Genomic DNA, 127,902 nt, shown 5'->3' on the forward strand with positions numbered 1-127,902 from the left:
CCACCATTACTCACCCATAGGCCTACGGTAGACACGTTCAAATAATGTTCCCCCCAAATCTTACTCTGGGCTCAGTTAGGGGTTGGGCTCATGAAGCCTGGCTCCTCCCTCACTTGGGGGTGAGTCCTCCTTATCCCGACAGACTTACACAGATAGACTTCTGTCTGGCCGGCTGAACCCGAGCTACCAACACAGCGGATGCTCACGTGGCTTGTCCGGTCCCCAGGATTTACCATTAGCTACTTCAAGTTGTTTTCTGGTGGGAGGGGAGCATAAATACTCACCTTCTAATCAGAGAAGAGTCTAATTCAGCCCACTTTGTAGATGCAATTTTAAAAAGACTGAACAATTCCTAGTTCCTTTGAGATCGAAAGAATCGTCTTAGCAAAATTGACCCCCGGGAGGATGAATTCAGCACATTTACTGCCTGCTATGTATAGTTTCCAGCTGTCCATACATTGGCTCAGGTGCCCAGGGCAAGTACTTCAGGCATGCCTACCTTCTCCTTGAGCACCAACCTGGCCTTAGTTGTGTCTGCTTCCTGCTCTCACCTGGGTCCGAGCAGCAGCGGAGGAGGATTCATCTCCAGCTGCAGGACGACTCTGCCTCGTGCACAAAGCCAGTGTAAGTGCCACACGGAGATAGGAGCAAAATAAACCGGGCGGTGTGGGTTTGTGTGTACAGGACGGCTTACACTTTCGGCGGGTCCCACTGTCGGCCACACTTTGATGCTGTGCTGACAGCTGGCCCCGGTGTCTCCTCCCAAGTGGAGTGAGCAGGCCCTGGTTCTCAGCCTAGGAAAGCAGACAGCACTTAGAGGGAAGAATAAACCACATCCCAGAGGAATCCCAGAAAGAAACTTTTTAGTTCCGAAGAAATCCTAGATCAACCGTTTTTTTAACGTAGGTCAGATTTTAATCCTAAGGAATTTATCGAATGGATACTTTACACTTTAAATCTGTGTAGCAGCTAGAAAATGGTTTGCATAACTACAGCACACATCAATAAAAGGATGATTTTAGTTCAGGAGGAAAAAAATGATTGCACAACGGAGCAGAGAAAGAACCACCAAGTGTTATTTCATCGTAGCAAATGGATGAAATGGCTCTCTAATTATTAATAATGATAATATGCACAGCTATTTACTGGGTACCAACCATGTACCAGGAATTATGTTCAACTGCTTACATTAGCTCATTTAACCCTCCTGACCAAACTCCAGTGAAGAAATTGTGTCCCTGTTCACAGATAAGAAAATGGAATTCTGGGGCACCTGGGTGGCACAGCGGTTAAGCGTCTGCCTTGGGCTCGGGGCGTGATCCCGGCGTTCTGGGATTGAGCCCCACGTCAGGCTCCTCTGCTATGAGCCTGCTTCTTCCTCTCCCACTCCCCCTGCTTGTGTTCCCTCTCTCGCTGGCTGTCTCTATCTCTGTCAAATAAATAAATAAAATCTTTAAAAAAAAGAAGAAGAAAATGGAATTCTGCAGGGATTACGTGGATGGCCCTAGGTTACACAGCTAGAAAGCAGTGGAAAAGGGATTCCAATAAAGGACCGTCTGACTCTGCCCTTAACTTCTAATCATTGGTCATTGGCACTTTTTACACTTTGATGAAAACCAAGATAAACATCCTGCACTCAGCCTACTTTCTTCTTCTTCTAAGAGTGGCTATGATCTATGCCAGGGCCTGCCCATCCTGAGATCCCCTCAGAGCACCGTATGCTTCATTCCTGATGCCTCCATCTGCAGACCCTCCTCCAGCCAGCCTGGCTTCTCTGCAGCAGGATGCCTCTCCTGCCCAGCTCACGGTTTCCTTCCCTCACACCTAAGGCCACTTCAACTGGACGCACCTCTCAGAGATTCCAGGCATGTTTTCTCAGTCGGCTACTCACTTTTAATATTGGAGACAAATACATAAGAGATTCCAACTTATTTCCATCTTTGAAATTTTCAATAAAGCCCAAATCTCATTTTGAATCAAGGACCAACTCTTTCTGACTGAAAGGCTTACTTGCATCTTCTTCTCTTCTTAGATACTCCATAAGCACTGCGTTATTTGCATGGCATGTCACAACGACAGGTATTTTATGTTTCACTGGAAGAAGAATGTCTGAGTGCAGATCATCTCCACCCTGAAAGGACCATCCCATCCTTGTACTCCCCTGGCCTGTGTATGTGTTCCTTCAGCACTTGGCTTAGGCTGCCTTGCCTGCAGCTATCTGGAGACTACTATTCTGGGTCAAAGTTCATTGAAAGCAGGAGACTTGTTTTGCTAATCTTCTGTCCTTGGAGGCTCTTTACAGAGGAAGTGCTCAGAAAAAAAAAAAAAAAAAAGTTGAGTTGATTTTTGTATTTCTGTCATACAGAAACGAAGTTCAGAGAAAACCAGTCCTCTAGGGATGCCTGGGTAGATCAGTCAGTTGAGCGGCTGCCTTCGGCTCAGGTCATGATCCCAGGGTCCTGGGATTGAGCCCCAGGTCGGGCTCCTTGCTCAGGAGGGACCCTGCTTCTCCCTCTGCCTACTGCTGCTCCCCCTGCTTGTGCACCCGTGCTCGCTCGCTCTCTCTTTCTGACAAATAAATAAATAAATCTCAAAAAAAAAAAAAAAAAAAAAGAGAAAAGAAAAGAAAAAGAAAACTTGTCCTCTAGAGTGACCAGCTCATCCTGGTTTACCAGACACTCTCCAGGGTCTGGCACTGCAAGTCGCGTGTCCTGGGAAGCCCTGGATGGCTGGTCACCTGTCGCCATCTCTGGCATGTGTGCATCTACTTCAAGGGTTCCCCACCAGTCTCAGGGAGTACTCCAAGGAAAAGCCAAAATCATCACACACACACCTTGGAACTTTTCCAAAACACATGAAATAGAATCTAACATAGGTGTAAAGACATAATGAGCTACAAGATAAACTTAAAAAGGAAAGAGGATTTTAGCCCTAAAGATATTTCTTTTCTATTTCTTTTAAAGAACTTCATAATTACATCCTAACTACTGAAGATACAACCTGAAGGGTAAAATGACGGCAGGAAGAAGCCAGACCCTCAGTGTGCACTCTCATCTCTTAGAACACCAGTGTGGTGTGAACGAAACTGCACCTGTGTCATTTTAGCAGCATACTGTGCACATGTTTAAAAAAAATCAATTTTTCTTAAGAGCCAAAGGGTTAAGGAGAGGTCGCAGGCACAATTGGAGAGCCTAAAAGCCAGATATTATTTTTGAGAGACTATAATAGCCTGGTGATCAGTTCAAGAAAATCACAGTCATTCAAGATGATGTCTTACATGTACTGGCTTCTCTGTAAAATGAATTTACCTTTTCATTATTATTTACTGAGTGAGCCAGGATTTCATTTGTATGGATTTTATCCAGCAACTAGGGGGAAAAAAAAACACAGAAAATCTAATAAAAAGATGAAGCTTCTGTACAACATTTTGAGTCTGTATCCTGTCTTTTGAGGTCACATTTCTGTCTTTTTTATGATGTTCATTTTTAGAAAATGAAAAAAAATGTATACATATGGACATATGCATTGTATGTATTCCAATTGTCAGTAAATTCAACCTGACAAGTATGGAGGCAGACTTATCAGGAATGACAGCAACAAAATAGTGGTAAAAGTAAAATCACAACCTCACAAACAGGTTGGTCTCATTGGTCTATCATTTGAGTAATAACGTAGCATCTTGTCTGCCCAGGACAGGCACTTCAATGTCTACTATTTCTGGATGGGTGGTGGGGATAGAATACAGTTAGATTTGGCCTGTGGTACCATTCCCTGTGCAGAGGGTTGAACCCCTGAAAACATGTTCATTAGCAAGTCTCCTGCTCTCGAAAGGGGCCTTCACTAAACCCCCAACCTTTCCATTTCTCATCATCCACAGGGTGGTAGAAATCTTCAGAGTTGAACATCTTGTTTATGATACCCTTATATCGTGCTGCCATCCAGGTCAGAGTTCACTAAAAAGCCTTTTAAAATTAAAATCTCTTGGGAAATTATTTTCCAACCTGTGTACCCCCAAGGGGCCATAGAGTCACTGCAAAGGAATCATGACTGTATTTTGGATTTTCCTAATCAATAAGATACTAAAACAATATCGCCACTGGAAGCAACCCAAGGGTCCATCAACAAATGAATGGATAAGCAGAATGTGGTATATACACACAATGGAATACTATTAAGTCTTTAAAAAAAGGAAATTCTGACACATGCTACATCATACATGAACCTTGAAGACAGTATGTTAAATGAGATAAACAAGTCACAAAAAGACACGCACTGTATGATTTCACTCTAGTCAGATTCATAGAGACAAGAAGTAGAGTGGTGATTGTGTTTTATACCACTGAACCGTACACGTAAAAATGGCTAAGATGGCAAATCTTATGCAATGTGTATTTTACTACAAATAAAATATTGAAGAAAAATACATGTAGCTACCACCATATAAGGGTTTTAAACTTTTTAACACAGAAACAGTGTCCTCATACTCAAAAAGGGTTGGGAGCTTCCAATCTAGTGGGAAAAGTATGAGTAGAAAACAGAAGTTATATTTTTATCCTATCTCAGACACTAACTAGCTTTTGGAGCCTAAGCAAGTTATCTGTCTTCTCTCCACCTTCGTCTCTTTGGAAAAATGAGGATGGTGAAAGGAAGTTCATGGAAAGTATAAAAATACCTTTCAAAGGAAACAGTTATGACTTATCCAGCTTCCAGCCCATTGCTAAAAACCATTACCCCAGATGTTGAATTAGCCATATTTGTTTCTCAAATAAGTACCTTATCCCCTGGAACCATAATTATGAGCCCTAATTTCACTGATCAGGGTTATTCATTCCAAGTCTATCCCTAATTGTCAATACTTGACCGTACTGTGGTTCTCAACTCTTCAGCTGCTTGTGAGCACTAGAAAGCTTACCTGTCAGACAACACTGTGTACAGCATCGAAACCCATGAGGTGATATTCCCTTTTAATCAGTGAGCCGTTTAGGGGTCTGTACGGCCCAGATCCATGGAGGCAGCCCTGAACTTTATAGGCCCATCAGGAAAGAGCAACAGTCATTCAGGACTCTCAGCCTGCCAGAGGAAAGGAAAGCTGGGCCACGTGTCACCAAGGTGGGAAGGTGGGACAGGTGTTGGCTTGTTTTCTCAACTAGCTATTACAAAATCTCCAGGCTCTTATACCTATTGTTGATTTCCCCTAATTTGAGAACTCAAGCTGAATCCTGAATCTTAGCTCCAGCTGAAAATCAAAATTAAGCTAAAATCAACACTAAAATCTGCAGTAATTCTAAACAATGGTGGTCTTTGAAGCAGCATAGCTGTCCACTTTAATTTAAAGATGAGCTTCAGAAATTCAATACTAAAAACCTATCTGAAACCACAGCTCTGTGGCCCATCTTGATATATATAAAATAACATTACTGCTTGTATGAAATAACATTAAGGAGGAAAAATGGAATATAAAATGGTATTTTTAAGACAAAGTAATAGGTTGATTGATTATAACTATGCAGAATGCTTATATGGACATTAGTAAAGATAGATTATTTTGAATAATAAAAATGGTTTAATATTTATTATTTTGGGTAAAAATTTTTTATGTTTAGAAGGAAATTAGAATGGAAAAAGAGATACGCAGAAAGATTCACTACAACTTCAGTGGTGAACCTGTGATGCTAGCCCATCAAAAGCTCCCTCAGAAACCTGTGACATCTTCAGGGTCAAATGTCCATAACTCAGTGGCCATTTCATTACCTAAATCCAGCGGGTGCCATCCTAGTCCTACGCTCCCCCATCCCGTTTATTTTTGTCACTCTTTGCTCTGCCCATGTCAGGAGCTGCAAGTTGTTAGAGAACCAAAAGTACTGCTCCGTCGGAATGGGTGAAATCCCCCACGTGTTTGGTCAGATGGTATTATCTATCAGAGCTGCAGAGACACAAAGCCAATCGTGAGAGAAGAGTCTCTGCTGTATGTTAATGCTGACCTTCTCTGGAGCAACGTGCTCTCTTTAGCTTCCACACATGTCTAATCACTAGGGAGTTGTCTAGCTACACGAATTTTTCACATTTGTCAGCTAAATCAGTGCTCCAAATGCACAATGCAGCACTTAGAAACATTATGTGAATTTATTAAATTCTCTGGAGGACTTTGGGTCCATAAAGCAGTAAATTGATTACAGGGAACTGAGGCCGTAATATTTTCATCAGCAACAAAAGCAGCCGTGCTCCCATATTGTCCATGGCATGGCAAGAGGAACTATTCCTCACTTCACTCAAGCCAGCGGGCTGAGAATCACACAGCAAATGAGGAGAAAGCCCTGGGATGCGCCGACATAATCTGTCATTTAATGGGTTTCTTTCAGAATGCCAGCTTTCTGGTACACCAGTTATAAGAAAACATGTGAGAAATATAAATGGCCTCTTTCTACTCTGGATTTGCCTATGAATGCTTTCAGAATTAGCTCCTGAGATGATGTGCTCATTGACTTTACCATGAAACGGCCTATTGATTTTGCTATCAAAATAAGGAGCATTAGTAGCAAGCCAAGAGGAGATGATGGGTCGAGCTTGATGACATAATTTTGATACTAAACATCCTTATATGTGGTTTGGTGGCCATGCGACTGACTACCAGTATCCCCTCCAAAGAAGGAAGGGACAATCCTAACATTTTCTAGGATGCCTAATATGCCAGGGAGTACTATAGGAGCTTTTCCCAGAATGTTTTCCTATTTCAAACATTACAAAACTTTATGAGTTAGGAATTATAATTCCTGTTTTTAAGTGAGGAAACCAAGACTTAGAGAGTAGTTAAATAAACTGCCCCAAATCACAGAGCTGATACATGGTTAGGCTGGGATCTGAACCACGACTGTGTGTTTCCAAAAACGTCCTTTTTCTATGACCCTGCTTCAAAATATTTGCTACTCATTTCTTCTAAAACTTTGACTCTTGCAGAAGGTAACTGCAGCTCAGCACCTTGTCAAGTTATACATGCCAGAGTATTAAGAATTATTTTGTGAGTTGTTTTTAAATATAGTAATTTCTGCCACTGCATGGGGCAACTTTCACCACCTTGAATCTTTCTGGATGATGAGAAGGTAGATCTGGGGGCAATCTGGTTAATGTCTTGGCACAAGAAGTGTCATTGTAGAGCCTTCTTCTAGAAGATGACATTGATCATTTTACTCTGTCTTTGAACTTTCTGCAAGCATTCTGGAAAAGAGTATGATTATAAAATTCAGGTGTGACAAGTGATTTTTTTTTAACCTATCACTAGATTTTAAGAAATATCTAAAATGACAATAGTGCTTCCCTCTGTTGAAGGGTGTTAGTACAAGAAGCAGAATCAGAGGGGAAGCAATTCTTACTCCTCTGTAGCCTCCAGAATAGTAGATAAGGTCTCTGTACAAGGGAAGCAGGGACCTTGGATTTAGAGAATCTTAAAGGGAAGAAAGGACCATCCATTTAGGGAGTATTGACTTCCTTCCCTGCACCACAGCCCTTGGATCAAGACGTTGAGCTATGACGGAGAAAAAGCAGGGTCTCCATAAGGCCTGAAAACAGCTGGGCTAAAGGCTAACATAGAAGGACGGGTTCTGTTTTATTAATTTGTGGATTCCCAGTGCTTGGCAGACTGCCTGGTACATAGTAGACCCCCAATAAGTGTTTATTAAATTCAATTGAAATATTAAGACGGCTCAGCAGTTTGTCAAGTTATACGTATCAAAGTATTAAGAATTACTTTGTGAGTTGTTTTTAAATGTAGTAATTTGCAAGCACAAATGTATTTCATACGTGGTTATTCACTAAGCCAAGTTCAGCTCTTCCCAGTTCATCTTAAAACCATATATTCAAGCAACCCTTGACCCTGGAACAAGAACCAGCCACTATACTCGAATTTTTCCTAGCATATATCCCCATCCAGAACAGTCTTTTCAAAACTGGAATTATCCTGTCCATTCCAGGGCATATCATCAATTTGCAATTAGCCATGGTTTTTGTGTATTTTTGTGTATTCTGCCCCATACAATTGGCTGCAGTTGTATGAATTGCAAAGATCGTATCTCCCTCTGATTTTTTTGCTTATGAAAGGGGGTGGCTGGCTTTTTTTCTCCTTATTGCTTGTCTGTTGCTAAAAATCCTATCAATCGTTCAGAAACTAATCTAATTCATTTTGAAATTAATGTTGTGAACTCGATCACAGTCCAAATCCAAACAGCCTCAATTGCTACGTGAAACAGCATCACCTACTGGCAAAATTGTTGCATTACATCCTTTTTTTTTTTTTTTTTTTTTTTTTTCTGGTTCTGAAATCTTACCTAAATGCTGTATTTTCTTCCTTTGGGAAACTTTGACAAGTAACTTCACAAACAGAACCAATTAGAAAGACTTCAAATATAATGAATTTCTGACTCTATCTCATCTTCATGAAAACTACTCCTTAATCACAATATTTGTTTTTTAAAAAGGAAAATATCTCATCTCTACCTTTTTGGGGGGGACCAGAAAGTTGTAGAAGACCAAAAAGTTTCCTTCAGGTCTGACACCAGTATCAGATGGAGTCAAGCCAAGAATTTCATGGCTTTGTGTTAAATTAGTTCAGCAGTACTATTCTATGTGTAATACATTTATTTCTTACAAAACACCAAAACTAGCTTTAATAATCATCAGAACTGGTCTTTTCACTGTGAACACTTATTTTTTCCTAAACAAAACATTCATCCGACAAGTATTTACCGATCACTCAAGCTTGAGAATACCACCGTGAACAACACAGATCTCGACCCTGCCCACATAGCCTAGAAGGGAAAAAAACCTATACAATGTCAGAAGTTTTATAATGGAGGAAATAGGAAGCTGTGGGACCACAGAGCAAGGGTATCTAACATAGTCAAGGGGGATTAAGGACAACTTTATAGCTGGTGCTGCTGGTACCCCACCAAAAACCCCTCAACACACACTGAAAGTCATTGGTAACTTCAGTAGATAGTTGTAGTCACACCGATGGTTTCCTCCATCAAGCACTTCCTTGCCCCTCAGTAGCTAATCCTGAAATGTATTCCAGTCAGGCGCCTACGAAGTCCCTAGCAGAACACACACAATTAGTATGTCGACAGGACTGTTAGGATTTCAATAAACTCAATAAATAGCATCCATCTTCCCCACAAATGCAAGGCAATTAAAAAATAAGACCAAAGAGAATGGCAGATGAGAACTGGATATCACATTGCTAATATCGGAGAATGTGGAGCATACCTTTAGGCAAGTGAGTTCCACTATATTCAACCTGAAAATCACACTCATCTTCTGAGTCCCAAGCACCACTGGAACTGAGCGAGCCCCTGGTCTATTTACAGCAAAGAGGGTCAGAGCAGAACGCAAGCTTCCTGCAGGCAGTCTCACTCCCAAGAGAAAAAGAGGAGAGTCTGGGCCCCACAGCCGTTTACTCCTTCCACATTCACCAGATAAGTGACTCCCCTCCAGAAAGAAACAAAGAGGGGGGCAAAAAGAAAAAAAAAAAAGCCAAAAGTACTGCACCGGCAGGGCTTCTTCCACATAGAATAAAACATCAGCGATGGAAGGAAGTGTCCCCAACACCGCCACCAACACTCCATCCTCTCAGCAACACCTTAACGTAACTGTACTAGTCCAGTGATCCCCCCCACAACACACTCAATAAATTTTTTAAAAATCTTTTAATTTCCATACTCTCAATACTCTTTCCAAGTGATATTGGCCCTAATTAAGACCACAGTAATCAATTACATGCAGAGACAATCATTAAATCAATGGTCTTTATGACATTAACAAATGAATTTTAGCCATGTAGTGCCTGCCTGTATAAGGCATTTAAGAAAAGCTTTGCTTTTTTTTTTTCTTTTAACATTTTTGTACCCTTAAGGTGCTAACACCATTAGATATTTATTTAATCCTCGCAATAACCTTATGAGGTTAGTCCTGGTATTATTCCCACTATAGCAGCCATCCCCTTAACTATAGAGAATACAATCCAAGACCCCCAAGGGATGCCTAAAACCACAGAGAGTACTGAACCTTAAATACGTTTTTTTCTGGGTATACATACCTACGATGAATTTAATGTATAAATTAGGCAGAGTAAGAGATTAACAAGAACTAATAATAAAATAGAAAAATTGTAACAATATACTAAAATAAAAGTTATGTGAATGTGTTCTCTCTCTCTCTCAAAATTCCTTCCCGTACTCACCCTTCTCCGGCTGACGTGCCACGATAAACCGCCTACGTGATGAAACGAAGTGCGGGGAATGACGTGGCATCCTGACGCAAAGTTAGGCTACTATTGGCCTTCTGACGATTCGTCAAAATCATCTGCTCCTCCCGTTGATGGTGGGTAACGAAACTGCAGGAAGCAAAACTGCAGATGGGGCGGGGGGCAGGTAGGTGGGGCACTGTACCCCATCAGGAAACTGAGATGCTAGAAAATTTGCCGAAGGTCACACAACTAATGGAAGTAGAGCCAGGATTCAAACCTTGGTCAATCTTACGCCAAAACCCATACTCTTAAGCACTAGCCAATCGTTCCCCTGTAATCATTAAGCGAAATGTATGTCTTAAAATAAGTCAATTTGCTTTAAATTGGAAATGCCAACAGGACAATGAGCTCTGAAACTAATGAATAATATAAATTGATTTCAATATCATTTCATGATTAATTATCCCTCAAGTGCATAAACCAAACTCTGCTCAGAACAAAAGACTAAGAAAACTAGAAAGAGGAAGAAAATGCATCCATCATTTGAGATAAACCATTGCCAAGTGTTTTCCAATCTGAAATAATCTTAGTAATATCTCTAACTCTTTGAGGTTCTATTTATCCCTATCCTCTATGTCAAGGAGATTCTTTTATTTCGGTGGTTTCGATTTACCACAAGCACCACTTGTAAAATAGATACAATTATGGAAAACGCTGCAAATAGAACATACATACACAATGCATACTGCAATTGCAGCCCCTCGTTACTTAGTATTATAATTATGGTTCACGCCCTTAAATTCAGAGAAGTCAGGGACATATTCCAAGCACCCAAAATTATACCTAACAAATAATAGGAATCAAATCAGCATTTATTTGAATGAATAAATAAATGGATGTCTCTGAAGTGTTTGACTTACAAAAATAAGTTTCTCACAGGATTTTTCTCCTTTGGAAATTTTTTAAGGTATGTTAAATGGACCCAAAGTAGATCAGTTCAAGTGAACTGACTTTGTGGTCAAGGTTTTGGGGTTTTTTTGTTTGTTTGGTTGGTTGGTTGGTTTTGTTTTGGTTTTGGTTTTGGTTTTTTTCCTCAATGGAAATAGATACTTGGACCAAGAGAAACCACATATCTGGACTTAAGAGGAATACACGTTTCTAGAAATCCTAAACTTGGCGTTGAATTCATCAATTCAATCTATCTTTGAGTTGTCTCCTCCTGAGGAGGGGGTGAGTTTGTGCTGCTGTATTGTTCTCAGGAAACAAAGTATCTTGGTACTTTCAAAATTGCGGGCATGGGGGAAGGGTACGGATATGCGCTGGTGTCCAAATAGTGGAATGTAGTAGTGGGTTATGTTATTCCTTCAGTTTGCTCAATTTCCCAGGAAGCATTCCCACATAATCTGTCACTAAGGTAACATGCTCATGTCACTAAAGTCCCATCTTTGCCCCCTTCCCCCACAGATGATCACCAGACTCAAGCTCGGTGTTCATGGTGTCTCATTCCCCTTATCACATGATTGGTGCAAGGCATGGCATGTGACCCAAATCAGGCCAAAGTCCTTCCTTGAGGTCCTTCTATTTGTTCCTGAGTCACAAGGCAGAAAATATTTGAAATCTGGACAACTGGCAACAATCTTCTTTGAAGCAAGGGAACTAAAATGAAACAGAAATAAGAATCAGAGGGGGCAGGTGCTGGTGACACTGGGTCCTGGATCTAGCCTCCACCACCTTGGCTCCTACAGCAACTCCTTCAGTTCTGTGAGATAACCCCTTTTCTTTCCTAAGCTAGTTTGAAATAAATTTCTATCCCCTGAGGCTGAAAGAGATCTGATTAATATACCAAGACTTTGGGGCGCCTGGGTGGCACAGCGGTTAAGCATCTGCCTTCGGCTCAGGGCGTGATCCCAGCTATGTGGGATCAAGCCCCGCATCAGGCTCCTCTGCTATGAGCCTGCTTCTTCCTCTCCCACTCCCCCTGCTTGTGTTCCCTCTCTCGCTGGCTGTCTCTATCTCTGTCAAATAAATAAATAAAATCTTAAAAAAAAAAAAATACCAAGACTTTGCCATAGCCAGGTAATGTAAACTGCCTTTATGACATGGTTCCATAGGGAGGTATTTCTAAGTCCAAAGTGCCCAAAGCCCTCACAAACTTTTTTTTTCTATTTTGGGAGGCTTTTTAATGTTTTATTTATTTATCTTTTCTTTCCTCATAAACTTTTCAACACAATCTTTCTGGCAAGTTGAGGAGTTGAATTCAATACATTCATAATGCTGACCACAAGATGGCACCTAAAGCATTCTTTCAAAAGCTTAACCAGCTATACTAGGGATGATTGCCAAATTCTAATGTTTTATTGATGCCCCACATAGATCCTATTAGGTTGCAATATTGTTCCATTCTAGAGGAGTCCATATGCATTCTGGTAGTTAAGTGTTAAGACCATCTTGCACTTAATGGTCTCCAGCAGATGGTCAAATCACCAAAATGGTGAACAAATGTAAAAAGGTGAGTTTTGGTCATTTCTTTCATGATAACAGATCTACCTGTGATGTGTTCAGAAAATTTAGTCATATGACCATGCTCTATGACAGCTGAAATAACCAGCCCTTATTATACAACCATGATATTAGCCTGATTATCTGTCCCTTTTTATGGCCAAACACAGCTCTGTATTATTTTTAAACTGTTTTCCCTGCTGAAAACTCAGTCACCAGCTTATGTCCCTGTGTATAAACCAGATTTAGTGTATACCAACTGGCCCAAAAAGTCTTCTTGAAACTTGCCTTCAGTTTTCAGTCACAACCTACTACACAGAAGGTCAACACAAAAATATACTACATCTTACAGATTTTATCTTTGGATCATGTTCTAATGTGAGTTTATTAAAATAGAAGGACAAAGCCTCTTGGATAAAATACAAGGAACCCACTACCAGAATAAGTGTTTGCAAACCCTCTTTATGGGGAAAAGTCCTTCTCTGTTGCCCCTCCCTTGAGAGTAAAACACCATCACATGTTATATCCTGATCACAGCCTATGTTTGTTTGTTTTTTTAGCATTTGGCACAATTGGTAATTAAACACTTCTATCGAATTGTTTGCTTAGTATTTTTCTCCCTTTCTCTACAGTTACTATCTCCATGAGGGAGGAACTGTTTTGTACCACTATGTACTTAGCACCTATAACAATGACTGGTACTCAATAAATATTTATTGAATGAATAAACAAATGAGAGCATCACGATTGTAAGCCAATTTCCTGAATACAGAGAGTTACTATAAAACAGGTGCAATTATTTGTCAGGATTCGATCTGCCTTTTGCCCCCCACCCCAATACATACATACACACACACACACACACACACACAGACCCATCTCTAGGCACTACCTTTTCCAGCTTGAAATGGTAGTGGAAAGAGCTTCTAGAAATCTGACTCTCTTCTTTTTCATCTATAACAGCCTAACTCAATCCTTATGTGTAAAAGTACATAGTAAGTTGCTACATACATAGAAAGATAAGTAGGTTTCTTGTTAATAAAGTGTTACTTCTGGACTGTGCCCCTGCCCCTTACAGGGCTTTTCTCCCCTCTTTCCACTCCTGCTCCCTCAAATCCAGCAGCCTGATGACTAACAGGTTGGGGCAGGGGGGTGATGATGCAACAGAGAACCTGATGACCCAAATCCCAAGAGGAAGTTACAGCCTGAAAAGAGTTTAATATGATGAACTTTGTTCAGGTGTTGGGAGACTGGCCTCTCAATGAGTCTCCTTGCCATTCTTGAACCTTTAAGGAGGTCCAATAAACAGCACCCTTCTCCTCTGCCTGACTCCTGAACAACGCCAGAAGTGAGATAAATAGGTCAGCATGCAGAGAAGCCAATTACCAACTTTATTCATAAAGGCCGGGTTGGAGAACAATGCCTATCCTGAGAGTCCAGACAGGCTTTCTCAGCCTAGCCTTGATCTCAGAAGCTCAGCTGAGGGCAGGTGGGCAGACTCACGCATGTTGGTCACTGCCTGGCCAGGGAAGGGCAAAATGACCAAGCCTTGTTTTCAGAACTTTTCACGGGCTACCTCCCCCCAGTCCAGAAGCATGTCTGTCACACACTTGGCATCTTTATTTTCTAAACTCTAACTAGATTTAGTATTTCCTTCAGTTAGAGTTATAAACAACAAACCCTGTAGTATTAGCAGTATCTGTGACTTAACCAATCAATACCACAAATATTTGCACAACACTATACAGTGGTTGCAGATAATTGTGAAATGTTACATAAATTCATCACTACTTTCAAATTATAGTAATTAGACCTAATTACAGACCTACTGAAGATGTACATATATTATGAAGTTTAAGCCATTTTAAGAATTATATTTCAATATAATTGGTTTCCTTTGTGATCCTACTTATTTTATTTTATGCATTGAAAAGTATTTTTCTGAGCTTTACTAGACTGATTACATGGCAAATAAAAGTTAATCATCCCTGTTCTAAGGGAAGACAATTTAAGACTTTCAGCCAAATGACACGATCGTATTTGTCTTTCATAAAGAAAACTCCAGGGGCGCCTGGGTGACTCAGTGGGTTAAGCATCTGCCTTCTGCTCAGTTCATGATCCCAGGCTCCTGGGATCAAGTTCCGCATCAGGCTCCCTGCTCAGTGGGGAGTCTGCTTCTCCCTCTACTTGCAGCTCCCCTTGCTTGTGCTTTCTCTCTGTCAAATAAACAAGTAAAATCTTTTTTAAAAAATAAAAATAAAGAAAACTCTGGGAACCTATACAGAGTGATCTAGGGTTAGGGGAAATTAACTTGTAATACAAAGGCCTTTGCAATGCGGCATTCAATGCCCCTGCCCTGCCTACTGTCCTGCCTTTCTCCCACATCTCTGTGACCTTCAGGACACCTCGTCTTCTCACTGACTCCCGTACATTTCAGGCTCGTTACTTCTCTAGAACTCTGCACATGTTGCTCTCTCTCCTCGGAATGTCTGACATCCTCTCTTCCACATCACGAGCACCTATGCATTCTTCACAACCCAGTTCACATCACCCTCTCTTTGGAGCTACCCCGATTCATAGTCCCATAGCCATAGCACCTTGGACATAACACAGCACATAACAGATGGAGTTCTTCGTAACCATGTCTCTCCATCTCCCAGACTAAGCTGAAGCAGCTATTGTGTTAGTATCCACAGGCGTGCAGTCTGCCAGCCCTTTTGATCTGTCTGGCCTCATGCTGCCCTTGTTGCTTACACAACTCGTCCTATCTTTCTGTGGCCTTGGTCCCCACTGCATACAGAAGCGTCTTATGCCTCTCCCCTTCCCTTTGGCCTCTAGGCCCATGCCAGTCATCCTGGGTCCTTCTCCTCTTACCAAGGCCTCTGCAAGTTCCCAGTTGGCTCCCGATCAATCCCATGCGCCTCTGGGTTCCTGGTCTGTGCACCTTCATGTGTGCATGTGGGTGAACGCGGAGGGATTGTGCCCACACCTGCCACACACGCCACTGTCCCTGCTCTTCTTCAGCTGTGCCATGTTAGCAGGAGAGTTGGGACAGAAGGACTTCTTTCCAAGGCCTGCTGCCTCCAGACTTCCCCTGAGAAGTGAGGGGTAGGTGCTCTCTGCCCTAATACACTCCAAACTCACGAAAGTGTCTCCCCTTCTGATCCTACACCTCCAGCACATGGCTCAGTGTAGCAGTGCCCTCTGAGGCAGTCTCCAGCCTCAGAGCCCCAGTCATATTCCCTCTGAATCTTGGCTTCCCACGAGTCACTCAGGCTTTAATGCCTGTTGGATGGGGAACTGCTCCCACAGCATTATGCATCCTTCTCTAGACTACAGTCAGAAAGTAAAGTCAGTGCTTAGAAAGAGAGAGGGGGGAGAAAGAAAAAGAAAAGGAAAGAAAGAAAGAAAAGAAAAGAGAGGAAGGAAGGAAGGAAGGAAGGAAGGAAGGAAGGAAGGAAGGAAAGAAGGAAGGGAAAAACTCAATGCCTAAGGACTCCTTTGCTTTCTCAAAAACCCGACTCTTCCAAAAGAAATCCTGGTTTCCAATATAAAAATGAATGCCACATGGGGCGCCTGGGTGGCTCAGTTGTTGGGAGTCTGCCTTCAGCTCAGGGTGTGATTCCAGGGTTCTGGGATCGAGCCCCACATCAGGCTCCTCTGCTGGGAGCCTGCTTCTCCTCTCCCACTCCCCCTACTTGTGTTCCCTCTCTTGCTGGCTGTCTCTCTCTCTGTCAAATAAATAAATAAAATCTTAAAAAAAAAAAAAATGAATGCCATATGGGCGCCTGGATGGCTCAGTCAGTTAAGTGTCTGCCTTCAGCTCAGGTCATAATCCCAGGGTCCTGGGATGGAGCCCCACATGGGGCTCCCTGCTCAGTGAGGTGTCTGCTTCTCCCTCTGCCTGCCTCTCCCCCTGCTTGTGCTCTCTCTCTCTCTCTTTGACAAATAAATAAATAAAATTTTTTAAAAAAGGAAAAAAGTATTTTAAAAAATGAATGCTGCAGTGTGTTTTTTAATCAATTCAGAAACTCATTTTTTACATTTTCGGGGCCAAAGCAATGAACGTTGCCAATAAGTAGAAGCCTAAAGGGGCAACAGAAAATTTGCAGGAAGAAAAGCATTTGTAATTTTATCTTCCCGTACTAGTCTGTGTGTTATGTGTGGAATTGGAAAGGGACAATAACAGTATTTGGATAGAATTTTCTGAAGTCAAATAATGAGTTAAACTAAGCCAACAGAAGTCTTGAGAAGTAAATCTAACGTCATTGAAAGTCACAGTCAGGAAAACCTGGAGAACTCATTTTTGTCTAACGCCTCTTGCTTCAAACATGAGGCATTGAAGCTTTGGGAATTCCATGACTCACCCAAAGACACTTTCTATTTTTAGCTGCCATCTACTGGGCACCTGCCAGGCACGCTGGCATCGCGATCACTGTGTCATTTACTCCTCCCAGCACCCATGAGCACTGCGGTGATTAGGCTCATTTTACAAAGGAGTAACTGGGGCTTACGGAGGTTAATTTATTCGCCCAATGTCATAATGCTACTAAACGAAGGGCCAGTTTTCAATCCGGGGATGTTCGATGCTGGAGCCCAGGCTCCTCACCTAGACCTACTGTGCATCAGACACGGTGCTGAAGGCTGAGAACACAAGAGAAAACGATATACAGTTGCTGGGTGGCCTGGAGATCCACGCTGCTGTTAGTCTGCGACTGTAGGCTGCAGTCGTACTTCTGTCAGGTTAGAAACAAGGATTTCTCCTCTGAAATCTACTCCGTAGCAGCTACTCACTTACAGGCAATGTTGTTTAGTGCAAAGACCAAGGACTTAGGGTCAGAAGACTCCGGTTCTAATCTCAGCTCTGCTGCCTACTTGTCAAGTATGAGTCCCGCGCCGGCCTCTGTTTTCTATCTGTGCAAGTGTAAAACGCCCATCCTGGCGGGCTCGCAGGACTGTTGTGAATTTCAAACATCACAGACTTGAAAGTGCTCAGCAAAAGGTTAAGAATGATTGCAAATACCCAGCTGCCGTCACATTGCATATTCTCCCACAAAGATTTCCGAAGAGTTTTATACGTGATTAAATCAGTTCATGAAAATTTTAGGAAGTACGGCACAACAGTGGTTCAGAGAGGGAGAGGAAGGATGGGAAAAGAAAGGGACCACTGGTCAATACAATAGCATTAGTCATGTTCTGGCTCTGAAGTTATTAGTGGTTCTATGGGTGTTCTGTTTCTTAGTGTACCTTTTTTTTTTTTAAGATTTTACTTTATTTTTAAGAGAAAGAGAGAGAGCGCATGAGCAGGAAAGAGGCTCAGAGGGAGAAACAGACTCCCCGCTGAGCCGGGATCCCAACGTGGGACTCAATCCCAGGACCCTGGGATCATGACCTGAGCCGAAGGCAGACACTTACCTCACTGAGGCACCCAGGTGCCCCTGTACTTCTTCTTTTTTTTTTTTTTTTTAAGATTTTATTTATTTATTCGACAGAGATAGAGACAGCCAGCGAGAGAGGGAACACAAGCAAGGGGAGTGGGAGAGGAAGAAGCAGGCTCATAGCGGAGGAGCCTGATGTGGGGCTCGATCCCAGAACGCCGGGATCACGCCCTGAGCCGAAGGCAGACGCTTAACCGCTGTGCCACCAGGCGCCCCTCCCCTGTACTTCTTATATACATGTGATACAGACATTCATTTTTATATACTAAATACTGAATAATAAATACTTGAATTTTTAAAAAAAGAAAGTAAGGTGTTATTGGAGAAAGGCTGAAAAGAGATTAGAACTATGTGGACTCTCTTCAGAGGAACTTCTGTGTTTGGTTTCTTTTATGGAGGGAACTTAAGGCCACACAGATTCTCTGGGTGGAGGGGGGTAGAAGCAGCATGTCTGACCTACTGACTTCTTTAAACTCAGATCCCACCACATTTCAGCCTTAGAATAGTTCAGTGTTCACTTTTCCCTTTTGAATGGTAGGAGATCATTTCCTCTTCCAAAAAGGACTCTCATGTAGTCTAGAGAGATAACACATTTGTCATAACTATAAATTTCTTTGGAAGAACAACTGGGCTTTACACAGGCCATCTGGAGAAGACAAATGTTTCATGTAAGCATGTGGGAAATTTCACTGACAACATATGTAGCTAAATGAGCTGTCCTCACCGCTGCCAAGAGGAGAAAATTCCATTACACACAAGGAAGGTATTTCAGCCATCACCTCAAAATAAATACACATCAATATTTTAATGTGACTGAAACATATGTAAGGTGTAGCTATGTTTCTTTTCAAGGTACTGACCACCAAATATGCAGCCTCTGCAGAGGGACGCATTGGGTTCAACCCCACAGGGACAGCCTGGAAAGCACTGCATTCGTTTACTCACATTTAAAGAAACATGTCTTCCTGCAACCCCCCGTGCTTTGCACACCTTCCACTCCTCTGAACACTTGATGTGATGTTACGGAAAAGTAGTAGACAGGAAATCGAAAGTTCTAGTCCTACCCCTCCCCCATCACTAATTCACAGAGTGACCTCAAACAAGTCCTATCACCACTGTTTTCATTTTATCCCCTCTAAAATGAAGAACTAATTCCTTCCCTCTTTATGTCTTAGGGTTCCTGTGAGGATACTATTAACACCTGGTGTTAACATAATATTGTACAATTTAATAAATGTTTCAAATAGATTGTTTCATTCAGTCACAACTGTATCCCCATTTTACAGATAAGAAAATTGAAACTGTATTAGGGGAAGAGTAGTGCTACAATAAATAAATCGGGAAAACTCAGTGGCTTAACACAGTAAGGTTGATTTTGCACTCACGTAACAGCGTGATGTAGGTGTTCCTGGTCACTGAGTAACTTTCTTGCCTGAGGTGGTTGAAGACCCCAGGCTCCTTCTGACTGTGGCTCCACCAGGCCCTAGGGCCTCACAGTCCTCTGCCTCCAGCTGGCAGACTGGCAAAGAAAGAGTGGAGGAAGCACACCCACTTCCTAACAACCTCAGCCTGGCAGTGACCCAATGACTGCCATTAACATTGTATGGGTCAGAACCGGTTATTGGCCAGATGCAAGGGGGCCAGTGACAGTGTGATTCTGTCAAAGAGAAAGTATAACTTCATGGTGAACAGTTCATCATCTCTGCCATGATAGAGTAGTTATGTAATTACGTCAAAGCTGTACAGCTAGTAGATAAGTATCTCTGTCTCCGCATAACACACTACCATAAACTCAGCGGCTTAAAGCAACACACGTTTGTTTTCTCACAGTTACTATGGGTCAGGAGTCTGGACATGGGTCAGCTGGCTTCACAAGCGACTGCAGAGCCTCACGAGGCTGTGCGGTCAAGGTGTCAGCCTGGGCTGAGGTCTCATCTGGAGGCTCAACTAGAGAAAGATCCACTTCCCCACTCACATGGTTGTTGGCAGCATTTGGTCCCTTGCAGCTATCAGATTCATGACAACGTCCTACTTCAAGGTCAGCAATAAAGAGAGAAAGACTCTAGAGTGAGTAAGATAGCAAGACAGAGTGATATATAATGTAATGGGATTGTAGAAGTAACATCTCATCATCTTTGCTATATTTTACTGGTTAGAAGCAAGTCACAGGTCCACATACACTCAAGAGGAGGAAATTACCCAAAAATATGAATACCAGGAGAAGGATTGTGGGTCCACCTTAAAGTCTGTCCATCACAATGAGAAATTCAAACCCAGATTTTCTGATTACAAATCCAATGTTCTTTCCATTGTTTAAATTTTGATTCCATAGTCCCTATCTGTAAAATGGGGATAATATTTGCATATAACTTACCTAGTAGTTATGATAAACAAATGAAATAGTGGCTGTGAATGCATTCTATAAGCTGCAAAGTACAATGTGAATTTAATAAGCATTTATTGCTATTTTATTCCCTTGCTTGTGATGTTTCTTGCCTGCCTAAATCCTATTCTTCCCTCAAGGACCACCTCAATGTAACCTCCTCCATGGAGTATGTGTATTAGTTGGGATTAGGTTCAGTTTCAGGTAATAAGGAAACAAAATGGTGACTCAAATCACATTGAAAGTAGAGCTGATAAGATAGACCTACAAAGTCACTGGGATCCAGACTCCTTCCAGATCTCTGGTCTGCCTTTGCCTGGAATGTGGTCCTTGACCTCAAGGTCCAAAACGGCCGCTGGAGTTTCAACCATCACATCCCAAACCAACCAGCTAGAAAGAAAAAATATTTTTTATAGATAACTCCCAGAAGTACTTGGATTCACGTTCTTCTGACAAGAAACTAGTCCTCTAGTCCTATAGCTTGTACAGGGTTGCAACAGAGCCTGGTGGACACAGTTTTCCACTGGATATATGATATCTTAAATAAAAGTGGGGTTCCATGACTAAGAAGGAGGAAGAGAATGAATTCGGGGACAATAAACAGTCTCTGCCACAGGGAGTTTTGGAAACATCAAGTATGCACACATACCTGGAGGAAAGGGGATAAACAAGTTTCAGCACCTTGAAACCAGATTGAGGAGAGTCTAAAATTCCAGGCTTACTTCTTTGGTATCTAATAAGGAGCTATGGCATGATGATGAAAGGGGGCTGGGGGGTTAGCGGAAGCTCAATGTAAGGACGGTTTCAGACTTACAGAATTTCAGTTCTAAAACTTCTATAATCCAGCGAGAGATTGAAACGGTCTGAATGCTGCTTGAGTGGTGATGACAAAGAGGAATTAAATAAGAGAGATATTTCAAAGGAAGAACCCAATTATGTGTAAAAATCCCCACACTGGGGGATGTGCAGAGAACCAGTCTCCTTCAGCCTTATTTGAAATCAGAATTCTTAAAATACCAACCACCATTTCTGGCCAGCTACTAATCTGCCCACACGGCAGGACAACATGCTGCCAGTCCCCGAGGGGCACAGGTAGCAATCTCAGGAGTCAGCGCTGGGAAGCCTGACTCGCTGTCAGCGCCCCTTCCTCCTCAAGAGGCATCTAGCCCGAGGCCAGAGAGACCTGCAGACAACCTCAGCTTCCGCCCCAGGCCAAAGCAACAGACTCCCTGAGGTGGGCAAGCAGCCGCGTGAAGCACCCAACGCGGAAAAATAACACTTTTTCCCACCCAGTCAGAGGGTTGTCAGGAAAGATGCTACCTCAGTAACCACAGAATGAATGAATGAATGAATGAATGAATGAATGAAAAGAAAGAAAGAAAGAAAGAAAGAAAGAAAGAAAGAAAGAAAGAAAGAAAAGAAAGTCCCTGAAGTTTTTGCTCAGAAAATTGGGCCATAGAAAAGTGATTCATTCTCAAAGTACTTTGAACTGTTGCCAGAAGATCCACTTTCTTAATTTCATCCATAAATATGACATGACAATAGCAGAACAAACTCTCCTGAATTGGAATTTATTAGGAAGGGTAGAGAAAAGGAAGAAATTTAAAACCTATGACCGCGGAGCAATTTCCCATTATTAAAAAAAAAAAAAAAAAAGACTGCTAATATGACATTATTTACTTTCTTAATAGAAGATGAAGTTGAACTTCTGGCCTCAAACTGTGGCTTATGTCTATGATTTTTCTTCTAATGATGTAAGCAATTATTTGATGAGACCACTTTAGAAGGAAATGAGATCAGTCCTAGGACATAAATGCTTCTTTCTCCAAAGCAAATCTCATAAGAATTCACATATCCACTTGGAAATGCTTAAAAAAAAAAACCGAACACATAAAAAAATAAAAACGAAAGCACTCAGATTTGGTCATCACTTCAGTGATTACTACGCCTTTGTTAGCTGAATGAGTTGTGCTGCCAAGATATGTGATTTTGATCCAAACCTACCTCAACAGCATATTAAAAATAACAAACCAAAAATGAACTGAGCATAGGTGACCAAAGCCAGACAAGTGTTAGAGGAGTCACACTACAAATAGAAGAAACGAGAAGATGGAGAGAAAACAAGGTCAAAGCAACAACCAAAATGCTTTTGTTTAATACAGACGAAGAGTCCCAGGTGAGAGAATGGGTGACTTCTTACATTGATTTTTTTTTTTAAATGCTGCCGTGGTTTACACGTTCAGAGATTATGAGAGTTGTTTTTCTGTAAAGCAGCTTTCTCTCCTGCGGTAGGGGTGTGTTTACAGAAGAAACACACAGGCAACCTGCTTTCTCATGCTCCCCCTAAAAGTAGGACTACATTGTAGGACCTCTAATTCCCAGTATTGATAAATCTCTTTGAGAGTGTGTTAAATTATCCCTTTTATGTTCAGCGGTCAGAGTGGTGTGTTATGATGAAATTTACCACTCTACAACTTTTCTTTTTAAGATTTTATTTATTTATTTATTTATTTGACAGAGAGAGAAGGAGAGAGCACAAGCAGAGGTTGCTGCAGAGGGAGAGGGAGAAGCAGGCTCCCCACTGAGCAGGGAGTCTGATGCAGGACTCGATCCCAGGACCCTGGGATCATGACCTGAGCCGGAGGCAGACGCTGAACCAAATGGGCCACCCAGGCACCCCCCCACACAACTTTTACATAAATATGTATTTCCTGTTGAATGTGGGGACTTCTCTCTGACTACAGAGAGTAGAATCCGGTATAGATTAACAATGAGAAATATTCGGAACCTCAAATGCTTTTTTCCCCATCTCACCCCAAAACGGTGGACAGAGACTTCTGGAAAGTATCCCTCTGGTTCCTATGAGTTTGCAACAGCTGGGCCTTGCCTCAGCCTGCCTGGCTATTTGCCCTGGCACTGAGCAGAGATTTTGTGCTCTACAGCTGCTGAAAGAATCCACGCCTCTGCCGGCTCCCTTGGCTGCGGAAACACCCCACACGGGCTTCTCTGCCTCAGACGGGAGTTCTGCACCAGGCAGGAAGCTTCCAGAAACTCCTGGGCATAGTTACCTGGCTCAGTTAGACTCAAGTTTCACTACATGAATATTTGATTTAGCTTAGTTATTGACACTGTCCAGAACACTACTCTGAGGGAGACTCTTAAAGTTTATAAACGTTCAACACGTCTGTTGTACATATTTTGCATTTAAATCATTAAAATTAGGTCCACAATTGAGGGGGGGGAATTCCTTAAAACTGCAAGTTCGTTGCCTTACAGCTGTGTTTTAGTTTTTGTCTGGCAGAGCCCTAGGCTTTCATGGGAAAATATTGATGGAGGCAAACGGAGACCGAGTGAATGAGGCTCTGGCCTTTGGAGACCCATCCCACATTCAATATTATGTTTTATGGACTGTGTTTTAAAGTTCTAAGAATTATTCCTTAGCTAAAAAGAGAAAAGTGCCTGTGTGTGTGTCTGTGTGTGTACGCACGTGTATATATACATATATATTACACGTGTATATTCATAAAAAAATTTGTTTTAGGGCTGTTTCATCCGCAACACGCTGTGGCTATGAACCAAAGTGACTGTAAATGCAAACCCACTCTAGCCTAAATGGGGGGATTTTATCGCCTTTTGTATCTGGAAAGTCAAAGGGTTTTCTTTTTTTTTTTTTAAAGATTTTATTTATTTATTTGACAGAGCTAGAGACAGCCAGCGAGAGAGGGAACACAAGCAGGGGGAGTGGGAGAGGAAGAAGCAGGCTCATAGTGGAGGAGCCTGATGTGGGACTCGATCCCAGAACACTGGGATCACGCCCTGAGCCGAAGGCAGACGCTTAACGACTGTGCCACCCAGGCGCCCCTCAAAGGGTTTTCTGACTTCAGGCATTGCTGAATGAAACGTATGAAACTATATCGTCTGGATGGGTCTCTCTTTTTCTGTCTGCTTTCCTCTCTGTTAACTTCATTCTCGGGAGGTATTTTCTATCTGACAGCAAAGATGACCCCCCAGGATCTTTAGATCTGGGTAGTTCTTTCCATGTGCAATCTCAGAAGAAAAGACTCTATCTCCCTGTCTCTATTGCTCTTTCAGAAAGTCTCTGCTTGACACTCTTAGGTCATACATCCACCCTCGGACCAAGAGAAATCTTCTAACTCGCCAGCCTGGGGGGCGCACACCAGCCTCTACGCCAGGGGAAGTGGCAGAGAAGAATACGGGAAAGAGAGGGATAACATTTATCCACTGTCTCCGAGTAATATCAGACTTCAGTTTGCTTCGTAGTCATGTTAGGAGTCAGTTGGACAGTTAGGTAATCATGGTCAGGGTCCCCAACAAGAAAATATGGCGTCAGCACAGCTAAGATAAAACAGCACTGACATCCTGTTTTGCAGCTTAGACAGAAGCACATTAGCATTCTGCCTTTGCAGCCTTTACAGAAATGACTTCTGCAAAATGTCCCAAAATAAGGCAATTAACCACAAACCATTTGTCATGATCACAGGCAAGGGGCAGTTAAGAAAAAGATGTCAGCACAGAGACATTAACCTAATAGGTAGACAGCTACGTGACCAAAGCCCTGATTGGCACAACTCAGCACATCCTGACTGCATAAGATAGTTCTGCAAACAGGCTCATAAAACCCCCATGTAGAAACTCCAGGGGTAACCCTCTCAGGTCCCCTCCCTGTCCGGGAGCTTTGTACTCTCGCTCAATAAACCTTGCCTTGCTGCCCACCACTCTTCGTGTGGTCCACCTCGTCATTCTTCCAAGCGGCATGACCAAGGCAGAGAAATCCTGGAACAGTAATACCACACCTCAGTTTCCAAAATGAAACTTGAAAGCAGAGGCCTAAAACATTTTCATATTCTTTGTTTATTAAAGCCAAATTAATATCCATCCAGGAAAGGGACCTAGTTATTAGAAGAGTCTCTATCTCAAATATGTCTTAAATACTTGTCTGTGTGTAATTTGAAGAAACATGTAAGGTTGAAAGCAAAGGTTGAAAAAAGATACCCGCTGCAACCATGAATCAAAGCAAATGAGCAAAAACCAGGAGGGGCTCTTCCGCTTCCCCTTTCTCTTCTCTTCCTCCTGAACAATTCAGGCCTCAAGCTACAGGCAGGGCAGAGTCAGGTGGACCTCTCCACAGTAGTGGGAAGGCCCCGGTGGACCAGAGCAGGTGTCAGAGTCCACGCAGGGTGATGCGGGTGGGGTAGGGGGAGCCTGATAGGGTGCCACGGAAAGACTACAGCATGTCATTTCTTGTTATTCCTGCCAAAGATTCATAACATGGATCTGGTCATCAAAAAAATATCATGATGGGGCGCCTGGGTGGCACAGCGTTTAAGCGTCTGCCTTCGGCTCAGGGCGTGATCCCGGTGTTATGGGATCGAGCCCCACATCAGGCTCCTCCGCTATGAGCCTGCTTCTTCCTCTCCCACTCCCCCTGCTTGTGTTCCCTCTCTCGCTGGCTATCTCTGTTAAATAAATAAATAAAATCTTTAAAAAAAAAAATCATGAAAACATCATGAAAAACTCACCCGCATTAGAGGACATACTAAAAATAACTAGCCTGTAATTTTCAAAATTGCCAAGGTCGTGAAAGTCAAAGAGAGATTGAGAAATGATCACAAATTTACCCATTCATTTAGCAAATATTAAGCTTACTGTGTAGTGGAGAATACGTAAAACAAATACCTGATGTTTGGAAATATGTGCTAAAGGAAATTTAAAAAAGAAAAGAAAAGCCGAGTCGGGGGATAGGAAGTGAGAGGGGCTGTTACGTCAGGTAGGACGGCCAGGCAAGGAGGGGATATTTGAGCAGACAAATGAAACTGGAAAGGAGCTTTGCAAACATCTAAGAAAAGAGCATTCTAAGCTTAAGCAGCAAGTGTCAAGACCCTGAGGCATGAATATTCTTGTTGGCTTCAAAAAAAAAAAAAAAGAAGAAGGAGGAGGAGGAGGAGGAGGAGGAGGAGAACAAAAAGGCCAGAGTGTGGGTGTGGGAAGAGGCTGAGCAAAGGAAAGAACGGTAGAAATCCGGCTGAATGGGGTGACCAGTGCCCAGATCGTATGTAGCAGGGCCTTGGAGGTCAGGGTAGGATCTGGGATTTTATTCTCAGAGTGATGGGAAACCACTGGAGAGTTTTGAATGTGGGAGTGACATGATTCAGTTACAGCTTAAAATGCTCACACTAGTGTCTGTTGACCAAATAGACAATTTCTTTTAAAGATTTCACCCATTTATTTGACAACGAGAGAGAGAGAGCGCGAGAGCACAAGCATGGGGAGCTGTAGGCAGAGGGAGAGGGAGAAGCAGGTTCCCTGCTGAGCAGGGAGCCCGATGCGGGGCTCCATCCCAGGACCCTGAGATCATGACCTGAGCTGAAAGCAGACGCTTAAACGACTGAGCCACCCAGGTGCCCCCCAAATAGACAATTTTGGAGCCAAGAGCAGAGGCAGGCAGATCAGTTGCAAGATTCTTACCGTAGCCCGGGTGAGGGATGATGTTGGCTTGGGCTCAGGCACTGAAGGTAGAGAAAGAGTAAATGGCTCCAAAAATGCAGAGCCAAACAGTTCTGTGATTATAAACAACTCTCTCCTATTCAGGTTTTTGTTGTGTTTTGTTTTTGTTCAAGTTTGGGCAGGGGGTGGGGGGTGGTGCAAGTACAGAACAAGGAATCCATTCACCCGAATTTTCCCCAGTTTCACCAAAAAGCACTTATTCATCCTCCACAGCTTGCTCAAACGTCCTCCCGCACCCCGCCATCCCCAGCATTAATCACTGCTCCAGACTCCTACAGCATTTTCCTCCTGGGACAGACAACAAAACAAAGCAAAACAAAGAACCCATAGGCCTTGCCACTTCCTCTTGTGCTCAGTGGTGGCGTCTCCACTTCCGGATTCTAAGCTTGTGTCACGCAGATTCCTGTCTTGGGCAGCGTAGAGCCTGCCATCATCTGCATTTCATCAACGGTGTGTCTAGTATCTAAACAACATCACTATTAGAAGCACTTGCTAAAAGGAGGTATTAAACCAAGGAATTCATTGGGGGTGATGAGGTTGTGGAATACAGGTGAGGTTCAGTGGGGTGGAGTCCGGAGCCGACGACCAAGAAAAATTCTTGAGGCGTCTTTGGTGCAAAATGACGGTTTATGAAAGCATGGGGACAGGACCCGTGGGCAGAAAGACCTGCTGCCCCAGGGTTGTGAGAGGTGGCTGATTATACACTAGGGGGTTGGGGGAAGGTAAGGAAACAGGGAAGTTGAGAAAATACTTTCATATGTTAAAGAAGACTCACAGGGTACCAGAGGCCTTGCAATTGCCAAGTTAAGGTTGTTTACCCGTCTAGTAAGGCATTAACATGAAGATAGTTGGGAACTTCCTGGAGGAACATTACACTCTGCGGGCTTCAAGTATCTGTCGATGGGCTGCAGGTTACAAAGACATTCAATTGTATTTATGTTTCCTTCCGGAAGCTAGGTTATTGATAGAAACACTTTGTTCTTGTAGACTGCTAAGACATTTGTAAACTGAAGGAGACTCAAGTGTTGCAGGGTTGTGGTCTCTATAGGTTTCCTTTAAGGGCAGCCAGGAGTGCCTGAGGAATGTCACCTACATCCCATGGGCGGGGATTGCAGGGTGTCAGCTTCTGCTTTGTCCTCAGCTTGCCTTCTGTTCCCTCATCAGGGGTATCTCATTTGTATCTCATTTTCACTCCATTGGTGAACCCAACTATTGTAGAACCCACTGGATAGAGCAGGGTTTCGAAGCCATTCCCCTGCCTCATCCTGAGCAAAAGTCTGGCTTTTCAGGACAGTTGGAGAAACTGCTTCATACACAAGCAGCCTGAATTTCCTTCCAGTTAGATATTCGGTGCTCTTTCACTTGTGCCTGGCTTAGCAACGACTAGACGTCAGGGCTGCCTGCATCAAAAGACGGTCGCTCTAATAATCAGGCCTGAACCAAGGTCAAATCCTCAGTCGACTCAGGCATAAACCGTCAGGCCTGCATTCCACAGAGCTTAAGTTCACTACCTTTTCCCAATCACGGAGCGCCATTCCACTGACACCATAAAGCTGTATGAGCATACTTTTCTATAAATTCTTTCTAAGGAATGTTTCGGCATTTACTATCCCAGCCTTATCTGGAACAAATTAAAGGCCACTATGAATTCACTGTGATAGTTGTGTCCAAACATGCTTCTTGATTTTTTTTAATTTTCCGTCTGCTTCAGTAGATTCCCAAGAACCCGGCCATTTGTCTTTCTTTAACATTGCTGGGTCCCCAGATCCAGAATGGTGATGGGCACTGCAGGCAGCAAATATATGCGTTTTGCTTTATAAAGCCAGAGAAACAGTCATTTGAAAGCTTTCCCAACTCTAACCTGTGATTCCCAATTGATTTTTTTTTAACTGGCAAGGATGTATCTTAACCAAGTCAAGGATACAATTTTCAAAGCTTTGCCAAAAAAAATTAAATTCACTTATTTTCAAGAGAAATACATATCATATTTCACCTTGAGAGGAGACTGGCTCTTTGGTCCCACTCTTCCAGACTTCTCACTCCCTAATAATAGCATGGGGCTCAAAAGGATCTAAAATATTTTAGTTCACCAAGATAGAATACATGGTCTATTTTCAAAGCTATCCCGGGCATCCTTTACAGACACAGAGCCGAGAGGCCAGGAGGTAGCCAGAATCGCTCTATGCTTCCTACCAGAGCAAGGGGGGGATTTTTGACCCCCCATGAAGTGCCATAAAAGGCCTTGACAAGACCTCAGCCCAGGTGTAATACGGGCATCAGGAGAACTTACCACTTACCACGACACAGAGGATGCCACTGAGCCAGCGGCCGCTTTCATGCTATTAGGTTACCGATTCTCTCCAGACGCTAAAAATCTAACAGCTTTTCCTGTGTCAGTCTGTATCTTCCTGTGTACCCTCATCAGAGTATTTCATTTATAGATGAACAGTTATGATTCGGAAGGAGAGGTTTTGCTCTTTATATTAAAATAATGGCTCAGCAAAGCCCTTTTTTTTTAATTTAGACTTGTTGCTTTCTCCAGTTTTTACATCTACCCACATGTAACCCACCCTCTTTTTGTATGATAAAAGGAAGTTTTTTTTTTTTAAAGATTTTATTTATTTATTTGACAGAGATAGAGACAGCCAGCGAGAGAGGGAACACAAGCAGGGGGAGTGGGAGAGGAAGAAGCAGGCTCACAGCGGAGGAGCCTGACGTGGGGCTCGATCCTGGAACGCCGAGATCACGCCCTGAGCCGAAGGCTTAACCGCTTAACCGCTGTGCCACCCAGGCGCCCCTAAAAGAAAGTTATTTTGAACGCTTTCTTAACCGAGCAAGAAGGTTATGACTACTCAGGCCAAAGACTGAGGGAAGACAGGTTTACCCAGGGACAGCAGCCGAGCAGAGGCCACCTGCTGGCTTTCGCGTTGAGGGCATTGGCTAAACCAAACTGGAGCAGTAGTTTCCAGAGCATCAAGGGCCGAGGGAACAATAGACAAAATTGAACGCCCGCCTAAGGTGAGACCTCTAGTCTCCAACTAGAGACCCTTCCCTTGAAGGTCAGATCTCAAAGGGGTACATCTTTTAAGGAAGAGGAAAGGAGAAATCACCCATCCCGCACTCCCAGGCACCAGCCAGGGAGGCTGTCTTTGTCAGCCCCTAGTGCTTAATGAAAGGGAAAAATAATTTTCCCCCAAGGATTTAAAATGACTTAGCAATTAGAAGCAATGAACTGCTTACAAACACACAATATGGATGAGTCTCGAAACCATGATGCAGAGAATTCAAAACCACAAGATGGCTCTCATTTGGGTTTACAGGCTAAATTCTCACTGTTGACGCGGTTCAATAAACCTCAAGCCAATAATTTAGTTTAAAGTGGTCCCAGATTGCTAATGCCCTAGACCACGGGTAGGCAAACTATTCTGGGTGAAGGCCCAGAGAGCAAATATTTTAAGCTTTGTGGGTCATTCAGTCAACATTGCCACTACTGAACTCTGCTGCTATAATTCGGAAGCAAACACAGGCAATGCATGAACAAATAGGTGTGGCTGACTTACAATAAAGTTTTATTTACAAAAACAGGTGGAGGGCAGGACTTAGCCTCTGGGCTATAGTTGGCTGATCCCTGGTCTAAAGACCTAATGGATGATAAAAATCCACAGAAAATGACAGATCATCATGAAATACCTCTAAACACAAAACAAAATAAAACTCCATTAATGAGAAACAGCTGGGGGGGGGGACAACTCTTACCCTCAAAAGATGTAAGATTTTGGAATTATTGGGAAAAAATATAAAATCAGTAAGCGTAAGCTACCTCAAAACTTATCCAAGACTAAGTACGTTTGAAAAAGAACCTAATATAACTCATAGAAATGAGAAATCTAAAAACTAAAATTAAAAAATCAATGAAAGAATTAGATTAGATAGAACTGAAGAGGGCATTAGTGGAATAGTACAACGGAAGATTGTCCAGAAAATAAGTCTAGAGAGCAAAGAAATGGAAAATATAAAAAAGGGATTAAGAGACACGTAGGACAGAATGAGAAAGTCTAATATTTGTTTAATCAGACTTCTAAAAAAGACAAGAGTGGGAAACTGAGATAAAGACAGTATCTAAAGGGATATCTGAGAACTTTTGAGAACTGATAAAAAATGTCAGTCCACGGATAAGAACCCAATATGTCACAAACAAGATAATTAACAAAAAATCCACACCTAGATACAACAGAGTGAACTGGCAAAATAACAAAAGCTAAGAAATGATTTTAAATACACTAGAAGAAATATTACTTTCAAAACAATCATAATCAGGCTGGTAGCAGACTTCTCAATACCAACTACAGAATGACCTTTAATGTGCTCAGACAAAAGTAACTGTCTGAACATAAACGTCCACATCTAGGAACAATTTTCAAGAGTGAGTATAAAATATACTTTCAGAAAACAAAAACAGGGAGTTAGCCATTATCGAACTGTGATTCCAGATGGTAAAATTAAGAGGTAAGGAGTTACCAAAAAAGTGGTAAAAGTGTGGGTAAACATTGACTGTATAAAGTAATGACCATGCTGCTGCTGGTAACAATGATGATGATTTGTGGGATTATGTAAGTAACTGAAACTCATAACATCATGTAAATTGGTGGAGGGGTGGTAGTGAATGATTGGAATTCCAGTGCTAGGGTCCTTGAATTGTTCAACAGTATAAGGATAGCGATCCATTTTAGACTTTGATAAGTATGCAAGACGAAATTTATAAGGTAACCACAGAACAAACAGAAACAAAACCATTAACCTCCAATTTAAGTAGAGAAAATGGGAAAGGGAAAGTAGTAAGTCCAAAAGAAGGCAAGAAAGGAGAAAAAAATGGAAGAAAAAGAAAGTACAAAATAAAATAATAAAAAATAAATCCAATTATGTTATTAAACTAAATAAAATGTTGCTCCCCTACACTGCTGATAGGTCGTGTAAAATGGTACAACCTTTCGGAAACAGTTCGGAAGTCTCTACACTGAAGGTAAACATTCTGATATCCTACTAGGGAGAAATCCTAATTCCTACTAAACATACCAACTAGAGAAAAACTCTCGTGTGTGTATACCAGGAAACATTTACAACAAAGCTAAAAATAACACTACTGTCCATCAATAGTGAAAGGAATAACAAGTTGTGACTTTCCATGCCTTCTAGGATATATAGGCATTCGTATTCTACTTATTGGCCTGGGTAACATGTATCCACGGTAACACTGGGAAATAAGTTTGCAATTTATCATTGCCCTCAAAGTGTACCTGCACACTTTCATATACATTTGTGTGTGTTCTATAATCTCACAATAAATAAAAAGAAGATAACCGAGAATCAGAGAATTGTCAAAGGCTGCAAAGCCTGAGTGCTAAAGCCACAATTAGAAAAAGGCTTTGTGACTCTCAATCTCAACAACTTAACCATTATTCCAAAATAACATCAGATACTACTAGCATCGATCCACTAGAAACCAGTGTTAAATAAACAAGAGCAAGCCCACAGCTTTTGTCAACATCCTTACCAGGGCCCCGCCCCTAGTTTTCAGTACCAGTATCCCAAATGCCAGCTTTGCCTCGCCTCCCATCGCATCCTCCCCAGGCCTGGCAGAAAGCCGCACCTCAGAGACAAAGACTGAGAGCAACTCTGGCCAAAAGGCAGTCATGACCGCAGAACATTATCTGTAGTCACAAGAAGCAAGAGCCCTTAGGTTATCAACAGAATGCCCAAAGTGCAACGTATGCACGGAAGGGATGATGGCAAACCACCACCATAAAGCTGAATATGCCTTGGAAAGTCTGCTTATCCAGGAAAACTTCCCCCAAGACTGATCTTTGCGCCAGACTAGGATCCGGGGCCATTTCCCATGCTTCGAGTATGTTTACTGGTTCTACCATGGCTGCTCATCCAATCCTAAGAGGTGCCAGGATATTTCAGAAAATCTTGGCATTCCTAGAACCCTGTATCTGTAAATATGACCAGGACAGAGTTGGAATTTAAAAAGGCAACCTGGAGGCTCCATGAATGAATCTATGCAAGGGTTAGATGAAAGGTCTCATCTCATGGATTTTTCTACCGAATTCTGCCTACCCTTGATATCCAGTTATAATTACAGATGACTCAGAAGTTTAGAAGACTAAACTCTGAGCAGAGAATTTCTAAAGTAGGTATAAAACAATATTAGGGAAGGCAAATGCAAAAACAGGAGTTCTAGGGAGCATAAGCTAAATCTGAGCGATTATTGCTTTCTAAAAACATGTTTGCGGCAGCACAGCAATTCCCTAAACAACTTGAAAACTAGTTGTGTAAGTCAAAGACCTACATAAGTTCTTCCTGAGATAATGTTAGATTTCCTAACGACTACGTGAGAGCATTACTGCTCTAACAGTGCTCTTGGAATGATACCTCTTACTGGTATCCAAACAAAACAGCTGTTAGTTGTCTTATCAGCTATTCTGAGAACTGAGCTAATTAATAAAGTGGCTTCATTAACTCAACTTATATTGAATATGGAAAGTAAAAGGGAGGGGCGCCTGGGTGGCTCAGTCTGTTAAGCATCTGCCTTCGGCTCAGGTTGTGATCCCAGAGGCACCCTTCTCCATGGGGACCCTGCTTCTCCCTCTGCCTCTGCCTCTCTCTCTGTCTCTCATGAATAAATAAATAAAATCTTTAAAAAAAAAAGTAAAAGGGAAAATGGAACTCTCTGAGAAAAACAAAACAAAACAAGAGTCACCCCAACATACATATTTGGATTTGCTGATTTTCAGTCAAGATCAAGGGGAAGAATCGGGATGCCGGGCTGCCTCAATCAGTGGGCATGCAACTCTTGACCTCAGGGTGGTGGGTTCGGGCCCCCATTGGGTGCAGAAATTACTTAAAAACAAAATCTTAAAAAAAAAAAAAAATCAAAGTAAAGAATCAAAGTGTAAGAACAGAGGGAAAAAGAATGGGGGGAGAGTAAGAACAGAAGAGTAGCTGACCATTAGGGTAACCTGTTTACAAATCTTCCTTTGGGATCGAACCCATCTAGTTTGATAAGAATATAATTAGGGCTATGCCAGACATACCTAGTTGCCTGAGTTCACCTACAAATTAAGTGAAGTCTAGGACTTGCTCCAGGCAGAGTCCACAGGGTCAAAGTCCAGATAGTTAGGCTAAAAAGAAGAAAAAACAAACCAAAACTAGCTGTTGACAGTCTCATTTCCCAGACGTTCCAGTCCAATAAAATCTAGCTATGTCATTGATATGAAAAACAAACAATGCTTAGAATAAGAAAGAATTTAACTCACCCCGAACCAGAAAAGGGTAGAGGAGAGGGAAAACAATGCAACACGCATTTAGAAATATAGAATTTATTTATATTCACTGTAAGACAGTTTCACATTTTGTGCACGGTTACCAGAAAAGATACAACACTCTCAGAGTTTAACACGGCATTATATCGCTATCAAACATTGCTTATGCTGTGTGAGTTGGGAAATACTTATTTTCCCCTTTAAAAAATTTAAGGCTCAGTTTCCAAAAGGTAAGTTTACCACTTATTTTTCTGTTTAAGAACCTGGGAACATTCTGAACTAAACCTCAGAGGGGCGGAGGGCGAGGGGCAGCGCACACACCGGGCTCATTCATCCTCCCGCTGAAGACAAATGTGATTCATTGCTGTGAAAGGCTCCTCCTGTTTGAAAATACATCGCGGTACAAAATCAGATCAGTAGACGGGAGAGGCACTAGATCTACACCTTAGTGTACAAACAAGGGAAACTGAAAACCTCATCACCAGTTGTCAGCTAAAAACTGTTTATTCAAAATTCGCCTACCTACAAATGCACACACGCTGTAACCCGCTCTCACTTTTCCTTGGTACAGCTTACCAAACAGTAGCGCTCTTCCAACACACTAGTAAAAAAAATATTTCCATTTGCTTTCAACTTTCAGATCAAGTGGCCACAAATTTGTCCTGAAGAACGTCCTCCATTTTTCTTTTCGATCTTGCAGTAGAAGGTAACCATGGAGGGGTAACCTTGAACCGACAAGGAATCCCGCTGTTTAAGTGATTGAAGGGGGAGGTGTGGGGAGAAGGAGTGAGAAAGTTAATCATGAAAAGAGCTTGGGGGATTTTTTTGAGAATTACCATATCAACAAGTTCGAAACACAGTGAGTTCCAAAAATGTTTCAGAAGCTCTTTCTCCTGCACAAGTATTTCATTCACTCAACGATGACATCATCATTTTACAAAAGGCAGAATCTGTTTAAATTCAGTAAACTACCTTACAATTCACGAAGCTAATGCTATTATCAACAAAAGCCGAAAAGAGCCCCCTACGGGTTCTGCCTCTGGCATAAAGAGGTAGAGAAAATCCATCCTGTAGAAAAGATTAACAACAAAAAATCAAAAACAGTAAAACAAAACAATACTTCACTCCGTCGCCAAAAAACCCCCAACGCATTCCATTTCTAGGGGCTGGTTCTGGGAAGCCAAATTTTATCACCAGGGTAGGACTGAGTCTGATTCAAAGAGATCCATTGCCCACAATCATCTTGCTGTAATTCTTCTGCTGCTCTTCCTTGAAGGTGTCCTTCACCTTTGCTCTCTTCAGCCCTCCATCCCTGGGAATAAAAGGCAAATAAATAAAAGATACCCCCAACGATGAGTTAAAAGCATTAGCTAGCTAACACGCAGTTGCACCACAACACTGAGGTGGCTGGCTGGTCCGCAATGGGGCAAAGAACACGGGGTTTGAAAGCAGAAAGACCAAAATTTCAGTCTCTGTTCTACCAGTCACCAGATGAGTTTTACTTTGAGGAAGGAATAGTCTCTGTGATGCTTGATTAAAATTCAGAATAAAAATATCAGGGGCGCCTGGGTGGCTCAGTTGGTTATGCGACCAACTCTTGATTTCGGCTCAGGTCATGAGCTCAGAGTCATGAGATCAAACTCCGCCTCAGGCTCTGCGCTAGGCGTGGAGTCTGCTTGAGATTCTCTCTCTCCTTCTGCCCCTACCGCCCAACCCCCCGGCTCGAGCTCTCTCTCTCCCTCTCAAAAAAAAAAAAAAAAAAAAAAAGGTTAAAGAAATAAATAAATAAAATATAGAATAATATCTCCACTCAATTTCTTTTTAGAAGTTAGTGTTGCTATATTCAGTATTTGGACTTTATATTAAAACTAGGATTGCTGGGGCGCCTGGGTAGCGCAGTCGTTAAAGCGTCTGCCTTCGGATCAGGGCGTGATCCCGGCGTTCCAGGATCGAGCCCCACATCAGGCTCCTCTGCTGGGAGCCTGCTTCTTCCTCTCCCCCTCCCCCTGCTTGTGTTCCCTCTCTCGCTGGCTGTCTCTCTGTCAAATAAATAAAATCTTAAAAAAAAAAAAAAAAACTAGGATTGCTTGACTATCCTTTTCCCCAAGGAAAGCAAAGTATTGTTTTCTTTCATCTAATCAACCTGTGTCTTACTAGAAAACCATCCGGAATATTTAAAATAGACCCACAAGTAATGGTGAGGGTACTGTATATGTATGGTAAAGTACTGAAAGATAAATGGGTCAATCATTATTCAAAACTAATCCTATGTCTACCAAGTTGTATTTTCATTCAAAGCACTATATATTTCAAGTATTTATAATCGTCCATATTCCAAAACAGACTCAGAATAAAAACAAACAACAAAATCACACGCTGCATTCAAGCAGTAGTTAGCGCCTATGTAAGCAGCATTCCTTAATTCAGAGCCCGTGCGTCTTTGAACTCTGTCCAGGGTGGTGAAAACACCGCGCCGCCTGGTTATAAGGACTCTGCATGCCTTTCCTTCTTTGGACAACACAAAGAAACAACAAATTGGAAGCCCTGGGAGGAGACTGGACTATAAGGGGCCACAATTTCTCTCCTAATCTAATGTTTTTGATTTTGAACTCCTAGGAGAGCATGGATGGTGAACTTGCTTACTTCGTACTGTGACTGTTTAATTTTAACCCAGTTAAGCACGAATGTTTACCAAGTGCTCTTTGATGATGATGAATGGATCATAGGTTAGCCCGTGAACTCAATGCCATGAAGACAGAACTTGACCTACAAACAAACGCCTGCCTGAAACCACTGCAACGTTCTGGCCTCGAGAGTCAAATCCAAGACACAGCCCCCCCTCACCCCCCCCGTAAGTCCTCAACTTAAAATAGACTGCGGTCCACATACCTTCCAGGGGCTCAGCTGTAGGAAATTTCCATGAAACAGGGTTATAAAGTGCTGTTAGCTCCCCAGAATTGTCCCCAAAAGCCTCTTTTATCCAAAGGAGCTGCCTCCAACTACTCACCGCATTTATGTGAATTCTGAACAGCAAGGACTAAGCAGCGGAGCAAGAGGCAGAAGAAAGGCCATTCTTTCTTTCCTAAGGTCCAGGCCAAAACTGACAAAGAAGTTAGCAACATCTGCCCCTAAGCATCCTAACATGATTTTGATGCAACTCTCCTAAGCACTCAGAAAACTCACACTGCTCTGAGCACCCCAGCTGTGACTTGCCCCCTCTAGACTTGAAAGTTTTACCCAATTCCCCTTTGCAATGGCAGCAGATCCAAGTTTCTAAGGAGGCCAGCAGCCATATATAAAAGCCTGTTTAAAATGATACAATCGCGTTCCCATTTAATCTCAGAGAAAAACATTCATACCCAGTGTATGAATGTCAGATACACCTGGAAAGGCAGTGAGTCTTTTTTTTTTTTTTAAAGAAGAGGCTAGGTAGTTAAAAGTTATCATTTATGACAAAATTGCCATTTATGGCCCGATAAAAGGGAATTGAAAAATTCTGAGGTCATCTTTTATATATATATATTTTTTAAAGAATTTTATTTATTTATTTGAGAGAGAGAGAGAGAGCACAAGCAGGGGGAGCAGCAGCAGGCAGAGGGAGAAGGAAACTCCCCGCTGAGCAGGGAGCCCGACATGGAGCTCGATCCCAGGACCCTGGACTCATGACCTGAGCTGAAGGCAGATGCTTAACCCACTGAGCCACCCAGGCCCCCCTAAGGATCATTTCTGACAGATTTTGTTTAAGCCAGTCTGATTGGGATCTGTCCTATGGCTGACTGGAGTAGGCTGTTATCTTTCAAGGACTTCTTCCTTTCTTTGGTGTCTGAGGCTACCGATCCAAAGCTCCAAGGATTTCATATGGCTTTGGGGCAGGAACAGGACTGCGAAGTCGGATAGAGAAAGCAGGGTAAAGAAACGAAAACAATGAGCAAGAAAGAGGAAGTCAGATCCAGCGTAAAGTCGGGTCACTAGGGCATTTATGAACTAGGACCTGTGGAAGCGGGTCATTTAGTTTCACATATTCCCACTTAGGTAGTGTGATACGAATGTTAGTTTTAACCTATCTTGACCCGAACCCTGACCTTAGGGCCAGTCAAGTGGCCCTAAATCAAGAACTCATACTGTGGGGACGTCAGCCAGGCACTGAATTAGAAGATCATGCTCCAAAGGTGCCACTCTGAGGCTTCAGCTCTCTTTGTCTTCCATCAACTTCCCAAACTTTGTGAATTCACATAAGGAATTTTAGAAAGGGGTTTTCACTATAGAAATTAGTGGCTTCCTAATTAGCATACTGGATGCCAGAAACAAGTTTCTTGCGTGAAATTGGTTGTACTCAAGATACATGAATGGATAAAATATTCTAGAGACATTCCCCAGCTTGCATAAAGAGTATAAGAATCCAGCTGGCCCTTATTCCAGAGGCTTAATTCCTGAGCAGTCCTGGTCCCTCTGCAGGTTCTGAAGTTCTTGGTCGAACAGGCTTACAGCCTGACTCAGCCAAATCCTGCTCCTAGAACATTACTATAATTGCCTCCAGTGAACTTTTCATGCAAAGTGTTTTCAAAACACCAAAAAAAAAAAAAAAAGATAAACAGAGGGACTTTATTAAACTTACAGGATTTGAAATATGATTACTCCCATTATAATGTAGGAATAGTCTGATACAGACTAAATGTATATGCAGCCTCCCCCAAATTCATATATTAAAGACCTAACCCCCAATATAATGGTATTTGGAGATGGGACCTTTGGGAATTAATTAGGTTCAGATGAGGTCTTAAGAGTGGTCAGTAATCCTCAAGGTGAAAACAGACACCTGTGAGCCTGCTCTCTTCTCTTTCCCTATCTCCCCATATTCACACAAAGGCAAGAAGATGGCCATTTGCCAGCTGAAAGGGAGAGAGGTCCAACCAGAAACCAATCTTGCTGGCACCCTGATCTCAGACCTCCAGCCTTCAGAACTGTGAGAAAAGACATTTCTGTTATTTAAGCCACCCGGTCTATGACAGTTTGCTATGACAGCCAGAACAGACTACACACAACCTTCCTCAACAAGCAAAACGTCAAATCCAAAGTTTCCATAACTAAGATATTTCATTGATTTCCTTTCACGTTTTTAAGTTTTCTTCAATAGAGTGACAGCTAGCATTAAACATGAACAGCCTATCAGGTGCCCCTTGCTCCCAGGGTCCATTCCCCATCCCCAAATCTATTCTCACTTTCTTCTTCAGTAAAAGAACCCCCAGTCTCAGCTAGATATATGGCCTTCCAGAACAAAGACGGCATTCGCCGGTCTTCTTTGCAGCTCTTATCACATCACTTGAGGTCTAGCCAATGGGCAGAGGTGGAAGTGACATGCCCAGCATCCATCCTGTGCTCGCAAAGAGACGGCAGTGTCCCTGTTTTCATTCCTTCCTGCAGGCCATTTTCTGTACTTGGAGCCACGCTGAAGCAGCACCCTGGACCTGTCACGGAAGCACACTGAGGACGGGACAGCACAGAGCGGCCCGTCTCACCAGCCTGCACTGCCCATGCTTAAGCAAGAGGGGTAAACGTCTACCTTCTTTAAGCCATTGTCCTTTTATGAAAACCACTGTCACTTTCAGCCAAACCTCTGGCTAACCACCACAATCACTGACATTATTGGAAGTGATTTTTTAATAAAAAAAAAAAAATGATAGTACTTCTGAGAAATGTCTTACCAGGGAAGCTCAGTCAATCCTCCCTGCACAGCAATGGCAGATTTAACCCTGTTAGCAAACTGGACGGCGTCTTCTCCTTCCTGGGGAAAAGAAAATCACAAGCACATCATGGGAATAGAGTTTTCAAATAATTCTTAAAATATCTCATAGTTATTTAGATTTGTTTTAAAATGTAAGATTCAGGGGTGCCTGAGTGGCTCAGTCAGTTAAGCGTTCAACTCTTGATTTCGGCTCAGGTCATGATCCCAGGGTCGTGAGATCAAGCCGCACACCAGGCTCCGGGCTGGACGTGACGCCTGCTTAAGATTCTCTCTCCCTCTGCCCCTCTCCCCACATGCACATGCCCTCATGTTCTTTCTCTCTGTCTCTTCAAAAAAAAGGGTAAGATTCAAATCTTAGCTCCATTCTATTCTCAGTCATAGCAAATATCATTTGTTCTATCAAGAAAATGAAGTGCTGTATTGTTTAATTTTCTATCATGTCTATATATTTATTATGCTCTTTATTAGTCTTATCCAATATATAACATTCCATAATATCCGTAGGTTCACTAAACCAACAGCAACTATAAAAACTATTATGGAAGAGTCTCTGAATATAAAATAGCCTGATTTGAAGAAACCTAAATACATTTTTTTTTAAATGACCCATTCGCTGAGAAGGCAGAAAAGAAGTCCAGCTCTAGCTAATGTGAGGAAGGGAGGCACCCAGGATTTCAGGTAACAGTTTTCTCGCCTTGATCTGACTGGATAAAGCACCAAAGACCAGTTGTTATCTACGGACAGATACCTCTCTGGTCATGGGGGGCATGTACCACACGTCACAGACGATGGCCCAGCTGGTCATCATTCGAAGCAGGTAGCTCACCATGTTGTATTTACTACTGTTCCAAAACGCATCCCCAAACTGAGGGTTGTACTGAGAAAAAAGAAAAGAAAATACATCCCAGTTATGAACGAAGTGGTGGCCTCGCTTATGCATGTCAGTGTTTCCAAGGTGACAAGCCAACCATCTCTATCAGACCACAAGAGGAAGAGAAGCTGCTTCGCTTGATAGAAATGATCAAAGAAGTAACCGGGCCAGCTGAGTCCTCTGACCCGAGCCCCAGAGTGCTGCAACAAGAGAGTTACCCACTGAGTCTGAAAGATCTGTCTCCCCACTTAACCGAAGGTGGGCGAAAACGGGCACAGTAACTGTTTTGCTTATTACTGTTTAGTCTTCAGGACTTAATACAATGCCCGGCACACAATCCCCTGGTACCTATCTGTACATACATCGGAGAGAGAACGATCAAACAAACAGGGCAAGATGTAAACAGCTGGTGAATCTGAGTAACGAGTACACAAACGCCTTGAGGGAGACTTTATACACAAGAGGTCTTTAGAATACATTGGTTGGCTAAATATCTCTAATATGATGACATCACAATTTTCCCACCAACTATGTGACTGAGGCAAATTACCTAGCATCTCTGAGACTCAGTTTACACACTGACAAAGTTTAACTAACGTTGTGGTTTCTAAACGTTCTGGTTTAGCAGCAAATTATAAATCATTTTCTTCAAACTACATCTAATGCAGAGTCCCAGTATATAAAACAGATTTGAAAAAAGGCAAGACAGATGTAAAGAAAAGGGAACCCTGGTGGGGACGTCAATCAGTACAGACACTACAGAAGACAGTATGGGGGTCCTCAAAACACCAAAAATGGAACCGCCATATGATCCAGCAATCCTGCTTTTGGGTATATATCCAATGGAAATGAAAGCAAGATCTTGAAGAGATATCTTCACCCCCATGTTCATTGCAGCGTATTATTCACAAAAGCCAAGATCTGGAAACAACCTAAATGTCTGTCAACAGATGAACAGGTAAGGAGATGTGGGATATATATGTAGTGGAATATTATTTAGCTGTGACAAAGAAGGAAATCCTGACATTTGTGACAACACTGATGGACCCTGAAAGCATTATGCTAAGTAACGTAAGTGAGAGAGAGAAAGAGAAGTACTCTACGGTATCATCTATATGTGGCCTCTAAAAAAGCTGAACTGACAGAAACAGAGACCAGGATGGTGGTTACCAGGGGCTGAGGAGGAGAGAGGACGACGTGGAGGAATCAGGGAGATGTTGGTCAAAGACTACAAACTTTCCGTTCTAAGATAAATAAGTTCTGGGGACCTAATGCAGAGCATGGTGACTACAGTTAGTACTACTGTATTATATACTTGAAAGTTGCTAAGAGAATAGATCTTAAATGTTCTCACCATAAAAAAGAAATAGTAATTATGTGATTTGATGGAGGTGTTTGCTCAAACTATGGTGGCAATCATTTTGCAATATGTATCAAATCAACATATGGTATACCTTAAATTTGCATGATGTGATATGTCAATTATATTTCAGTAAAGCTGGGGCGGGGGGAAGGGTATACAAATGCTTGTTATTCTTACAGTCTTAAGACTGAAGTTATATCAAAATAAAGTTACCCAAGTCACTGCCCTTCTGGGGGCCAGGGGGGCATCTCTTTTACCTTAATTGCAACTGGGTGTATGGTTCCTCCAATTTCAAAGCTTCCCTTTTTAAACATCATGACTGAAGTGTTGTTGATGCAAGTCCCTGCAAAGGCGTGGAAAGGAGGAGGTGAATATTTGTAAAGGCAGTCTTTTTTTAAACAAATTTTAAAAAAGGAATTATTTTGATATAAAATAATCTAAAATATTTAAATTATAGCAAAGTTATAGTTTATTATCATTTTGTGAAATAGATCAATCCTGCTTAAGTAATTCAACAGCTCTAAGCAAGTTTAATAACAAACTTTTATTTTATTAAATGCCCTAGAGATATGACTTTGGCATAACAGGTGACAATCTCAATACTTTAAAATAAGGATCTTTTTTTTTTTAAAGATTTTATTTATTTATTTGACAGAGATAGAGACAGCCAGCGAGAGAGGGAACACAAGCAGGGAGAGTGGGAGAGGAAGAAGCAGGCTCATAGCAGAGGAGCCCGATGTGGGGCTCGATCCCGTAACGCCGGGATCACGCCCTGAGCCGAAGGCAGATGCTTAACCGCTGTGCCACCCAGGCGCCCCACCGCTGTGCCACCCAGGCGCCCCTAAAATAAGGATCTTTGAGGGGCCCCCGTGAGGCTCAGTCAGTTAAGCATCTGCCTTCGGCTCCGGTCATGATCCCTGGGTGCTGGGATCGAGCCCCACGTCGGGCTCCCTGCTCAACGAGGAGTCTGCGTCTCCCTCTCCCACTCCCCCTGCTTGTGCTCTCTCTCACTATCTCTGTCTCTCTCTCTCAAATAAATAAATAAATAAAATCTTTTAAAGATTAAAAAAAATGAGGAACTTCGAAAAATTATAAACAATACCTGCCCAAGTTCATTACCCAGAAATGACTTTTAAGATCAAAAAGGCACCATGACTTCCAAAAAAAAAAGCACCATGACTTCCATCAAATGTCAAAAGAAAGCAAGGGATTACTGGCTCAGAGAAGAGCAGCCCATTCCTATAGGACAGCAGAGATCTGGACTAAGAATGTAAGAATGCCAATTCTAGAACAATCCAAGTCCTCATACACTTTTCACGCTTGTTGTTACCAGCTAAGGCTTGGTAGGCAGTCGCCCTTTCTTACCTTCAGGAAAGATTAATATGGGTAGCTTTTTCTTATCAGCAATGTGTTCTTTTAGTCTGTGAAGAAAAATAAAGGATCAAAATGCTACCTTTATAAAGGTAGGGGTGGGCGTCCTCTTTGGTCTTCTTTACTCTCTACTAACACAAATACAGTTGTATAGCAAGAAGGAGGGGAAAAATAAGACATAAGTAAAGGAAATCCACTCAAGTTGGCCCCTTTCTAAAAAGCAGAAGGTCATCTGTACTATTTCAATTTCTCTCATCTCACAGTGAGCGACCTTCACTGCCTTCTGCCCACTCTCAAAAAAGAATGTGAGGTAGTCACGTGACATGTGCTCTAGCGCCCCCGCCCCCCCATCAGAAGGTTTGCGCCCTTCTCCATGTACTTATATTTCGTCATCTGAAAAACAGGAATACTGATTGCTGGACCAGTCTGCCTCGTGGACAATAAGTCTAAAGAAACTCCTTAAATGAGGAGGGCTCAGCTTTGCTGTGACACAGACACCATGAAGCTGAGAATGGCGGCTTCCCGGCTTAGGTCCTGCCTTCCCGGCAGCAGCCAGCCCTACGTTTCCAACTGCTCACCAGAAGGTGGCGAGGCTCAGGTAGAGACGTTACAGCTGCCAGGGTCCCAGCGCCAAACAACCTCCAACTGGGGAACAGTTGCACTGACCTTAAACAGATTTCAACAAGTACTTTTCATTCCACTCTTAAAAGCTCAGCTCGCCTTCCTGTTTCTAGAAGCAATAACCACAGGGCCTCCAGGTAAAGGCCTCAGGCAAAAGCTCTTTCCCAGCAAAGGCTTCCTGTAGCTCCTCTCTATCCAGAGCCCTAGAGGTTCCTTCTGTTTCATAAAGAGCATTACCCCTGTGTCTCTAGATGCACTTCAGTGATAACCGTCATCCAGGAAACAATCGGCCATTTCTTTACTCAGCCAACAGTTACCAATTATTTAACCTTCAAGGTGGTCATTTTTAATTCTGAAAACTCAGTGACGGGCCTATACCTACGCCACAGCAATACAAATGTACGGGCCTTCTCATCCCATCATATTTCCCACCATGACTACAGAATTAAAATTTTTAAGAATGTACCGAAGACAGGTTATTCAGCAGAAAAAGCTAACCACAAATAAAACTCCATATATTTTAGGCTTAATCCTTAGTACTGCTCTGCCCTCTTTGGCAGGAAGGCCAAGATGGATCCGATTTTATGCTACCCCCAAGGATACTGAGTAATGTCACTGCTTACCTCTTAGTGACCAAGTGTCGATCCTTCATTTCTGAGCGTTCAAACCAGACATGTGGACAAGCCTTGACCATAGCTCTCTGAATAATTCCCATCAATCCACCATGGACTTGGCCAACCTAAAGTACCATGAGAAAAAAAGAAACATGTAAAGGCACAGTGAGGCAAAGAAAGCTTTTTTTTTTTTTTTAAGTACCAGTAAGTTCCTATTCCCCACCAAGAGAAAAGATTGGATTTCTTCTAATGACTTAAGTTCTTGGTCTAATCAGAGAACACGAAAGGCCAAATGTAAGCAAAAAGAGTTCTTTAGCAGCACCTTTGACTTATAAGCTTAAAATGTTGCTACACTAGTTACACTCTAGCTTTAAAAAGTAGAAGTCTTTCAGCTTAGTCCAGATAAGAGAAACGCAAATTAAAACAACACTGAAATATCATTTCTCGCTCATTTCAGTGAAAAAGACTCAAAAGCTTAACAATGCACTCTAAGCCAAGGCTAAGGAGAAATGGGCACTCGGGGCAGCTGGGTGGCTCTGTTGGTTAAGCTTCTGACTTTTGATTTCGGCTCGGGTCATGATCTCAGGGTCTTGAGATCAAGCTGGGTGTGGAGCCTGCTTAAGATTCTCCCCTTCTTCCTCTACCCAGCCCCACCCCCCTGCTGGCCTCTCTCTTTCTCTCGGAAGGAAGGAAGGAAGGAAGGAAGGAAGGAAGGAAGGAAGAAAGAAAGAGAAAGAAAGAGAAAGAAAGAGAAAGAAAGAGAAAGAAAAAGAAAGAAAGAAAACAGCACTTATACATTGCTTGGGATGGGGGAGATTATAACACCCACAGAAGGAAATTTGGCAATAGCTATCAAAACTACATTTACATTTATCCTCCAACTCAATAACTCTACTTCTGGGATTTACCCTGAAAATAAACCTCCAACAAAATGAAAATACATATACACATGGTTTTAATTGTAACATTATCTGTAACTTCAAGATACTGGAAATGACCTACGTGCCAAACATAAGAAATCAGATGACTAAAAGACGCTACATACACAGAACAGAGCGCCGTGCCGCTGGGAAAGGTGCGAGGTTGATCTCTATGACTGATAAGGAGTGATTTGCCAGAGATGCTGGGTTGGGGTTTTTTTTGGTTGGGGTTTCAATTTTTTTTTTTTTTTTTTGAGTATAGTTGGCACACGATGTTACCCTAGTTTCAGGACATGTACAACACAGCAACCGAACATCTCTATACATCATGCTATGCTCACCGTTCGGGCGATATTGCTAAGTGAAAGAAGCGAATTGCCAAAGAGCAAATATAGTATGCTGCCCTTTGTGCACAATAGAAGGGGAAATATATACATATATTTCTTTCTACAAAGAGAAAAAAAAATCCAAAGCAGCGAAGTTGAAAACTACAAGGGTGGGAGGGAACGGGGCAGAACAGACGTGGGCAGAAGTGACACTGTTATGAGTAGACCTCTATTGTTTAGCTTTGACATTTAGAAGCATTCCAATAATAAATCAACAAGGACGGGACTAGCAAACCGAAAGCAAACTGAAACAAACAAACAAACAAAAAAAACAACTGTATTTCAAATGAATAAAAGAGCAACACGGAAGGAATGGGAAAAAAAAAAATCTAAGAAACGTACAAAGACAGTATTTGACCACACACCCTCTCTCTCTTCAAGGAGAACTGCAAAATACCCTGGATTTTTTTTTTTTTACAACATTTGTTTTTGTAGTAAAACAGGTGAAGCAATTCTGAAACAATTTTAGATGTATCATAGGATTGAGAAAACAGGTAAATATGTTGATATTTCTGGGAGCCAGGGTATTCACTATGAATAAAGGGAGATACAAAAATGGATTAGGAGAAAGCAAGAAAGAACCCAATGAATTGCATGAATTGGTACAGTCCCAAATTTCCAATATTATATGACTATTAGAAATAAATACTAAATATCAATATATTAAACATATACATAATTTATACAATTTTTATGTAGAGAGGCAAAGAGAAAGCCAGCACGTGAGAATGTGGATGATAAAGCAAATAGAGCAAAACGCTACCAACGGTGACTTAGAAAATATTTCTAAATTTTTTTAAAAAGTTGAAGTCTTTGTTTAAGAGGAAAAAAGATTCTGAAAAGCCACTGAGATGAGATATTGAATATTCTTCAGATACATAATTTATGTTTAGCCAAAAGAGGCCATATGTGACCCCTGGAGGTCAGCAATACAGTCTCCTCCCATTTCTGCCCTCTCCTGCCTCGGATTTAAACCTAATTGGTGATGGGTAGTAAGGAGGGCACGTATTGCATGGTGCACTGGGTGTTATACGCAACTAATGAATCATCGAACTTTGCATCAGAAACCGGGGATGTACTGTACGGTGAACATAATGTAATAAAAAAAAATTAAAAAAATAAAAATAAAAAAAAACCTAATTGGCTTTCTTTTTTTTTATTTTTATTTTATTTTTTTTTAAAGATTTTATTTATTTATTCGACAGAGATAGAGACAGCCAGCGAGAGAGGGAACACAAGCAGGGGGAGTGGGAGAGGAAGAAGCAGGCTCACAGCAGAGGAGCCTGATGTGGGGCTCGATCCCATAACGCCAGGATCGCGCCCTGAGCCGAAGGCAGACGCTTAACCGCTGTGCCACCCAGGCGCCCCCTAATTGGCTTTCTGTGTCTATCACTCCACTGACTGGAAAGTTAGCAGGGGCTGCTCTCCTAAGCTGTGGCTAATATTGTAATTGCAGTCACACACAATCAAAAAGCATGGAAAATTCCAACAAAATTCTGAGGACTCAGTCACCAATGAGTTTTAGTCAACTTTTTGTTGACCAGAACATAGAATGAATAAATATGGTCCCAGAAACACAAAATCGTAATTCCACAAGTTGGTTAAAATGTCCAAACCTCTGCTTTCTCATCTGTAACAAAATATCAGCCCAAATCTCACTGGATTATGGGAAGGTCACATATAATGGAGGTGAAAGTGCTTGTCCACATAAATGCAAGGAATTTTACTACATATGGCCAGAACGGTGCTGGGGGCCTACCAAGGACTGTTAACAGGAGGGTCCTTGAGTGGGCTTTTAAAGAAAACCATGCTTGTATCATGCACATTTATGTCAGTTTTTCTTTCTTTTTTTTTTTTTTAAGATTTTATTTATTTATTTGACAGAGATAGAGACAGCCAGCGAGAGAGGGAACACAAGCAGGGGGAGTGGGAGAGGAAGAAGCAGGCTCATAGCGGAGGAGCCCGATGTGGGGCTCGATCCCAGAACACTGGGATCACGCCCTGAGCCGAAGGCAGATGCTTAACCGCTGTGCCACCCAGGCGCCCCTATGTCAGTTTTTCTTAAGAAAGGGTACATAACTATTAACTGATGCTTAACCTAAAAAAGGTTAAGAACTACCAATTCCCATAAGTCTTTTCCTAGAAGTAGTTATAGCTTCCTTGGATTCCGAATGGGCTCCACAACTTAGACAAAATAATGATTAAAATGTTGTTGCCCAAGAGATATATATCTGAACTTCTACTTTAGACAGATTAACTATCTGGCAATAAGTTAGGGGTTTTTACAAAGGTCTTCAAAACCCCCTCAGTGATTGAGAAAGGCAATGTGGGGTGTGTGTGTGTGTGTGTGTGTGTGTGTGTGTGTGTGTGTGTATTTATCTTTCTTGCTTCATCATCATTAAAAAGTCTGATTTTTTTTTAATTGTGTATGACTCCCTCAGGAAGGAAGACACAACTAATTAACTAATTGGCTGGTAAGGGATTTGCACAGCTCTAAGGAGGAAGACTATAGTCTCAAAGTGTTATTTATTAAACATTGCAGGGATTTTAGAAGTAAGATGCAATCAACCTTGCAAAGACCTATCAAGCTCAAATATGTCTACATTCTAGTAAGTCAAAAATTTTACTACCTTTTTTTTTAAAAAAAGATTGATCCATTTATTTATTTTTATTTTTTAAAGATTTTTTTTAAAGTCATCTCTACACCCAACATAGGGTTCAAACTCACAACCCCAAGACCAAGAGTTGCATTCTCCATTGACTGAGCCAGCCAGGCACCCCAGATTTTTTACTACCTTAATGTAATGGCTACTTTCTTTCTTGTTTTTGCACCACGTAGCGCTCATTTAATGTATGACACAACTTATATAGCTGCAGCAGTATGACCTAGTCACTTTCTCATATAAAACTAACTCTCCAGTTTGTGCCAAAATAAATTAAGAGTTTGAACAGTCCACAAAAGATGCAATGACTTGAACTATCACTGAGCTGCTCTTACCATAGCATAGCATCCGTCCGTGGTCAAGATCAAAACATCTATTGGGGAAGTATGGTTGGCAACACAAATGCCTCCCTTCTGGGGTCTGTACTGCCTGCAATTACAAACAATGGTAAATACCAACCCTGGAAAATTGTCATTATTTTGCAGAACAGCATGTATAGATTCGTCCTATTTTGCTTTAAAAAGTAAATTAAAAAATACAGCTTCAACGTATATGGTCCATCTTAAAAAGGTTATCTCTAGGCAGTATGATGGGAATGAGGTGGGAGTATAGGAGAAAGGGCCAATGACGTGCCCTTTATACATATTTACATTGTTTTTTTGGTAATGATTTATTTTCCTTTTATAATGAAAAAGGATAATTTAAAAATATTAGACTGAGTTACAAAGATGCCATAACTTTAATATTGTGATAGGCAAGTTTCATTTATCTTAAGGATTTTCCTATTATTTTAGTCTTCCTAAGCATCACTTTTAGTAATTTCACAGTGACCCACAGAGTAAATTTATCGTAGTTTCCTCCCTCCTATCCCCTTAAAGCAGAGGTTGGCAAACTTTTCCTATTGAGGGCCAGATAATAAGTATTTTAAGTTTGCAAGCCAGCCAATCCCTGTCAAAACTACTGACTCTGCTGTTTAGGCACAAAGGCAGTCACAGACAGTGTATAAATGAATGAGCATGGCTGTGTTCCAATAAAACTTTATTTATAAAAAAACAGATGGCAGGCCCCATTTGGTCGCTAGGCCCATAGTTTAGTTTGCCGACCTCTGTCCTAGAGTTCAACCAGTAGTTGACACTAATGAAGCAAAGTAGTCTTCGTTGGCCCAATACAAAGAAGAAAGAGAACCAAATGCATAACAACTCTAGCATGCTTTCCGTAAAATTAGAAGCAATTCTGTATATGATAAGTTGTGACCTCTGTGATTAAGGCACCTTTTCTGTAGATAGTGTCTCTTCTGATCACAGTTCTACCAAAGCATTTCCTTCCACTCCTCATCCTAAAGCTCAGGGCTCAAAGACAAAATCACGTAATTTTAGAAACTCAAGGGGCCTTTTACGTCGGTACCACATGATAAAGCCAAAGGAGATAATGTCTCCCTTCCACAAATGAGACAGAGAGATCCAGTCAACAAAAATCAGAGGCTTTTCTAGAACTTCTAAAACAATGAAGTTAAACGTAAAAAAATTAAATTGAGTTAATGGAAAAGTAATTCCAAAGCAATCAAAATTATTTCCGTCAGCTAATAACTTCAGTTAGCTACCCCTCTTCTCCTCTACGGTTAGGGGTGAGGGAAGCAAAGTGTGGTGTTCTGTCTTAGGGCTCAGTTACGGAACTTCAGAAGTGGCGGGACTGAGACTAGAAAGCAGGCCTCAAGGGTTAAAGGCCGGTCCTCCTTCCCCTCCCCCCTCCAGGCCTGTCAGCTGCATCACTTTTTACATGGACAGACCCAGTTCACAACCTGACTCTGCCACGAACGAGCTACGTGACCCTAGACAGCCAGTCCCAGAGCTCCCCCCTCTTCACCCGTACAACAGGACAACAGTGCCTCTCCTGGAGGATGACCTAGGAGAAGCACGGGCCCGGCCTGCACACCAGACATGCCCAATTATTAAGTGTCATTACAATATTCCATGGCTCCTTCAGCAAATGGATGGCTTTTTAAAGGTTTATTGTGCAAAACCGCTATGTCTGTGATGCTCTCAGCAGCAGGGATGAACATACGAGAAGTATGCGGATTTCTTTCACCTGCTTCCTCCACCCACGGCTGTCAGTGGCAGGCTGGGTTTGCAGACAAAAAGGCAGAAGCATGAGAGACTATAGACTCTGGGAAACAAACTGAGGGCTTCAGAGGGGAGGGGGGTGGGGGAATGGGATAGACTGGTGATGGGTAGTAAGGAGGGCACGTATTGCATGGTGCACTGGGTGTTATACGCAACTAATGAATCATCGAACTTTGCATCAGAAATGTACTGTATGGTGACTAACATAATATAATAAAAAAACATTAAAAAAAAAAAAAAGGCAGATGGAAGGCCGCACACACTCACTTGTTATGGTAATGAATGGTACCAGAGAGGGCTCGCACACAGATCCGGCAGCAAGTCAGGTGGACCAGTTCGCTCAGCCAGTTTTTGAGGCTGAAAGAAAGAGAAAACAGTTCATGGCGCAGTTGTGGGCACCCGCAGCAAACGATAGAATAAAAGCTTCAATGTGCTCCTTCCCGGCCGCATATTGTGTTTTGAAACACAAGCACGGCTCACTTCTTAAAGTCTCATTGAGGCATTTAGGACAAAACTCCAGGGGAAAATAGCTCCCACCCGACGAGACTATCATGATAAATTCCTGACCACGATAAGCTGAGGCTTCTTTGGTCTCAGCCCAGTGACCCTGGCCAGGTGTAAGACTCTCTTGCTTTCTGTGAGTCCCTCGGTCTGTTTCCTTCCTTTCCTTCATGTCCCCTTTGAAAAACAATTTCTCACAATATATATGGAAGTGTGATGGCAAATCAAATACAGACTATGAATATGAAGTAAGCCAAATTTTAATAAGTGTGTTGAGGCCATAAATTTGACACAATACGTAGGGATCAAATATTCTTGTTTGTGGACACAGCTAAGAAAAGTGACAATCCTATTTATGGCCAAATGGAAGGAAACATCTCACCTGCTGTCTGGCAGCTGCCCAACCAGTGTAGTTCCTATAACCAACAAACTGATCCCAATGAAAGCCAAGGTAACCCTAAAAAAAGAAAAGAAAAGGTAATGCAAAAGTTAATTGCACAGTAAGAGGCAAAGGGAAATAACCTAAAAGTTCACAGATAATGAAACTGTAAAGAAGTTTTAGTCCATCTACAATATGGACTATGGTGCTGCCATTAAAAGAACTGGGTAAATCGCTAGATTCTGACATGGAAGAATGGCCCGTGGTACATTTTGAGAGAAAAAAAAAGCAAAATAAATTTCAAAATAATTATGTAGAGTGGGGTACCATCTTCAAAATAATAGCAAGCATATAACTAGTTCATAGATGCATAGAGAAGGCCTGGAAGGTCATTCACAAAACTATCAAACAATCGATGTAATCACCCAAGGATTAAACAGGCTAGTGAAAAGAATAAATTAAAACCCTTGCCCTTTTGCTTTTCTGAATTATTTTAATGTTTTTAAATATACTCATATTAACTTCATGTGTAATGTAAGAAAAAAGGTTTATGTTGTGTGAAGGACTCATGTCAGGTTGAAAGCAGTTCCCTTATTTTGTCTGGGATGCACTGGTGGGCGTAGTAGGATTGTAAATATCCTCCAAAGGTCTAAAACTGACTTGTTCTGTGTTTTTTAATGATGGGGGTAGATACAATTCAAATTTTTCTCAAAGGAATTTACAATTTAGAGCAAATAGCAAGAAAGGCTCTATCATAATAAGAACACCAAATTATAGCACCATGTGGAAACGCTTTCATGCAAATCTGTTGTCCCTTTGTATGTTCATGGTTGAAACTCAGAAGTTAGTAACAAGATGACTGACAATACCTCTAATCTCCACAGATACTTTCCATTTTTAAAGGTGCTTTTAATATTCATCTAATCACTTCAAAAAGAAAATAGTCATTTTCAGAAATGTAAGTAGAATTACACAAAAAGACAACATTGAGATTTAAAACCTTTCAAAATAAATAGGGGTTCCTTATACACACATTGTTAAGGTGTTAAACCTTGTTAAAGTCTTAAAAAAAAAACCTTGTTATAGTCTTGGCTGAAGACCTTGTGACAGGGCAATTTGAAGGTCAGATTCAGTTTACTTCCGATGCCGTATTTTCATGCTAACCACTGATATACAATAACTAAATCACTGTTGAATCTTACCCACCAATTATGTAAAAGTTTTACAATAACATTTTGCTACCTTGCCCTAATGAGAATCATTTGATGCTACACATCGAATCAGAAGGGGTTACACTGGAACATGTTTAACAACTGGGTTCAAAACTATTGAAAGTTTTTATTTGCTAGATTAATAGGACAAAAACTTCCGGTTTCCGGTTTAAGTGAGCCAAGGTGAGAGCTCTCATAGATGTTTTTCAGCCACAGTCTGTTCTTTTAAGTTTTACTGAGATACAATTTACCTATCATTGAATTTATCCATTTAAAGTAGTCAACGGTTTGGGGCATATTCACAGAGCTGTGCAACCATCAACACAATCAATGTTAGCATGACCTGCTTTTTGAGTGCTCACTCCGCAGCAACTGCTCATCTTCTAAAGCATTTACACAGCAATTCTTTCACACTGGAGACGATGTACTAAGAGTAGGAGTCTCAATTCTATTGCTTTCTTCTTCTTGGGTGCTCACATTACTGGATTATCCTACATCTGTGGTTTCTTTGCAAGAATCTTCTATGTTACTTCTTTAGTTTGCAAGCGTTAGTTTCATCTAAGTAGATAATAGAATCACAACACCATTTGCTGGCACCTACCACTGGTGAAAGCTAACCGACAAATGAGGGCATCTCAAATACTCTGTCTTCCAAAAATCCTCACTCTTCTCTCAGGGGGCCTCGGATACAGTGCCTGACTTGTGGGCCAAGTGCAGATGTAAGAGCTAACCTATATAGTCAACTTTACCAAAGTTGCATTTCTTTTTAAGACTAAAAACAGAATAAACGGGAGCTCTAATTATAAATAGCCTAGAAATGCCTAATAAATAAAAAGCTCAGATATTTCCTTCCTGCATACTGATGGGTAGTCTTGCGCATGCTCAGAGTACATGAACCCCCAGTTGGGGAACACTGGTTTATGGTTCAAGCAAAAGTATATGTGAATCCCTGAATTTCACTTTGTTATCACAGCTGAAATGATTCCCAAAAGACATACCGTGCCCCAACTGGCAAACTGGCAACATGGGGGGAAAAAATAGAAAGAGCTTAGAAATGTGCCTTTGCCTATACTTAAGCAATCTCTTCACTTGTAATAAACCTGAATGAGGCAAGTATAGGCCACCCTAGGGATGGTCAAATGGTTTCAAGTCATGTGCCAACTCAAGGGGACTGATAGCAACTGCCTGGAAAGCTCTATTGAGAGGACGCCAAGGCTATGTCCAGGGAAATTAAGCAAGACCATCAACAGCAATATTGCGACTGGTACATATGCCTACGAGCTGCCGTCACCATGCTGGACACACTGTGGCCACCTGTGCTTCACCCCACTGCCCAGCGTCACCTCTGCTACGCTGAGGTTCCCCACGGTGGCTCCAGTAAAGTGCACTTGAAGGTACCGCCTCATCGGGCGGCACTCAAACTCAGAACCGGGGGGGACGCGGGTGGCGAACTTTTAATAAGAAAAGTGCATCATAATGGAACTAGTGGGACAAGTTCCGTCTTCTAAATGGCTCTCTCTCATGGGGTAACCATTAGCAGTAATTTCTTCTCTCCCGTGCAACTGTGAACTGCTACAGACTAGCAAGGAAAGGCAGTCACCGTTTGGCTGACCCCCTGGTGAATGCAAAACCGTGAAGTCCTCTCTTCTTTTTTCTAACTTCCCTTTTCCATCTATCCTCAAATGATTTATGGCCGAAAGAACAACATGGATCCAGACTGACATATATTCGATTCTGAATACACACCTTCATTTGGGGAAAAGATGTGAAAGGAGAATAGATACTTGGTATGTTCCTGTGGACGTCACATTGGGTGGTGTTTTGCAGGTAGGAAGGGGTGAAGTTAGTGCCATAATACTCTCATGAGACCATGACATACATGATTTAAAAAGAAAGCTGAACCAGTGACACCATCAATTACTGGGCAGGAGACATACCTCAGGGGTAGTAGGACACAGTAGCGTACTATGACGCCCAGCACCCACACCGTGGTGAGCCGCAGACTGATGTACTGGAAATTTATATTGGTCCTTGTGAGGAGATTCCATGATACTAGCTCCTCTGAGGAGAACCTTTGAGTCACTTCATCTTCCACAATGGCTTCCAAGCCCTTCTTGGAGAAATAAAACACGTCAGACAGCTCAAAGTCCCTTCCTCGCAGACCAGAGAGCCCTTTTTCCATGGGTGACTCATCTCTTTGGATAATACCTTAAAAGAAAGCATCAGGACATGAGAAAATGCCATAGGATACAAGAACTGACCAAGGGGGCAACTCTGTGCAGAAGACAGTTCAACACATTTTATGAGTAACGTGAAGCAGATTTCAAAAATAAAAGACAAGTAACTGCAGTGGGAAAAGAGGTGAAATCACTCAGTCTGCATAAAATGGCCTCTACCCAATGACTTTAATTCATTAGAAAGAAATTTGGTCCTCAATCACCCTTTTCTTGTTGCATTTCCTCCCTACACACCATTAGGGAAACAAGTTACAGAACGAACTCTCTGCAAGGACAGATCTAGACTGTGTAAAAATAAAACCTTCTGTTTTCCCCTGATAAAAACCATAAAGCCAAAAGCAAGCAAAATGTCAAAACATATTTACCCAAATGGCAAAAGGCTGATGTCTTTAATATGTAAAATGACTTAATAAGAAAACAATCTCAAGATCATGAACTGAATTCAAAGAAACATTAATAGTTAATAGACCAAGACCGCTTACTAGCAATCAAAGAAATGTGAATTAGACAAAGATGGGACTATTTACATCATCAAATCAGCAATATTTTTGTTTAATGATAAAGTTCAATGACAGACGTATTTTCATACTCAATTTCTGTGAGCATGGAACTAGTAGCAAGTTTGTCAAAATCCCTTTGGCATGAAGAGGCTAAAAATAGGTTTGCTGATGATTCAATAATTCCAATTTTAGGAATCTACCATAAGAAAATAATCAGAAGTGTAGGCAAGAATGTTCACTGTAGCATTTTCCATTATAATCAATCCAGACGCGATACAATACATCTAATAAATACTGTAGTTAATAAATACCTTAATGTTAAGTGAAAAAAAGGCAGGATCTTAAACTACAGTTTAACTTTATGAAATAGATATACATAGGAAAAGTGTCAAGAAGGCCACCTTTGTGGTTATCTCTGGGCAATACGATTAGATTTTCCTCTTTATCTGTTATTGTCTTTCCCATAAAGAAAATAATTCAAAGATTTTTAAAGTAGCATAAATTTTGTAAATTGAAAAAATGATCACTGCCACCCAGTTCTGCCTACTAAATACGAGTCATGGAGGAGAAGATCTTCAGATAAAGAGTAGCTATATACACAATGATGTAACTATTCAATCGTCCCTCTGGGGTGTGTCGCAAAGGAATTTACTTCCTAAATTAGAAAGTCTTTCCTTTTGAAACGGAGATTAAGATATTAAATTCCCTGAAAGAAGATCCCCTCTGATTTTCTCACTTTCCGGTTTACTAGGAAATCAATGAGGAGAGTGGAGAGTGCTATATGACCTGTTCCCTGGAGAACAGTGTACGTGCATCCATAGACGGAGAGCTGATAATACATCGTTTGTTTTGAAGGAATAGCAGCATAATGCACTGGAGTAGAAAGTAAAGAGGAACTGGAGTCCAAAGTCAAGTTCTTTAGGACAACCACCAGCTCTAAGACTATGCGTAATAGATAAGTCACCTAATTTGGTGTCCTCCTTTATAAAATTGGAGGTGGGAAAATTTTTAGTTTCTTTACAGGGCTAAAGTTTCATGATTTTACTTTTGGGTTTTGGGGGTAGTTTTTGTTTGTTTTTGCCACATGCAAATCTAATACCTTACCACCTTAAGAATTAGAGCAATGAAATAAGCTCTTGAACAATTCAATCATCTTTTTTCTGTCTCCAAGTCTAAGTGGTTTAACCTTTCCTCGCCCTCTCTGGAAAGGATTTGCTTCCTATTCGAGGATGAACCAAGACAGTGTCACTACTGAATTACCCTCTTGCTCTGTGGACAGCTGCAATACCTCAGAGCAGGTTACTCAAGCCAAGTACTGGCCAATATTCAGCAGTGCAAGAGTTTCGTTATTTAGCAATATATAGGGTTTTGTGGGTTTTTTTAAGTCTAGAAGGGGAGGGAAAAACAAATTACTCAGCAAATCTCAGAATGAAACACACTGGAGACAGTGGACAGCCCTTCTAAAAATACTTTTTCGGAGGGGTGAGAGATAAGAATGTAAGTTCAAGTTGCCTCATTATTTAACTGAGCCAGGAGAGAAGGGATCTGTAATCAGGGGCCAGCCCCCAGCCCCCACCCACTCGATGTGCAATATTCTCTCTGCCCCCTGACCTACTTAATTCTGCGTAACTCAAATAAAATAGAACTCAATTTTATATTTTTGTTAAGCCTCTTTCAAAGGTATGTGGGTGACTGCAATGGCTCCAATTGACAAAGGATTAATTTCCAGAATATATTAAGATATACACAAAAAAAAAAAGAAAAAGAAAAAAATACATATGGCAAACAATTCAGAAAAAGAGTAAGACTTAATGAGTACACATTTTAAAAGATGTTCGACTCCACTATCAGCAGAGAAATACAAACAAAAACGACAATGAGATACTATTTCATACCCATAAAGACGGATACAAACTTTAAATTGAGTCATTTCAAGAGTTTCCTGGAAAACAATTTGGAACCATCTAGTAAATGTAAAGATATTCATAGCCAGAGACCTAGCAATTCTACTTCCAGGTATACCTCAGGAAAACTTTTGTTCAGTAATTTCAAATATACAGAAAAGTTGCAAAGAGAGTTCACTTTACCCAGCTTCATGAATTGCCAATATTTTGTCACATTTGCTTTATTGTTCTATCCTTAGATGTATAAAATGATACTTTTTTTTCTGAACCACTTGAGAATAAATTGCAGACATCACGCCCTTTGCCCCTAAATATTTCAGCACTGATTTCCTCAAGACATGAGGTTTTATTTAATCACAATGAAATTGTCAAAATCAGGAAAGTGGACGTTACTGCAAAACTAGTATCGAATGTACAGACCATATTCAAATTTTGACAATGGTCCCAATAATATCTAAGGATCATACATTACATTTATATGTCATACATTATATTTATATGTAATCTCTGTAGTCTCCTAATTACATGACAAAGTTCCTCAGCCTTTCTTTGTTTTTTAAGACATTGACTTTTTAAACCAATAATACATTGTGTGTTAATTAACTGAATTTAAATTAAAAAAATAAATAAGGGAAAAAAGACACTGACATTTTTAAAGAGTACAAGCCATTTATTTCATAGACTGTCTCTTAATTTGGATCAGTCTGATGTCCCCTCGTGATTAGATGCGGGTTGTCCACTTTGGGCAGGAGTACTACGTGAACGATGTGTCCTTCTCAGAGCATCATATAGGGACATGTGATCTGTCCCATGATTGATGATGCTTAACTTTGATTGCTTGATTTAAGGTAGTTATTACCAGATTTCTCCACTGTAAAGTTACCGTTTTTCTCTTTTTGATTAGTAAGTGGGGAATTATTATCTGTCAGTGTCTATAAAGGAGAGATACTTTGAAACTATGGAAATATCCTGCTCCTCAAAGTTTCACCCAATGGTATTAGCAGCTTTGCTGATTCTTGCCCGAATACATTGGCACTATGTGTCTTTTTTTTTTTTTAAGATTTTATTTATTCATTTGAGAGAGAGAGAGCAGGAGCAGGGGGGGTAGCCGAGAGAGAGAAAGAAGCAGGCTCCCCACTGAGCAGAGAGCCCAATGCGGGGCTCGCTCCCAGGACCTCAAGATCATGACCTGAGCCGAAGGTAGATGCTTGACCGACTGAGCCACCCAGGCGCCTCATTATGTGTCTCTTAAAATGGTATTTTCTCACTCCTTCCACATTTACTATTTCCATTCCACCTTAAAAAAGAGCTTTTCTGTTATACCCTAGAAATTCGTATAAAATTGTGCAAAATACATATGAGAACATTTTGCCACATTGTCTGCAACAGCAATCTAAAGGTACATTATATTAATGATAGATGGATATACAGCAATATACACCAATATCATTACGTTGTACACTTAAAACTAATACGTGGTAATTATACCTCAATAAAAATAAATAAATAACCAAAGGAAGCTCCTATAAAAAAGAGACGGACAAATACAGTGCATACTACACAAGAGCTAGAAGAAATTAACTGGAACATTCATCAACTTAGTTAATTTGCAAACATCGTCATGAACAAACAACTCAGAATGATATGTGGAAGACGGTATTTTTATAGAGCTTGAATAATGCAAAACAACAAATACTACGTGTTGTTTAAGATACATACATGTATGGGGGGAGTATGAAAATACGCACATAAACAATAAACATGAAAATCAGAGTAGTAGTTTCAGGCGTTGACAGGGTAATGGAATCAGGGAACGATACCAGAAGAATTTGATTGTTTCTATGAAGTTTTATTTATTTATTTATTTATTTATTTATTTATTTATTAAGATTTTATTTATTTATTCGACAGGATAGAGACAGCCAGCAAGAGAGGGAACACAAGCAGGGGGAGTGGGAGAGGAAGAAGCAGGCTCATAGCAGAGGAGCCTGATGTGGGGCTCGATCCCATAACGCCGGGATCACGCCCTGAGCTGAAGGCAGACGCTTAACCGCTGTGCCACCCAGGCGCCCCTGAAGTTTTATTTATTAAACTAAGGAGTGGCTACACATATGCTATAACAATAACAACAAAAAAGTTACATGGAACTGGTTATTGTTCCTAAGATGAAAATCTATATTGTCAGAGACCAGGTACCAGCTTAGAAGCTCTTTCATAAGGCATACAAAATCCGCAAATGGGTATTACTGTAAAATTCAATGTCAAAAGAAGCACTCCTGAATACATATTACTTCCTTCCCTAGTTATACTGACTATTGAGGGTCAGAATTACTGATTCAATTTACCCTACATATACCTTCTGAGAGAAAAACAAATATTTAATCCAGTCAACATATAGGGGACACTCACTATGCATCAGGCATCAAAGTACAGGCTAGAAAGAAAAAGAGGAAATATTGTTCTTTTTTTAAGATTTTATTATTAAAAAGATTTTGTGAGTTATTTGAGAGAGAGCGAGCGAGAGCTGAGTGGGGGGGAGGGCGAAGCAGACTCTCCACTGAGCAGGAAGCCCGATGCAGGGCTCGATCCCAGGACCCTGAGATCATGCCCTGAGCCGAAAGCAGATACTTGGTTGACTGAGTCAACCCAGGTGCCGGTTGTTTTTTTTTAAGATGTTATTTATTTATTTGTCGGAGAGAGAGCACAAGCAGGGGGAGCAGCAGGCAGAGGGAGAAGCAGGCTCCCCACTGAGGAAGGAGACCGATACAGGACTCGATCCCAGGACCCTGGGATCAAGAGACCTGAGCTGGAGGCAGATGCTTAACCAACTGAGCAACCCAGGCGTCCCAGAAATATTTCTTTCGGCACCAAGAACTGTTCATAAGTACACTAAAAGTCTTCAAAATATAGATATAAATACATATCAGATTTAACGGGCACAGACACAATTTTGATATCAGTTTTTATCGTCATTAAGGAAACCTAGTTTTATCACGAACAAATTAGTGCTGATCCTTCAGAGCGATCCTCGTTTCTTACCTTGATAAAACCCTGACTCCAGGAAACATTTCCTTTTGTTTCATAAGTCAGCTTCAAGACTTCAGTAAAGCCATAAACATTTGACCTTTGTCCTTATACGGAATGCTCTGACGAACCCGACAAGGTCCATGCTTGGATGAAAATACAACGAGAAAAACTCTCTCTTTCTAATAGGAGAGATTAATTGCACAAGCTGCCCTGTGCCCTATGTCTTTAGCAAGTCATGGTACATAAATAATACCAGCTATGAAAAGCCTGTTAAAAGAAATAGAGGCTGAAGTTAAAATCATCTCAAATATAATTAACTCGACATTAGCTGAGTGAACTCTTGGAATGACTGCCCAATGATAAATCACAGTAGTTTAGCCATCCTGCAGATGGAAAGCATGCTTTCTAGGTCAGCTGTTGGGGAAAATCAGGGGCCTCTACAGACCAAAAGTGCATACAATAGGCTTTATATAGAGGAGCTGGTCCTTAACCTGCCAGTGGGCTATATTCCAAAAGTCAGAAGCTCGGAGTTCAAAACATACTCTCTCCTGGAAACTTTGATTGAATTAGTCTGTTTCAGCTAGAATCCTATCCAATCATAAGCCCAACTAACACAGAAACATAGGTGATCATATAGTAATAATACATGTAGTAGAAACCCCCTGTAGCTCTGTTTCTACTGGAAATTTTTAAATTAAATCTGGTTTGGAATTAACAAAAATACACTACCTTGTTCTGTAGTGCCTTCGAGGATACATGAGAACTTTCAGGGGTACTGGTAATGTTCTGTTTCTTGATCAAAACGAGAGGTACATGAGTACTCACTTTGGGAAAATCATTCAGTTGTACATTTATAATTTTACGATCTTGCCTGTGTATGTTAAGTTTCAATTTAAAAACTATTTTACTTGTGATGTGCTGTACAATATTCCTATACTTAACGATATTGTACTAAGTACTTAAAAATTTGTTAAAAGGATAAAGCTCATGTTCAGTGTCCTTACCACATGATTAAAAAAAAAAAAAAAAAGAACTGAAGGAGGCAGGATCTGTGAATCCCGTTTCTGTGATTTATCCACTATAGGATTAACTAAATACTTCTTCCATTACATTAAAAAAAAAAGTTCATATCCCCCTAAGCAAGTGGGCAGGGAGGAGTTTACCTGTGGGGGCACCAACCACTGGTAGCGAAGGCTTTTCCTGGTGTGAGGAGCTCCTCTGAGGGGGTCTGGTCCGTGGCAAGAAAGCCCGGCCTACATTCAACCCCAACCATGCCCCGATATCCTTCCTGATCAATGTGATTAAAGAAGAGACCAAGGTAAAGTAGTTGTAAAGATTAACCGCACGTGGCTGGGGGTGGGGCTAGGGGTGGGGTGGGGTGGACCAGGGCTGCTGGCTTTAAAGAACAGAAATATTCACTGTCAGGCTCCAGAGGAACATTCAAGCCACCACTTAGATGGAGGTAAAGACTGAAAGGTTTTTACACTATTCGTACAACCAAGGGCCTGGATAGGTCAGACCAGCAGTCTCTGTCCTTGTTCTTGTCCGTCAATCACCACACAGATGAATACATCCATCAGGGCATCAACTACATAGTCACCTAACTGCACAGCTTTCCAGCCCTCTTTTTGTCCCCTTTTTCACAAAAATTGGGCTGTCATGCTGCAAGGCTAAGCTCTAGATATACCATGTGCAAAAAATTCCCGGGGCCATTAGTCAGGTCATAATTTCTAGCATGCAAATTAGGCAGTTTGACAATGCTTATTTCTCAGTGAATCCTTTGTGTTCCTGATTACCACTGCTCTCCTTCCTAAGTACTTTTTAAAAATCCAGTTTATTGGGGCACCTGCGTGGCGCAGTCCTTAAGCGTCTGCCTTTGGCTCAGGGTGTGATCCCGGAGTCGTGGGATCGAGTCCCCCATCGGGCCCCTTCGCTGGGAGCCTGCTTCTTCCTCTCCCACTCCCCTTGCTTGTGTTCCCTCTCTCGCTGGCTGTCTCTATCTCTGTCAAATGAATAAATAAAATCTTTAAATAAAATAAAATAAAAATCCAGTTTATTGTTATTAACTTAGTTAAGTGTAACAATGTCGTCAGGGTTATGTTTAAAACAAGTCAGTTTTTTGAGATGCATACACGGAGGTACTTGAAGGTAAATGGCATACTATCCAGGATTCGTTTTAAAATGCTTCCATAAAAGGATACACATTAAGGTGAGAATACGGTGTTTCTGATCGCTTATCTGTATTCTCTAATTTTCTACAATGCTCACATACTGCGTCTGTAATGAAAATTTTAATAAAAAAACACTCCACAAAGGAAAGACTGAAAAAAAAAGGATAGATGACGTAAATTCTTGTTGAATTTGGGTGATAGGTATAAAGAGATAAATTGTACTATTATCTTTATTTCTTAAAAATGAATGCTATATTTTTAAAAAATCTATTTCAGAAACTCATTTGAAAAGTCAATTTAGCTGGAAATCAATTTCCTCATCTAAATCAAAAGCATTCATTCATTTAATCAGTCAGTCAGCCACTGCAGAGAGAGAGCCAGGCACTAATTATAAAAGAGAGAAAAAAAGGAGCTGAACTCAACAGCTCTCAGGCACGGCTGCACATCAGAAATATCTTTGGAACCTATAAAAATACAGCTGTCAGGGCCCAGTCCCAGATCCACTGAACTAAAATGTCAACTACATTTTTAAAAATACACATGAATGGATAAAAAAAAAAAAAAACTGTAAGGAAATACATCAAAATATTAGTTCTTAAGCACGGGGTAGTTTCAAGGAGATAAACACAATGCTTTTCCTTATAGTTAAACACATAAGTTCAAAAACACTTCTAACCTAATGACACTCAGAAAAAAATATTAGGTCTTTCCTGCGAAACAAGATTTCATATGGGTGATTTTTAACGTTCTTGTTTATACATCTACAATGTCTCCTTTTTCGATAAAGTGTATGTATTATATTACATCGTGAGAGAAAAGCACTTAAAGTGCTATTTTTTTTTAAAACTGCAATGAGATGCTACTATGTACCCACCCAAATGCCTATCAGTAAAAAGGCCCCAAATGCCAAGTGTTGAAGAGGCTTGGCAGCAGCTGGACAGAACTCGCACACTGCTCTGAGTGTACAACCCATTCTGGAAAACCAGGTAGCAGTTTCTAATACAGTTAAGCACACACTTGCTTACCCTATGGCTTTCAGTTTCCCTAGAGGTATGTCCTCTAGCAAAACAAGCAAATAGGTTCATGACAATGGTCATGGCAGCTCTATTCCCAATGGCTAAAAACTGGAAACAACCCAAATGTCAATCAACATGACAACAAATAAACAAATGGTGTATTTCAATAAAGGAATTCCATAACAATTAAAAAAATTACTGAGTCGTGAAGCATGGAGAAACCTCATAAATATGATACTTTGTGAAAAAATAGGTACAAAAGAGCACATACCGTATTATTCATTTATGTGAATTTCAAAAATAGAAAAGACTAACGGATGACAGAAATCAGAAGAGAGGTTACAGCAAGGTCCGAGGGGTGAGCATCTGGGCAGGGGCTTGAGAGAGCTTTTGGATCTGGGCTGTGTCCTTAGGGGGGCTATAACAGGTTCTTCGACAGGTCTATAAATACCCAAAAATACCTCTAGCTGAACATTCGATATTTGCGCATTTTAATATATGTTAATTGTGCCTCCATTTTTTAAAAATCAGAAAAATGTCATATTTAAGAGTTGCCATAATTTGTAGCTATAATCCCAATTAGAGGTTCTAGGAAATCATACCTTTTTTTCCCGTATTTTTAAATTTCCCATTCTAAACTAGAAGACAACTGACATTTATTGAATGTTTTCTGATGCCAGACCGTGCTAAACCCTTGACACCTATACTTACATAATCCCCAGAATCCTATGAGGTTTCGTCTATTACCCCCATTTTACAGATGAGGAAACTAAGGCTCAGTAGGGTTGAGTAACTTGCCTGGAGCCACAGAGACAATAAGGAAGAGAACCAGGATTTGAAACCAACTCTGTGACTCCAAAACTAATTGCTTCCTCACATCCTAAAGCTTCAAATTCCACATCACTCTGTCCAACACCTGCCCTTTGACAAGCCCCGAATATATAAGACCTTCCCCATCGACTCCACATCAGCTCCAGTTCACCTTGCTAAACAGAAAGCCCCGAGTAACAGTTCTCACTAGTGTCTCTCCTGCATTTGAGGGAAGGAATGGAACTTTGATGTAGGAAAACCTGTATGTGGCCCCCATCTATCATTAATCTGGATATGCACTTGTCACTAACTGACTTACACTTCCTCGTCCTTCCCAGATAATTGTAACCCATGTCACTTTTTTTTTTTTTTAAACTAGGGCAGGAATCTTTGAGAGCCAGGAACACATTTGATTAGGTCTCTGTGCCTTCTCATGATAAGCCCAACAAACACCAGCCCCTGGGCAGCAGCCCACTTGATGCTCCTCCCCCAGTTCTGTAGTCAGCCAGGTCTGAGCTGTCCGAGGAGGCTCTTCTGTCCAACTTAGAACTCTGTGACTTCGGCACACATGTGTCCTGCCAGTATCCTTGCTCTTCAACACCTCCCCGAGGCACAATCAGCTGCCCCCTGTATCTTGCAGGCCAGTCAAGGTTTAGAAAGGATAATCACTTTTGATGTTTTATTTATTTTTTATTTATTTTTATTTTTTAAGATTTTATTTATTTATTTGTTAGAGAGAGAGCAAAGCAGGGGGAGCAGCAGCAGGCAGAGGGAGAAGCAGACTCCCCACTGAGCAGGGAGCCTGATGTGGGACTCGATCCCAGGACCCTGAGCTCATGACCTGAGCTGAAGGCAGACGCTTAATGGACTGAGCCGCCCAGGCGTCCCGACCCTTGATGTTTTAAAGTTGTTGCTGTTAGATATACTCTAAAACCTGCAACCTCCTCATTAACCTGGGCTGTCACCCAGCCAAGGTTTTTAGGAAATAGCTGCTATCTCTTTTGGTCCCGACAGCCTGTTATACCCTCAGCCATGACTCTAGGTTTGAGTTCAAGGTCGCTGAGCCAAAGACAGATTGACCATGAAGCCAATAATGTTCATCTTCGGTCTCTTCACCTGCACGGCTCTTTCCAAGGTCCCACACCACTAGCAGCTGTCTTCTAGTTTAGAATTTTGTATATTCTTTTACCTAAAGAGGCTCTCCAAATTGCATAACTTCAGGCACCCACAAAACTTGCATTTGGCCTCACCTCTGAATCACATTGTCATTTCGTTGCTACAAGCAACAGATCCATGATAAACCATTCACCTTGTAAATTAAATTGATTTAGAAGGAGAAATATTTGGGACTCCTGGGTGGCTCAGTTGGTTAAGCGTCTGCCTTTGGCTCAGATCATGATCTCAGGGTCCCGGGATCCAGCCCCGTGTCGGGTTCTCCGCTCACAGGGAGCCTGCTTCTCCCTCTCCTCCCTGCTTTTGTGCTCTCTGTCTCTCTTAAATAAGTAAATAAACTCTTTTTAAAAAAAATTTTTTTTTAATTAAAAAAAAAAGGAGAAATACTTGAGGTGAGAGAACCAAGTTATTACCAATAAATATTAGAACATTGGGAGTTCACAGACACACATTAACATCTTTCTGCTTATTTACATGTATTATTGATAATATATTATCTATTTGATGATCAAATCACCAATATACTCCTTAGAGGGGTTGCTGTTGGCTAGGTCATCTTTTGGTTGTTGTTTTAAGGTTTGAAGTTTCTTTGATTTTGAAAGTGGAAGATTGAAGAGAAAAATTAAAAAATGTGAATACAAGCAAAATGAAAAAAAAAAACTCACTACATAAAAGTTTCATATGTGTCCCTATAGCAGCAAAACTGCTTTAGAAAAACTAGATTATCATATGCCATATAATAGGTCCGTAAAAAGAAAAGGGAACAAAATCAGCACAACTGTCATGACTTGTCATACGTATGAAATGTGCTCAAAATAAATGCTGGCTTAGCATCTCCTTTGGTTTCCTAAGAGGTATTCGATCATGATTGCCTTGTTTAAAAAAAAAAAAAAAAAGCATTAATTATGAAACTACGCATGCTCCCCCGGCAATGTTGCCCCAGTTGGCACACTAAAGAGTGACATTCAACTTTTTTATTTAATTGCATTTTATTACATAAAAAGGATAAAGTTTGCCTTAAGCACCTATATACCCCACCAATTAATTTTCTACTAAAAAACCCCCCAAAAAAAAAAAAAAAAAAAACCTCTGCTAATACTAACACCAAGAGATGAATGCTCTAAAGAGAATCATTTGTACAAATAAAATAATGTGTGGAAGTAAAATAACTTTACCCGCCCCCCAATAAGCACCAGACCCATACAGTTTTAAGAAATTCTATCAAAACTTTAAATCTAAGAAGGAAGGGAGGAAGGGAAGGAGGAAATAAGTAGGTAGCTAATACCCTCATCTCAAGGATCAATTGCAAAAAGCCTAACCTCAATTTTGGCAGACAGTTTCCAGCACCACATTATGACCAGGCAATGTTTAATGCATAAATGCAAAGGTGACTCAACTACGAAGCTATTAATGAAATTCACCAACATACACCTAAGGGGGAAAACATATATTCATCACCAATGATGCTGAAGAAAACATGAAAAATCATTCTTGATTTAAAAGAACAAGAATCGACAAGTATGTAACATAAGGTGGAGAGCTAGATCAAAGGCACTATGGTGTTTACCAGAGAGACACTGAAGTCCCTACAGCCTGTACCCAACCAGAATGGCAACTAGCATCACCGCTATCCAGCACTGGACTGCAGTAGCAGCCAGCGCAATTAGACAAGTGAAAGAAATGAAGTATAAACTGGAAAAGAAATAAAATATAAACTAAGTTGAGTAAGAAGTCATTAAACCATCACTATTCGAAGCTAAAATGATTACTTACCTGGAAAAAGAAAAAGAAAAAAGAAATCTGAATACCTATGGTATAAGCATTCTTACTTTTATATCCTTCTTCTACCTTACTAAAATCAAAAACCTTCCGGCCTTGAATGACACACTGGACCAGATGGACCTAACAGATATATTCAGAACATTCCATCCTAAAAGGCAGAATACACATTCTTTTCAAGCGTGCATGAAACATTCTCCAGAACAGACCACATACTGGGTCACAAATCAGGCCTCAACAAGTACAAAAAGATTGAGATCATGCCATGCATATTTCCTTTTTCTTTTTCTTTTTTTTTTTTAGATTTTATTTATTTATTTGACACAGAGAGAGACAGCCAGTGAGAGAGGGAACACAAGCAGGGGGAGTGGGAGAGGAAGAAGCAGGCTCCCAGCAGAAGAGCCTGACGTGGGGCTCAATCCCAGAACTCCGGGATCATGCCCTGAGCCAAAGGCAGACGCTTAACGACTGAGCCACCCCCGCGCCCCATGCCATGCATATTTTCTAACCACAATGCTATGAAACTAGAAGTCAACCACAAGAAAAGTTTGGAAAGACCATAAATATATGGAGGTTAAAGAACATCCTACTAAAGAATGAACAGGTTAACCAGGAAATTAAAGAAGAAATTAAAAAATACATGGAAGCAAATGAAAATGAAAACACGACAGTCCAGAACCTTTGGAATGCAGCAAAGGCTGTCCTAAGAGGGAAGTATATAGTAAGACGCGTCTACCTCAAGAAGCAAGAAAAATCTCAAATACACAAGCTAACCTTACACCTAAAGGAGCTAGAAAAAGAACAACAAAAGAAGCCTAAAGCCTGCGGAAGAAGAGAAATAATAATGATTAGAGCAGAGATAAATGATATAGAAACTAAAAAAAAACCCCAGTAGAACAGATCAATGAAATCAGGAGCTGGTTCTTTAAAAAAATTAATAAAATTGATAAACCCCTAGCCAGACTAATTGAAAAGAAAAGAGGAAGGACCCAAATAAAATCACAAACAAGAGAGAGAAATAACAACAAACACCACAGAAATACAAAAATGAACTATTGGGACTTCATCAAGATAAAAAGCTTCTGCACAGCAAAGGAAACAATCAATAAAACTAAAAGGTAGGAGGTGCCTGGGTGGCTCAGTTAATTGGGTGTCTGCCTTCAGCGGGGCTCATGGGCCCAGGGTCCTGGGATAGAGCCCTACACTGGGCTCCCTGCTCAGCGGGTAACCTGTTTCTGTCTTTCCCTCTGTCACTCCCCCTGCTTGTGCACTCTCTCTGTCAAATAAATAAAAATCTTAAAAAACAAAATAAAACTAAAAGGTAGCCTATGGAATGGGAGAAGGTATTTGCAAATGACATATCTGGTACAGAGTTACCATCCAAAATCTATAAAGAACTTATCAAACTCAACACCCCAAAAACAAATAATCCAGTAAAGAAATGGGCAGAAGACATGAAGAGACATTTTTCCAAAGAAGACATCCAGATGGCTAATAGACACATGAAACGATGTTCAACGTCACTCATCATCAGGGAAATAAAAAACAAATCAAAACCAGGATGAGATACCACCTCACACCTGTCAGAATGGCTAAAATAAACAACTCAGGAAACAACAGATGTTGGCGAGGACACGGAGAAAGGGGAACCTTCTTACACTGTTGGTGGGAATGTAAATTGGTATAGCCACTCTGGAGAAAAGTATGGAGGTTCCTCAAAAAGTTAAAAATAGAACTACCTTATGACCCAACAATTGCACTACTAGGTATTTACCCAAAGGATACAAAAATACAGATTTGAATGGGTACATGCACCCCAATGTTTATAACAGCATTATCAACAATAGCCAAACTATGGAGAGTGCTCAAATGTCCATCGACTGATGAATGGATAAAGAAGATGTGCACATATATACAATGGACTATTACTCAGCCATAAAAAAGGATGAAATATTGCCATTTGCAAGGACATGGACAGAGCTGGAGAGCATTATGCTAAGTGAAATAAGTCAGCTAGAGAAAGACAAATATTATATGATACCACTCGTGTGGAATTTAAGAAACAAAACAAATGAACATAGGGGGTTAAATGAGAGGCAAACCAAGAAACAGACTCTTTTTTTTTTTTTTAAGATTTTCTTTATTTATTCGACAGAGACAGAGACAGCCAGCGAGAGAGGGAACACAAGCAGGGGGAATGGGAGAGGAAGAAGCAGGCTCATAGTGGAGGAGCCTGATGTGGGGCTCGATCCGATAACGCCAGGACCATGCCCTGAGCCGAAGGCAGACGCTTAACCGCTGTGCCACCCAGGCGCCCCCAGAAACAGACTCTTAATACAGAGAACAAATGGATGGTTACTAGAAAGGAGGTGGGGGGGATGGGCTAAATAGGTGATGGGGATTAAGGAGGACACTTGTAGTGATGAGGATTGGGTATCGTATGTAAGTGATGAATCTCTAAATTCTACACCTGAAACTAATATTGCACTGTACATTAGAATTTAAATAAAAATTTGGAATGAATGAATAAAAAAATAAAATCAAAAGCTTTTCAATATACAAACAACAGTCAGTTAGAAGATAGGATGAAAGAAGCCACTCCATTTACAATAGCAACCAGAAATATAAATTTAAGAGGAAATGCAAAACCTATCTGAGAAAAACTTAAAAACGTCCCTGAGAGATATAGAAGAATACCTAAACAAATGGAGACATAATGTCCTTGTAGAATCTTACTCAACAAAGATAATGTGAAGCTGCCCTAAGAAAATGTATACATTTCATACAAGTCCCATAAAAATCAGTTGCATTTCCTCTAGATCATGGACAAGCTGTGTCTCAAGATCATACAGAAAAATAAGCAGGAAGGTTCTGTGAAGGAAAAGCAATGAGGACAATAATCCCTACTGGACATTAAAACAATCTATTAGGGGCGCCTGGGTGGCACAGCGGTTAAGCGTCTGCCTTCGGCTCAGGGCGTGATCCCGGTGTTATGGGATCGAGCCCCACCTCAGGCTCCTCTGCTGGGAGCCTGCTTCTTCCTCTCCCACTCCCCTTGCTTGTGTTCCCTCTCTCGCTGCCTGTCTCTCTCTCTGTCAAATAAATAAATAAAATCTTAAAAAAAAAAAAAAAAAGAAAATTTAGGAAAAAAATAAATAAATAAATAAAACAATCTATTAAATTTACTAAATTATTAAACAATAATTAAAACAATATAATGGTACATAAGAAGATCACATAAAAATACGGAACAAAATAGAAAGTACAGAAATAGATCCAAAGAAATGCAGGAAATTAAGGATGCACTACAGATCAGGTGGGTAGAGATGAACTGTTCAACTGGGTTTTTCCACAACTGGATAGCCATCTGGACAAATACACCAGAATAAAAGAATCAAAGATTTAAGTATTTAAAAAACCCCACGAAACTAATCAAAGAAGACATTGGAGAATTCCCTTAAAATTTGGCAGCAGGAAAATCTTTCTACTAAAAAACTCAAAATCCAGATGCTATAAAAAGAAAATACTCATAAATTTGACTACATAGAAATGAAAAATATCTGCATAGCAAGAAGTATGATAAGCAAAGAAAAAAATACAAATCACAAACTGAAAGAAATATTTGTATCTCCTCACAGACAAAAGTTTATCACCTTATATATGAGAAGGTCCTAGAAATCAAATTGAAACAGAAAGGTAGGAGAAACACGGGGCTCCTGGGTGGCTCAGTAGGTTAAGCATCTGCCTTTGGCTCAGGTCATGATCTCCGGGTCCTGGGATCGAGTCCCAAGTCGGGCTCCCTGCTCAGCAGGGAGTCTGCTTCTCCCTCTCCCTCTGCCCCTCCCCCACCCCCACTTCTGCTCTCTCGCTCTCTCTCTGCAACACTCTCTCTCAAATAAATAAATAAAATCTAAAAAAAACAAAAAAGAAAGAAATCTGAGAAACAAAAATAACCAAAAAGAAATGAGTAGATGATGGTTCCCAGGAAAAAGAATACAAATGTCCCTTAAACATGTACAAAATCACTCTTTATAACAGGAATGCAAATTAAGACTCTCCTGAGTTTCTACTTCTCACCAACCAGATTGGCACAAATCCAAAAGTTGGACAGATTTACACCTGCGGTGAAGCTTTGGGGAACAGACAGTAGGCATACACTTCTAGTGAAAGTACAAATAGTGCAAACCATTAATGAAGGGCAATTTGGCAACATCAACCAAAATTACAAATGCTCTTTCACAGAACAATCCATTCGTGACACAGATTGATGTTACATGTTAATTCATGTGACAGATGTAATACTGCAGCATATATTTTTTAAAGATTTGATTTGTCAGGGAGAGAGAGAGCACAAGCATGGGGAGCGGCTGGCAGAGGGAGAGGGAGAAGCAGGCTCCTCGTTGAGCAGAGAGCCCAATGTGGGGCTTGATCCCAGGACCCTGAGATCATGACCTGAGCAGAAGGCAGACACTTAACTGACTGAGCCACCCAGGTACCCCTGAAGTTTACTTTTGTAACTCAAATGACTTTTTTGGGGGGGGGTATATTTCTTTCCTTTTTTAAAGATTTTATTTATTTATTTGAGAGAGAGCACAAGCAGGGGAAGGGGCAGGGGGAGAGGGAAGAGACTCCCCTCTGAGCAGGGAGCCCAATGTCCCAGGACCCTGGGATCATGACCTGAGCCAAAGGCAGACAGACGCTTAACCGACTGAGCCACCCACGTGCCCCTGCAGCATACTTTAACAGCAAAAGGTCTAGAACTACAGTTAAAAAGAACCATTTGTACTCATATAATGAAATTTCTTGTTAAAAAAGAAGAAACTTTCTAAGTAATAAATGGAAAGGACAACAGGATATAGGTTAAAAACACAAGGCTCAGAATAGTGTTTACTGTATGTCGTCTTAGGTGTTAGTAAGTCAAAAAATCATAAACATTTGTATTATAATAGATGTTTCCAATAGCATATGAAGAAACACTGCAACAATCCATAAGAAACTAACAGGGCGTAGAGGAAGTCAGCAATGGGTGGAAGCTATACTTATCAAACCACATGTTTTTAAATTACTATGATTTTTGTACCATGTGAATGTATTACTTATGCAAAAAAATTAAAATACTTTTTAAAGATGTATAAACCCAAATTTAAAACACTGACACAAGAACTTGCAGACACATACCCTGTGTGTTCATCTGCTAGCTCTCCCAGAATCCCATCAGTCTGATGGCTCAGTGTGTCCTCAACATTGTAACGAGAAACAAAGAGAAACTTGACCATGACCGCTTTTCACATAACCAGTGTCACCCTTCCATTTCAAATCTTACCCCAAAATACTTAATTTCTACATTAGCTTTAGAGGTCCTTGATAATCCCCTACCTCGCATGTATATACACTCAGGGAAAAGCACAGTTTACAGAGAAGGTATTCAAAGGTTTTATTTCTGAAAAGGAATTGGTAGACGACATCTATTTTTCTTGGGAGAAAAATACAGCAGAAAAGAGTATCAGTGGGCAGAGGAACGAGGAGAGAGAAAATATAAAGTTAGAACTCTCTCTTCCCTCAGTTTCCATTCCCTCTGCTCTTATTTTCTTCCCTGGTTGATTCTTGTCTCATTCGTTTATCTTTTCCTGTCCCTTTCCTACGAATTTTTCTCTAGTGTTTCTAAATGTCTTTCACTCTGTGAGTTCACTAAATCCACTCCCAAACTCCCAAATGTGCACCTATAGCCTGACTTCTTGCCCAAGGCTCACGCTTTTACCCTATGATCCAGCCATTGCACTACTGGGTGTTTACCCCAAAGATACAGACGTAGTGAAGAGAAGGGCCATATGCACCCCAATGTTCATAGCAGCAATGTCCACAATAGCTAAATCATGGAAGGAGCCGAGATGCCCTTCAACAGATGACTGGATTAAGAAGTTGTGGTCCATATATACAATGGAATATTACTCAGCAATCAGAAAGAATGAGTTCTCAACATTTGCTACAACATGGACGGCACTGGAGGAGATAATGCTTAGTGAAATAAGTCAAACAGAGAAAGACAACTATCATATGATTTCTCTCATCTATGGAACATAAGAACTAGAATGATCAGTAGGGGAAGAAAGGGATAAAGAAAGGGGGGGTAACCAGAAGGGGGAATGAAACATGAGAGACTATGGACTATGAGAAACAAACTGAGGGCTACAGAGGGGAGGGGGGTGGGGGAATGGGATAGACCGGTGATGGGTAGTAAGGAGGGCACATATTGCATGGTGCACTGGGTGTTATACACAACTAATGAATCATCGAGCCTTACATTGAAAACCGGGGATGTACTGTATGGTGACTAACATAATATAATAAAAAATCATTATTAAAAAAAAAAAAAAAAAAAGCTCACGCTTTATGTGGGGGCCAAGACATTCCACCTCTCCACCAACCCAGTGCTCTTGTGCGAAGCCCCAGGACCTGTAGAAAGACTTATCGTGCAAATGGTGTCAAAAGAAAGCCCAGGTAGCGATATTCATATTTAAAAGAAAGACCGTAACAAGAGACAAAAAAGGACAGTACGGGATAATAAAGGAGACAATCCAACAAGAAGATGTAACAATTGTCAATATTTATGTACCCAACATGGGAGTACCCCAATACATAAAACAGTTAAAAACAAACATAAAGGACCTAATCGATAGTTATACAATAATAGTAGGGGACTTGAACACCCCACTTATGTCATTGGCCAGATCATCCAAACAGAAAATCAAAAAGGAAACAATGGCCTTGAATGACACACTGGACTGGATGGATTTAACAGATATATTCAGAACATTCCATCCTAATACAGCAGAATAGGCATTCTTCTCAAGTGCACATGGAACATTCTCCAGAACAGGTCATATATTAGGTCACAAAACAGGCCTCAACAAATATAAAAAGAATGAAGTAATACTATGCACCTTTTCTGACCACAACGTTATTAAACTGGAAGTCAGCCAAAAGAAAAAAATCTGGAAAGACCACAAATACATGGAGGTTAAGTAACATGCTACTGAACAATGAATGGGTCAACCACAGAATCAAAGAAGAAATAAAACAGTACATGGAAACAAATGAAAATGAAAACACAACAGTCCAAAACCTTTGGGATGCAGCAAAGTGGTTCTAAGAGGGAAGTTTATAGCAAGACGGGCCTACCTCAAGAAGCAAGAAAAATCTCAAATACACAAGCTAACCTTGCACCTAAAGGAGCTAGAAAAAGAACAACCAGAATTCAAAACCAGCAGAAGGAAGGAAATTATAAAGATTATTTTCATTTAAATGAAATTAAATTGAAACTAAAAAAAAACAAAACAAAACAGTAGAACAGATCAATGAAACTAGAAGCTGGTTCTCTGAAAAGATCAACAAAATTGATAAACATCTAGGGGCACCTGGGTGGCTCATTCGGTTGAGCATCCAACTCGTGATTTCAGCTCAGGTCATGACCTCAGGTCATGAGATGGAGCCCTGTGTCAGGCTCTGCACTGGACGTGGAGCCTGCTTGAGATTCTCTCTCTCCCTCTCCCTTTGCCTCTCCCCTGCTTGCTCTCTCTCTCTCTCTCAAGTAAATAAATAAATCTTTTTTAAAAATTGATAAACATCTAGCCAGACTCATTAAAAAAGGGGGGGACTTAAATAAAATCACAAATGAAAGAGGAAAAATAAAACCGACACCACAGAAATACAAAAGATTGCAAGAGAATATTATGACGAATTATATACCAACAAATAGAACAACCTAGAAGAAATGGATAGACTCCTAGAAACATATAAACTACCAAAACTGAAATAGGAAGAAATAGAAAACTGGAACAGACCAATTACCAACAATGAAGTTGAATCAGTATTCAAAAATCTCCCAACCAATAGAAGTCCAGGACAGACAGCTACCAAACATTTAAAGAAGAGTTAATACCTATTCTTCTCAAACTATTCCAAAACACAGAAGAGGAAGGAAAACTACTGAATTCATTCTATGAGGCCAGCATCACCCTGATACCAAAACCACATAAAGACACCACAAAAATAGAGAACTACAGGCCAGTATCTCCGATGAACACAGAGGCAAAAATCCTCAACAGAATCCAACAATACATTCAAAAAAAAAAAAAAATTCATTCACCAGGATCAAGTGGGATTTCTGCCTGGGATGCAAGGGTGGTTCCATATTTGCAAATCAAGGTCCCATTACCTTCCAGAATGGTTTGCCATCTACCATCTCTCCTTTTTCCACTTTCCTCTCCTTCTTCCTGTCTAATCCCACTTCTGCAAAGTTACCAGATTCATCTTCCCAAAATTTTGAGATCCCCTCACCTAAGGAAGTAACTTCTTAGCCTGGCATTTAAGGCCTATTAGGACTTAAACCTAAATATCTATCCAATCTCAACTCCACCTCCAACTCATTCTCACTCATTCTAGCTCCAGCCAAACTAAAGGTGTCTTTGGGCCCCTAATGTTTCCTGGGCTCTCTTACCCTCCTGCTCTTGGTTACAATTTCTTCCACCTGATACCCTTATTCCTAAAATCATTCAAAATTCTTCATATCTGCAGAATGTCATTTTCCCCTTTTTTTGTTTTCTTTGAGCTCATGAACCACCAACTCCATCCACCACATGATGCAGGCATTGTCTTAACTGTTTATAAGTAAAGACCAAAAAAAGACGAAGTTACATCAAACTTATGAAATGTCATTTCTAAGTTTCTAAAACAAGCTTGTACTAAAGGACACAAGGGGTGGCTTATCCTATGGAGGTAAAGGTGGGACGGCAAGGCAATGGCTTCCCTTAAGAAAAAAAGGATGTTAGTTCTTTTTGTTAATTACAAAATGCCTTTCTCTCTCCTTGAATAGATACCCCAATGCACATGCTTTTCTACTGACTGGAGATCTTAGGCACGGGCTCGTTGTATGGAACGTCAGATGAGCATCAGAGGCTGCACACCCTCACACGCTGGGATTTCATCATGCCTACTGGCATCACACACTTGACATCTGTTGTGGAGAAGTCATGTGGATTGGCCAATGACGGGAAGATAAACTCACTGTCGTGAACATATGAGTCATTGAAAATGAGGATGTTCATTTATTTGAGTAGATTTGTACCAAGGTCATTGCAGAGGCAGGAAGAGGAAGTGATACATATGCATGATAACTAACAGATACCAACTTAAGCAAAAAGCTTACCACTCTTGGGAAAAAGGAATATACACTTACTCTTTGCAAAGACTTTAAGTACTCCACACAATCTACCGAGCAGGTGAATGTTACTAATTACTCATAGCCAAAGCCTGTACTCTCTGTCCAGTCTTAATCTCCTCTTTCTCTTGTTGTTGTTTTGTTTTGTCCCTGAAGGGATGGTCTCTGGGATTTGTGATCAAGTTCCTTCTGTGTCAGCGAAGAGAATTTCTCTGGTTGCAAAGGGAAACCAGAAATCATAATGCTGTTTTCTCTAATAACCTGAAGAGTGTCACTTGGGATGCATACGCACTGTCTCCAAAGTACTTCAGCTTTTTGTAAAGGTCAAAGTCAATGCTCCTTCAAGTTGCTGGACAATGAATACAGTGCATTTTTCCAGATATTCAAAGGTAAAAGGGCCAAACTATCCCACCCCCAAAGTTTGTCCACACCGTCTCCTACATCCTCGGGCTTTCAGGTCCACTCTGTTTCCCAGTGAAGTGAGCAAGTGCGGGCTGCCCAGCACGCAACACCAGGGAAGCACAGAGGCATGGCCCATCAATTCCAGAAACACTGAGGCGAGACGGGGTGAAGGCTCTGCGACCCTAACAGAAAAGCAGACCACGCCCTAGTCGTTCCTTTTGCTCACCAGGTGTCCCCAGAGGTTACAAGGAGACATCAGGGCTCTATGGGTTTTATTCCCCGAGGAAACTTTAGAAAACAAAATAGGACTCCAGGGAATTAATGTCCTTCCCTAGCCAACCCAAGCTTTGAGGGCAACAGAACTCTGAGGAAGGGAAGCAGGAAAACCAGTCACCTGACCTAGAAAAGTTAGTGAAGGAGGTACAGAGGAGAGCTCCCAACATACTGAGGCGGGCACACCAAGAGAAGGTCCTAAGGGTTTTGCACATCCCCAGGGCATCCAGACATCACTAGGCCACATATTCACATTACATGTTAATCCATGGTACAGACGTAATACTGTCGCCCTAAGAAAAGGACTCTCCAATCACAAGTCCAGCAGGCTGTCTCCTCTCCCTGAGCCCCAAGAGCCACTCCTCAACAGACCCAATGAACTACCACTATCTGCTCCCCGTCTCCCCAGACTTCTGCGTACCAAGCATGCTTTGGCACCCTGGCCCCTCACCTTCTTCTTTGTTCAAAAACTTATGCTGCCCTAAGAACTTCCACGCGAAAACAGAGAAGATTGGGAAGTGCTGTTATAAACCCTCCGAGAGAGAGGAGAAAAGGGGGAGAGGGCTTGAAGGGTTGCTGCTACTCGCTGGCAGAACAAAGAATTGATGAAGAGCCTTCTTGCCTTCTCTGCTAATGGAGTCAGTGACCCACAAACAGATACACCCATGTTACAGAGACAAATACTACTGAAAGATTAAAAACTGAAAAACTTAAAATTTGTATACTGATTTTATTACAACCAAGATGACAAGGCACTGCTAACAAGTGAAAAGAGTTTTATTACATAATTCATGCTGCTCCCCAAATTCTCAACTGTCCATTCTATGTGTAAAACTTTGTGTAATCTACTTAGTAGCCTGGTCCAGTTTCATGATCATTTTTTGCTAAGAAGCTCTTTCTTACATATAACATTTTCCTTTAATGTAAGCCAGTCTTTTTGCTCCGTCTTTTATGGATATGGAGAGAAAGAGGGTGCTTCTTCCTCCTAATAATTAACCAACTGTCGTATGAATCATCCCTCAGTTTTTTTCCCACATTTCCTCATCAACCTTCGCAGGTCTGGTTGGCCACTACAGTCATCCTTTTTCCCGGCTTCAGAATTTCCTTTTTACGATCCTTAGTATAAACCAAAAACCTGGGATTCTCTGTGCCTTGACATCACATCTAAACTACTTTGCATTTGAGCCCTTCATATCCAATGTCGCCCTCTTAGCCAAGTTTATTTCTATGTCTGTCCCCTTCCACGCACTAAGCTCACTCCCACTGCTATGCAAGCTATTCCCTCATGCCCCGAGTTTAGAAAGCCCTGTCACCTCAGTTAAACCCAAGCCACCTCTACATGACCGGTTCAACACTAACACGTCCACCAAAACACCCTCTCCGCAGTCCCCCATCCACAATGATCTCTTTTCATGCTGCGCTGATGAATTTTCTTGCTCAAGTTAATTGTATTTATTTTTGTGACATTCCATACCATCGGCACCAGCTGGCTTCAGGTTGTCCCCGGGATGCGTGGAGACTGGCGCTATCTCCTAAGTAGGCCAAGGGTTGCCTGAGGGCATAGTTCAGCATATGACGTAGGTACACAGATAACACCCGGTAAGCATAGTTCAGGCCGGGACCAGGGTCAGTGATCGCCAGCGGCCCAGGGTCAGTGATCGCCAGGGCTCGTCACTGTGGAGCTCAGTGACGTTCATCACGCTCGTGCTGCCACGAACTACAGCGGCATTTTAGGTTCTGCGCTCTCCCCGGCCTTCCATGCCTGAGAGTCTAAACTCTGCCTTCTGAAGCCGAAGCCTTCTCCAACCGTGTAACCAAGGCTGGCTAGCCCATTGCAGAGCATCCTCCTTGCGTAAAGGATCTCGAATGTCACCCCTCTCTCTGATGGCTCATTCATCAAAACAATCAAGATTACTTTAAATTCCATTCCGTTTCTTGGTTATTTAAAACCCAGCTAAGGGCATTCAGTCAGTGACAGGGCACTTCAATTCCGTCAGTCATCAACACAACCCCAAATGATACAACCAAATCTACGCCAAAACCCAATCACTCAAAGGATTCTCCCCCTTTTAGTTAGTGGTCCTTCGGTACACAGGTGAGAAACTTCATCTATTCTCCAGATCAAGAGCGGTGACAAGGTTTCATCAGGGAGAGCAAGTCCAAAGCAGTCAGGAGTGAGAAGCTGTCTGCGGGTTTGTGTTAAGGACGCTACATCGTGGTTCGGAGGCAAGGACTCATCACCCAGTGATTCCTGCCAGGGTTGTGGGGGGATAACAGATAGAGTGGATTTGTCGACCTGTTATTTGGAATAGGATACAATCAAAAGCTTTACTGAAATAAAGGTACGTTCAATTTTCCTGTTTTCTATAGGGTTTATGTATCTGTAATAAAATAATTTGCCCCTTTTAAAATTCTGAGTTATTTTCTGTTAGTGTCTCTCAGTTACCAAGAGTAGAAGTACTGGAGGTGTACTTGTTCTCCTGAGAAAAGCAAATGAGAACATCAGCTCCCTTTTTCATCATTATATGCCCCAGTAGTTCCCCAGAAACTTACAAAATAAGCAATGTTGATTATAAAAGAGGAAGATTTTTAACCCCAGATATAAACACTAATCATGAAATTAACCATGTGTTTATACCTATTTTGAAGCATAAACAGAGCGGAAGTATGGACATTGTAATCCATTGTCAGTCAACACTGCAGAGGAACTAATAGGCATTTAGAATTAACAGGCAGAGTTTCATTTTAACAACTAACAATTTTTTTAGTTTTTTAAAATTTATTTGAGACAGAGAGCGCAGAGCCAGCGAGACAGAACATGAGTGGAGGGGGTAGGGGCATCGGGAGAGGGTGAAGCAAGCTCTCCTCTGAGCACGAAGACTGACTTGGGGCTCTATCCCAGGACCCTGAGATCATGAACTGAGCTAATGGCAGACACTTAACCCACTGAGCCACCCAGGCGCCCTAACAACTCACATTTTAACATTTTAACATCTCGTTCACTATACTGTTGACCCATTTCTTGGATGACAGCCCACATTAAACTTTGTTGACTTGGACATGACTAATTTGATTAAACAAGAAATCCCACAACAGAGAAACATCTGTAAAACTTCATTGTCAAATGAGCCATCATATCAATTAAAATGTCAGCCTTAATGTGTGGCATTGATGTAGGGTATCTTTTATTATAATTCTAAATATTCTCATAGAGTCATTTCTTTAAAAGTTCTGTTGATGATTTGAAATTGAAATGTTATGAGTTTCCTAGTACGTGACAAAGCCCACATTCAGCAGAGGAGTTCCCATTTGTGGAAGAGTTACACCTCAACCTTCAAAGGGAGAATTGAGAAGACACAGATTGACCCGAGGAGCAGAGAAGGAAGGGATAAGTTAGGCAGGGAGTGGCGGCAAGGGATTTTGAATAGGAAAGACAAATTGGATTGGGATTTCTTTTCAGTCTACCTTCCACTACTTACAAGATCCGAAGCAAGTTACTTGACCTCCTTCGCCTATAGTTTTCTCATCCATTAAGTGAGAATTAACAAGACCTTCCTCATGTAAATAATTTTGCACAATGGAACCATTGTTTAATAAACGGTGGTGATTATTATTATTGACCGGTTTTTGTCTATAAAATAGAAACAAAATGGAGAAGCTTTGTTCTTTTGACTGGGGTTTTCTCTGAGGGGTAGGGTGGCCAGAGGGGTGTGTCAGGTGAGGACGCTGGTTTGGGGAACACTTCTAAACTGACAAGATGGATTTTGGGTTTCATGGGTACCTGATGAGACGTCGGCTCCTCCCAATGGTATGGAGAACTTCTCTAAAAGAGAATGCATTCTCAAATCGACTCTCCTATCACCTAATCCGGTAATCTTCTCACTCTCAAAGAATCCCCAAGTCTCCACTCTCATCTGGCTTTTTCAAACCTCCACAATTCTGAGATGCGGGTTCTCTCCTCATCTGATGAGGAGTTTAGGACTGAGAGAGCTGAACACCAACAAGATCGTCACCAACTCAATAGTCCTGGGGACAGAACCGTCTAAAACCTGCTTTTATCACTTATATTTAAAAGCAAAACTAATTTCGTAGAAATAGGGATAGGGCACAAGGCATGTCACCTGCTTTGTTACTGCAATGCGACAAGAAAAATGATCTGAAAAATAATAGTATGTTTTATGAGCTTCCTCACTGATTTCTTAAGATGGGAGCCTTCCTTTCTGTGATTTGGGGCTTCTATCACGCCCTTTCCACCATTACTTCGCAATGCAATAAAGACGATTTGTCTGATCTGACCTTTTACCTCCTTTCCTGCCAGAACCACTCCTTCCTGCTTACTCACTGTTGGCCAGAAAAAAATGCTAAGTCATCTCCTTTCCGAGATTAGAGTACATAGTTACACACAAGTCTCCAATCCAGTCTAAAGTAAAGCTCCCTCCAAAATAGTATACTCTCATCAGATTATGAGGCAAAGTTTGAAGGAAGATTCCCTTGTCTCACCTCCACCTTTCCTTAAAGAACATGCCTTCTCTCCCACCATCCAGTGTTGTCTGATAACCCTGTTGTTCACAAGACTTAATCACATTCCATCCTTCCCCACATCAGCCACCAAAGACTGGAAATCAAGTTCTCTCCCTCAGGGGCCTATTTATTAGAAAACTAAGAAAAATTATGCTAACGATACTGGATACCAAGAGATGAACGCATTATTCTCTAAGAGCAGTGGTTCGCAAAGGAGTAGACAAGGTTAGGAGTAGAGAAAGGCTTTTGCCCCCAGGGGACAGTTGGCAATGGGTGGAGACACTGTTGGCTGTCACATTAGGAGTGCGCTACTATCATCTAGTGGGTACTGCTAAATGTCTTACAACACATATGACCACTCTCCATGAAAACGGATTATTCAACCCGAAATGTCCGTAGTGCTGAGGCTGAGAATCCCACCTCTAACAGGTAAGACATCTTGATTAACAACTCTTGTTCCATAGGTTTACGTTTCAATTGCAGGCACTGGTCAGACTCCACGGGGATGTGTTTTGGAGCGGGTAACCATCAGTCACACCCTTGAGACAAGTATTTTATTTTCTATTCATATAAAACTAGTTCTATACATCAGACTAGAGACTTTAGCTGAGCAATTCTTGATATTTTATTTAGTTCAGTTTTTTTTAATTTTTATGCTTAAAATATAAGTTTATCCAAAAAATATGAGTTCAACAAAGACAAAAGATACCCATTGTCATATTTGCCTCAGATGTTCTTTAAAGAAAAAAAACTGGAGATGCAGTTAAAGCCCGTATCCCCATCCTTTCTCCTCCTTCCTAGAAGATAACCACTAACATGTGGTATATATCATTTCCACATATATTTTATACTCCTCTACATCTATCAACATAATTACATAGTATCTGCTTCTAGTAGTAATTTTAAATAAATGTTTTTATACTATACATTTTCTTTTCACTCAACATTAAGATTTGTGTACTTTGTCCTCTTCATGTAAATCCAGTTAATTCATTTAGACCAGCTCATATATTAATTTTCCTCTGGATGAGTGACTGCGTTGTCCCCACATGTTCACTATTTGTATCCACTTGTAGCAAGTCTCCTAACACATACATGCTGAGAGTTTGGATAGGTTTGCTATTTTAGGAGAAGTGGAAGTGAGGGATTATAGACTAAATTTCATGTAATATAAAAATTTCATGTAATAAATTTCATGTAATAAATATCATGGAATATTGCACTTAGAAATACAGATGACTAATTCTAGGGTTTACAAACAAACAAAGAAAAGCCCAAGGATCAAAACTTTGTCTTACACAGAGCTATAGTAAGCTGTGAGGATAAAAATGTAGGGTATGCTAGTGAATTTTTTCAGAATCATCTGCTATTAAGTAATTTTTGTTCCAGGAACGAAAACTGTACTCCATATGTCCAATAAAGCAGTATCAATAAATAAATAAACGTATCTGTAGACCATGACTGAATCTTGGTTCAAACAAATTTTAAAAACATTTTTAAACTGTTAGGGGAATTTATATACGGACTGTGTATTAGGTGATATTAAAAAATTAAGTTTGAGTTAACTTAATAGCACCGTGGCTATTTTTTAAAATCTTTTTCTAAAAAATGCATAAAAGATATGAAATCTTATATTGCATTGACTATTTTAGCAAAAAATAAGAAGGCACAGATGAATCAAGCGTGGCAAAATCTCGACAAATATTGCCTATATCAGGTTCATTATACTATTTCTCTGCTTTTGTGTATGTTTGACAATTGTCATCACCATCATCACCACCATCAGGCACACGATTTACAGGGGCAGACTAATAAAAGCAGTAGACATTTGGCAGTGATAAGGAAAATCTCACTCGAAATCCTTCCATATCCCATAACTGGATTATTTTTCTCTCTACAAGTAGCTAGACAAGTGCCAGTATTTTATCAGCAAGATAACCTCATTAAATGCATTATACTCCATATCCCTGAGGACAGCAGATACTGACTTGTATTCAGGGAGCTTACACCAAGACAATACTACTAAATCAACTTTGTTGATTTAAACAGACTCTCTAACCCCCTTACCCTCCACTCCCCACCCCCTTGCCTGCCCAGTGGGGCGCCTGGGTGGCTCAGTAGTTTAAGCAGCTGCCTTCAGCTCAGGTCATCATACTGGGGTCCTGGGATAGAGCCCCACATCGGGCTCCCTGAGTCTACTTCTTCCTCTCCCTCTGCCCCCCCCACCCCTGCTCTCTCTTGCACTCTCTCTCAAATAAATAAAATCTTAAAAAAAAAAAAAAAAAAAAACCAGCCTGCCCAAAACAAAATCAGTATTAAAAATGACACAAATTTCTGTCACAAAATGTTATCCCACATTTTCTATAAATGCAAGAGATTTAATATCGACACAACCAATGTTGTACCAGTATCAACATGGTTCATCAAGTCTTACAGAAAGAATTCCAAAAGTAAAATCAGAGGGAAATGTGAGGCAGCCTGAATTCTCTCTGAAGAGGTACAACATCAGAAGTTTCACTGTAGCATTTTGTCTCTTGTGTGTGTTTGGGTGGAGGAGAGATGGGATCTGGGGGTGAGACATACAGGGCAGGAGAGAATTTAGCACGGGGGCTTAATTAACAATAGGCCACGTGACCCCCAAACCCTATGTGTGGTGACTGCTGGAGTAGGGCAAAGGGGAGGACCTGAGGAGGTGGCATACATGGCCGTGCAGACATCGCTGAGTCAGGCCAGCGGCACATTCTAGAGGACAGTGCCAAAATGGCTGAGCCGCGGCCTCTATTTATCTGTATTGTTTGTGACACCTCCAGGACAAGGGCAAATCGGGCCTTTCTTCCTGCCTGTTGACTTTTGCTTGGTAAGCATTCAAAATGTCCTAGTAATATAACGCAATTTATAGTGGAATTAATCTCCAGTTCTGAAAATGGCGTGATGAATTACATTCATTACAAGTACAATCCTAATTACTAACTAATTGAAGTCTATTGCACAATAAATCCTCGAAATCAGTTAAGTACCCAAGGATGATGTGGGTGGCTCTAAATAGTCAATGGGGCCTTGCACTATTTACAACAGAGTAAGATAAAAGCTGATAAAATCTCAATCAGACCATGTTCCTGGGTCCGAGGAGATGCACTTGTCCCATGGCTGGAGTAGGGAAACACATCAGCCCTCAGGAAACAAACTAGGGTAGAGGGTAATTGCATTCTCTACTGAAGTCGACTGTTCAGTACAACACAGTTACTTAAAGAGGGGAGAGAAAGATTTATCTTCGATGTTGTAGTAACAGTGAGGAAACGTCCTTAAAACTGGAAGAAGGGGCAATAACAGGGCTTCTTAAAGAGATGCTGCTCCTGACCCGATCTGAAGCTCAGTCAATAAAGGAGACCGTTTTTATTGGAAGACCCAGCGGAAGACGGCTAAAGACAGGAGAGAGCGATTGAACCACAAAGGTTTTTCCCTAGGTCGGCTTTCAGTCGGCTTATTAATAAAAGCACAAGAGAAATATAACGCAAGAGGGGTTTAACTAGAGAGAGAGAGACTCAAAAAGTGCTTCCAAAAATATGCTTCATCAAATAAAGCAGCAGCAGAAGAAATTTTTGGTGCAGAAAATAAACATAACTATTTTCCCTGTTTAGCCAACCTCTCCCTCTCAGTTTCCCGAACCTGTCGTCAGCACTGTAGCGCTCACACACGTCCAGATCACACCTGCACTGCTGGGGCCCTTGGCCTGCCGGTGACCCTTGCCTCTACTTTGACCGGCTCAGCGCTGACTGGGGCTCTTGCTGGCAGCCGTCCAGAGACAGGAGGCTCCAGAGGCAGAAGATTGCAGCAGCCGGGCACACGGCGCTCAGTGTGTTTGTGGGTTGCATCACCCCCGGCCAGTCTGTCGAGGAGGAAGCTATCCCTCTCTGCAGACTCCAAACACCAGGGTGTATCCACAAGGCACACACCCCATAACAGGGCCACCCAGGCAGGATGGACATCAGGATGGGCGTGGAGGCGCATGCCATGCAGAGCTGTGGGATTAACACAGATGAAGGCAGCATGTATCAGAGACTAAATTGGATCCCACGTTGTCCTTGGCTTACGCACCTACGTTGAGCATTTATCACAGCGACCTGTCGGATACCTGTCTCCTCACAGGACCCGTATCTTCATCATCTGTGGCTATCGCATCAAACTTACAGGTAGCCAATCAATGCTCAGTTACTGCAACAGTCATTGCCAATTTCATGGCTAAAAGGAAGGGCAGCTACTCTGAATGAAAGAAGATAAATTTGGCATCCTATAGCCCTACTCTAAACCATTATGATTTATATTTTCTCCTCTTGTTCACTTCCACTTTTCCCTGGAGGTACCATGGAGAAGACAGATGCATGGAAAAAAAAAAAAAATCCGACAAGTGGCAATATTCACTTCAGTACAGGCTAAAAAATCCAAACCAATGCTAAGGACACCCTCATCCAGTGATTTTTAATCCTCTTAACCTACCAAATTGAAACGCCCTGTGCCCTTTTAAAGTCATGGCCTAAGATGTGTGCCACCACCACTCCAATCTACAGGGTCCCATAGAATTTCACTCAAGATCAGTGACGGCCCAAAGTCTCACCAACTACAAGAAAACCAGCCATAAAGTTTGTTGTCTCCTTAAATCATAAGGATACACATTCAAAAATGTACCCAGAAAAATTAGAAATTAGTAGATCTGCTATGTCCAAGAGAAGGTATCTGACAACAAAAAGAAGACTGCGTATAGCCAGAAATATCCAATCTTGGTAAAATGTTACTGGTGATAATACTTGGTGTTTAAGTAGATATCATAAAGATCAACTAGTCGTTTCAATCATTTGAACATAACAATCCAATTACACAACATGAGCAGATGTTTTCACTCAAATACTTCATTTCCAAAATGCATTGTGGTATACAGTTTCTACAATTTCTCGTAGACAAGCCTCCAGAAGATAAATTCCTCCTAGTGAGGTGTGTGACATTTTGATTATCTTTAACCCTAAATTAGATGGACACAAAATTGTTTCTACATTTTTGAAAAACACATAAAGGTTCAGTCTTTTAATTAAGTCAAGTGACTTATTTATTCCTAATTTCATAGCCGTCCCTCCAAAGAATTCTACTTTCCTATGAACCCTGTGTCTTGAACAATTCTTAAAATTCTTTCCCGAAGTAAAAGGGTCTATTGGAACAACGGCAAAGCACTGATAAGCAAAAGCACTAATGAGCTCAGTTGACTTAATTCACTTCTAACAAAAATTAACAAGTGTCTTTACTGTAGGACTTTTCCGAGCCTTTGTTACTACGTAATATTACTTTCCAAAAGCAAGGTGTCACATGTGGTGATTCCCAAGCTTATTTCACGGGAGGGGAGCAATTATGTATTTCACGTAATACCAGTCTTTAGTAGGAAAGGGTTATCGTGAGGATCATTTTTGAGAACCACAAGTTAGAATAAGCTGCTAATAAAACCTCGAAAATAGGTTTAACTCCAAGGTAGTCCAATTAGCATTATTTTCTTAAACCATTAACTAGATCTTTAAAACTACAGGCAACCATCTTGACATGTATTCCTTCAGAAATGCCCTGTAAGAACAGATAGACGAACTCACACATTATTACCACCTTTACAGTGAAAACTCATTCAAAATTCAGGCAGCTACTATTTTGCATAAAGGACGAAATTATGAATGATCCAAGGCCTACAGAATGCACTGCTTTCTGCATATTTCAAGTTCAAACTGGGTAGAGGTAAATTTATCCAATTTGGATATCATAACCATCATAAACGAAAAAGAAGACTTACCGACAGAAGCTGAGTTTTTAAGACCCGACTCCTTTGGGACTCCTTTTTCAATTCGTATCGTGGCCCACTGTTTAAAAACAAGTAGCATTGTTAATGTAAACGGTTCCATGGACACGATGTGACGTACTCAAACCGTATACTTACGTGCAAGTGAAATGAAACATTAAGCCCGGCACTCTCTGATTAGAGACACCCTAGTAAACCGCGGAGGTAATGGTATTCCAAGGCTCAAGTACACTCCTATACTAGTCACTGATCATGCTCTAATAAACTGAAGACAAGATCGTGCTGACCCTATTGAAACCCCTCACACACACCTGGGACCCCATAAAGGTCTCCTTGAAAGCACAGGTTATGGCATCAAGACTGAGTTCAAGTTACTTAATCCTTCTAGGCCTAGTTTCCTCATCTGTGAAATGAGGATAATAGTTCCTATCCCATAGGGTTGTTAGGAGGATTAAATGAGATTAACACCGGTAAACACCTAAACACAGGACCTGAAGAATGACTACTGTTTTCATAACAAATAAAGCATTCAGAGGCCAGATACACTCAGAGAGACCGAATTGCCTGCATCAGAAATAGGCTTGCAGAAGGAGGCAGTCTACACTTGGGGAGCTGGAAAGGAAGGGGTGAAATCGCTAACTAAAGACACCACGTAGCCACCTGGTCACTTGCCCCTAGTGAAATGCACAGGGAAAATGTTATGATTATGAGGAACAGGAGAACAGGAAAAATCAATTCCCATTTTTGTTTTCAATGTACATAGGAGTGTAAAGAGAGATACCAAGGTGTGATTTGTTATTTTCTTCCTTATACTTTTTCTATGCATTTCCAAAATTATCTACCATTAACATCCGAGTTCAAAAACCACAAGTGAACTTTGTTGACGGCATCCCAGAAAATCCCAATGGCTGTCTTTCCAGTTCAGAAAAGGAATGATTAAAATAGTATTTCAATGATTACAATTCCAGAAGGTAACATTGTTGAAACTGACTGACTGGAGAGGAAGTGGGAAATTAGAGGTAAAAGGCATTGGGATCATTATAATTAGGACTTAAGCACCCTTGAAGGAGCAAAAAGAATTAATCGAAAATGCAGTGGCTAAAAACAGGTATTGCTAGGCTCACAAGGAATTAAACAGATTTTTAAAAATTCAAGTAAGTAAGACAATGAAGGACACAGGCTAAATGACCTAAAACATATACTTGAAGGTCAAGGAGAAGGGCATGATCTGACTACGTCAGGACCCCCTGCACAACATCCCAAAGAGCCAAGTAGGAACATGCTATTTGTGCTTAGAGAACAGCCTATAAATAGAGACTTAATCTTCCCAGCTTCAAGCGGCAAGTGACAAATGATAATAAGACTCAATCTTAATCTGATTGCACCTTTTTCCTTCTTTGCTGATTTAATGCAGGAATTCTCAAACTCTAGACATGTCTCTCATCCCTTCTCAGTAGAGGTAAAGGTTTATTTCCATAGTTTTTCACTTTCAAGCTTTAGTACCTATTGTCATTTATAATTAGACCAAAGAGAGAATTAAAATAAAATTTTGTCCATAATCGAACATTTGTTATCTTGGAGCTCACTTTTTTTCTTGTGGCCAGGTGATTTTATATTTTATATAAATGGCAGTTACCTTAGATTAGGACAATTACTCCAGGCTCGTGTGATGGAAAATATTGATATTTTGAGGCTGCTATGGGCTGAATTGTGTCTCCCCCCCAAAATTCATATGTGGAAGCCCTAACTCCCCAGCATCTCAGAATGTGACTGCATTTGGAGACAGGGCCTTTTTAAAAAGGTGACAAGGTTAAAACAAGGCCTTTAGGGTGGGCCTTAATCCAACACGACTGGTGTCCTTCTAAGAAGAGGAAATTTAACACACATAGACACCAGGGATTTGCACACACAGAGGAAAGATCATATGAGGCCATGGCAAGAAGGCAGCCATCTGCAAGCCAAGGAGAGAGGCCCCAGAAGAAACCAAACCTGCCAACACCTTCATTTTGGACTTCCAGCTTCCAGAATTGTGAGAAAATAAATTTCTGTTGTCTAAGACACCCAGTCTGTGGTATTTTGTCATGGCAGCCCGAGCAAACTGATACAGGGGCATGCCTCCTATAGCGTGATGTGCTCCAAAGAGCTCCATGTTCTGTCACCAGACAAGCGTCAGGATGCATAACCTCTCCTGAAATGGTAACTCCTACAAAATGCAGTTACGGTGTTCAAGACTAGCAAAGTGTCAGGTTAGAGGAGAAGTCATTTAATGCCAAAGGAAATCTGTACTAGAGAACCATTTTCTTCTGTGGGCTTGCTCCAGGGAAGGTGAAAAGCACCGAAGCTTTGCAGCCAGACACGTACGCATATGAACTGTGGCTCTGAACTTCCTGGCTGGGCTCACCTCAGAGGAGAGATTTTTCACCTCTTGAGACCTCATCCCTAAACCAGGGACAGTACCAAGACAAAAGATGAAAGAAGATAATCTATCCCATGACCGCCGCACAACAGGCCACAAAGTAGAAAATGTTGGCTTCCTCCTCCCTCCTCACACCCCACTATTTATTTAGCTTCCAAAATTACTTTTTTTCCAGACCACCAGTGCATCTTCCAATAAACAGCTATGTCTCTTCTACCACGCCAACTGATCAGGTTAAGCCCAAAAACAGAGGTGGGGAATATCTCTTCAGAAGCTCTAAGCCTCTTCTAGAGGTTATCTCAGAAAACATCTGCCTCCAGGAACCACGAAAAATGCAGTTCTGACCACAAGATGATCCTGAAATATGATGGTGACTTCTAACAACCCCCATTGTTACTCCGATCTCACTTCCCCTTACAAAGAAAAGCTGAAAGATACTTCCCATCAGGTTTTCACTCTACTTTACTTTAAAAATCCTCTTGGGAAGCAAAAGTAGCTGTCTCTAATTCACTCACACAAAAAGGGTTAAGTCTGATTTTAAAATATCTTCCTTTTTATTCATGTATTCATTTATTTTTTTTAATAAAAACATTTATTGTTAATAAAAACGTTTTAATAAAAACTGGGTGTGGAGCCCAGCTCAGGGCTTGAAATCATGACCCTGAGATGAAGACCTGAGCTGAGATCAAGACTCACACTGCGCTTGAACTCACAGCCCCGAGATCAAGAGCTGAGCTGAGATCAAGAGTTGGACACGTAACTGACTGAGCCACCCAGGCGCACCTAGGTCTGAGTTTTAAAGCTTAGATCAAAATCTTGCAAAACTGTGACACTGTCACCTAGATAATTACAACTTTCAGTTTTTACTCTAAAAAAACATTTAAAATTAACTTAAAAAAGAAAAGGAGAGGATGAAAATTATATAAAAATTCAAATACTAGGTTTAGCCAAATAACAGCAGGCCACCATCTGTAGCATAATAAAACAGCTTCTTGACAGAGCTGTTATCTTGGCAGAGTAAGAATTGAGGCTCTAGATTCAAATTAAAATCCCAATTCTACCACTAATAGCTGTATGCCACTATTTGGACAAATTACCTCTCTGAATCTCCATTCCCCAACCTATCAATGGGAGTAATACAGCCTCTGTCAGAGAGTTGTGGAATTAAGCACACTGCCTGGGTAGCTTTTCTTTATTAATACTTTCTGTCGTAAACAGCCATGGCCTTCTAGCATGTTTATTGTATTTCCAACACCAGGAATAACACCTGAGTATTATATTAAAAGGGTGTTATAACCATCTGACATGACATTTATTGACATGCCTTTTATTTCTTTTCTTTTTTTTTTTTTTTAAAGATTTTATTTATTTATTTGACAGAGAGAGAGAGACGGCCAGCCAGAGAGGGAACATAAGCAGGGGGAGTGGGAGAGGAAGAAGCAGGCTCCCAGCAGAGCAGGGAGCCTGATGTGGGGGTCGATCCCAGGACCCTGGGATCACGCCCCGAGCCGAAGGCAGATGCCCAACGACTGAGCCACCCAGGCGCCCCATGACATGTCTTTTAAAAAAGATGAAAAACTAACTGGTGGATGGAGGAAAGTGTAAAGGGAAAGAATAATAATTAAAATAAAAGACAAGAATAGTCTGCTCTGAGTTGTATGCTAACTCCTTAAAGATCTCAAGGTAAGTTAAATCTTAGCCACAGACTTTGGGGCGCCTGGGTGGCACAGCGGTTAAGCGTCTGCCTTCGGCTCAGGGCGTGATCACGGCGATCTGGGATCGAGCCCCACATCAGGCTCCTCTGCAATGAGCCTGCTTCTTCCTCTCCCACTCCCCCTGCTTGTGTTCCCTCTCTCGCTGGCTGTCTCTATCTCTGTCGAATAAATAAATAAAATCTTTAAAAAAAAAAAAAAATCTTAGCCACAAAGGAGCAAAGACAAAAAAAAAAATCAAAAAACAAAAAAAACAAGACCAAAGAGTGTTCCAGTTCAGACTCCACTGACATTGGAGCATCTCCTGTGCATCACTGCTTTCCTTGACCTCTCCTCACTGACCTGCGCAGTAACACTCTGAGGCGTACTCCTCTACGCCCACGTTGAAACTTAACTGCCCTGCCCATGGTCACAGGGCCAGAAATTCAGAGGAACCTGTCCGTGCTTCCAGCTTATTTTTCAAAAGCTGAGGAGAAAAAAATAGTCCATTAACATTCATTATCTGTCCATTGCCTGTGTTATCTGGTTAGATTAGATAATTTACATACCACTGCCCTCCCTTCTACTCTACCCATCCTATATTCTCTTCCCATCTTTAGTTCCCTCTAATCATGAGCCTTGTGCCAGCTCAGAGCAATCCTTCGCCACCCTCACCCCCATTAACTTCTGCGGTTGAAAACAGCATTTTTTAATCTTAAATCCATGTTCCTGTTTGGGATAAACACGAAAACCTCACTCACACACACACCCCTTCCAGAGATTCCGACTCGTATACCCTACCATCCGAACGCACTATCCTCTCTACACGTCCCCACCCCAAAGTTTTACTTTTCATAGTTCGAAGTCCTAAAACAATTTTCCTAATAGGAAGTTGTAATAATGCTGTATATACTCCTTAGAAATCATGATATACCCCTGGAAAATCACCGGCTTAGAGAAAGAAACAACCAAGTCCATTGAAAACTAAGTGCTAAGGAATAATGAGGAGCAGAACGACTGGGCCTTGCACAGAATCGACAAAAAGGCAGGGTATTTGTCCAGAGCTAAAGATGTCCTAGTACTGAACAACCAGCACAACTTTTAAGGGTCAGGAAAAGCAATCCACTGTACTACCCAACCGCCTAACAGAAATGTCGGGGAAGCATCAAAGGCTCTTCTGGCTGAAGGACGAGAAGAAGCCGTGGGTCACCACTTCCCTCTTCTGCGCCTAAAGCAGACATCACTGTGGGATCACAGCTCCTTCCTGAGGAGCCCACCTGCTCCCAAACACAGGCGCTCCAGTCAGCTACAGGTCAGAGCCGGTCCACAAAGTGAATCCCCATTCTAGTTACGTATATGCCAAGCATCACTCTGACCCAGCAAAGGGGGTAGTTCCTTAGGCCGTCATCTACCTGGTTGCCAAGCTAAGTGGGCTATCTCTCAGTAACAAGCAGCACATCTCTAAAAGTCTCTTCAACTCTAGATGGACAAAAAATTAAATTCAGGCCCTACCTACCCGAAGACCAGATCCTAAACTGGAGAGATCCCTTCCAAGTATAGTAGGTATTTGCCAAGCCGACAGCTACTAGCTGGTTCTCTCTGCTTGACATCTCTTCAGTTGTACCTTGAATTATTAAAGCAAGACAGACAGGAGTCAGCCGCTGGAAGCCAGTGTGTGGGATTTACCTTCACTCCAGTCTCACTTGGGGTATAAATTCCGAAAGACTCTGCTGTACAGGGGAACAACTCAGTCATTTCAGAGTTCTGAGAAAGAGTTCTGAACACCAGCCAAAGAAGATCGTCTGCTATGGGGAGAGTGTTTGTAAAAGATCTAGCAGTAAGAGGCAGCCTAAGAAATTCACAGCACAGAGTGACCAAGTTCAGAGTGTGAAGTCAACAGGAAAGGTTACAAACTGCAGCAATATCTCCCAGGCAGAAACAACAGAACTTTTAAAACGTGAGGGCTGAAGATAAAGACTCAAATATAACTTCAAAGACAAGGCAGAAAAATCGCCATGAAAAGAAAGTGCAACAAAAATCTGGGGCAAAACAGGAGATTAGCAGGGAGAAGAGAGTTGCAGGAGGTTAGTAAGTGAGAGATTAGCAGGTAATCTCCACGTGGGAGATTAGCGGGTTAGAGATGTGTATCTGAGAGCCACCCCACTCACCGAGGGAGAAAAAAGCCAGGTCCCGGGGGCGGACTGAAGATAAGGGCAGAAAAATGAGAACCCGTACTAGCAGGTCCTGTAGAAGTTAGAGAAAAAAGGGTGCTAGAGTTTAAATGGCATTATTCGTTTAACAAGTAGCAGCAAACACTGACATAGCACCTAACACCTACAGGCACCCTTCTAAAATGCTGGACATATGAACTCATTTAAACAACTCTGTGGGGGCGCCTGGGTGGCTCAGGTCCTGGGGATTGAGCCCCAGGGTCCAGCTCTCTGCTCAGGGAGTCTGCTTCTCCCTCTGCCCCTCTCCCTGCTCATGCTCAAGAGCTCTCTCTCTCTCTCTCTCTCGTTCTGTCTCTCAAATAAATAAATAAAATCTTTAAAAAAAAAATCAAAACCAACCCTAGGGAAATAGGTGTTATATTGTTATTCCTATTTTATAGATGCGGAAAATAAAGCACAAGGAGTAGGGGATTTCCCTAAGGTCACATATTGAGGAGCGGAACTGATTTTGGAACCAAATCTAAGCAAATCCGTATCCCAAGTCTGTCGTCCTGACCACTAGACTACAGGGCCTCTCCCCAGTTAAGACTCCAGGCTCCACTTAATTCAAGCAAACCACTGAACTTCTCTGAGTCTCTGTTTCCTCCCCTGAAAAAAAGGGGATGACGCTGGCCCTCCCTACCTTCCAAGGCTTTGGGGAGCATCCGATGAAAGAGCAAAGGGGAAAGCCCTCTGTAATCTAAGCTCTGTGTAAGGGTGAGCTGCTGTTGCTCCCCACCAGGCTCACCCCCAGCTAACACCTTTCTTTGCAGAATTTGGAAGCAGGAGTGTAGGGAAAACAGAGGTCAAAGAATATACGTTTTCAATGACATTTCAAGTGCTTTTGGTTAGATAAAATTTCCATGACTCCACTAAAATATTATCAGATTTCTCTCTGCCGCCCAGCAATTGGTTTCTTATCTTGAGCATAAACTAGAACGTGATGCCTCTCTGGACAGCATGCCTTAGTACACGAAAGGACCTCTGAAACCTGGGGCTATAAAAACTAAGGAGAGTGAAGGGACAACTGCACTACATAATGGGTATAAAGAAATCGATAATAGATGGGGCGCCTGGCATTCCGGGATCGAGTCCCACATCAGGCTCCTCCGCTGGGAGCCTGCTTCTTCCTCTCCCACTCCCCTGCTGTGTTCCCTCTCTCGCTGGCTGTCTATCTCTGTCAAATTAATAAATAAAATCTAAAAAAAAAAAAAAGAAATCGATAATGTAAAAGACGGATGCATTGTTACTCTAATCAGTAATAATAATAATAACAATAATAAAACAGTGGGTGGGGCTGGTTCTGCAATCAACTTGGGGAACAGCAAGGTGGTCCGGTGGTCACAGCCCGGATCCCTCCACTCTGCGGAAGGAGCCAAGATGCTGTCTCCGCGCTAGTGCGGGAGGTAATCTGAAACGCACACCCCTCGGGACCGCTGACCTTCCAAGATGGTCCCCTCGCATCAACCCGGCTCTCCGCAGATCTACTCGCGGCCACCACTGCCCCGGGGTCTCTCTCCCTAAAGCCCTCAAAGGTGTTGGGGCGCCGCATCCCCCCGGCACTCACCTCTAAAGTTTTCACCAAGATCTTCATGTAGACCTCGGAGATGCCCAAAGACACCCCGAAGACCGAAGGCAGGAGGATGAGGCAGAGCACCAGCGTCAGCCAGGTGGAAAGGATCTTCCCGGCCAGCTCTGCGCCCTCCATGGCTGGGCGCACCCTCTCGGAAGGGGTCCACGGAGGAGGTCCGAGCGCGACAGCTGTCCCTGCCCCTAGGCAGTCGGGCTGCAGCTCCGGGAGCAGAGGCGCGGAGCCGGGCTCCGGAGAGTCAGCGCCGCCGCCTCCCGGCACTCACCTCTGCCGGGAAAGAAGAAAGGAAGGAAAAAACTTTCAGAACGACGGCAATTTCCTTCCTTCCCCTTCGGGCTCCTCCCGGCCCGGCCGGTTAACTCTTTCTCCGCTGGAGGCCCAGGCCAGCGCCGAAGCCACCGCAGCGAGGGCAGACCTGGTCGCGCCGGCAGGACGACTGGAGCCGGGGTGAGCGAGGTGACACCGCGGCGCGGGCAAGGCAGCGCAGCCGGGAACGCGCCCCACCCTGGTGCCTAATTTCCTCTGGGTGGCGACTGCGACGACTCAGCGGCTGACTCACCGAGGCCCTCCCGGAGGCCCTCCCGGAGCGCGGATCCCTGCGGGCGCACCGCACCACTGCACACCCGCCGCGGGCGGAACTGGCGCCGGGCCGAGCACTGGGCTGGGGCAAGCTGCGCTCCCGCGCCCGGCGCCCTATTTCTGCACCCTGCCCTCGCCCCACCTCCCCCGCCACCCAACGGGGAGCTTCCAGGCGGGATCTGCACCGCCAGCGCCGCAGCCCCCACCCCCACCCCCGCCCCGGCGGCCTCCCTTCTTCCCCGCGCCCCGCCTCCCCCAGCTTGCCCAGCCAAGGTCCTTTAGGGAGCAGAGCTTTCTGCAAACTGGTAGCATTTCTTCACCCCCAAAATGAACTACTGACGTATCCGGGACGCTTGAGAAGACCATGTTTGTATGGCTGTAAAACCACCTCTTTGGAAGGGCTTTCGGGGAGAGGGAAAGGCACAGAGCGCCGCTGAGCTGCCGTTCGCGCCGCGTCCAGGTCTCCCACGCCTCCTTCCCCTCTCTCCGCTGAGCCGCTCTGCGGCTCTCTCTTGCTCGTCGGGAGAGGGGAAAGCTCTCTCCGAGAGTCGCCTACCCCACTCAGCAGCCATCGCGCTGGCACAGGAATCCTTCCGCTGAGGGTCGCTCTCTTCCTGGGGGAAGATTCCAACCACAGTTTGCCCTACCGTTTACCCAACACTCAGCCTGCAGAAGCTGCAGGAAAATGCCAGGTTGGCTCAAATCTTCAGCAAGCTGCCGCGCGCCTCCCGGGCATTCGGGCGCCCCCGCCCCGCGCTGGCGCCTTGCTAGCCCCTATTAGAACAGTGAAGGGCAAAAACGTCTATGGCTATTTGCGACCTGATCTGTTCTTAAGAATGAACAGATGACGGGATGTCGAGACAGTAGGAGATAGAAAATCAGGCTGCCCAGGGCTTCCAGATCTTTACCGAATGAGACCAAAATCTCATACAGACAGGTCTCTTTCCGGCATTATTTCAAGCTGGAAAAACTGGGAGGGCAAGCAAACTGAATTAAAGCAGTGTTGATAGCAAACACTTCAAAGAAACCTGCCCCTGCCCAGGGTGTGGAGGAAATGGGGAGCAGAAAGGGGGAGAGAAGCCCCAACGCAAAGAACGTAAATAAACGTTTGTCCTCTGCACCTCCTGCCAGGTGTGTACCACAACCCTCCCCCACCGCTAAGAAAGAAAACAATTACGACTTGGTCCTAAGAACCAAGTCATGAATGAAGAAGTTTCAGGGCTTTGGCTTCTCTGTATGTCCTGCCAGTTTGCAAAAACAAGGAAGACACGATTGCCAAAATCTGTCCCAAGTCCTTGCTGAAAACGAACGCATATTTAGCATAAAACCTCAAAGGTTATATTGACTCATTTAACACTTGTACTTCAGGCAAAATTCTCTCCTTATGTTGCCTCAAAGGAAAGTGACTAAGGAATGTTGCATGATTGTTCCAAAGTTTACCCAGCAAACACCCAGTGCACGCAACTCAGCGTCAGGATGGCTTTTTCTCCCCAGCCAGGCAGGGTGCTGGGTGCCCACAACCCCTAGTCATTTCTGTTGCTCATGGTCAAACTCCATGAACTGGTTTTGGTTTGTTGTTTCTGGTTTTTTCACTACTGTGGAAGAATTACTGTCCCACAGCGGAACGGTAGAATGGTAATAACATGGCATTGTGGTCTCAGGCTGACTGCAGTGCAGACAACTCTAATTTTGAGCTTTTAGTCCTGTGCTTCAGCTCTCTCCTCAGTCAAATGGACTCATTTTTGGGTCAGATGTGATTGTGAGTTTGAAACTACTTTGTTTAACAACAAAGCTCTCGGCAGAGATCAGAAGGAAAGTTGGTGCAAGTGCAAATCTGTCATCTTTTTCTTGCCTAAAATACAGAAGAGCCAAGATAGGCTCACCCTTGCAAGTGATGAGGGAGAGGGAGGGAAGGGGAGAGAGGGTGGGTGGTCCCAATGTTCCATTCACTCACCTCCCCTCGCCCCTCTCCTGCAGCCCTTGAGGCTCTTTCCATCACACGTCAGCAGGACCCTCCTTCCTTTCATGCGGTTAGGACCCCCTGCACTTATTCTATTAGCTCCCAGGGCTGCCTTCACAAACGACCACAGACTCAATGACTTAAAACAACAAAACTTTATTTTCTCAGTTCTGGAGGCCAGAAGTCTGAAGTGGAGGTGTTTGCAGGGCCAAGTTCCTTCCGAAGGCTTTGGGGGGGGAGGGGGGGATGACACAATCTTTTCTTGCTTCCTCTTGCTTCTGGCGGCTCCCAGCATTCGCTGGCTTATGGCAGCACCACTCCAATCATTGTCTCAGTCTTCCTAAGTCTCCTCTTCCCTTCTCTTCTCTGATAAAGACATTGTCATCCTGGACTTAGGACCCATCCTCATCCAGGGTGACCTCATCCCAGGGAAAGCCTTCATTTAATTATACTCAATCTGCAGAGACCTTTTTTTCCAAATAAGGTCACATTCACAGGTTAGGATTTGAGCACGTCTTCGGGAAGGCTACAGCTCAATCCACTATACTTATCATCTCTGTAAACTGAGATAATAACACCCACTTGGAGAAGTTGCTATTGGGATTTGAGATTATATTTTAAAAATTTAGCTGATAGTAAAATGCTCAGTCATGAGGTCATTTAGAACAATCCTGTTTTTCACCTTCTGTCTTGGCACATTTTTAGTAATGCTTCCTTTCACTCTCGAAAATAGCCTGGTTTGAATGGTAAATCACATGGTTCCCTTCTGTTTACATAGTTTCTAAGACGCTTCCCAGTCCTAAAATATTAGATCCTTTGAGAAAAACCACTGTCAAGTCCATGCGTGACCCTTTGCCAACACCTGAGGCCAAGTGAAGTTGTATTAGGGAATGAAGGAAAGGGGCTAGCGTCTAATTCACATCTTCTCGAACTTCCGTGTTGGGTAGAAATTCCTGGGGCTCTTGTTAAAATGCAGGTTCTTAGCAGGGTCCAGGTAAGTCTCTGGGAGCCAACGCAAAAAGAACTGATTCCAAAGAGCTGGCAGCCCTTATTCGAGGACTCGTTATGTGATTTTGCATCTTCTTCTTACCCTTGCTTTGACAACAGTTGTGGGTCATGTGAACAGAGGAGTTTAGGTTAACACAATTTAGCAAATGTCAATACTCTCATGAATGGATACCTACGGCAAGTACGCTGCCATCCTTGAAGCCAAATGCTGACTATTGCTTTACTGTAAGAGGTAGCACAGAACTGAGCAGTCTGCGGGTGAAGCACATTGCTGAAGCGTTTTATTTAAACAGACAAGTTTTGCAATTCTTGTCTCCAGTCTTGGTATGAGATCTCTTTCTCTGACTTCACACCTTTCTTGGGCCTTCATCCTATCCTGCCTTGATTCCTGTGTTTGCTTTACTGTAAACTATAAACTGCTTCCTATCAGGAATCTTTTCATTCATCTGTAACTCCCTGCGCATTATCCACTCCTCCACCTGCACAGAATTGTACTTCATGCCACACGGTTGTTCAAAGCCCGCAATGTGACCCTAATGGTTGCAAAGTAAAGTCCAAATATCTTAGGCTAGTTCCTGAGGCACTCCGAATTTAACTCCCATCACCCTCCAACAAAACCTTTCTGACCTTCTTCTGGTTTCTGCAGGGTTTCTTCTTCTCTGGGTCTTTGATCACATCACAGTTCCCCCTCCCCATGCCCCCCAACATCCCCTCCAACACCCACCCCGTGGACCTGCACTAAAACTCCTTCACCTGACCTCCATAAGCTTCTATTTTCACTGATAAACCAGAGTGACATTTTGGGTCTCTAGGAGTTAGTGTCAATTCAGAAATAGCCACCAGTATTCCCTGAAAGTCTGATTATTTCCCTTTCTTCAATGCGGAGTAACCCTGATAAATGGCCTTAGGTCTTTTGGTGGAAGACCAAGAGATAGATTAACAGTATAACATTTTGGGCAGTCTTCAAGGGGAACCAGCCTCTTCTTCTTTCAAGTGGTTCTGGGTCCATAAACTGGCTCAAGTTTGGAAATTAATTGAGGGACCACGACTATCTGTTTGGTGATTCAAAGTAAACTTCTGTTGATTAAACCTAGAAGTCTTCCACTTATACAGAATACAAGTGAGAATTGTACACAGCCTGTCTATTTCTTTTCATCAACTGGTCAACACCAGAGGTTTCTTGGAGTCAAACTATTCTGATTACTACTCGGACTCTACTGTCTATTACAGTCATCATGCTCACCTTGTCTGGGGCAGTTAAGTGCAGCCTCTTGGCCCCTGTGTTCCTTGAGTCCCATTATCTCCCTTATGTTTAAGGACCTCAGTTCCGTGGCAGCTGCTCCCACTGTAAACTCTGACCTCCAGAGAAAAGCAACCACAGAGCTCTTCAAGGATGCTGGGGCTCCCTTTCACAAATTTATTTCTCACAGTTGAAGTAAGAGGTTATGTCTTTGGAACTTCCTAGGATGAGTGATCAGGCCTTAAATGATAAATCCACCCTAACATTCCAGTCTCCCTAAGCCTTTGGATACTCTCCTCTACAGTATACCAAGGTAGTTCTGCCTTTTCAACTTTTTTCGTGTAGACCACCTTTGGATACATGTTTCAGACCACGAGTCACACCATTAGATTCCTTTTTGGCCCCTGGAGCTGAAACACCAAATCTGGAATTTCTGCTTAGTGGGCCATCTCAATAGACTTCACCTGATCCAACTTTAGATTCCTTCCACCATGCTCTCACACCCTTAGTATCTATGTCCGCACATATTCTGCATGTTTTTTGCCTGTACAAATTTTTAAATCATGCAGTTCTTCCGGAGCATAGTACCTCCCCATGGGTCCTACTTTGTATTTCACCTTTCAGGTCCTGCTAGGACTTGAGTGTCATTACAGGTCTAGAAGCCAAGAGTGGTGGAGGCAAGCCCTGAAGAGAATCATCATGGTCTTTCAAGGCAAGTGCCTCAGGGGAGGCCATTACATAAGGTTCTTCAGGCAAAGGAGGGCTAAGTTCTTCAGGCACACTAGAAAGCTGCTTCCACTGGCAAAGATGACTCAGCAGAATTTAAGGGTTTGACGTCCCCTAGCTCTGCCAAGATTTGCCCTGATATCCTCGTGTCAGTTTTCAGAATCCTGTTTCTTCCCAATCAATGCCATCACTTTTGTGTTATAATTCAGTCACTCAGAGGATGAGACTCTAGGCATGCTTTTCAGAAATATCGCCCATGGCTACAGAAGATTCGGGTTTGTTTCAGGGCACATACAGAAGCTTTCAGTTCATTTCTTAGAAGTGCCACCCAAGAATTTGAAACCCTGAGCTCACTCTTTTCTTTCCCTACTATTGGAGCGCAGTTAAGAACAAATAGCCAATCTCATTATATTCCTTAGTTTAACTAAAACGATATAAAATAGCAACTATATGGTTACCCAGAATCTTGCCTTTTATTAATATTGATTAGGAATATCCAATGGCCATATTTTGCACGTCTCTTACTGTATCATGCTGTGGACTATCAGTGCCCTCCTTACATCACTGAAAATAGAGCCATTGGTGCATTTAAATCGAATCAGATTAAAAGACAACTCCAGAAAACTCATCCTTCAGATTCTGAATGAGTACATGTGGGAATAAAAGGCACGGCACAGGAATATATTCAGTGATATTACAATAGCCTTGTATGGTAACAGACGGTAGCTCTACTTGTGGTGAATACAGCATAATGTATAAACGTGTCAAATCACTGTGTTGTACATCTGTAACTAACGTAACATTGTGCATCAACTCTACTCAAATTAAAAACTAAATTTAAATACCATCAACCACACATGTGTGAGAATGAGGGCAAAAAAGGAAAAATAATATCTTACTATAAAAATAGTAAAAATAAATTATTACTATAAGAACAGTTGTGACTTCATGCACCCATGAAAGGGTCTCAGGGACCTGCAGGAGTCCCTGGTTATATTTTGAAAACCACTGACCTAAATAAAAGTATTTCTCCAACAATAAAATAATAGTGGTTGGAGACACATTATTTATGATGCAGTTTTCTAATACCTAATACCTCATGCCTCATTTTAACTTCTATGAATTAAATTATATGACTAAAAAATGAAAAGAGCAAAAATAAAACAGCGGCCATTCCACTCAGGTAGGATTTCGAGATGGAGACTATAAATCTTCTTTTTCTTCTCAAGGTGTCAGTTCCTGGGGGGAGGGGGGCCTCTCAAAGTGTGAACATTTCTCTTGCCAGGTATGATTCTAGTGTTAAAAACTGGAGTGCATATTTTCAACTGCTTAGCCCTAAAAGCCAAGCGTTTGCTTCATCTGTGCTCAGTCCAAGGAGCAATGAATCTATTCCAGTACCGGAAGGAGAACTGACATGGTAAGAGGTAGTGTGTTGGTTTCCATGATGGAGCATTCCTAGGGAACTCTTCAAGGATGATTTTGACACACTCAACTATTTCTTTATGGATAGCCTGAGAAACAAACTCTTGGATCTAGAATGTGACCCCCACAGGGGTGCCTGGGTGGCACAGTTGGTTGAGAGTCAGACTCTTGGTTTTCCACTCAGGTCATTATCTTGGGATCATGAGATTGAGCCCCGCCTGGGGCTCCAGGCTCAGCCTGGAGTCTGCGTGGGCTTCTCTCTCCCTCTGTCCCTCCTGCTCGTGTTCTCTCTCTCTCTCTTTCTCTCTCATAATAAATAAACAAATCTTGAAAGAAAGAAAGAAAGAAAGAAAGAAAGAAAGAAAGAAAGAAAGAAAGAAAAGAAAGAAAGAAAGAAACACCACAGATTCTACTCTACGGTCTGATTGGGAACCACTATCATAGGACCTGATAGCTGAACCTATCAGTCTATCTATCTATCTAGTCTCCAAACGTAGGAGTCAGAACCAGTAGTTAAAATTTTTCATGCCATAGCAAACTGCTAGGATATAGTGATATACTCAATGCGCATTTGCTGAATTGAACAGAATGTCCCAAAAGAGCGAGAATGCAGCTTCCAGGAGTATGTACACAGGGAGAAGGGAAGCCTCTGACCAGAAAGCCGGAGCCCCCCTTCCCCCAGTCTATTTATTCAGTGATTTTATGTAAACAGCTGTCAGAAACAACAGGGACTTTATAAGGATCCATTCAATGTTTTTTAAGAAATTTGGATTGATTGCCCACATATTAAAATCTAAAATTAGAATTTCCAGACTCTCTTATAATCAGGCAACACTGACCTTGCTTCCTATAGGACAGAACCTCTCCATCTTCATCCCTCTCATAGTCTTTTGTGATCATTATGGCACTGGTGTTTATTTCTTATAATAGAATAGAAATAAGAGGAAAATGACTTGTACTTTGTACCTAGGTACTTATCAAAATTTTTCTTAACCCCAGCTGACTTCATTTTCATTACCTGCCTAGCCTCTTCCAGTAGGTATTTGAAATTTGAATGTAGATAAACCTCAGTATTAGCCCAGTTAGTCAGAATTTCTTCCACAGGACTTTTATTATTCCATTACTACCAAAGCCTTAGAGTTTCAGTATTCCCAAGAGCTGGATCTTATGAAGAAATGAGTTTCTTTTTCTTTTCTTTCTTCCTTTCTTCCCTCTTTTTAATTTTGTTGTTGTTGTTCAAAGACTAGAGATCTTCATTCAAAATTAGAGAAGGAGTTTGAAGACCAAGTGCCCTGTGTCCCTAGGACAATACTAAAACAGAAGACCCCGCTATAGAGTTTGGTATCTCTGGGGAAGGGGAGGGAGATGACGACAAAGGAGAATAAAATTGGGGAAATAATAAAATGTTGACAAAAGTTTCCATTAAGAAACTGCTCGCTTAGGGAAGGTCATCTTCCTCAGGCAGCTGGAATCACTTTATCCCCACTAATATCCACTTTTATATAATTTACCAATATTCCCAAAATATTTCTCCAATTTTGGAAGAATCATTACATTATTATAATAACCAGTAAAATCTTCAACAGATTTTAAAAGTTGACTTCATATTCAAAATTTCTGGATAATAACATTTTGCTCAGATGCTAATACTCTGTCTCGCCTTCTGAACTTACCTGAGCGTGGGTAAAACCCTCGTCTCTCTGATGGAGGTACTGTAGCATATGTGCACACACGTGCACACACATAGTTGCTTATACAGAGGTCTTGGTGGTTTGGTGATTCCAGGCATGATTTCACGATTTATCATTCTCTGATGATATAATCAATCATGCACTAAAATTCATTCATGATTGGAAAACTTGTCCACAGAGATTGATTTTCTGTCTTTTGTCCTTAAAATATTCACATTTCAGGGAAAATATAAAAAAAACTCTTAAAGATAAAAATTTTAAAAGAGCAAATGCAACGCTGCATTATATATTTGGATAAGTGGTAATAACCTGAAACTGGTATTTCACATATTATTTAGATGCATACCTTCCCTTTACTCAGAATAAAAATAAGTAGATTGATAGTTAAGGAGAGCAGTCAGATTTATCCCAGGGTTAGTCTTAGAGTCTTTCATTCTGCAAGTTCATAAGTTAAAAATGTTTCCAAGTCACAAGAGTTGCCTTTAATTAATGGATTGCTGTCACCGCCCTGTAATACATGGTGCTAAAGTTCACTTCTGCATTTTGAGCAGAGAGCAACTAGCTGACAGCAACGACTAAAAAGAAAACAACTTGCAGACTAATTAGTAGCTTCAATGTACTCTGGCCTCTGTTGAAAATAAAATCTCTTCAACTACCATGATGACTGTTATAATGCACCACTGTTACTTATAATGCTTCACCCATTACTCTTTATTTGTCTCCTCCTCGTGTCTCCCTGCCAAAGTTGGAGGAAAAACACTACCCTCATCAAGCCAGAGTTTAAAATAGGTAGTGATGCCAAGCGCATTCCAGCATGACTTCTACGCTTCAATTATTTCCACCATTCTTTTTGTTCTTCTAACAACTGAAGACTTTATTGTTTTACTTACTTTATTAAATCCATCAGGGATTATTTTCACTAGAAAATGACTAACAATGTTTTGGGTGGGACCTCAACATAAATGCAAAGAAAACTGCTTAACCCAAACTTGTCCGTGAGTAGACAGTAAGGTAAGGCCACCGTTTCCTCAGTGCTTCTCAAAATGGAGTTCCTGGAACCATAAGAAACACAGACATAATCGTGGGGGGTCGGTAAGTCCTCTGTGAGCAAGTAGTGGCCATCTACTCCTTAACTCAATGTTTCTTAAATTAGAGCATAAACATCCTAGAGATCTGAGAATTCTCTGGTTGGAGCACCCCAGGAAGATGGTGATATGGTTCTGAATCTGGTGACCTTAAATCTGGAGGAGATGTTCTTTGGAACCAGGAAAATCCTGGCCTATAAGTCTGTCATTAAAGACCTTAAAAACCAGATGGTTCACCTACACTGTATATGTTGAATGACTTAAGGAAAACATCAGCTTGCTCTCTGTTGACTAAAGTCTCAGCCTCAAGCTTTCTTACTGACCTGCCTTTACAAAAGTATGTCAGGGGCAAATTCTTTGCAACTCCTGTCTGGAAAATACCATGACCCGGTCTCCCCAGCACACCTAAAGCCAAATGCAGAGGACTCCACAGCAGAGATTCTGCAAGATTGCCTGGAACGAGCTACCTTGATGAGGCAGGTTCTTATAAAATTCCTATGGGGTTAGAGAGAGTGAGACAGAACATCAAAACTGCAGACCAACCGCCACCTCAGTGTGATCATCTCCATTTGAGATAGCCAAAATGGCCCTGGGTTTTAAGATCTCAAACTTGGTTGAGTCAAGCTCTTGTGGCCAGTCCATAACATCAATTCACAGGAGACTGAGCTATGAATCAGAATGCCTAGTGCCATATATATACGGTGCTGTGTATATTTTTCTAGTAGTCAGAACACCTTCAAAATATAGTATCTCCTTTGGGGCGCCTGGGTAGCGCAGTCGTTAAGCATCTGCCTTTGGCTCAGGGCGTGATCCTGGCATTCCGGGATCGAGTCCCACATCAGGCTCCTCCGCTGGGAACCTGCTTCTTCCTCTCCCACTCCCTGCTTGTGTTCCCTCTCTCGCTGGCTGTCTCTCTGTCACATAAATAAATAAAATCTTAAAAAAAAAAATAGTACCTCCTCCTTTCCTGTATCAAAGGGCTGAAAGGCCAAACTCACAATCAAAAGAAATGAGAGCAAGACAGCTGTATAGTTTGGAGGGTTCTTTCCTCCATGGCCAAGAGAAACCTGGAGCAGGATTGCTGCTGTGTGGCTAAAAGATGAGTTGCCACCTACCAGTGCTTCTCCGGCCATGCTATGTGATAACCACTCAATCAACCTCTCTGGTTTCTCTCTTTTTCCCGATTCTACTTGGACTCTCATCTTCCTACCTTAAATAGGTTTCTCGATAGTTAGTGAAGTCATCGTTCCTTTCGTGTTAGTCATATTCTGGTCACTCATCTGGGAAACTTACTCTAGTCACCTTCATGGGTGTTCCTCACATCTCTTCTGCAACACATTTACCAGGTTTTCCTGATGTTTTGTTTTGCTTGCCACAAATGACTCATTATGCATAGTTTCATTCATCCTCTTAAATCATTTTCTGAAAAAAGTGAGAATAGGTGGGTCTGGGTGGCTCAGTCGGTTAAGTGTCCAACTCTTGAATTCAGCTCAGGTCATGATCTCAGGGTTGTGAGATAGAGCCCCGTGTTGGGCTCTGTTCTGGGCTCTGCGCTGAATGTGAAGCCTACTTAAAATTCTCTCTCTCCCTCTGCCCTTTCTCTCTTTCCCTCTCTGTCCATCTCTCTCTCTCTCCCTCTCAAAAAAAAAGAGAGAGAGAAGTTAGAATAGGTAATTACTTCAGAATTAAAAGGGTGATGAGCAATAAATGTATGAGTTATATACCTTCATATAATTGTATACATTATTTTCATTCTCAAAAGATGTTCTTATTTCCAAATTCTGGTGATCCAGGGATATCTTGTTCCATTCTCTCTATATGGACTTTTTTTTTAGTAATTCTTAATGAAAAAGTCCATTCATTCAGTAAGCAAATATGGAGGTCATACTATTTATAAGCCAGATATTATGATAAATAAAGAAGAATAAAATGTTTCAGCACATGTGAAGAAGTTGACTAAGAAAGTCCATAAATACAGTATAACCTAGAATGAATCCACTTTTGCCCCTTCTAATCCATTTTCCAGTATGTTATTGGAGTAGTCATTTTGAAAGAAAGCACCAGCATATTTTAGCTTATTTGGTCTTAGAGCCATGTGTAAGATATCTACAATCCAGCATAGATAGGGTTGTGCCAAACCCAGTCCTATTCCTCATTACTGCCTCTTCTAGTAGAAGATTAAGGCTCTGGGTCCTTGGCATGGATGCAAAAACTCTGGATCCCCTGCAAGCAATTCTTGAATAAACCCACATCTGCCTCCCCAAGGCTAAGCCTCCTTTGCTGTACCATGAGCTGTAGGTATAAATAAAGTCAAGAAACATTTCCCACCACAGAAGCAACTGGGTCCCAGTGTAGTAATGATTCAAGGGAAAATTAATGAAGGAAACCTCACTTAAAATGGAGTCAGGAGGCCAGAAGGGGGCGCTCTCATGCCGTGACACTCAACATCAATTACAGCAAGAATTGTCAATTAATTATAGACCCCGACAGAACTGTCAACAGGAAAAAATCAATAGTCATAGGTCCCAACAGGAAAAGATGAACATTGCATCTTCTACATAAGAAATCAGCTACCGCAGCCACTCAGCCAGATGAGAAACCATCATCTTGAACTCTTGCTTTTCTCCAATGGACCTCCACTCAAAACAACCCCTCCAACATCCTCCTTCTTCTCCATGAAATCACATTCCTCTTATTTGTTTGTTGGACTTGCCTATTGTTTTTGCTGTAGCTTGTTTGTCCCAAATTGCAATCCTCTGCTATTTCCAAATAAACCCATTTTTTGCTGGTAAAATAACTTTTATTTTTAAGTCAAAGCTATACATGACTATTTACAGTACAAACATGGCACTGATTAAGACTTATGTTTAAAACATCTACATTCCTGTTTTTCTTTCAGGTTTCACTAAAAACAAAGTGTTAAGTATTTCCTTTACATTTGTGTAATTAAGAGTCTGTTTACAGTTGACTCAGAATGAGATTCCAAAATATATTTTAGTTCTCTCTCTCTGTCAGTTCAGGTAACCCTCCCCCAAGTTTTAGTCAGAACTTCCACACCTGATGTTCCTTTTGGCTTGACACTGTTTCTCTCCCCACCTCCTTTCTCCCTATTTAAGATCTTAAGAAGACTTTCCTTGATCCCAACACTAGGGGGGGTAGGTACCTTAATTATTCTTGCTTCTAGCTTTCTCTTTCCGGCAAAGTGTTTATCAGAATTGTGTAATTATATTATCACATAAGAGATGATGTCTTAAAGGTTTTGTCTCAAATTAGATTATAAATTTCATTAGGGCAGACACTAACCTGACTTAAAGTAGATATTCAATAGTTGTGAATTCATGAATATGAGGAAAACATAAAGCAGCATTCCTATCCTCCAAGAATTTAGAATCTTATTAAGGAAAGAAGAAAAATCCAAGAAACATTTACTATTCCCAGCCATCAAAAATTAAGAACCAGGGGTGGCTGGGTGGCTCAGTCGGTTAAGAATCTGCCTTCAGCTCAGGTCATGGTCTCAGGGTCCGGGGATCTAGTCCCGCATCGGGTTCCCTGCTCAACGGGGAGTCTGCTTCTCCCTCTCCCTCTGCCTCATCCCCCCTGCTCATGCTCTGTCTGTCTCTCTCAAATAAATAAATAAAATCTTAAGAAAAATTAAGAACCAAAATTTATTCATTCCACAAATATTTATTGAGTGCCAGCTTTGATTTTGACACTATTCTGGGGATTGAAAATAAAGTAGAGGAGGGAAAAGATAAATAATCTCTACTTGTATGAAGTTCATATTCTAGCAAAATAATTGATGTTGATTAGAAAAATTCTATGGGAATAAAAATACCTTTCTACAATAGAGAAGGGGAAACTGGAACTCTAATAGGTGGCATGCAGATTTGTAGAAAAGAGAGAAAGGGATTATTATGGTCTGAATGTCCGTGTCTCCCCACTCACCCCCCAGAATTCATATTTTAAACCCTAACCCCCAAGTAATGGTTTTAAGAGGTGGGGACTTTGGACACTGATTAAGTCATGAGAGCAAAGCCCTTGAGATTGGGCTTAGCACCCCTACAAAAGAGACTCCAGAAAGCCAACTGTCGTAGGGTTACTGTGAGAGGGAGCCTTCATCAAACAACGAATCTGCCAGCACCATGATCTTGGACTTTCCAGCCTCCAGAACTGCGAGAAATAAATGTTCACTGTGAATAAGCCATCTAGTTTATGGTGTTTTTGTTAGAGCAGCCCAAAGAGACTACAGGAATATAAGAAAGTAAAGTTTGGTAGAGAAAGCATGACCTGGGTGGGGAGTGGAGAAAAGACTCCAGTTGAGGGCAGTGGAAGACTAGGTGGATTAGACGGAGATTTAGCAGCAAGGCAATTAGCTATTTTAGGAAAGAGTTCATTTGCTCAGGCTGCCTTAACAGAACATCGCAAACTGCGGGGCTTAACCAACAGGAATTCATTGTCTCAGTTCTGGAGGCCGAAGTCCAAATTCGGCAGAGTAGGGAGGGTTCCTTCTGAGAGCTGGGAGAGCGAATCTGTTCCTTTCCTCTCTCCTAGCTTCTGGTGGTTGACCCGAAGTCTGGCATTCCTTGGCTTGAGGACACATCAGCACGTCTCTGCCTTCATGTTCACATGGCATTCTCCCTGTGTGCGTAACTGTCTCTTTACTTGGCATTCTTGTTACAAGAACACCAGTCATACTGAAGTAGGGGCCCACCCAATGAGGTAAGCACTTTACTTACCTCTAAAAGTTGGATAATAAAAGCACTTGTAATCTCCCATAAAGTAGTAGTTTATAACTCCAATGGCTATCAGAACTACGTTTTTCAGAAATGACAATGCCTGGGTCCTACCAGCCTTCCCAGCATGTCAGAGGATTTCCCAAAGCCTAATTGCCTTATATATGAGGCTACTTCTCTCCTCATCACCTTTTTATTCCTTTTGGTCTAGTAAGCACTGGCAGACAGGACCCCAGAGTTCCGGTTTTGACTCTGCTTCAAATTAGTATTTACAGTTCATTACAGTATGATTCACGATGGTCAAGATATGGAAATAATCGAATTGTCCATCAAAGGGTGGCTGCATAAAGAAAATGTAAAATGTATAAGAATATTCACCTTTTTATCTCCTCCAGTGCCGTCCATGTTGCAGTAAATGTTGAGAAATCATTCTTTTTGATAGCTGAGTAATATTCCATTATATATATGGACCACATCTTCTTAATGCAGTCATCTATTGAAGGGCATCTCGGCTCCTTCCACGATTTAGCTATTGTGGACAAAGCTGCTATGAACATTGGGGTGCATATGGCCCTTCTCTTCACTACGTCTGTATCTTTGGGGTAAATACCCAGTAGTGCAATGGCTGGGTCATAGGGTAGCTCAATTTTTACCTTTTTAGGGGACCTCCACACTGTTTTCCAGAGTGGCTGTACCAACTTGCATTCCCACCAACAATGTAGGAGGAAGTCAAGCAGAGAAAGACAATTATATGGTTTCTCTCATCTATGGAACATAAGAACTAGGAAGATCGGTAGGAGAAGAAAGGGATAAAGAAAGGGGGGGTAATCAGAAGGGGGAATGAAGCATGAGAGACTATGGACTCTGAGAAACAAACTGAGGGCTTCACAGGGGAGGGGGGTGGGGGAATGGGATAGGCTGGTGATGGGTAGTAAGGAGGGCACTATTGCATGGTGCACTGGGTGTTGTACGCAACTAATGAATCATGGAACTTTACATCAAAAACCAGGGATGTACTGTATGGTGACTAACATAATATAATAAAAAGTATTATTATAATAAAAGAATATTCACCTTTTTAAAAAGAAGGAAATCCTGTCATTTATGACAACCTGGATGAAACTGGAGGACAAATGGCAAGTGAAATAAGCTAAGCATAGAAAGACAAATACTGCATCATCTAGGTACTCGTAATCATAGAAGCACAGAGTAGAATGGTGACTGACAGGGACTGGGGAGTGGAGAAAATGGGGAGATGCTGGTCAAAGAGTATAAGCTTACAGTTACACAAGGTGAATAAGTACCATAGATCTAATACACAGCATGGGGACTAGAGTTAATAATACTGTTTTGTATACTTCAAAATTGGCCGAGAAGGAAAATCTTAAGTAGTCTCACCACACACACAAAAAGGTAACAATGTGGGTGATAGACGTGTTAACCATCTTGACTGTGGTGCTCATTTCACAATGCATGCATATATCGAAACATCAAGTTATACTCAAATAAATACGTCTGTTTGTCAATTGCACCCCAATAAAGCTAAAGAAGAAGACAAAAAAGGATGAATCAAATAAATATTAACCATATAAAATACTTTGTGGAAAATAACTATTTACAAATTTGATGGTTTAATTGCTCTTAGTTTTTACATCGGTAAGATAAGAAGAGCCTAAATAATCTCTAAAGTTCCCCCTCAATTCTTGTCTTATTTGATACCTGCAACCAAGGAGAATGTTTAGTAAATCTGCTTTTGGCATAAAAAAAAAAAATTAAGGTGAAATGCTTTAGAATATGCCACACCCAAATATACTGCTTTGGCATGTTGTTTATTTTGAGCTGAAGACATCTGAAAAACAACAAAGGCAGAAAGAGCACTCTGGCCTACTCTTTTTTATTTTTTAAGATTTTACTTATTTATTTATCAGAGAGAGACAGAGAGCACAAGCAGGGGAAGCAGCCGGCCAAGGGAGAAGCAGGCTCCCTGCTGGGCAAGGAGCTCAATGCAGGGCTCTATCCCAAGACCCTAGGATCATGACCTGAGCTAAAGGCAGACACTTAACCAACTGAGCCACCCAAGCATCCCTGACCTACTCTTTCTATCAAACAGCAGGTCATAAAATTTCACGTGAGAAGGATGGCCTGCCTGACCAGGAAGAGAACCAAGTTTTGGTTTCACGGATTTTTCTCCATTGTTTTTTTATTTTCTATTTCATTTATCTCTCCTCTAGTCTTTATTGTTTCATTCTTCCTACTAGTTCTGGGTTTGGTATGTTCTTTTTTCTCTAGTTCCTTAAGCTGTAAGTTAGGTTGTTGATTTCAGATCTTTCTTGTTTTTTAATATAAGTATTTATAGCTATGAATTTCCCTCTTAGCACTACTTTCAATGTGATGCATAGTTATGTTATCATTTTCATTCACCTCTAAGTATTTTCTACTTTCCCTTGTGATTCCTTCTTGACTCATTGGTTGTTGAAAAGTGTGTACTTTAATTTCCACAGTTTTGTGAATTTTCTAGTTTTCCTTCTGTTAGTTGATTTCTCTAACTGCATCCCATTGTGGTTGGAGAAGATACTTGGTACGATGTCTATCTTTTTAAATCTGCTGAGACTTAAGTGTAGTGTAACACGTGGTCTTTCCTGGAAAATGTCCTGTGTGCACCTGAGACGAATGCACACACTATCGTTGCTGGGTGAAGTGTTCTGTACCTGTCTGTTAGAACTACTTGGTTTATTGTGTTAAGTCCTCTCTTCCCTTGCTTATCTGTTGTCTAGTTGTTTCATCCATTATTGTGAGAGGGATATTGAAGTCTCCAACTCTCATTGTTGAGCTGTCTACTTCTCCCTTCAACTCTGTCAGTTTGCTTCATGTGTTTTGCTGGTCTGTCATTAGGTAGGTAAATGTTTCTAATTGTTATATCTGCTTGCTCTGTTGAATTTCATTTAATATACAGGATCCTTCCTTGACTCAAACTTTTTTGATTTAAAGTCTATTTTGTCTGATATTTGTATAGCCATCCTGCTCTCTTTTGGTAACTATTTGCATGGAATATCTTTTTCCGTCCTAGCTCCTGCAAGCTGTGTGCAAGCCGCTCTAAGAACACATGTGTATCTGGCGACTACGGGGCTGGGAATGGGGCTGGGGAGCTGCTACGATGCCAAGAGCTGAAATTGACCAATTACTCCAGGTGGATGGTATCCAAAATGAATTGAATTTAGGAAACCGACCAGTATGGGAGAATTGCCTGATATGTGGGAAAACCCACACATCTGGTGACAACAGTATTATGTAGCAATAGTGTGAGAGTAAAGGAGAAACACACAGGATGAGTGTGTTTGTCCTTACATGTGAGTGTTATGGGTTGAATTGTGTCCCCCAAATTCATCTGTTGAAGTCCTAACCTCCAGCACCAAAATGTGACTGTATTTTGAAACAGGGAATTTAAAGAGGTAATTAAGGTTAAATGAGGTCGTGAGGATGGACCTACTCCAATATGACAAGGAAATTTGAATGCAGACACACACAGAGGAAAGACCATGTGAAGAGGCAGGGAGAGGATGGCCATCTACAAGCAAAGGAGAGAGGCCTCAGATGAAACCAATCTTACCAACACCTCGATCTTAGACTTCTAGCCTCCAGAATTGTGAGGAAATATATTTCTGTTGTTTAAGCCACCCAGTCTGTAGTATTTTGTCCTGACAGCCCTAACAAACTAGTACTGTAAGCACAGACCAATTTTGAAAATTTGGGTAACAGTCATAGAGAATAGCATGAATTATGGCAGAAGTCCCAATAGTTCATTTTTGCCTTTGTTGCCTTTGCCTTTGGAGATTATCTAGCAAGAAGTTGCTGTGGCCGAAGTTGAAGAGGTTGCTGCTTATCACACTGCTATTCAACATAGTACTAGAAGTCCCAGCCTCAGACAAAAAAAAGAAATAGAAGGCATCTGAATTGACAAAGAAGAAGTCAAACTCTCACTCTTTGCAGATGATATGATATTCTATGTGGAAAACCTAAAAGACTCCACCCCAAAACTCCTAGAACTCATACAGGAATTCAGCAAAGTGGCAGGATATAAAATCGATACACAGCAATCAGTGGCATTCTTATACACTAACAATGAGACAGAAGAAAGGGAAATTAAGGAGTCGATCCCATTTACAATTGCACCCAAAACCATGAGATAACTATGAATAAGCCTAACCAAAGAGGCAAAGGATATGTACTCAGAAAACTATAGAACGTTCATGAAAGAAATTGAGGAGGACACAAAGAAATGGAAAAATGTTCCATGCTCTTGGATCAGAAGAACAAAAATTGCTAAAATGTCTATGCTACCTAGGGCAATCTACATACTCAATTCAACCCCTACCAAAATACCATCAACTTTTTTCACAGAGCTGGAACAAACAATCCTAAAATTTGTATGGAACCAGAAAAGACTCCGAATAGCCAAAGGAATGTTGAAAAAGAAAGCCAAAACTGGTGGCATCACAATTCTGGACTTCAAGCTCTATTACAAGGCTGTAATCATCAAGACAGTACAGTACTGTAACAAAAACAGACACATAGATCAGTGGAACACATTAGAGAATCCAGAAATGGCCTCTCAACTCTATGGTCAACTAATCTTTGACAAAGCAGGAAAGAATATCCAATGGAAAAAAGACAGTCTCTTCAACAAATGGTGTTGGGAAAATTGGACAGCCACATGTGGAAGAATAAAGCTGGACCATTTTCTTACACCATACACAAAAATACACTCGAAATGGATGCAAGACCTAAATGTGAGAGAGGAATCCATCAAAATCCTAGAGGAGAACACAGGCAGCAAACTCTTCTACTTCGGCTACAGTAACTTCTTGCTAGACACGTCTCCAAAGGCAAGGTAAACAAAGGCAAAAATGAACTAGTGGGACTTCATCAAGATAAAAAGCTTTTGCACAGCAAAGGAAACAGCTGACAAAACCAAAAGACAACCAACAGAATGGGAGAAGATATTTGCAAATGACATATCAGATAAAGGGCTAGTATCCAAAATCTATAAAGAATTTATCAAACTCAACACCCAAAAAACAGAGATCCAGTCAAGAAATGGGCAGAAGACATGAACAGACATTTCTCCAAAGAAGACATCCAGATGGCCAACAAACACATGAAAAGATGCTCAACATCACTCATCATCAGGGAAACGCAAATCAAAAACCATGATGAGATACCACCACACACCTGTCAGAACCTGTCAAAATTAACAAAACAAGAAACAACAGGTGTTGGTGAGGATGCAGAGAAAGGGGAACCCTCCTATACTGTTGGTGGGAATGCAAGTGGATTCAGCCACTCTGGAAAACAGCATGGAGGTTCCTCAAAAAGTTGAAAATAGAGCTACCCTATGACCCAGCAATTGCACTAGTGGGTATTTACCCTAAAGATACAAATGTAGTGATCTTAAAGGACAACTGCACCCCAATGTTTATAGCAGCAATGTCCACAATAGCCAAACTATGAAAAGAGCCCAGATGTCCACTGATGGATGAATGAATAAAGAAGATGTGGTAAATATATACAATGGAATATCACATAGCCATCAAAAAATGAAATCTTTCCATTTGCAACGACGTGGTTGGAATTAGACGGTATCATGCTAAGCAAAATAAGTCAACCAGAGAAAGACAATTATCGTTTGATCTCACTGATATGTGGAATTTAAGAAACAAAACAGAGGAGCATAGGGGAAGAGAGGAAAAAATGAAACAAGACAAAAACAGAGAGAGAGACAAACCATAGGAGACTCTTAATCATAGGAAACAAACTGAGGGTTGCTGGAGGGGAGGGGGGCAGAGGGATGGAGTAACTGGGTGATCAACACTAAGAAGGACATGTGATGTAATGAGAACTTGGTATTATATAAGACTGACAAATCACAGGCCTGTACCTCTGAAACCAATAATACATTATATGTTAATTAATTGAATTTAAATAAAAAATGTTTCCAAAAATAAAAATAAATAAAAATGCAAATAGAAAGGTAAAAAAACATGGTTTTCCCTTGGAATGATTTGAAGTTGTGAATGCCACAACTACTAAATAGAGATGAATATTATTGGGTCTCAATTTTTTTAAAAAGATGTATTTATTTATTTGAGAGAGAGAGAGAGAGAATGGGGTTGAAGGGCTGAGGGAGAGAGAATCCCAAGCAGACTCCATACTGAGCATGGAGCCCAACACCGGGCTCAACTTCACAACCCTGAGATCATGACCTGAGCCGAAACTAAAGAGTCAAGAGGCTTAACCCGGGTGCCCCCATTGTGTCCTAGTTTCAGTAAGCAAGCACATTCCTCTGAAGCATCAGATCTCTAACTAACATGATTCCAACAGAGCAGCTAAAGTGCTTTCCTTATTTTGATTGTTATCTTCTTTATTCTGATATTTAACTACTAAGTCAATACACAACATTACTCACAAAATTGTTATAGTGCAGGGAGCATAAATCCTTTTCTCTTATTCAGGTAAGAGACCGACTGGTTTTCACAGGAATTCCAAACGTAGAATGAAACTAGACCTCATTACTTGTTTACCTCCCTGGAAGAAAAACTGTAATGTTACTGTTGATTACTACGTAGATCAATGTGTAGATAGGAGTTTCCCCCATTTCAAAGACATACATCAGTATTATTAATGTATTACTAATCCATTACTTTAGTCCTTTATGCCAATATTTATTGATTTGTTTACTCATTTTTCCTGACATCATTATACAAAGTCTTCAATAAAAGAAAAGTTTCAATGTTGCATTTCTTTTCTGGCCTTTATATTATTATTCATTTTATTTCGTGATTATTACTGAAAATAACTTAGTTGTGTGGAGGAAAGAATGTCAAAAAAAAACAACATGCTTGCTCCAGGTGTCAAATATGCTAGACTTAGCCCTGGAAGGCTGCACGCTGGTCCAGGTTAGGTCCTCAGCCTGGCAATCCCAGCCTCAAATATTAGCTTTCCCTGACTCAAAATGTTAATTTCAGAAAAAATTAATTTAGAAACTGGCTTTGCTTGGGTCATGTCACAGAACAATTCAGAGACCTTTTATGTAAGTAGCATGTTAGGAGTTTGCTTTTGTTTACAATCAAAGGTAAAAATAAAATGTTAAAGGAAGTGACAAGGCAGGAGGAAAAAAGTCTAGGAATAGTGGGCTCCGTTTTCTTTCACTTGAGTCATCTGATTGCCTGGAAGTTACCCCCAAGGGCCCATCCCAGAGTCTGCCCTGGAGCCTGCTGCTGGGTCCTGGGGAAAACAATTTCAGTTACTTGCATATCCTCTTCAACAGCGGTTCTCCAGTTTTAGCAGGCACTAGAAGAGGGTGTTAAAACACCGAGTGCTATGCTGAATTGCTTATTCCATAGGTTTGGGGTGAGGCTAGAGAATTTTTATATCTAACAGCTCTTCCTCCAGGAACCATGCTTTGGGACCATTGCCCTGAAAAGCCGTGAGAATCTTAGCCACAGTGTGTCATGTCTGCCTTTGTTCTTCTGTTGATACCGCTATCTTAGTTAAACCAGAATTGTGCCATTTTCATCAGAAACTCTCAGTTCCCCCCCTTTCGGTTAATGTCAGCTCCCAAAGGAACCAAGTTGTCCATAAAGGCTGTTTTTTGACACGGTATATTTAGTTGGACTTAGCCTTGAGAAAACGGCTGCAGAGCGACATTTAAACACCTATATTTCAGACAATGGGGAAAGACAAAAAGATCGATGACAAACACATATATCATAAGAAATATCTTGAACCGATTTTTATATTCAATTCTTTAGTCAGCCTAGGACTATCCAATTTGGGTCAGAGTTAGGGTTCAATTACGTATCACAGGTATTTGTTCAAGAGCTTGCTGTCAGGTCAAACAAAAATCCTGTATAAACCAGTGACATGCAGTGTCTCAGACTGCTCCCGGTAATTTATCACCCTAATAAAATGCGAGCAACTGGTGAGCTTGTTTTGAATTTGGAAAGTCCGCTGACCACTGGTGCATGTTGGGTTCTCTGAAAGCCAACCCTGGGATGGAATTTTGCCCATAGGGCATTTATTAGGGATGAACACTTGGGAGGGGGGTGGGAGGGGGATTAGGCAGAAGGTGAAAACAAACTGTCATGCAGACCTGGCAAAGCCTCAGCCAAACCCACAGGGACCTCTGGGTCTTGCGGCACCCGTCAGTCTTGTTCCTCTTTGGGCCAAAATGGCCAGGGCTTTACACCCCTGCATGATGAGTTTCATGTTGGCCACTAGGTGGCTTCCTGGAGCTAAGGCAAACCTTGGCAACTGAGACAGTAAGTCCTGTTCACAGAATCATGTCCAAATTATACGCTGCATTTTGATGAGGTAAGCGCAGGAAGAAATGTCCCAGGGATTCTCATCAAGGAGATGTAAACGTGCAGTTTAAGGTAACTTGAAGATATCAGTTGCTGTCTTCATTTAGTTGGTCTGATTGTGGAGGATGTATGCTCTGAATGGAGTTGAACAAATCAAGTAATGGTTTTTATATGACTATGTGAGAAAATAATTAGATAACAGATTTCATTATTGGTCCCATGTTTCTTTTTCTTTCTTTTCTTTTCTTTTCTTTTCTTTCTTTCTTTCTTCTTCTTCTTCTCCTTCTTCTTCTTCTTCTTCTTCTTCTTCTTCTTCTTCTTCTTCTTCTTCTTCTTCTTCTTCTTCTCCTTTTGTTAGTTGGGTCCACACCCAGCCACGGAGCCCAATGCAGGGCTTGAACTCAAGACCCAGAGATCCAGACTCGAGCTGAGATCAAGAGTCAGGTACTTACTCTGAGTAAGTACTGAGCCACCCAGGCACCCTCCATGTCTCTTTTCTATGCTCAATGTCTTTTGGGTTTCTTTAAGGTTCTGAAAAATAACAGTAATAGCAAGTAATTATTAGAGGCCTAGCGTCCAATTAAGGCATGTAGATGTGACGGGGCTGATAATACTCTAGAGTGTTTCAGGGTCAATTATAATCCAATAGTTGGAAAATCCAATGGCTAGAAAGTCCAGTGGTTGGGAAATATTTCATTCACTTCGATTGTTTCTGAATAATATTTAGGGATTTTATTTTATTTATTTATTTATTTTATTTAAGGTTTTAATTTCTTTTTATTTAGACACCCCTTTCTTGCAGAGTTAGGAACTGAACCAGGAGCTGGGCCAGAGCATTTATGTCTAGGGGAACAAATGAGTTTCTTACATTATTTCTTTTTTTTATTAATTTGGATTTTATTTTATTTATTTTTTTATAATAATATTTTTTATTATATTATGTTAGTCACCATACAGTACATCCCTGGTTTTTGATATAAAGTTCTATGATTCACTAGTTGCATGTAACACCCAGTGCACCATGCAATACGTGCCCTCCTTACTACCCATCACCAGCCTATCCCATTCCCCCATCCCCTGCCCCTGAAGCCCTCAGTTTGTTTCTCAGAGTCCATAGTCTCTCATGCTTCATTCCCCCTTCTGATTACCCCCCCTTTCTTTATCCCTTTCTTCTCCTACAGATCTTCCTAGTTCTTATGTTCCATAGATGAGAGAAACCATATGATAATTGTCTTTCTCTGCTTGACTTATTTCACTTAGCATTATCTCCTCCAGTGCCGGCCATGTTGCAGTAAATGTTGAGAAATCGTTCTTTTTGATAGCTGAGTAATATTCCATTATATATATGGACCACATCTTCTTAATCCAGTCATCTATTGAAGGGCATCTCGGCTCCTTCCACGATTTAGCTATTGTGGACAAAGCTGCTATGAACATTGGGGTGCATATGGCCCTTCTCTTCACTACGTCTGTATCTTTGGGGTAAATACCCAGTAGTGCAATGGCTGGGTCATAGGGTAGCTCAATTTTTACCTTTTTAGGGGACCTCCACACTGTTTTCCAGAGTGGCTGTACCAACTTGCATTTCCACCAACAATGTGAGAGGGATCCCCTTTCTCCTCATCCTCTCCAACAATTGTTGATTCTTGCCTTGTCCATTTTTGCCATTCTAACTGGCGTAAGGTGGTATCTTAGTGTGGTTTTGACTTGAATTTCCCTGATGGCTAATGATTTTGAACATTTTTTCATGTGTCTGTCAGCCATTTGTATGTCTTCATTGGAAAGGTGTCTGTTCATATCTTCTCCCCATTTTATGATTTGTTTATTTGTTTCTTGTGTATTGAGTTTGAGAAGTTCTTTGTAGATCTTGGATACCAGTCTTTTATCTGTAGCATCATTTGCAAATATATTCTCCCATTCTGTGGGATGCCTCTTAGTTTTTTTGACTGTTTCCTTGGCTGTGCAGAAGCTTTTTATCTTGATGAAGTCCCAATAGTTCATTTTATCTTTTGTTTCTCTTGCCTTTGGAGATGTGTCATGAAAAAGTTTGCTGTGGCCGATGTCAGTAGAGGTGGCTGCCTATGTTCTCCTCTAGGATTTTGATGGATTCCTGTTTCACATCGAGGTCTTTCATCCATTTGGAGTTTATCTTTGTGTATGGTGTGAGAGTGTGGTCCAGTTTCATTCTTTGACATGTAGCTGTCCAATTTTCCCAGCACCATTTATTGAAGAGACTGTCTTTTTTCCACCGGATGCTTTTTCCTGCTTTATCAAAGATTAGTTGCCCAAAGATCCAGCGGTCCATTTCCTGGGTTCTCTATTCTGTTCCATTGGTCTATGTGTCTGTTTTTGTGCCAGTACCGTGCTGTCTTTGTGATCACAGCTTTGTAGCATGAGTTGAAATCCGCATTGTGATGCCCCCAGCTTTGTTTTTCCTTTTCAACACTTCCTTGGCGATTCGGGCCTTTTTCTGGTTCCATACATTGCGACTTATTTGTTCCAGTTCTTTGAAAAATGTCCTCAGTATTTTGATCGGATAGCATTGAAAGTGTAAGATTGCTCTGGGTAGCATGGACATTTTAACTATGTTAATTCTTCACGATCCATGAGCATGGAATATTTTCCATCTTTTTGTGCTTCTTCAATGTCTTTCAAGAGGATTTGTAGTTTTCTAGAATATGAGTCCTTTACATCTCTGGTTAAGTTAATTCCCGAGATAACGTATGATTTTGGTCTTTATTGTAAATGGATGGATTCTAATTTCTCTTCTTCAGTCTCATTGTTTGTGTATAGAAACGCAACTGATTTCTGAGCATTGATTTTGTATCCCGCCACATTACTGAATTGCTCTATAAACTTCTAATAGTTTGGGCGTGATTCTTTTGGTTTTCATAAGAGTATCATGTTCTACAAGATAGACATTTCTTGACTTCTCTCGCCGATTTGGATACATTTTATCCTTTTTGTTGTCTGATTGCTGTTGCAAAGGACTTCTAGTACTATGTTGAATAATAGCATGAGCAGAGTGGCATCCTTGTAGTTCCTGATCTTAAGGAAAGGTCTTCAGCTTTTCTGTATTGAGAATGATATTTGCTGTAGGCTTTTCATAGATGGTTTTTAAGTGAGATTGAGAATGTACCCCATCCCTATGCTCTAGAAGTGTTTTAATCAGGAAAGGATGCTGTATTTTGTCAAATGCTTTTTCTGCATCTATTGAGAGGAGACATTGATTTTTGTTTTTCTTAGCTGTGATAAAATCTATCACACTGATAGATTTGTGAATGTTGAACCATGCTTGCATCCCCAGGGATGAATCCCACTCTTGGTCATGATGGATAACCTTTTAATGTACTGTTGGATTCTATTAGCTGAGGATCTTGTTGAGGATTTAATGGCATCCATATTCATTAGGGAAATGCTCAGTCTGTAATTCTCTTTTGAGGGGTCTTTGCCTGGTTTTGGGATCAAGGTAATATTGGCCTCATAGAATGAGTTTGGTAGCTTTTCCTTCTGTTTCTATTTTTGAAATAGCTTTAGGAGAATAGGCATATTTCTTCTTTGAATATTTGCGAAATTCCCAAAGAAACCGTCCGGCCTGGAGTTTTGTTTTGGAAGGTTGTTTATCACTATCTCAATCTCTTCATATTAATTGGCCTGTTTAAAAAATCAATTTCTTCCCTGCTTTCAGTCTTGGTAGTTTATAGGTTTCCAGGAAGGCCTCCATCTCTTCCAGATTGCTTAATTTATTGGCATAAAGCTGTTGATAAAAGTTTCTAATAATCCTTCCAATTTTATTGGTGTGGGTTGTGACCTCTCCTTTTTCATTCATAATTTTATTAATTTGGGTCCTTTCTCTATTCTTTTGGATAAGTTTTGCCAGTGGTTTGTCAATTTTATTAATTCTTTCAAAGAACCAGCTTCTAGTTCTGTTGATCTGTTCTACTGTGCTCCTGGTTTCTAATTCATTGATCTCTGCTCTAATCTTGATCAACTGCTTTCATCGTGCGTGGATTAGGCCTGTTCATATTCTGAGAGGCTGTTCCAGCCTCTTGAGGTGAGAATATAAAAACTGCATTTTAGATTTTTCTATTCTTTTGAGTGAGGCTTGGATGGCTATGCATTTCCCCCTTAGGACTGCCTTTGCAGTGTCCCACAGGTTTTGGACCATTGTGTTTTCATTCTCTTTGGTCTCCATAAATTGTTTAAATTGATTTTTGATTTCCTGATTTATTGAATCATTCTTGAGCAGAATGGTTCTTAGTCTCCAAGTGTTTGAGTTTCTTCCAAAGTTTTCCTTGTGGTTGAGTTCTAATTTCAAAGCATTGTGGTCTGAGAATATGCAGGGAATAATTTCAGTCTTTTGGTATTGGTTGAGACCTGTTTTAGTGACCCAGAACATGGTCTATTCTTTGAGAAAGGATTCCATGGGCATTAGAATAGAATGAGTATTCTTTGGTTCTGTGGTGTAGTGTTCTATATATCTATGAGGTCAACTAGTCTACAATATGGCATTCAAAGCTCTTGTTTCTTTGTTGATTTCTCTGCTTAGGGTGATCTATCTATTGCTGATATGGAGTGTTGAGGTTCCCTACTATTAGCATATTTTTATCTAATGTCTCTTTATTCTGGTTAAAGAGTTGGTTTGTGTATCTTGCTGCTCCCTGGTGGGCATATATATTTCCATAATTATCATATCCACTTGTTGGATATCCTTTAAGAATAATATAGTGCCCTTCTGTGTCTCTTAACTATAGTCTTTTACTTTAAAAATCCAATCTGTCTGATATGAGAATTGCTACCCTAGCTTTCTTTTGAGGTCCATTGGCGTGAAAGACAGGCATTCCATCCCTTTTTTCGTCTGAATGTATCTTTAGGTTCAAAATGAGTCTCTTGTAGACAGCAAATGGATGGAGTCATGTCTTTTTATCCAATCTGCAACCCTGGGCATTCATGAGCATTTTAGGCCATTTACATTGAGACTGATTATTGAAGCGGAATATGATTTTAATGATGCCATGTTGTCTGTAAAGTGCTTTGTTTCTATAGATTGTGACTTTCTGTTCTGTAGCACTCTTGGGGCCTTTTTACCTTTAAGCCCCCCGGTAATATCTCCCGTAGAGGCTTCATGAGGATTACGAAATGTGGTTAATGACTTGGCGATTCTTGGAACGTTCTTTTATTTCTCCATCAATTCTGAATGACAGCCTTGCTGGATAAAGTGATCTTATGGCTGCATGTTTTTCTCTGAAAGAGCTTTAAAAATGCCCACCAACCTTTCTCTTATTCTGAGTCTGTGTAGACAGGTCTGACGTAATTCTGATGCCTTTGCCTTGGCATTGAGAAATTTCTTTGCCTTGGCCGCTTTCAATACTGTATCCTTGGATCTAATATTTGCTAATTGCACTATGACGTGACGTGGCGTAGGTTTGTCGTGGTTGAGCTTGGGAGGGGTCCTCTCTGCCTCTTGGACATGAATGTTTGTTTCCCTTGCTAGATTAGGGAAGTTTTCAGCTACAATTTGTTCAAATATCTCTTCTAGACCTCTGTTTTTCTCCACCCCGTCGGGGATGCCAATGATTCTGACATTGGAACGTTTTATTGAGTCAGTAATCTCTCATAACCTACATTCTTAAGATTGGATTTTTTTGAGCCAAGTTTCTATTTTAGCTTTCTCTTCTACTAACCCATCCTCCAATTTGCCGATACATTCTTTTGCCTCATTCACCCTGGCCGTCAGAGCCTCTAGTTTTGCCTGCATTTGGCTCATAGAATTTTTAATTTCTGCCAGATTCGCTCTCATTCCACCCTTAGAGATTCTATATTCTCATTAATATTTTCGTTACTACTTTTTTCAAGTCTACACATCATCTTGACCATTGTTACTCTGAACTCCATTTCTGATAATTTGGTTATATCCAAATTCATTAGTTCTGTGGCAGAGGCCACAGACTCATTGTCTTTTCTTTGCTAGGGGGGATTTCTCCTTCCTCGGCCATTCTGATGAGGAGAGGTTATTGGGTTGTCCAGAGCCCAAATTATTGACTGGGACCCGGCCGGCTTGCCTTTGTTTTATAGGGATCTTAGGGCATGTGGGGCTCTGACTTTTCACAGCCTGCCTTCTAGTGTTCTGGGGACCGTGGACACCGCAGCAATTTCTGACTCCAGGCAACCCTGTTTGGGTAGAGTCTCCATGTCCCCTGCGGGGGGATGGGTGATGGGCACCTCTGAGCCGGCTATTCCAGGCTTTTGTTCTCTGGCGGCTTTCCTACCGGCTAGTTTGTTGTGCTCTCTTCTAGAGTCAGAGCAGCAGCGTCACCAGCCTCTCTGTCACGAACAGAAGGACGTGCGGCCCGTTCTCCACTGAGTGCTCTGGGCCACTTTGAACTGCTATGTTGGTGCTGTCTCGATCCTGCAGCTTACCCGGGATGTGCGCCCACACCAAGGCTCCCTGCCTCCTCACTTCCAGGGCGCGTCCTTCTGTCCTTTGTGTGTTTCTAAGCCGCCAGCCGCCAGCGCCAGCGCGCTCCCGGATCTCCCGGCTCAGCCTGATCCAGTGAGCCACCGATTCGGGGTGTCCGCGAGATGCCTGGTGGCGCGCAGCACCGGCTCACGGTCTCAGTTCGTCTGTTTTTGCGGAAGTCTAACCGGAGCCTACCCCGCCCCGGCAGGTGGCTACTGCTTTCCGGCACCCAACGCTTTGCGTTCTTCTTCCCTGCTTATCTTCCGATATCTGTGCCTGGTTTCAGGGCTCCCCGCTTCGTACCTCAATACTCAGCGCTGGAGATGTTCATTTGTAGAGATCCAGATGCGTCTTCCTGCGTCTCAGGCTGATTCCGTGGTTGTTTAGGCTGGTCTGGTACCTATCCAGCTCGACTCGGGGGACCGGCTGAATAAGGGGACCTCTACTCCTCCGCCATCTTAACTCCTGATATTTAGGGATTTTAAAGTTCATTGTCAGATCATGGATCTTGATCCAAAGATCATGGGAGAAAGATGTTCATACCAAGAAGTATAAAAACTCTTACCTTTGGGGCTCCTGGGTAGTTTAGTCGGTTGGGTGATCAACTCTTGGTTTTGTGTCAGGTCATGATCTCAGGGTCATGAAATTGAGCCCCATGTCTGCTCTGCTCAGTGCAGTGTTGCCTTGTCCTACTCCCTCCTGCTCTGCCGCGCCCTCCTCCCCCACTCCCCCACACATGCCCTGTCTCTCTCAAATAAATAAATAAATAAATAAATAAATAAATAAATAAAATCTTAAACGAAAAACTCTTGGCACAAATGGCTCCAATCCAAACCCATGCACTAAGAGGCTTGACCAAACTTTAGCATGGTTCCTAGCAGACGAAGGCCATATCCCTGGGATAACCACCACTACCCTGCCCTCCAGAAAAGGCCAAGACTTCCAAAAGAACTTAATGTTTGTTTCAGCCAATATCTGATGATAGGCCCTTGACCTCCCTTTCTTACAGCATTTATTAAAAAGGACTTACAATTATAAATCCTTGCTCTGTCCCACTGAGATGCATTTGTATTTCCTGTAACCAGGAGTGTCTTTCTCAAGGACCCAAAAACCATACCTTTGAAATGTAATCATTAGGAAGGATAGGGTCTTTGCCTCCCAGTCTTTTGGGGGAGGGAGGGAGCCTAATTTTGATAAATGCTGGTTAGCAGAAAGAGATGGCCTAATCACATTTATGTTAACCAATACATTACCCTTTTTATGTAATTTTTCACTTCCCTGACTCTGCTCAAGCCTGTACTTGCTCCCCCTCCCTATACCTTCATTCTTCTTTAAAAAAATAAAATAAAATAAAAAACATGTATTTATTTATTTGAGAGAGAGAGAGAGAAAGTCGGGGGAGGAGCAGAGGGAGAGAACCTCCAAGCTGACTCCCCGCAGAGTGCAGAGACCAACACAGTGCTAGATCTCAAGACCCATGCAACCATGACACAAGCTGAAACCAAGAGTTGGATGCCCAAACAACTGAGCTTCCCAGGTGCCCCCCCTCATTCTCCCTTTAAAACACCGTATCACAAATTAGAATGGAGCTTGCTTCTTTCCCCTACGGCACTAGTTATAAATAAAAGCTGCTTTTACCACATTAACCAATGTCCAGCTTTGATTATCTTTGACGATACCAATGGCGTCTTATTGATATATACAGCATTTGGAGATAGATTTCTACTTTTGGAAGACTTCTGCTTATGGAAACCACTTAATGAATCTCAGGATTAGATCCCCAGTGGAGCTAGATATCTGGGATCCCAAACACGTCAGGCTGATGGTATGGACTGAATTGTGTTCTCCCAAAGTGCTTATATTGAAGTCCTAACCAAAAGTGCCTCAGATTGTGACTATCTTTGCAGGTAGGGTCTTTAAAGAGGTAATTGAGTTAAAATGAGATCATTAGGGTAAGCCCTAATCCAAGTGACTGATGTCCTCATAAGAGGACATTTGGATACAAGAAGATACCAAGGATGCTTGTGTACAGAGGAAAGACCATGTGAAGACACAGTGAGAAGGAAGCCATCTGCAAGCTCAAGGAGAAAGGCCTCAGAAAAAAACAATCCTGTCGGCACCTTGATCTTGGACTTCTAGCCTCCAGAACTGTGAGAAATAAATTTCTATTATTTAAGCCACCAGGTCTGTGGTATTTGGACATGGTACCCCTAGAAAACTAGTACGGCTAGGAAGCACGCTCCCACGAGTATGCTTTGGAGCTTAAGAAACCTATAAAGTCCAAAACGTTCCTTTATAGGATGTTCTAAGACTGACTTCTACTGGTATTTTTTCTTATATCTTGCAGTAGTACATGGAGGAGGAGTATGCCTAGTAATGCTCGTTTTGGAAATGTATCTCATACATGTTGGACATATACTATGAAAATGGTAGTTTGAAAATACTTGACAATAATAGAAATGTACCAGGGAGGAATCTGTCATAGTAGGAGTCAAGCCAATCTTCATGAGAACTTCCTATAAAAGTTTCATGTGGTATAAGTTTATGGAGATTTTGAGGTAGAGATTATATTATGATGATGATGATGATGCTGGAGTAAAACTTTAAATGAAAGAAAATTATGCTTTTTAGGAAATTCAAACTCTTCTGCTCTTGTAACAGATCTTCTCATTTTACCTTCTTAGAGTTTGGGGAATGATCTGCACATTG

The 127,902-nt window shown here is 41.5% G+C and overlaps 1 protein-coding gene across 2 annotated transcripts; it reads right to left on the reverse strand.

Moving 5' to 3' along the window:
• Nucleotides 1–34,446: 34,446 nt before the first annotated feature.
• Nucleotides 34,447–96,589, reverse strand: GPAT3 (glycerol-3-phosphate acyltransferase 3). Of its 2 annotated transcripts, XM_040625140.1 has the most exons (13): nucleotides 96,489–96,589; nucleotides 95,906–96,196; nucleotides 88,016–88,082; nucleotides 55,102–55,372; nucleotides 51,957–52,031; nucleotides 51,341–51,430; nucleotides 49,289–49,382; nucleotides 44,994–45,109; nucleotides 43,744–43,799; nucleotides 42,636–42,721; nucleotides 40,893–41,021; nucleotides 40,104–40,183; nucleotides 34,447–35,713 (listed from the first exon to the last, which is right to left on the reverse strand). In XM_040625140.1, exons 2-13 carry the CDS (start codon nucleotides 96,044–96,046, stop codon nucleotides 35,617–35,619), a joined length of 1,302 nt encoding a protein of 433 aa, XP_040481074.1. In that variant the 5' UTR covers nucleotides 96,047–96,196; nucleotides 96,489–96,589; the 3' UTR covers nucleotides 34,447–35,616. The 2 variants fall into 2 exon arrangements, with proteins under 2 accessions (XP_040481074.1, XP_008691539.1); XM_008693317.2 differs by lacking the exon at nucleotides 96,489–96,589 and having other exon boundaries at nucleotides 95,906–96,383.
• Between the last annotated feature and the right edge of the window lie 31,313 nt (nucleotides 96,590–127,902).

Source organism: Ursus maritimus, unplaced genomic scaffold (genome assembly GCF_017311325.1).
Source record: "Ursus maritimus isolate PB19 unplaced genomic scaffold, ASM1731132v1 scaffold_8, whole genome shotgun sequence".
Taxonomy (NCBI): Eukaryota; Metazoa; Chordata; class Mammalia; order Carnivora; family Ursidae; genus Ursus; species Ursus maritimus.

Coding starts and splice junctions, on each gene's coding strand:
- GPAT3 (XM_040625140.1), bottom strand. CDS start 96,046: ATGGAGGGCGCAGAGCTGGCCGGGAAGATCCTTTCCACCTGGCTGACG. Junction 55,373..88,015: donor TAAAAACTCAGCTTCTGTCG/GTAAGTCTTCTT, acceptor CTTTCTTTTAAG/GTATTATCCAAAGAGATGAG. Junction 42,722..43,743: donor CATATTAATCTTTCCTGAAG/GTAAGAAAGGGC, acceptor ACGCCTTTGCAG/GGACTTGCATCAACAACACT.